Here is a 144,179-nt window from a genome sequence, read left to right as displayed (position 1 = left end):
ATATGTTTTCGGAATTCGTTTAATTTATTCAAACTAGAATTCGATTCAGATTTTAATGAATTCGGAAAATTTGAATCAAATTCGAATTCAAATTTATTCTGTTCGAAATTCAAATTTTGGAAAATGGTTATATTCTTTCTATTTTATTCTATTGTTTTTTTCTATTCTGTTCTTTTCTGTTCTATTAAAAATTTGAAATTCAGAAGATGGTTATATTCTTTCTATTTTATTCTTTTCTATTCCATTGCTTTTTTTCTATTCTTTCTATTCTTCATTTTCTATATTATTATTTTCTATTCCAATCTATTCTTTTCTATTCTATTCAAATTTGTATTTATTCTATTTAAATTTAAATTTATTCTATTCAATTTTCAGAGAATTGTTTTATTCTATTTTATTTTATTCTATTCTATTGTTTTTCTATTATATTCTATTCTTTTCTATTCTATTATTTTCTATTTTTTTTCTATATTTTAATTTATTCTGTTCGAATTTCAGAAGATGGTTATATTCTATTTTATTTTATTCTATTCTATTCTATTTTTACTATTCTATTCTTTTCTCTTCTATTCTATATTATTCTTTTATTTTCTATTCTGTTTGAAATTCAAATTTTGGAAGATCATTACAAGCTTTCTATTTAATTATAGTCTATTGTTTTTTCTATTATATTCTATTCTATTAGCTTCTATTCGATTGTTTTATTTTCTATTCTATTCTATTCTTTTTTCTTCTATTCTTTTCTATTCTAACCTATTCTATTCAAATTCAAATTTTGGAAGACAATTACTGTCTATTCTGTTCTTTTCTTTTATTTTCTATTCTATTATGTTCTTTTTTTATTCTTGTCTTTTCTATTCTATTATATTCCCTTATTTTCTATTCTATTTTATTCTATTTTTTTATTCTATTCTGGTTTTCATTTTGTTTTTAAATTTGATTCAAATTAATTTTGTTGCGTAATTTTGGATTCGTTTAAATTTGTTTCTATTGTAATTCAGATGCATCCAAATTTCCAAATAATGTAAAATTTGTCCAAATTTCGATTCAGAACTAAACAAATCGCACATGTCTACTGTGAGTGTGCTCAGACTCTAACTACACCTCTTTAAGCTGTGATGAATATGCACAGCAATGTTTCCACACCCATGTTTTGCTATGCACTCAAAATATTATCCCATATCATGTCCCTCTTTTGTATACCAAATATACATAAATAGGAAATTGCGCTCAGAAAACTAGTACTGCAGCTAACACAACAATTGATACAAATTGTTTCAGAAGATGCAAATAAAAAGTGCAGTGCTAATAAAAATCACAGCTCAAATAAATAAGGGTTAAAGTGAGTCCGTATGAATCCATGAGAGAGGGATCAGTTCCAAAGTGATGAAACAATGGAAATCGTCATCCACACAAAGAAGCACTGTATCATGCCACCATAGTTATTCACCACCACGTGTATAATAAACACACTTTCCAAAAACGACTGACGATTGTGCATGTGCAATAATAAAATCCTCCACTCAGGATGTAGAACTCCTAATCTGGATCCAATTCAACCATTGTGAAAAACACATCCTCCAACTGGTAGTAATGTATATGTTATATTTTGTATATCCTCCTGCGCTGCTATGCCTACTGTGGATAAAGGACAGCTGCCAACATCCAATCCTCCCCTTAAGCTGGACAAATAGATAAATTAGTATGATAGTGATGTAGCGCTATAAATAAATACCTTTTATACACAATATATGATAGTAATGCACAATTATATGCAGATCTAATTCAGTTGATATTAGTAGGTGATTAGTGCAATATATATCAAAACAAAATATTCAAGTGATAATTCAAAATAATAAATGGCACACAGTGATTCCCTATACAGGGATATAAGTCACCATATATAGGTGATATAATTGCAAATGTCCACAGAAACTAGTGATTTCACATATGAGATAGCACCCACAATTCTTCAAAAACATGCTCCTGTGTTGGTGCAGGTGGTGAGAAATAATCCTAAATGGCAGGCTTGCCCACTCACCTTCCCCCTGCATCCCACAGGGGCCACAACGCCTTATGGATCACTTAGGATCCTGCATGCTCCTCTCCAGGGTACAAATAGCTCCACCAATCTCAATAGCCTTTGGTCCTCCTTCAGTAACTTGGTATATACCCTTGTAAACTCGTGATGTTTTGGGATCATACAACAAAAACACAAAGATCCTCCATAGTGCAAAACTGTGTAACAGGTTTAATGTGGATAAAAACGCCAAGTACAAAGTCACATTTAGCAGGGAAGACAATTCGCAGTTTGTATCACCTCTCTAGGGTGTACTGAGAGCACTCTGGTGTACCAAGATGGCGCTGGACCGGAAGTGCGTCACCACGTTGCTGAAGGATCTTTGTGTTTTTGTGGTATGATCCCAAAACATCACGAGTTTACAAGGGTATATACCAAGTTACTGAAGGAGGACCAAAGGTTATTGAGATTGGTGGAGCTATTTGTACCCTGGAGAGGGGCATGCAGGATCCTGAGTGATCCATAAGGCGTTGTGGCCCCTGTGGGTTGCAGGGGGAAGGTGAGCGGGCAACCCTGCCATTTAGGATTATTTCTCACCACTTACACCAACACAGGAGCATGTTTCTGAAGAATTGTGGGTGCTATCTCATATGTGAAATCACTGGTTGCTGTGGACGTTTGCAATTATATCACCTATATATGGTGACATATCCCTGTATAGGGAATCACTGTGTGCCACTTATTATTTTGAATTATCACTTGAATATTTTGTTTTGATATATATTGCACTAATCACCTACTAATATCACCTGAATTAGATCTGCATATAATTGTGCATTACTATCATATATTGTTTATAAAAGGTATTAGTTTATTTATAGTGCTACATCACTATCATACTAATGTATATGTTATGCGGTGCTCCCTTATTGTGCAAAATTCAATATCCAAACATCAGTATATATGTACACAAAATTAAATGTGATAAACAAATTAATTAGTCCATAAATAACTCAATGATAAGTGCTTATAGTCCCAAAATATGTTATTGTATAACCAGGAAATATCTTCCTCCATTCTGTATTCAGTAATCATAGCAGTCCACAGCATGCAAGTGAGTCCCACGGTGACTCCCACCACCTATTCTCTAATAAGCTCACCTCCAATCATGGACCTATAACTTTCATTATTAAGTCTAGATACGTGTTTTCCCCTGGGGGTATGAATATACTCTGGGAATTCCTCAAATATGGATCTTTTCCCTTTATTATGCCTCCTGGTGTATGTCCCTTTAAGAGGCCATCAGTGTCGGCCTTCTACAAATATAAATTAAGTTAAAACGCCTTTAAAAACTCCTTAACCCTTTGAGGACCATAAGATTACGGAACTCCAAAAGAATCAATTTTTTGTTTTTAAAGTTCGTACACTTCAGTTGCTGTAACTAAGCCATTTCATGAAATAATTGGCAAAAAGCTAGATCCATTTGTTGATAAGAACTAATATTTTGACTCAAACCAAAAAAAAAAAGTATTTTAAGTTCTTAATCAGATGATACAGGCAATTAAAAAACATGGGACAAATACGTCCCTTGGTCCTCAGCAATAATTCAGCTTCCTGGTGGTATCAGCCTCATGCAAATCTGGCTACAGTCATTACTGATATCGCGCATCCAATCCTAAGTACCTTAGATTTATGACCCAGGTACAAAATGGAAGGTCATAAATAACTTGTGCCCCTTGTGAATCAGGACTAAAGTGCAAAGGTAAAGATGAGGATTACTCAGAGGAATGGATACGCTTGTTGGGGGGCAGAGGGTCATATTTAAAGGGACCATGAATACCATTTGCTTTGGAACTGAGTTGGATTAAAAAGCACCCCAGTTGAAGTGGCACAAGCTATTTATGACCTTAGGTTTTTGTATGTGGGTCATAAATCTAAGGTACTTAGGATTGGATGTGCACTATCAGTAATGACTGTAGCCAGAATTGCTTGACACAGAACACATTTATATGTGAGCAGCACCCTTTGCACATTTGTAAAGTTTGACTAGAACATGATAAGAGAACATATCATTTATTATATATTTTTTGTTATTTATAATTTGTGAATGGAGGTAGTGCGGAAGTCACGCCATTTTTTATTATCCTCCAACTGGTACAGCTTGGCTAGCCCTGTGAGACATCAGTTGAGACGAAACACGTAGGACAGAGCCAACGCTCACAATGCTGGCACGTACTCTGATTCCAGGAAGTGGCCATCCAAGCTCAGGACCAATACATGATTGATAAGTGCTTATCTTTTTTATTATTGTGAGTAGTTAGCATTTTTAAATAAACTTTATATTACGGTTTTATGCTATGTGACTACTTTGGCTCTTTTTGCTTCACATGGCCAAGTTGTACTAGTTGGAGGATGTGTCTTTCATGATGGTCGAATTGGATCTAGATTAGGGGTTCTGCATCCCCAGTGGAGGATCTTATTTTTGCACATGCGCATTTGACTCTTCTTGGCTGAGAGAGTCAATGCTTTTTGGTGTGTTTATTATGCACATGGTGGTAGATCAATATGGTGGCATGATACCTTAAGAATCACTTCATTGTGTGGATGAAGATTTCCATTGTTTCATCACTTTGGGACTGATCACTCTCTCATGGTTTCATATGGACTCACTTTAACCCTTATTTATTTTTATTGTGGTTTTTATTAGCACTGCAATTTTTATTTGCACCCTCTTTTTTGTATTCTGCCAATCATTACCTCCTTGCTATCCCCTGACTTTAATGCTAAGCCTTTCACTATTGCTACATGAAATATTGCAAGGTATGGTAGTTATAACATACATCCTGTCCTAGGATGACAATGCTGCTCCTCCATAGATATATAGTACAATAAGTGAACTTTGTCACTGTAGGATAGGAAATGTCATAATGGCAGCATCACCATTTAAAAACAAGTTCTGAAAAAAAACAAATGCATTCACCACGTGTTGTCCTGCAGTATACACAATTTTTGTTCCTAGGTTTGGATATGATAAAAAAGTGTGCATGTAATTTTACATGACTGCATTGACTAATAAGATACTATAATAAATCCATCAGATATAAAAGAAATGATGTAGAAAAGGTTGTTTTTGATTGTATCACCATCACATAAATAGTTATATAATTTTTGCAACAAATTTACTCTTTTGTTATATCATCCTCATGTCAATCATTTGCAGAGTTATTGTAGCAAATGGATTTGCTACAATAACTCTGCAAGTGATTGACATGAGGATGATATAACAAAAGAGTAAATTTGTTTCAAAAATTATGTAACTATTTATGTGATGGTGATACAATCAAAAACAGTCTTTTCTACATCATTTCTTTTATATTTGATAGTTCTATTATAGTATCTAATTAAGATGTATATGAACTTTTAATTTATTGGTGCCGTTAAAGTCCCATCCCATTGGGGGGGATGGGGGGTCAGTACATTGTAATCAAATAATTCAGGGATGTACTCCCTTCTTTAAGTACTGCCACATCACATTTATTTGCATTGACTAGTAAGAATACTTCTGAGGCTACGTTCTTGGCATCCCAGCATCTCATTGGTCGGCATGGTCACAAGGCCACTGCTGACCAATGTGTGCCTCCTATTGCTCACAATACACTATTACACAGCCTCCAGCATTGTGTTGTGATGTTTTAAAGTGCTGGAGTTAGCAGATGATGGGGATCATATAAGGCAGGGGTCAGCAACCAGTAGATCGTGATCTACCAGTAGATCTCGGCCAGGTGACTGGTGGATCTCGGTCTGGGCTTGCTGGCATGCTATCTCAGAGAATCAAGCAGAGTGCAATACAGAGGAACTACTTGTAAAGTTGTAGCTGTAGTAGGGAGCAAGAGCCACATAAGTTGACGTCTCCTCTGTAGTGCTGCTCCTATGCCCTGTCATGGTTGGTCGGTGTAGCACCAGCCAAGCATGACCCATTCAAGTGAATGAGACCGCTCTGCAATTGCACTACAACCTTGTGTAGTACAGCAAACAAGGGGTTAAACAGACCGCGGAGTGTTGCTTTCTCACCATCTGCTTTATTTCCTTGGTCCTGGCAGAATCATGCAGTTGAAGGGCACTTGCAGAGTGGCCCCATTTAATTGAATGGGTCTCAGTTAACAGGCGGTGTCACCCACCAAAAACAACAGTGGGTGTAATTCTTGCTGTGAATGTGTACACCTTTGGCTGTTGCCTCAGGGTTTGGGAGTGGTAAAACTGTGATTCAACCACAGGATTTTCCCCCCCCCAAACTATAAATGTGAACAAACCCTTAGGGTGCTGGTTACAACTAAGGGCTCATTCACAGGTGCAGTAGGCACTGCTGCTGCTCTGAAAAGCAATCTCAGGGCATTTGGCAGATGGTGAGGAGGCGATATGTTGTGTCCTCTTCACCTGATTTAAACCCATGATTGCCGTGCAATACATGCAATTGTGGCATGGTAATGCGACAATTAGAGGTATAACTTAGGTGTGAGGAGGAAACACTGTGCCCGGTGATCTTTGACTTCTCCCATGTTGTTCAGGTAGATCTCCACCTCTTTAAGGTTGTCTACCCCTGATATAAGGTGTATGCAGCGGGGAGGTGGAGAGTGTGTTGTGAATTAGTTTAACCCTTTAAAGCAAGGCTTAACATTTCAAGTCCTGAGCTACTAGCCAGGCCTTAGAGTTACTCGTCACCAACAAACACACACAAACAGAGACACCTGTACACACACACAGACATGTACATACACACACACACACATACACACACACTCATAAACATGTACACACACGCACAGAGACACATGTACACACACACACACACAGACACATGTATACACACACAGGCATGTACAGACACGCATACACACAGATACATGTACATACAGAGAAATACATACGCACAGAGACATGTACATACACACAGACACATGTACATACATACACAGACACATGTACACACAGACACATGTACATACATACACACTCACAGATGTACATAAGCACACATGTACACACACATATACATACATGCAGACACATGTACAGATACACACATGTACATACACACAGACACATGTACAATTGTAGATGCATACACAGACACACAAACACACACACATGTACACGTACACACCCCCCCCCCATAAAAAGTTGCAGTACTTTGTTGTTCACTCACAGAGCCGGGTACTGCACTCTAGGGGAGGCAGAGAGCACAGCACACACTCCTTGCTTTGCTTTCACTGCGCTCAGCTATTGAGCAGTCTGACGCCTCCCAGTGCCAATGACAGATCCGGCCTGAGCTCCGAGCCTGCTCAGCAAGACGGCCCTGGGGGACACACTTGCCTCCTCCATAATTTCCACTCGCCAATGAGAACAGGCGAGTGGAAATTTCAAACCCTGCTTTAAAGTATACAGTAGCTGGCTAGGCCTAAATTGTGAGTAAAGTAACAGTGCTGAAGTGCAGACACTTTGTGATGTCTACAAGTGCCTGTGTCAGCTTTCACATCCCTGTGTCATTGCTCAGCCCTCTTGGACCTTTAACTCCACCTATACTCAGAGCTTAAATTTTTATTTAAAGTATGTCTCTGGGCTTGATCTGTTTTTAAGTTTTGAACATTGAGCCTTAGTTCACACTGATGCGGTGCAGAAGTTGCAGCATTTTCAGTGCAAATTCCACACTGCATCAGAATCGCACCCAGTCCATGCAAACTGCTGCAGGTGTGTATATTAAGTTAACAACACCCCGAAAGAGGTCCACAAAATGCAGTGCGATATGCAGAATCAGATCGCATAGGTGTGAATACCCCTGCGATCCGATTCTAGTGCGGACCCAAAAAAGGGTCCTGCACGTTTTTGGTGTGGGTGCAGTGCGATTAGAGCCATACAAAATGTATGACTTCGATCGCACTGCACACAAATGGCATGTGATTTGCACAGGAATGCGGTGCGGTTCCTGTGCGAATCACATGCGATATACCGCACCACACATATGTGAAACCAGGCTTAGTGGAAGGGTGAGACCCTCTGTCAAGTTTTTTTTGCTGCCTGGGTCCCCATTGGGAAGATTCATCCTCTATATTTATCAGTGACTACTGTTATCAAGACAGCTAGTGAGGAAAAATCCCAGGTTTTAGATTGTCAAACAAGAGGTAAGTGGAACTCTTCCAATGGGGATACCTGTTCAATGGACAATGGTCTAAGAACTGAACTCCCCTCACTTTAGGAAATATCCTCTAGACTCCTGTTGTGTCTCTGAGACAGGAAGTGAAGGGATATTTCCCAAATGGTACACAAACAGCAAAAAATAACCTGACAGGGTTTTAAACTTTTCACACTCAGGCTCAAGGTTTTTTTTTACCTTCATGCATTCTATCCCTCAATCATTACCTGATCCCTCTCCGATTTAGTGACATTCTTGACAGCCTCTACTGTCTGGGGATTCTTCCTCCTCATTGGCTCCCACTGCTGTCAATCACAGCAAGTGAGCCAATTAGGAGAGAGCGGAGGCAGGGCCAAGCCATGGCTCTATGTGTCTTATGGATGCTCAGGGACGAGCATGCAGCAACTTCCTCAGGGCGAGCGGTTTTCCCTGGGGCACTGCTCAAGGGGAAGGAACCAGGAGCGCTGGCGGGGACCAAAAAGAAGAGGATCTGGGCTGTGCTGTTGAAAACCACTGCAGAGAGCAGGTAAGTATAGACATGTTTGTTATTTTAGAAAAAAAATGGAAGCTTTAGTGTCACTTTAGTGTGGAATAGACTCCCTCAAGAGTTGGTTCTGGTCAGCTCAGTGGATTACTTTAAAAAAGGTCTGGATTCTTTCTTAGATACACAGAATATAACTGGATACTAACATTTATAGGTAAAGTTGATCCAGGGAATATCCGATTGCCTCTCGGGGGATCAAGAAGGAATTTTTTTCCCCTGCAGGAGCAAATTGGATCATGCTTTGCTGTTTTTTTTGCCTTCCTCTTGATCAGCTGTGGGTATAGGATTATAACTTTTTTGTTTGTTTGTTTTTTTGTTTGTATGGTTGACCTAGATGGACTTTTGTCTTTTTTCAGGCAGACTAACTATGTAACTTTAAAGGAGAAGTACAGCCAAAGCTCTTTTGGCTGTATTTCTCCTGTGGATCACAGGAGTGAAATTTGTTCTGCACTCTTGTGACCCATTTTCAGTTGACAGCGGGCTGTAGCCCATTGTCGGCTGATGTCACTGAGCCAGTCCAGGCTGGGGAAAGATCCAGATTGTAAAGTCAGGGACCACCCTAGTGTCTGGAACGGCACATGGCTTAGCCTCTCAGTGATCTGCTGAGAGCCTGAGCCAGCTGCTTCCTCTCCCTCCACAGCCCAGTGCTCCAGTGAGCACTGAGGGGGCAGAGCAGAGAGCGGTGACTGACAGTTCTGCTCTATGCACAGAGCGTCTGTGAGAACTCAGCGATCATGTGATCTCTGAGTTCTCACTCTTAGAGCTGGCAGGGGACAGATGCAGCATCGGACAGATGCTGCATCCACCTAGGTAAGTATGATTAAAAAACAAAGTCCCATACTTTGCTTTTAAATAAGTTTTGGCCGTACATATAATTTAAGATCAGATCAAGCCCTGTCCCCTCCAACCACCATCACCTACCCCCTGTTATTCAACTGTCATTCATTCAAAGACTTCATTGAGCTGTAGAAGCTCCTGCATTTGTGTCTGTAGCTCAGCTGTCACGTACCTGATGGGAGACTGAATTGACGAGGTCGGCCTCACTTGTGTCACTAGCCCTGACCCCGCTGAGGTTGGAACAGAGGGAGTCTAAGGACCAGGGGGACAAGAGCGCCAGTGGTTGTTACTTGCGGCTCTTGCAGATGATGACCTTGGTAGGCAGAGTATCCTCTGATTTGGGCACCATAGAAATAGACCAGGCAGGTTCTGTGGATTGCCAGATGTGCAGCAGAGCAAGGTAGGTAGCCAGGACACAGGACTGGAGCAGAGTCAAGGATAGCCGGGGTCATAAACAGTCGGGCAGCACGGTACAGAATCAGAAGGAAAAGCCAATGTCAGGAGCAGAGCCGAAGTCAGGAACCAGGAACAGGAGAGTAATCGGAGCCGGGTCAGGAACAAGCTGGGTCAGCAACAAAGGAATCGTACAGGAGCAAGCAGGACACGGGGGGAGCTGAAGACCAGTCAGCACTGAACCTGAGCAGAGGCACTCCTTAAATGGGCCGTCTGGCGCCAATGTTCATCGTGAGTGTGCGCGATTGCGCATTCCTGCACGCATGCGCACAACCGGCAATTCTTCTGTGAAATTCCTATGTGCATGCGTGATTCTTCTCGCCGGAAATCCCTTACATCAGCCCTTATACCTTAGGAACATTTTAGACAGGTCATGTTTAACATAAGCATTAGCCTGAGGCTACACTGACTGTCATTTTTTAATATATTATGCTTCATAGTATATGTGTGCACAAAGTATCAGTTGAAAGCGGTTGTACATGAAATATGAACAAAACATATCCCTCTATAGTACTGTATGTACTCTCAATCCAGAGCACTAAGTGTCATTTCTGTCTGCTGCCTCTTTCCTCTGCTATCAGCATGAATCACTTCTAACAAGTTTTCCTGACACAAAAAAAGCTAACAAGAGAGGTATTTCCAGCACAAAGCCTGTGATTGACAGCCTCAGCTCTGTTCCTGTGTGTTGTGTGGAGAGGGTGTGTCCTTTCCCCTCCATCCAGCTCTCACTGAGCTCTGCAGAATATAACTTGAGCTGCCTGTCCTCTGATTTCTGAAATGTCAGATAAGCTGTATAAATTATGCACTTTGAATGGTTGTAGAGAAGAGATTTCTACAGATAAACAGGTACAGCTTATGTAGGAGAATTTGTTTAATCTCTGTGTATCATCTGAGGCTGGTCACTTCATTGGACATATGTACGGGTTTACAACCAATGGACTTATGTAAGGGTTTACAACCAATTTAATGCTGTAGCTGTGTATCCAATGAACTTGTTAGTGGCAGAGTGAATGTACTTTGTGAGCATCAGGCAGCCATGGTAGCTGTGCACTGAGAACAGGAAGAGCTGGGAAACTGTCTGGGCAGAAAGCTTTGATGGTAACGGTCATATTCTGAAAAGTGATGTGGATGCAGGATAGCAGGCAGGAGGAGGGAGATCTGTGCTCCTATCAGACAATGTTAAAAGCAGGGGCAGACTGACAACTCATGGGGCCCCCGGGCAATAGGGGATCATGGGGCCCCCGTGTCCTTGCCCAAACTAAAAAAAGCCTATGAAAAAGGTACCAAGGGCATCTCATGGGGCCCCCTACCGGCCACGGGCCCTCGGGCAGTGCCCGAGTTTCTAAATGGTCAGTCCGCCCCTAGTTAAAAGGTCTCAGCCATATACAGGAGGGCTGTATGAAAAAGTAAAGAGAACAGAATGATTCTGGGAACTGCAGTCATATAAGAAGTACTATGACTGGATGTGGTCTTTGTCAATGGAAGCCACAGAGACGCCATATGACACTTGTGGACAAGGCCGGGCAAAGGGTGGGGAAGGCAGCTGAGCAGGATGCAGTGTTTTTTATGTGGGGGAGGAGCACCATGTGGCTGCCCCACCTTTCTATATACTGATTTTGTCACCTACACTACAGATGAATCTGCTACTGCTGTTTGCCTGTCACGCTGAGTTCACATGGGGCACATTACTGCCTCCTCTGGCTGCTTGCTGCATGTACGCTCCTCCTGGGTGTGCTGTCTGTTCTCTGTACTGTGTTCTGCTCCAGCTCAGCTCTGTGTTTCAGCCATGACATCATACAACAAAGGATTGGACAGGGAAGACCACCTTACAGTGTGTCTAGCCTGTCTGTCTGCAGGTGGGTGGGGATGAAAACCCAGAGCACCCTACTGACCATGCCCCCTTGTATTTGGGATGGGGTGGGAAGGGTCAGGGGTCAGGCAAATGGGAGTGGCTTAAAGGGCAGCACAGTGGCAAAATGGTTAGCACTTCTGTCTGGCAGTACTAGGGTCGTTGGTTCGAATCCCAGCCACAGCACCACCTTCCTGGAGTTTGCATGTTCTCCCTGTGCCTGTGTGGGTTTCCTCCAGATACTCTGGTTTCCTCCCACACTCCAAAGGCATGCTGGTAGGTTAATTGTCTCCTGTCTAAATTGGCCCTAGTATGTGTATGTATGAATGTAAGTTAGGGACCTTAGATTGTACGCCCCTTGAGTGTTAGGGACTGATGTGAATGTACAATATTTATATATATGTAAAGAGCTGCATAAATTGACGGCGCTATATAAGTACCTGACATAAATAAATACTTTAATAACAACTAAGCCTACTTTGACTGAGTCAGGAGTGCATAATACACAGAGTGTAGAGGCCAAAAGGAAGTAGCTCATAGACTGTAGAGGCCACAAGGAAGTAACACACAGAGTGTAGAGGCCAAAAGGAAGTAACACACAGAGTGTAGAGGCCAAAAGGAAGTAACACACAGAGTGTAGAGGCCAAAAGGAAGTAGCTCATAGAGTGTAGAGGCCACAAGGAAGCAACACACAGTGTAGAGGCCAAAAGGAAGTAGCTCATAGAGTGTAGAGGCCACAAGGAAGTAACACACAGAGTGTAGAGGCCAAAAGGAAGTAACACACGGAGTGCCTCCCAAACAAAAATTCCTCCCTCCTTACAATACAATACCCCCCCCCAAAAAAAAAAAACCCTCCAGCACAAATTCCCTGCTCCCTTAATTGTATTCACCAGACCGCGGCATGGCATTGCTGGTAAATCCCCACAGTCCACCAGCTGCTGCCAGGTCCCTCCACTCATCACTAGTGGCATCAACTGCAGAATTAACCATATACTTTTCATGATGGGGAGGTTTCTGTGGCATAAGGAACATGTCACCTCTCCAGCACTCCAATCTCTCTCAGCACAGTCATTCACCATTAGTCTCATACCATGGACCATGTCTCAGGCTGCATTTAGAAGCAAAGGGCTCTAAGTGCAACTAAACCCAGGACCCTGCATTCATTATATCTGGTCTCCCACAGTACACACAGCATGGAAATTCAATTATTTTAATAAATATAAACTGTTAAATACCTTTTCCCATCAGCAGGACATAGCAGTCTTGTGACTTCTATCAGTGTCCAGCTGAGCACTGGTTAAAGCTTGCAGGAGGCGTTTTCATTCTCCTCTGATTGTCTATAAAGTTGTATGACCCCTGACCCTCTGTCTGGACTGTGCTGATCACATGCACTGTCCCAAAAAAACAAACTCTCTAGCAATATACACTAAACTGAGCATGTGCAGAGTGACTCCTAGAGCTCTAAAATTTCAGCAGATGGACTGGCGACTATAGGTGAAGGGGAGGATCAGAGAAGGCAATATCAAACATCCTTTTTTCACAGTGCAGAGGATTAACCCCTTAGGTTCCACGGTGAGTATAACAAGCATACTTTACTGCATATACAGACTGATTTTACTGTTGTGGGTTTAGTAACACTATAATCCATTCCAATATAGTAATGTCACAAGGAGCCATTGGTGTCTACTGCTACTGATTTACTGTAGCCACATGGCACCACCCCCCATTCCTTCACATTAAAATGCTGGGCACGGTACAGCTGCTCCTTCTGGATGTACACCCACCTCCTTGTTCTGGCCCTGTGCCCTAGTGTAGAGTTGACTTACCAACTCCAGGCCCAGATGTGCAGTGCAGGTCGCCATCACAAAGATCCTAGATTGTAAGCTCCAAGGAGCAGGGCCCTCAAATCCCTCTTGTATTGAACTGTATTGTTACTGTACTGTCTCCTTTTATATTGTAAAGCGCTGAGCAAACTATTGACGCTATATAAATCCTGTATAATAATAATAATGAGCAAGGCAGCAAACAATCCTTATCATTATCTCTCCCAGAAACAATTGAGTACTGTCCATGATACTTCTTTTATTTGCACTAACTTACTTCTCCAAAAATAGTCCACTGAAGCAGAGAGAGAAGGAGGGGCCAGATAGACTACATGATATCAGCATATGACATCATCAATAACCCTGGACACAGTCCTCCCTTCCCTCCTCATACTCCAGGCCAATCACAGAAATGTTGCTAAAACAGATTATCTGCAGCTGTCTGGGCCAGGGGCACCATTATTAAAGCTAGAAAGAAATCATGGACACATTCTTTTTTCTTGGGGACAGCTCCCTAAAATCATGGACTGTACTCTGAAACCAGAGACATCTGGTCACTTTGCTTTACTTTACTTGTACTGTTGGGCAGAGATTACCCTTATTAGTTTGGGAATGCAGAAAATGTTCCAGCATCCAGGTTGCCAACCTGCTGCCCTTTGGTGCCCAATATATGGCGGGCCAGGCTCCAGGGCTTTAACCTCTTGGCACTGGCCGCACGCAAATGTGAGGCCTCCCGGCGTCTGGGCCTTGACGTTGAGCAGCCACACATTTGCGTGCAATTAAGAAAAACATATGTGCTGAGATCACGCTCCCAGCACACATTTCCGGTACTCATGGAAAGGTCTCGATCTCCTCTTGCGATCGGGACCTTTCCCGATCATGTGACCGCCGTGACAGCGAATCACGGCGGTCACATGATCCTAAAACCCTGTCCCGCCTCCCGGCTTCTGAAACCTTTAAAGGGCCAAGAGGCACCGGAGCCAAGGGGTTAAGGTATAGCTAAAGCTATAAAGAGAATAGTTAAATCTCCTGTCAGTTTTTTTTTTTTCTGCTGTATCCCATTTGAAAGGAAGTCAGAGGAAATCTCTCCAGAGTGAGATAAACCCCTGCTTATGCAGAACTGTCTTAATGCATGGGCACAGCTCAGGTGCCCTAAGTGCATGGGAGCCCCATGATAATCTTGCATTACATCACATTTGCCAACTGTCCTGGATTTGGTACAGTCAGATTTTACTAAACTGTCCCAGAATGGCCCAGGCAGCATCTTGGAACCAGTACTGTGCATTCCTGATCTCAGTATTGTGCCCTTCTGATCCCCACACCTCCCCGTACTGTGCTCTTTGTGTTGATTAGTCTTTGATTTATGGCATGTTTTTCTTATTGTTTAAAATTGATTTTATTGAGAGTATTGATAACTATATCAACTATCTATCAACTATTTATACTTTAATTATTGAGAACAGGGGCGTAAATTGGGGCAGGCTGGTAGGGGCCTCAGTGCATTACTTTGCCTAGGGGCTAATTATGCTAGTAAGATGGCCCTGTGCTTATAGACAATTGTCAACATTTCCCCTCTAATCCTGTTCTGTTAAGTAAAGATTTTGATTTTCCTATCACTTTCACTCTCAAGAATCTGAAATTATGGGGAGGATTTACTGAAGCTGCAAATCTGGTGCGGTTTGCCATAGAAACCAATCAGCTTCCAGGTTTTTATTGTAAAAGCTTAACTGAACAAGCTGAAGTAAGAAGCTGATTGTCTACCATGCACAGCAGCACCAGGTTTTGCACTCTCCAGCTTTAGTAAATCCACCACTATGTTTTGCCTCTGTGAACAAGCCCCCGGGGGGCAGAGCAAAATGTATCAGAGGGCATGGCCAGAATGGCGGCTGTGGCCATTCCTCATCATTGGATTCCTGGGTTCGGTTGCGCAGCTTCCATCCCTTCACTTTTCTTGGCTGACAATGGAATCACTTGGACTCATGCTCCCCTGGTGGGATGATCATTTCCTTCCATCCATAGCTTGGAGCGGTGCCATAAGGTATACTTTTTGCTATGTTTTGCCTGTATTTCAACTTCAAAGTAATCTACATCATCTGCATGAGCAACTGGCTAGACCTGTTTTTCTTTTACTGACCAGACTGAGCAGCCAGGTGATACCGGAGATGTAGGTTTCTTGTGTTTCTATTTTTAATTCTGCAGTTTATTTAAGGCAGTGCATACAATAGTTTTGTTTGGTTTGCTATCAAGCATCTGTGGCAGAAGAGACTCTATTTTTCTTTTGCCATAAATAATCTGATCTTGCCTGTACATGCATAGCACAATGTACAATTTTGGCCTGTTGTGGGTACCTGGATGAAATAACTCCCTTGAGCATGTGTGGGCATTACATCATCCCTGGCAGGACAATTAGGACAGCTAAAAAGTCTGGACCTAAAAGAAGACCAGGAATGGATGTCAGCCTTGGTGGCAACAGAGTCACAAGGACATCACTACTCATTACTGAAGGAGGGTACTGTGTAAGCTCATGTGTCCCACCAGCATGGCACCAATTTGGAAGATTCTGTCCTGGTCAGGAGCACACACATCTGGGTTGCTCCAGGCAGACCCTGCAAGGCAAAGGAGCCACCCTATAGATAGAAACGGCATACCTCAGACTTCTAAAGCCACAATATGCTGAAAAGACCACGTAAATAGGGGACAGGACCTAATGTATGCTGGTACAATTATTCTTTTTATTTTTCCATGGAGGGTTAAATAACATCTTTAATTTACATTGTATACAAAACATTTTGTTAAACTGTTACAATTATATCATAATAAGATGAGGGAATGAGTGACTCAAGTGGGAATTTTATGTCCTAAAAATGTCAATCCTTTGAGAACTATTTTTTTTTTATACAAGCTTAAACACTCATAAACCTAGCATGCCATATAGCATGGAACAAAGTAACCCTCTGAAACCTGAGCTTCAAACAGTTCCAGAAATACAATGAAGAATGACAACCAATAGGAAGTGCATGCAAAGTCATAAACCAGCAAAACAACATTGTAATGTTCAAAAGGGCAAGGAGTTGTGCAGAGGAACACAATACTGCCATTCAGATCATTGTGGACTGTGCCTCAGTTCATTTGTCCGAGTGGTAACGCTGCACATTATACCACACATCAACAGGATAATTCATTCATTTTCCGAAACCAGGAAGTATAATATTTTGGCCACTGTTTGTGCCAGGTTTATTGGATTCAATCATGGGCAGTCTGATTAGCAAAGTGAAGATATGCCTTTCTGCATGGTATCCTGTGAGGGCTCGTGTTCTCCTCCTTGGTCTTGATCACTCTGGCAAAACCACCACCCTTTATCAACTAAAGCTGAAGGAGAAAGTTGCCACTATCTCAACTGTTGGATTTAATGTGGAGACTCTGGACCCTATCAATGGAGTTTCTTTCACCGTGTGGGATGTTAGCCTAAATGCTGAAACATGGCCTTTCTACAAGCATTATTTTGCAAATACACAAGGTATGATGTTTGTGGTGGACTGCAAGGATGGAGAAAGACACAGAGATGCCAAACAACTTTTGCATATGGTCTTAGGAGAGACTGACATGGAAGGTGTCCCATTTATTATACTTGCCAACAAGCAAGATCTGCAAAATACAAAACAACCATCTGACCTGGCAATGGAATTGGAACCGGATAAGTGGACTGGAAATGCCTGGGAAATATTTGGATGTTCTGCCATTTCTGGTGATGGACTACAGGAAGCCTTAAGTACACTCTCTGTTATGATTAAGAAACGTGGAATTACTATGTCCTAAGGAACTTTACCTGTTTCTGCAATTATTCGTACAAATTTCAGCTGGCCAAGTGATGGGAAGAAGTGCTAATTGCTGCATGTTGAGCCAAGTGCCCATATAGATCCATGACACATTTGACAACTGTCTTTAAAGCATTGTAAATCATAAGGACTGGAAAGAGTGCTGCTTTGTGATTCTTTATTAGACAACATCTCGCGTGCAAATGTGCCCTGAAAGCATTATTAAGTTATACTTGTGAAAAAGCCATCATGCTAAGTCAGCCTTTCTCATTTTTTTTTCTATGGAGGATACCTTGAAATATTTTCAATTCTCAGGGAACCTTTGGTAAAACAAATAATTGGTGGTCAGTGGGGAAAAATACACTTTAAGTAGGTAATAGAAAGCAAGCCCCCTTACAGGCAGCTAAAAAGATCGTAGGTGTGATGCAGATGCCTCTGCCCAGTGGAGTTAGCCCTGAAACTATGCAAGCATCATCAAATGGGAGGTCAATTAGCCATTGCTGTTGGAATGCCTAGCAACCTCTGGATGTACCCTGGTAGAGAATGGCTGTGCCAAATTAAATGTTACATACCTTTGTTGAGAAATAATATCTCAGTTACTATATTTTTCTCTGTAACTTTGTTGACTTTCCTATATGCCAGGTGTCTTGTAATACCTCATTTTTTAGCTATATCTGTATGAAGATCTCTGAACATGAAGTGCAATACTGAAATGCTAAAACAGGTATCTGTGCTTGAAAACATTTCCTAGAAAACGGCTTCCTAATATACGTCCTTTTTAAGCCATGATAACAGTAACTAATCTGTGTAATTGTTTCAATGCAATGGTTTTCAGTTGAAAAAATGTGTATTATAAGGCTTGTGGTGAACCTTGCTTTTTCCTGCTAGAAAAAAAAATTAATGGTAGCTCAGCTGGTGAAGAAAACATCTCATATAATGCTTGCAATATAGAATTTGTTAATAATATTTTTTTTCTGTGGTTTGCATGGTGTCACTAGGTAGTGCATACAACAGGAAATTAATAAAATGTTTTGACTGTGCATGGTAGAAAAACGTGTTTGTTGCTTAAAACACAGTCCAAATCTTTTTTTCTGTTTCATAAAGGCAATGTGCAAGAGATTGTACTGGATTATCATACACTATGTCCCAATTGGACTGAAGAACAGGTTCACATAGCAAGGCTAGAATTTTAAGATGCTAAATTGACATATTCCTACTTAAAACTATACACAGTACCTTGTATTTCTTATTTATGGCAAAGTAACTGTTAAAAGCATATACGTTGTGAAACCACATTGGTACTGTATAAATACTTCAATATATTAAATACATTGGGTTGATTTACTAAAGGCAAATAGGCTGCATTTCGCAAGAGAGATTGCAAAGAATACCCAATAGTGCATAGAAAAAAAAGCATATGGTTAGATGATGGAAGTCAACAGAGCTTCACCTCATTTACTAAGTTCTGGGAAAATTTCCTTGTAAAGTGAACATTCTAGCTGCCTTTAGTAAATCAGTTCTATTACCTTCATACTTGCAACCTCAAACCACCACTACACCCTAAATTCACATATCATCCTGTTCATAAACATTAAGGTGGATAAGGTGGAGAGAATGGGTGGTGACGTCACTGAGAAAAATGCAAGTTGTTCTCTGAATGGTGGTCATGCTGAGCGAATGATCCACTGTGGTTACTACGCAGAAGGGCAGCTGCTTGACAAAGTACCCCAGAAAATCGTGGCCATAACTGCAGTAGCTCAGGCTACTACAGAGATTCACTGCTTCCACAGAGGTCAATCATGTATGCACTGGGCCAAGCTGGCCCAATGTAAGTATACACAAATATATCATCTCTGGAGTTCAGCTTTAGGCTATCCCATTCTATGTAAGTGTTTTAAATATAGATGCATATGCAACTTACTACTAGCTCTACCAGTTGAACAGCAAAATGTACTTGGAGCTTGACCGCTTTAGCAGGTTTTGTAATTTATTCTTAAACCAATTAAATGTTTTCTGCCTCTGGCTGAGTTAAAACAGTATGTATATTTTTCTTTTAAATCTGACCTTTGGTCCCCATAAAAAAACAATATCTCCTCCTAAAATACCGGTATACCTTCTACAGTTGTATCCAATATTAGAAATTTTAAAATGATCCTTTTGTATTGTATAATATTTTTTATGCAAAAGGTGAATTCCTGTCACCTCATTGGCCCAATTGGAGAAGGAATCCTTACCACAATGTTGTGCAAGCTGGTCAGGCAGGGAAGAGTTTTCACTGAACCCTAGGATGGAAACTGGAGGCGCACAGCTGTCTGTCAGTGGGTCTTTACAGAAAACAACCAAAGGTCCAACCACATGTACTTCTGGTGGAATGACCACAGAGGTGAGGGTACATGACACCAGAGACTGTACCCATACAACTGTGGAAAGATGGTGGGCATCGGCTGGATGAATTGAGATGAGGCTGCTTTTACCTGCTGACCACTCAACATATGATACATTGGTGGGTTAGGATAATGCACTTTATATATTAGATGGATGAATGCACTTTATACTGCACAATGCTGTCACATAGGTTTAATAGGTTTATGTATAGTGCTAGATGAATCAGAAGTGATTGGAATTGATCCCCTGTATGGTTATCTCTGCAAGAGTTGAAAGCTGGCTTCTTTTACTCTTCACCCCCCCCTGCTGGCTTTCAGCTTCTGCAGAGAGAGCCATACACAGGATCGGTTCCAGTATTGTTCCCCCGCCCCCCTCTGCTGCACCCATCACCCTCCCTGTGTACCATACATATCCCCCTGCTGCCCAGCCCCCCCCCCCCCCCGTGTGCCCCCACCCACTCAATGCTTCCAGCTTCCTTCCTCTCCTTCCAACCAGTAGCGGCCAGCACAAAATAGGATCCTTCAGGATGCATAGATTCCTTTCCTGAATTAACATAATGTGTGATCGACACCAATCACTATTGTGTTCATTCATAACTGAAGCAAAGCAAACTGTGTTTTTGGGGTTGGGGGGGGCCCCATTAGGTTGGCTATATGGGGTCATGTGATTTCTAACAGCAGTCTTGGGTGTAACACATAGGGAATGTTAACCACACACTATATAAAGGGAGATGCTGGACAGACATTTAAAGTTGTGTACTGCACTTAGGTAGAGAATAAAAACAGATGCCAAATATCAATTTCAGAATGCAGTAGAAGGAATATCGTACAGGGTTCATATATAGAAAATAAGAACTGATACTGAGAATTACATCCAGCATACAGGGCAAGACCTATCTTTGTGCTGAGCTGATTTTTGCTGAGTGTACATCTACCTCAGGGGAAGTGTGAAATGCAGTGGGTGCACAGGCATGGGCAGGAGTGGGTGTACAGATCTGAATACAGACACTGTGCGTTTGGATCTATGCACCGGCTCCTGCCCACACGTCAAATTTTGACATGTGATTGTGTCTGTGCAGCCAATGCATCTGCATCTATTTCTATGGGTTGCCGGAATGCTGCCCTGAGGTGGATTCACAGGCAGAACAAAGCAGCTCAGAGGACAGGTCTAAGTACCAATCTGAATGAGCCCTAAGGCTCCATGCACAATTCGGAAATAGGGTCATAGAGTTTACGTAATTCCCTGCTTGAGAGGCACAGATGCAGAATACAGCTGGCTGTTAGCAGCCTGTCAAAATTGGTGACAAGCTGAAATACTTATCTGTATGTAAATATACAAACATCTGAGTGGTACTTGTATACAGGGACACATACTGCCCTAAATGCAGACAACTGGTGTTCTGGGCAGTGCATATACATTCCTCCCAACTTTCTGAGATGGGAACAAGGGACACCTATTAGTCCTCATGCACACTGGACGTTTTTACAGCTGCTGTTTTTGGCTTTTGACGTCTGTTTCTACAGCTAGTAAACCCCGCAGCATGTTATCCTATGTGTCCATGCGCACATAGACTATAATCAACGTTTTTGGCTGGGACGTTTTTTGGCTAGAAAAAAACCCCAGAACTAGTGGGTTTCTAGAGGTGTTTTTTAGCTGTAAAAACGATCTAATGCTGAAAACTGCGGTAAAACATGGTAAAACGACGCAAGCCATCGTTTTTGGATGTTTTGATGCAAAAAAACCCCAATTTTTTTGGGGTAAAAAAATGCGGAAAAACGCAAAAGCGGAAAAACGCAGCTAAACACGGCAAAATGCTGCTAAACGCTAATGCAAAAATGCAAAAAAAAAGCTGAAAAACTCACGTTTTTAACATGACTTTACACAGCTAATGTTACCAGCGTTATCAAAATGTCTAGTGTGCATGAGGACTTAGCAAAAGTATGGAGGCATAGGACCGTCCCCCCCCCCCGCCACGCCTCCCCTAAAGGAGAATTATTTTTAAAAAATGATTAGTTAAACCCACAAGTGTTTTTTTACCACTACAAGCCTTTGCATTGGCTTTTGAAACTTACAAATGCAGCAATTTAGGAAATGGATGAAAGATTTCACACTGTAAAACACTTTTTGATAGATAAATAGTGCATTTTATATACAACTATATAAATTCAACCAAAATTAGAGACAAATGAGGAGGAAAGAGGGACTTTGTTCCAAATGAGGGACAGTCCCTCGAAATCAGGGACAACTGCGAGCTATGCATATGTCCTGGTATGTGTAAATCTGTGTACAGCCATAACTATAATATACAGTATATGGAACAAATGATGTATATTGTTGGAAAATTTTATTAAAAAGATTGAAATATATCTGTGTACAGCCTATCATTTCAGCCTATTTCTTTGTTCATCCTATCATTGACAGGCTGCTGTCCACTGGCTGCACGCTGAATACAGTACATCCTTGTTGTGGACACGTGCATGGAGCCTATGAACAGATACTGAGAATTTCCCAGCATACAGAACAAGTGGTGTACAGTGTCCTTATCCACTTGAAGACCCGCTAATGTACATATATGTCTAAGAGAAACTGAATTCCTAGCACAAGAAAACCAGTACAGACTTTTGCTCATATTCACATGCATTGCTCACATGCTCATACTTCTGAGCGAAGACGCAAAATATGTGCTGCTCCAGTTTATCGTGCACACATTTTTTCGCGCATACGCACATGCAAACAGGCTCACGTGCATTCCAATTAGCATGCACACTTGGTGCCCAATGGCCTATTTAAACTGGTCTGTCATTATGAGCAGTTGTTGAATGGTCTTCAGCTTCTTCCTGTGTTCCTGTGGCCTGATCCACTGTACCTGCTTACCTGTGTATGACCCGGCTTTTTGGACTTTGCTTCTGCTCCTGCTTAAACTCTGTTCACCTGATTACTCTGACCTCGGTCTGTTTACTGGACTTGCCTTTGTCTACTGTATTTGTACCACTCTGCCCAGCTGTTACTGAACTTGGCCTGCTTCCTGGACTTGCTCTGCCTGCTGATTCAGTTCCTTGCTGCTTGGTCACTACTGACTGCTATATGCTGCCTGTCTCCTGGTCCTGCTTCATCTTCTGCTCTGGTGCCAAGCTGCTCCTGTGTCCCATTCCAAGGACTGAGACCACCAGCTCTACCCACCTACAGAGTGGACACCACCAGCCATCTACTCCGGCACTCATGGCACTCTTTGCCCTAACAATCTCTATCTCCACCTTCAGGAGTGTTGAGCAGGAGGTGCAATAGAGGCCTCCATAACATCCCAGTGTTCACCAGGTACGTGATAGTACCATTGAGCCATGACTGAGACTGGAGGAGGTACCTCTCTGCTTGAGGCTCTATGCCAGGAAATCTCAACCCTAATTCAAGTGGGGACGGGACTCCAGGAGAGTTATTTCCAGCTTGAAGGTTGTATGCGTCCTCTGTCCACTACTTCTCTAGCTTCAGCTCTTGCACCTACAGTAGCGATTCCTCCTCCAGAGCCTCCAGTGCCTACCCTGGAATGCTTCTCAGGAAATCGCCACAAATTTCGGGCCTTCTGCAGTGCTTGCCAGCTGTATTTTGAGTTACACTCATGAACTTTTCACCAGGTACGTGATAATATGTTATGCGTTTCAAGTGGTATATCCCAGTGTTCACCAGCTACGTGATAATATGATATGGGTTTCAAGTGGTATGTCCTGATTTTATTTGACTGGCCTTTTTGTAAAAGACCACAGAGAGGCTAAATATATGCTGAATTGCTTTTACAGACGTCGGGAGGGGTCACCCCTCCACCTGCCAGTGCCTCTCCAGGATCTTTGTCCCACCAGAGATCCCAGAACTGAAGCTGGCAGTTCCACTGGCTTACCATAGAGCCAATGGAGGACTGAAAGGTCTCTAATCTCTATCATACAGGAAACCAGAACCAATGAGTATTCTTGCCACTTCTGGTTTCCACAGAAGTAAACAGCACCATTTTTAAATCTTAAAAGCATTTGATCACACCAAGCTTCATGTGATCAGATGCTTTTAGGGCAGAGGAGAGGTCTGGGGTCTAATAGACCCCCGATCTCTCCACATAGAGTAGCTGTCACTGCCTATTGTTGTCACAAGGGATACTTACATTCCTTGTGACAGAAATAAGAGTCCTAAAAAATGTAAAGAAACAGTTTAAAAAAATATTAAATTGAAAAAATATTTTTAAGTACCCCACCGCCATGCTCGCGTGCAGAGGCGAATCATACATCGGTACAGTAGAGTGCTCAGCATAAATGAGAACACCCCAAGAGATTTGTCAGAAAACCTTTACTTTTCTTTCAGAATCAACATTTTCTATAGGACGCTATACTACAACTATACTCCCACACATGCGGGCCATTGATTGCAAACAAGATTTGTTAATTTTCACACACAAAAAAGTATTTTTCCTAACAAATTCATTCAAGACCATGTTGCAAAAATGAATACACCCCAATGAAAGTCTTAGGAGCAAAGCTAAATTTATTATTCATTAAACAGGTGTCCAGCAGACAGTTGATTATAAAAGGGCATTACTTAATAAAGAAAACCCCTTCCCATTTCATGCTGTCAGCAATGGCACCACATGGAGGAGAAAGGCTTGAGAAAGAAAATAATTTCTTGACACAAGAAAGATGAAGGCTATAAGAACATCAGCAAAGCTTTACTTATCAGAATACTGTAGCAAACGTGGTACAAACATTTAACAAAAATGGAACTGCAACCATCTCACAGAGAAGTCTAGGCCGTCCACTGAGCTTAACACCTCGATAGGAGCGTTTTCTGATGAGAAGGGTTGAAGAAAATGGACATGCAAGTTCACTGCAGTTAGTTAGAAAAGTAGAAAGCCAAACTGGGGTGATTGTTTCATGTGACACAATATGGCGTACACTGCAGAGGAATGACATGCATGGGTGTCATCCACTAAGGAAACCTCTCCTAAAGCCTATGCACAAAAAACGTGCCTAGAATTTGCCAGGGCACGTGCTGAAAAAAAAGGAAGATTACTGGGACTCTGTACTCTGGAGTGATGATGTTTTTGGAACTGATGTCTTCAAAACTGTATGGCGTCACAAAGGTGAGGAGTACAAAGAAGAATGCATGGTGCATACTGTGAAATATGGCGGTAGCAGTGTCCTTCTGTGGGACTGCATGAGTGCTGCTGGTGTCGGGGAGCTGCATATCATTGATGATATCATGAATTCACAGATGTACCGCTCTATTTTGAAAGAGAAGATGCTACCATCACTCGGTGCCCTTGGTCATCGTGCACTTCTCCAGCATGGCAATGATCTAAAACACACATCAAAGGCCACTGTTGCATTCAGGGCTTTAGATCTATTTTTTTTTTTGAGGGGGTGGGGTCAGCTAGCAGCTGAGCTGCCTTTTTACCGCTCCCCCCACCAACTTCTCCTCCTTGAAGGAAGAAGAGAGGACTGGAAGGAAGGAAGGGGTGGTTGGGTGGATGGAAGGAAGGGATGGGTCGGTGGAAGGAAGGGAGGGATGGGGGAAGGAAGGAAGGGGGGGGAGGAAGGAAGGGTGGGTGGAAGGAAGAAAGGGAGGGGTGGGGGAAGGAAGGGTGGGTGGAAGGTAGGAAGAAAGAGGTGGATTGAAGGAAGGAAGGGAGGGGTGGGTGGAAGGAAGGGTGGGTGGAAGGAAGGAAGTGAGGGGTGGGTGGAAGGAAGGGAGGGGTGGGTGGAAGGAAGGAAGAGAGGGGTGGATGGAAGGAAGGAAGGGAGGGGTGGGTGGAAGGAATGGATGGGTGGAATGAAGGAAGGGTGGGTGGAAGGAAGGAAGGAAGGGTGGGTGGAAGGAAGGGGTGGGTGGAAGGAAGGAAGGGGTGGGTGAAAGGAAGGGAGGGGTGGAAGGAAGGGGTGGGTGGATGGAAGGAAGGGAGGGGTGGAAGGAAGGAAAGGGAGGAAGGAAGGAAGGAAGGAAGGAAGGAAGGAAGGAAGGAAGGAAGGAAGGAAGGAAGGAAGGAAGGAAGGAAGGAAGGGAGAAGTGGGTGGAAGGAAGGAGTGGTAGAAAGGAAGGGGTGGGTGGAAAGAAGGAAGGGAGGGATGGGTGGAAGGAAGGAAGGGTGGATGGAAGGAAGGAAGGGGTGGATGGAAGGAAGGAAGGGGTGGATACAAGGAAGGGAGGGTGGGTGGAAGAAAGGAAGCGAGGGGTGGGTGGAAGGAAGGAAAGGTGGGTGGAAGGAAAGGTGGGGGGAAGGAAGGAAGGGGTGGATTGAAGGAAGGAAGGGAGGGGTGGGTGGAAGGAAGGGGTGGGTGGAAAGATGGAAGGAAGGGGTTGGTGGAGGAAAGTCATTGGTTGATGGAAGGAAGGGGTGAATGGAAGGAAGGGAGGGAAGGAAGGAAGGAAGGGAAGGAAGGAAGGGAAGGAAGGGAAGGAAGGGAAGGAAGGAAGGAAGGAAGGAAGGAAGGAAGGAAGGAAGGAAGGAAGGAAGGAAGGAAGGAAGGAAGGGGTGGGTGAATGGAAGGAAGGGAGTGGTGGGTGGAAGGAAGGAAAGGTGGGTGGAAGGAAGGGAGGGAGGGAGGGGTAGGTGGAAAGAAGGAAGGAAGGGAGGGGTGGGTGGAAGAAAGGTAGGTTGGACTGACATGACTCATTCAGATGCTCCAGAGCTTTTGGCTGCTGTGTTCAATTTCAATTCACACCTCCTCTGAAGCTGCATGGACTGGAGTGTGGGTGGGCACAGGGGGAGGCAGAGCGATCCAGCCTCTCTTCCTTCTTCTCCTATTGGTGCGGAGGATGGAGGGAGGAGCTAGGCACTGAGAGGAAAACAGCGGGGGGGAAGGGGGGGTAGAAAGAAAAACGGAACGATCAGGTATGTTCTGTGCAGTGGTGGGGGTGGTGACAAGCAGCAATCTCCTGTATGGCTTTCAATGAAGCAGCTGGAAGCCACAGGAGGGAGAGGAGGAGATGTGACTTCCAGCTGCTTCATTGAAAGCCATACAGGAGTACAGGAGATTGCTGCTTGTCACTGCCCCCACCGCCACCCCTCCCACACACCCATAATCCCTTCAGTTCTCGCCCCCACCTTATTTCCACTCCGCAGGCGACTGGAAATTTTGAGGGCTGCAAGGATGGTTGGCAACTCTTTTATGGGGGGGGGTTCAGACCCCCCTGACCTCCCCTTATGTGCTCCCCTGGTTGCATTTCTGAAAAAGAACAGGGTGAAAGTGATTCAGTGGTCAAGTATGTCTCCTGATCTGAATCCAATCTCCTGATCTAAATCCAATCAAATACCTATGAGGAATTCTGAGGAGACAAGTTGAGCATCACTCTCCATCCAGTATAAAGACTCTAAAGGAGATCATTCTTGAAGAATGGAAAAAGATCAATGTTGCAATATGTCGCCAGCTTGTTCATTCCATGCCGAGAAGACTTAGTGCTGTCCTTGCAAATCATGGAGGTCATACAAAGTACTAGATGATGTAGTTTTTGTTGGGGGGAGTATTTATTTTTGCATCAACTAATTTGAGTAAAACTGAAGATTTTGTAATCTAAGTTATATTATTAATCTTACTTTCATGTATTGCGCTAAACAAGTGATAGAACTCAGTTTTGTCAAAATTTTGGAAATTGTTCTTATGTTCATTGAGATATTGATTAAAATGTTACTTTTCAAACAGGGTGTGATTGCACCACACATGTGAGTTATCGCCGTGTAAAGGTTTATAAAGCGTTTTCTATGGAGATTTTTAAATACCGTAGTTTGGCACCATTCCACAAGCACGCGCAATTTTCTTTTCAATGTTTTTTTTTTTATTGTATTTCAAACAAATACAACAGAGTACAAAATTATAAAAAGAACTTGGATTTGAATATGAGTAAGGTACCGTACATTTTAGTAGAAGTGCTAAGTATAAAAAAAAAAATCACGCAGTGTCAGCTAATGTTAACAATACAAAATACAAAGTTCTGGATCTTTCCATTGTTCCACACCATGAGAGCCTTCTAATGGGGTACTGAGTGCTTGCGTGTGCAATATTATAGCGTGACATCTTTGGTATCTACTTAGGCGGCATAGCGCCGTATTTAACATTTTACCCCCTAAAAAATTAGGTATTATATTGTGTTTGTGTGCATTAAAGTTCATGAAAGTGTGTTTTTTCCCAAAATATTTTGGGTGTACTGCTGTGCAAATACAGTGTGATGTAAAAAAAAAGGCAAAAAGCCACGATTTTATTTACTAGGGCCTTTGCTAATATATATGGATGTATAGTTTGCTCAGCGCTTTACATTATAATGGGAGACAATACAGTAACAATACAGTTCAATACAAGAGGGTTAGGAGGGTCCTGCTCCTTGGAGCTTACAATCGAAGAGGGAGGGGCTAGTGATACAAAAGGTAGTAACTGTGGGGGATAGACTGGTAGGAGGAGTAGAAGATTCCACGATTAGCTGAGGGCAGGATAGGCTTCCCTGAAGAGATAGGTTTTCAGAGATCGACTACAAGTGAGCAGAGTAGGCGATAGTCTGATAAATTGGGGTAGAGAGTTCCCGAGGATGGGGGAGGCTCTGGAGAAGTCCTGGAAATGAGCATGGGAGGAGGAGACAAGGGAGCTAGAGAGCAGGAGATTGTGGGAGGAGCGGAGAGGATGGTTTGGGTGATATTTGGAGACAAGATTGGTGATGTAATTTGGGGCAGAGTTATAAATGGCTTTATATGTTATTGTTAATGTTTTGAATTTTATCCGTTGGGCAATGGGAAGCCAGTGGAGGGATTGGCGGCAGAGACGGATGGCAGATACGGAACGGTTAGTAACGTGGATGAGCCTGGCACAGGGGTGGCCTGACCATTCGAGCACTCGGGCACTGCCTGAGTGCCTGGGGGCTGGTAGGGGGCCCCATAAAATGCCCCTGGTACCTTTTTATAGGCTTTTTTTTGAATGTGGGCAAGGACACAGGGGCCCCATGATCCCCTATTGCCCGAGGGCCCCATGAGTTGTCAGTCTGCCCCTGGTCTGGCAGCAGCATTCATGACAGACTGAAGAGGGGATAGCCTGCGAGTAGGTAGGCCTGTGAGAAGGGAGTTACAAAAGTCAAGGCGAGATAACACGGGAGTGAATAAGTTGCTTAGTAGTATATAAGGTTTGATGGCTCTAAGCAATTTTCTAGTAAATATAATGATTTTTTAAGTTAAACAAAAAGTGTCAGATAAGGCTTGGTCTTCAAGTGTGCACATGAGGCAGTTTTGCAGGTGGGGAAATTATTTTTTAGGTCTCTGAGCAGATACTGTTACTGCAATATTTTTGCACATTTTCAGTGCACTGTCATGCAAAACTATAACGCATTTGTCTCAATATGAAGTTGTTCTTTAATACTCTCTACTTAAAAGAAAAGCACATAACCCTAGATTTAGTACTGCCCTTTTCAAACATGGCCGCTACACGTGCACTAGAGCAGGGCGGAAGGAAACGTGTCCTCTGCCCGTTCTGTGCGCGGTGACGCTGGGGAACCACATCTTACGTCAGGTTCTAGGATCGGACCCCGGCAGGCAGTGTGGTCGGGATGGGGAAGGCGGATTTCCTCACTCCAAAGGCGATCGCTAATCGCATCAAATCGAAGGGTCTGCAGAAGCTGCGATGGTACTGCCAGATGTGCCAGAAACAGTGCCGGGACGAGGTGAGGACATTGGAGGAGATGCCGGGCCGGGCTCCGAGGCTGGTTGTATCACACACAGTATGGGGCTGAGATGAGCCGAGCTCTGTATACAGGAAGTGTTGTAGAATCGTGTGTTGGGGTCACAGCATGCATGAATCCAGTTAAAGTCTATGTACACCGTCAGGCTCAGTGTACACTCAGTCTTATCTGTTTTTGAAGCCTCTCTAATGCCTGCCAACGCTCTGTGTCAGTTATATGCATTGCAGCGCATAGTGTTGTTCACATGGGCATGCCACTTTGCATATCGCCAATCTTACATTTCTCTGCCATGTAGAGGTTGGATGGCTGGCTTGACTGCTTCTTAAACACCTCCATTCAAGTCAGTTTGAACACACCACAAATTCCCTGGCGGCGTTTACAGCGCATTTGAGGTGTGTTTAGAAAACGTTACTCGCCGAGTTAATAGTATAAGAATCCATAAGTGACTGGGACTGCTGTGCCTGTGAAAGCGATTCACGCTTGGATTGCTCTTCAGATTGACAGGCAGTGAGGAGGCAATATGTTGCCTGGTTTACCCTACCTGTACTACTGTGTGGTTGTGCCAACACGCTGTTTGACCACTTGCAGACCAAGCCTTTTCTGACACTTTTTGTTTACATGTAAAAATCTTTATTTTTTGCTAGAAAACTACCCCCCCAAATATTATATATATTTTTTTAAAGCAGAGACCCTAGAGCAGGGCTCGACAAATCCCAGGAGCCAGGTCGCCATGGGGACTAGAAATTACATCCTGGCGCCTGGGCGCACACACTGCCTTCCATTGACTTCAATGCAAAAGCGCCTCCCATTGACTTCAGTGCAAAAACTCCTATCAATAGCAAACCTATGTGAACACTTCTCTGCATGCCACTTTATCACTTGCAAGTCTGGAACGCACTGCTACAAACTCGCACAGGACCCTTTTCATAATGGCACTCAAAACCCAATGCATGTATATCGCATCTGTGAGAACCACCTCTATAGGGACACATAATATCTAGCCTGTCATGCGACTCTGTGAGTTTGAGAATGCATCCAGAATCGCATATGTGTGAACCAGGGCACACCTGGGCGTTTTGGGGTCACAGCAGAATCGCTGTGGTCGCACAATGCAGGTATTTTCAATGGCACCTAAAACGTGGTGCGGTTTTGCTGTGATTGTCGCACGGCAAATCAGATCGCCTGAAGCTTGATGCCCATAAGTTGCCTTGCCCCAGGTGCTGACAACCCATGTTTTACTAAAAAAACCAAAACTGGCTCCTAACTTTTTCAGCTGGCTCCTAGATTCAAAGCAAATTTCTCAAGCCCTGCCCTAGAGAATAAAATGGTGGGTGTTGCCATTTTTTATGTTGCACAGTATTTGCACAGCGGTTATTAAACCGCAATTTAAAAAAAAACAAAAAAACACTTTTTTGAATTTGGAAGCACAAAAACACAATATAATACCCAATTGTTTGGTAACATTTAAAGATGATGTTACATTGAGTAACTAGACACCAAACATGCCACACTTTAACCGTCTCCCGCCTGCCATATAAGACAATGACGGGCGCAAGGAGGTTCTCTCGTTCTGGGAGGAGGTCATGTGTCGTCCTCTCACTCTAACCACTCTGACTGCGTGGCGATCGGTAGTACGCTGTGTCCCTAGGACACAGCGGATCACCGATCAACGGAAAGAGCCAAAGATGACAGCTGGGTCATGTGATCAGCTGTTTCCAATCACAGCTGATTGCATGTAAATAAGGAAATGCCGGTTATCGGCATTTCTCTCCTCAGGAGCTGTCACGCTGACAGCTCGAGAGGAGATCCGGTAATCTGCATTCCTCAGAGGGGACATGTACACTGATCATTAGAGCACTGATGATCAGTGTAGCCCCATCAGTGCCACCTGTCAGTGCTCATCAATGCCACCTGCCAGTGCCACATCAATGCCACATATCATTGCACATCAGTGCCACATATCGGTGCCGCCTATCAATGCCATATGAGTGCTGCCTTTCAGTGCCCATCAGTGATGCCTATCAGTGCCACCTACCAGTGACACTTATCAGTGCCCATCACTGCAGCCTCATTAGCGCACATCAGTGAAGGAAAAAAATCCCTTATTTACAAAATTTTATAACAAAAGCTAAGAAAAAACATTTTGTTTTCAAAATTTTCAGTTGTTTTTGGTTTGTTTAGCAAAAAATAAAAAACCCAGAGGTGATTAAACACTACCAAAATAAAGCTCTATCTGTCTCAAAAAAATGATAAAAATTTTGTATGAGTACAGTGTTGCATGACTGCGCAATTGTCATTCAAAGTGCGACAGCGCTGAAAGCTGGAAATTGGCCTTGGCAGGAAGGGGGTATAAGTGCCCGGTAGTCAAATGGTTAAAACTACGCATGCCCGTGCAACGGTGCCATAGTGACTTGTTAATATCCATAGGTGACGCTTTAAAAGCTTTTACAGGTTACCACTTTAGATTTACACAGGAGGTCTCATGCTAGAATTACTGCCTATGATCTGATGTTCACAGAAATACCTCACACATGTGGGACGATCGCTGTTTGTGCACGCGCAGAATTGAGTTGTGCGCAAGCATGCGGGAACAGAGGTGCTTTAATGTTTTTTTTTTAATAATTTATTTTATTTTTACACTGTTGATTTATTTTTCTTTCACTTATTGTTATCACAGAGGATACAGATATCCCCTGTGATAACAATAGACAGTGACAGGTACTGTTTACTAAAAATTCCGGGGCCTATTAGACTCCAGATCTCTCATCTGCCCTTCACAGCATCTGACCACAGATCAGTGTGATCAGATGCCTTCCTAATGGTGAAAAAATAGTGCTAATTACATCCAGCAAAACGGAAATTGTTCTGGTCTCTGATTACCTCGCTAATCAGCCGCTGGAACCACCGACTGGTTGCTCGGGTCTCCTGGTGGTACGAGAGAGCCACGGGAGGGGGGTCTTCCCCTCCCACTGCTTGTAAAAGCAATCCAGTGGCTAATTAGCCACTAGTATTGCTTTTATAAGAAAGCTGACCGCTGGCTCTAGAAATAGTAACGGGATGATGCAGAAAAGTTGTGAAAACGTACATTTACATAGGGAAGCATTTTTTATGAGCTTTTGTTGTGCTTTTTTTGAACACAAAAAATCCTTGGTGTGAAAGCAGCCTAATAATTAGTCTTTGGAATAAACTTATATCTGGAGTATTATGGAGTGGAACTTTAATTTTATACCTATTCAGTTTGATTCTTTCATATGACAAGAACACAGTTAAGAACCAGGAGGAAAACCTAAAGAGATAACACCTTCAGTTAGTTGTCGGTACATAATGGACACAGGTCAATGGCTGTGTTTGTAATGTCGTTGGTCTCTGAGCTGTTTAGATACACCAGTGCCAATGTATTTACCATTTGTTTATAGAAAATTCAAATACCTAACACTTTCATAGTGGCTTACTCTTGTCATTTTGGATGTAAATGATTTATTCATCACTGAGTATGTCTGGCTAGTTAATCTTTTTTTTGTTTGTTTTTTACAAAACAATATGGATTTTAAAAAAATATTTGTAGAAATGTTCTTTATTGCATCCTAGATCATTTTGAAAAGATGTGATTCCATATTTATAATGATTTTTTTTTCTTTATTGAAGAATGGCTTCAAATGTCACTGCTTGTCAGAATCTCACCAGAGACAGCTGCTGCTTGCTTCAGAGAATCCCCAACAGTTTATGGATTATTTTTCAGAGTGAGTATCGCTTATTCCAAAAGTGTTAAAGTGATACTAAACACACACTGTTTAATTTACAGTATCCCTCCTTTTTATGTATATTGATGATGGAACTGTATTTTTCTTTATTGACACAGAGCAGTCTCTTCATGACTATGTGGATTATATGCCACCTATAGGTGAATGGGCACTGGCCAACCAATGAGAGAGGAGTCCTCTCCTATATAACCCCTCCTACAAAGGAAATACCTCAGTTTTTTCACCATTGTCTGTAAGGTGGATGGTCACTGAAGGTGTTGCTTGTGCTTCTGGATCATACATATGGTCTGAGATGGTTCCTCTGAGAATCATGGACTTTAATCAGATCCAATCGGAATGCTGTTAGCCAAAATGCATGGTACCCAAGCCTCGTTGGATAAGAAGAATCCTTGGGGTTTTGCCTGTAATTCAGCCATTAGGTGCTGGACTCTGTGTAAATAGAACCCTGTGCAGTACTGAGTCTGACCAAGGTGTTTTCCAGCAGAGGGCTGTACAGGTCCAAGGCAGTGGCCCCACAGCATGGGCACCGAGCCCTTGAAGGTCTACGTGACAGGGCCCGCCGTGATGGGTGAAGGTTGGACTCAAGGTGTAAGGCTGAGTTCTGCAGCGGTAATGGTAAGATTTACTCTCTTTTTATCTTTTAAAGAAGGAAAATGGAGGGAAAACAAAGATACTGTTTTCCCTTGTTGGCGAAGGTTGCCATTAGGGGGAGTGCTTCATTGTACTTAAGCCTGCCTGGTCTTCTTTTTGGTGCCTCTAGGGGGAGCAGCCTGATGGAGAGCCAACTAGCTGCAGCCAGAAGGCGTGTGCTCGGTGGTTACCCGCATGTGCAATAACAGCCGAAAGAGGAAATCGGCCATTTGTATTTATGTATCCAGAATTCCTGGGCACACGTGGGGCTGCTGCAGCTCCTTCTCTCTGGCAGGGCCAGCAACTCAGCCAGCAGTAGCAGCTATTGGTGTCTGCCAGTGTCTCGAACCATGTTAAACGGTTGCTGGAAGGGCCATCAGTGCAGGGAGTAGGCTTGGCCGAGGATTTGGAGGATGTTCCATGCGCTTTATGTTTTGCGGTAGATGCTGTTAAGGATTCAATTCATCAAATTTCTCGCATGGCCCTCTTATCAGTTCACATGCGTAGGGGTTTGTGGCCGAAGAGTTAATCGGCAGAACTGCTGTGCAAGAAATTGTAGGCAGGTTTTCCCTTTCAGGGAGAGCAACTGTTTGGGGAGGATTTGGAATAAATATTTTCAAAAGATTTCAGGAGGAAAGACTTCTCTGTTGCCTTTTTAAAAGGCAATCCAAGCTCTTCTTTTAAGGGATCAGGGGCTTTGGTGGCTGGTCCCTTATCTACCAGACAGTTGTTTTGTCGTGCGCAGGCCCCAGCCTCTAGGGGTAGGGCGCAAGGTCAGAACCCAAGGAGACCCTGGGTGCAAAAATCAGCTAAGACAGATGCTAAGCCCACCTGAATGAGAGCCCCCACTTGTTTGGGTGGGTGGAAGGCTTTTGAACTTTGCAACTGTCTGGAAGACTCCAATTCAGGAGAAGTGGGTCATTGCTACGATTTCTCTGGGGTACAGACTAGAGTTTCAGGTCTTCCCTCCTCCGCAGGTTCATACAGTCAAATGTACCTATGAATCCAGAAAAAGAAGAGGGCTGTTGCAGGCACTTGATCACCAGTTGTCTCAGGTGGTGATCACGAAAGTTCCAATGGACGAGAAGTTTCAAAGGTTTTATTCAAACCTGTTTATAGTCCCAAAGCCAAATGGGGATGTAAGGCCCATTTTGGACCTCAAGACTCTAAATTCGTTTCTAAATGTCCGATCCTTTCAGATGGAATCCGTCCGGTCAGTAACGGCATTAGTGCAGGAAGGAGATTTTTTTTAGCGCCCATGGATATCAAGGACGCATACCTGAATGTGCCAATATTCAGTTCTCACCAAAAACTTCTGTGCTTTGCAGTAGGAGTTCGGCATTTCCAATTCATAGCTGTGCCGTTTGGGCTGGCCACAGCTCCTCGAGTGTTTATGATGGTTCTGGCACCGTTTTTGGGGCTGCTCAGAACTCAAGAGATATCAGTCATAGGTTATCTCAATGATCTGTTGCTGAGAGGTTGGGTGGTGCCAAGTCTGGAGCAGGATGTGGCCCTTACAGTTCAGGTTCTGGAACAACTGGGCTGGGTGCTCAACTTTGAAAAATCTACCCTGGAGCCAGTACAGAGCCTGGAATATTTGAGGATGATCCTAGACACGGTGCAGGCAGAGGTATTTCTGCGCCCTGAGAGACCAGGTCTGCAGTTTAAGGGCCAAGATGTATCCTTTAATTCGCCTCTGTATGAGATTGCTGGGGAAGATGGTGTCCTCATTCGAATCAGTACGCTATGCGCAATTTCACTCCAGACCACTGCAAAAGAAAATTCTGTCTGGAACAAGACTATCAGTTCCAGCCCTGGATTTCCATGTCTCTCTTTCCCAAGGTACTGCAGAACCTGAATTTGTGGTTGGCAACTCAGAATTTGGAGAAAGGGAGATCCTTTTAGCTGGTGGTGTGGAAGGTGGTTACAACTGATGCCAGTTTCTCGGGATGGGAGGCTGTCCTGGAGGAGGCCACTGTTCAGGGAACATGGCTTCCAAGAGAAAGGGTTCTATCCATCAATGTCCTGTAACTTTGGGCAGAGAGGCTTTCTCTGAGGTATTGGACATTCAGGCTTCAGGTCTGGCCAGTAAGGATTCAGTCAGAAATTGCCACGGCAGTGACATACATCAACCATCAGGGATGTACCAGGAGCCGGAGGGCTCAAGAGTAGGTGAATTACATTCTGACCATAGCAGAAAGTTATGTGCCAAGTTTGTCAGCAGTGTTCATTCCGAGCGTAGAGAATTGGCAGGTGGATTATCTCAGCCGCCTACTGTTGATTCCCGGGAGAATGGACACTGCATCCCGAGGTTTTCTGGGCAATCTGCCAGTGATGGGGTTGCCCAAACATATATCTGTTGGCATCCAGGTTTAACAACAAAGTTGACCTGTTTGTGTCCAGAATGAGGGACCCTCGTGTGGCAGGGGTGGATGATTTAGTGATTCCTTGGAGTCAGTTTTCCCTAATCTATGCTTTTTCTCCGGCATAGCTGTTGCCACGTCTCCCATGCAGGAAATCGGGAGGAGTCTGTTCTGGTGATTCTGATTGCCCTGGCCTGGCCCAGGAGGGCCTGGTACACAGATATAGTGGGACTGGCAGTGGATGGGCCTTTGTCCCTGCCATTTAGGCCATACCTGCTCTTTCAAGGTCCTATATTGCACCCAGCTTTATGGTCACTAAATTTGACAGCATGGCTATTGAAAGCCAGATCCTAAATGATGGGGGGGGGGGGGGGGGGTATCGGATTCTCTCATTCCCATTCTGTTGGGTGCTAGAAAGATGGTTTCTAGGAACATTTACTACAGAACTTGGAAAGCTTACAGTACCTAGTGTGAGGCAAGGAAATGGCATCTACGGAAATATTTGATTGGTAGGATGCTGTCATTTCTTCAATCAGGCCATTGGTACTGTTAAAGGCCAGGTTTCAGCTTTGGCTATTTTGTGCCAGAGGCCTATTGCCGCTCTCTCTCTAGTTTTTACTTTTTTGCAAGGAGTAATGGTTTTGGCTCCACTTGTTAGGCTGCCTTTATGTACGTGGGACTTGAACTTAGTCTTGGAGGTTTTGCAGAGACCACTGTGTGAGCCTATTAGAGAGATTCCTCTGGTCCTGTTGACCTGGAAGGTTTTGTTCCTAGTGACAATCACTTTCACGAGAAGGGTGTCAGAGCTGGTAGCTCTTTCTTGTAAAGCACCTTTTCTGATTTTGCATCAAGATAGGGTGGCATTGTGACCTCGACCGTCTCTTATTTATTCATATATTTTTACCAATGGTGGTTTCTTGTTTTCATCCCAATCAGAACATTGTTCTGCCTTTATTTTTTCCTAGGCCATAGTCGACAAGGGGGAGATCTTTGCATACCTTGGATATGGTACGCGCTATATGGGTCTTCCTGAAGTCGATGGTGCAGGTCAGGAAGTTGGATGCTTTTTTTGTGCTGCCTGATGGCTCCAGGAAGCGGCAGATGGCATCCAAAGCAACTACTTTGCATTGGATTCGCCAGTTGAGCATTCACGCCTATGGTTTGAAAGGTAAGGTCCCACCCTTTCGGGTAAGAGCACATGCTACCAGGAATGTGGGGACATCTTGGGCAATCCACCATCAGGCGTCAGTTGCTCATATTTGCAAGGCCGCTACCTGGGCTTCAGTTCTCACACTCACAAGGTTCTACCAGGTGGATGTTAGAGCTACAGAGGCCTTTGGTCGCAGCGTCTTGCGAGTGGATAAGTAAGGTTTTGTGGGATTGTTGGTTGCTATCATGGTGCCACATCTGCTCAAAATGTCTTTATTGCTTTGGGACATCCCACATAGTCATGAATACCCTGCTCTGTGTCCTGTGATATAAAGAAAATTGGATTGTTATCTACATACTTGCCTATTAAGTGAATGTAGCCAGTGATTCCATAATCCTCTCATGACAGAAGTGGGGAAAAAAGAGAGAAACGAGGAGAAACGACCGCCGCTCCGTCGTCTCCTGGAGCTGCCCCGCCACTGCCACCAAGGGGTGAACAAAAAAGTTGTCTTGTCACCAATATTATTACAGATGATACTGTATAAGTAAACAATAAGATATGAATAAATTGTAATAATACGTATATACCAAAAAATCAATAAAAAGCCAGGAGGATTGGAAATAAGTGCTTCTTTTTCCAGTCCTTCTGGCTTTTTATTGATGTTTTGGTTTTTATATATGTATATGTTTTTTAATTTTTTTGATGGACATATGTTTAATTTTGGATCGTTTCCACACACCTTTTGGGCACATGTGTTTGTCACTTATGACACAAGAATTTGCATGTTTTTGTATGTATATTTGATATTTATTGGAGTATATCTGTTTGCTTCGCACAATGATATATGTTTATGGTATACATCTACTTATAACACTAGTATATTAGAGCACTATTTGTGCGCTGCATATACACTTTTTCATTTATTGGCTATTAGCATTGTCACTGCCGATGCATTAGACTGTAGCTTGTCAGTCAGCACCTGGCCACACCTAGTCCTGCCCACTGCTTTCTGGTTTGGCTTTACAGCCACTTCTTAGATTTTCTTTTAGGCATTCGTCCCTTGGAACAAGTGTCCCCAATGGAAGATTTTCCCTTCATTTCCATTCTGGTGACAAAACACCAGGGCAAAGAGGTTCTTATTTTACCAAAAAAACCCATATCTATACTTACTTGCTCTGTGTAGTGGTTTTGCACAGAGCAGCCTGGATCATCCTCTTGCCGGGTCTCCTGCAGGCTCTCCTAGCTCCTCTTTTCTGTCGGGTGCCCCCATAGCAAGCAGCTTGCTATGGGGGCCCCATGCTGCTCCGTGTGTCCATTCACAAGATCTTTAAATTCACATCTCCAGCTCTGAAGGGGTTACTACAAGGATCCCAGTGGGGCACCGCCAGAAAGAAAGGCTAATCTAGTCATAGAATAGTCACAGCAGAGGTATGCTCAGCAAGGAAGTCAATGACTGTGAATTTAAAGCTCTTACGCTTATTTTGGCTAGACTGCCTCTGCTTTGTGGATGTCTATTTTTGAATCATGTTACACAGATACACCTTCTAATTCATCATTATACCAGTAATTAACCCTGAAGAAGGAACTCCGTTCTCAAACATTTTGGGAATTGTGGGAAGATTTTATTATCACCAAGCAAGATATGTATCTGTATTGTTGTATTTCTAAATACACTTGGATATATGCTGGCTTAATTAATTGGTGTATCATATTGTATTTTTACCTTTGTCCCATTTGGCCATTTTTTTTGGGGAAATAATAAAGATTATTTGTTTTTTAATATATTTCATGTTTCATATCTTCTGCCTCTAAAGTCCCCTGGGGAATCCTTTGACCTTTTGATCACCTTTCATTTGTCCTATGTAAATATCAGACATAAATTAATGAAATTACATTAAAAGGTCTTAAGGGTGCTATTTTGCATTATTTTACATTGTTTCAAACCCAGGACAGAGAATATAGGGCAAGCATTGTAATTTTGTGTTTTTAACTTTTTTTTTGTATGTATTGCCATTTAAATTCATTGCTTGCTTTCAGTGGTATTTTTAATGAAAGAAAGCCTTGCTATGTAAATCTAGTTGATCTAAACAATGTTCACATTAATTCTAACTACTATAAATATACACTGGGTTTCTGCCTCTGTTACTTAGAAGAATGTTTAACTTTTTTTTTTGTTTGTTTTGTTTTTAAGAGAATTCCGCAATGAATTTTTGGAGTTGCTGAGACGGCGATTTGGTGAGTGAGGCTGTATCCATTATTTCTGGTGAAGACCCACATTCTACCAGGCTAATATGTTTCTGGCTTTAATGTTGTTAATAAAAAATGTTGTCTTTTCTATACAGTGTCATCTTTTTAAACCTACGTATTAATGAGCTGCTCATGCCCCATCTGACTCTGACTGCACTCAGTTTGAATGGGAGGTAAAGCTGCTCTCTCACCCTCTACTTTTAGGGTTTATTGACCAGTGTATACCTTATCTTGGTTGTTTTGGCCAATGAAGAAGGAACATAATCCATGCTTGTCAGAGGCAGGTGGAGCTAAGGCAGGTCTCAGAAGCCCATTTTCACTAGAATACTAAGCTAATAGAAAATGTTCATGTGAGATATACAACATTTATGTATCTCTGTGTAGGCTTATCTTTTGAATTTTAACTTCCAACAGGTACTAAACGTGTTCACAATAACATTGTTTACAATGAGTACATCAGTCATCGAGAGCATGTACACATGAATGCCACACAGTGGGAGACACTGACAGACTTTACAAAATGGCTGGGAAGAGAAGGTAATTATTATTATTTTTTTTTTAAGGAGTTTTTAAGTAAATATACGTTAAACATTTTCCAAATTTAAATAAATAGCAGAATTTTATAAAGAAATGACTAATGAAGTTATAAGCCAAGATTCAGTGTGATCACTGTGCAGTAATGTTCACAATTGATGAGAATGATGTTACAGAAGGAGGAGAAATGTCTAGCAGTATAAGTGATTTAATTGAGCTATTTTAAGCCAAGAATAATCTAGAGGATTCACTCTAGAAAAAATGAACAGCCAACAGCTGCAAATACTGTAGCTTCTGAATTTTAATAAACATGCACTTACCAGTCCAGGGATCCAGTACTGTCCTCACCTGGGCCAGTTCATCGCCTGTCTTTGGGTCCCTGGTGCCACGATCTTGGATGTGGGAAGCTGGCTGTGACTTTCTGGTGCTTCACAGCCAGCTTCCCAGTGAGTAGTGCTGCACTTTCTCAATGGGCCCAAAGCCTCTTGGGACCTGCCACATGTCTCAGGAGGTTGATGGTGGGGGTAGGGGTGTGTGTAAACTTCCAAGCTTAAAGTGATTGTAAAAGTACACCTATTTTGTTTAAAAGAATAACAACCATGACCTACTTACCTGCTCTGTTCAATGGTTTTGCGCAAAGCAGCCCCGATTCTCTTCTTCTTGGGTCCCTCCTGTGATGGCGCTCCAGGCCCTTCCTCCCTGCTGAGTGCTCCCCTAGAAAGCTGCTTGCTCTGGGGGCACTTCTGCTTGCTCCCCAGCCACCTGTGTGTCAATGAGAGCTGCACTCTCATAGACACACAGGGGGGAGCTGCACACTGGCAGCTATGTGTAAAATTATTTTAGCTTAATCTCGCATATGTATTTGATAGTCCTAGTATGTGAATGCTGTTTCCATAGCTTTGCTTTATTGCAGCATAATTTACCTGATCAGTCATTTATGTCCAACATCCTTTTAGGTTTATGTAAAGTTGATGAAACACCTAAGGGCTGGTACATTCAGTACATAGACCGGGATCCTGAAACAATCAAAAGACAGCAGGAGCTAGAGAAAAAGAAGAAACAGGATCTCGATGATGAAGAGAGGACTGCAAAATTTATCGAGGAACAAGTTAGAAGGGGCAAAGGTGAAGCAGAGCCGGTAAGGACAGAGTTTCCAATAATAATGCAGAAGGTTATCTTATTTAGATTCGTTATTAAATGGTATTATGTGAATTGTAATACTTGATTTTGTTGTAATAATCCCTTTAACTGCCTCCCGCCCGCCATATAAGGAAATGACGGGCGCAAGGCAGTTCTCTTGTTCTGGGAGGACTTCATATGACGTCCTCCCATTCTAACCGTGCATGCGCACCGATCGGTGGTACACTGTGTCCCTGGGACACAGCGGATCACCGATCAACGGAAAGAGCCAAAGACGTCGGCTCTGTCATGTGATTAGCTGTGTTCAATCGCAGCTGATTGCTTGTAAATAAGGAAATGCCGGTTATCGGCATTTCTCTGCTCACGAGCAGTCACACTGATCGCTCGTGAGGAGAGGAGAGCCAGTAATTGGCATTACTCAGAGGGGACATGTACACTGATCATCAGGGCACTGATGATCAGTGTAGCCCCAGCAGTGGCACCTGTCAGTGCCACATCAATGCCACATATCAGTGCTCATCTGAGCTGCCTTTCAGTGCCACTTATCAATGCCTGTCAGTGCTGTTTATGAGTGCCCACCCATCAGTGCCATATATGAGTGCCCATCAGTGATGCCTGTCAATGCCCATCAATGGCACCTACCAGTGCTTCCTCATCAGTGCAGCCTATCAGTGACCATCACTGCAGCCTCATTAGCGCACATCAGTGAAGGAGAAAAATCACTTATTTTCAAAATTTTACAACAGAAACTAAGAAAAAACGTTTTTGTTTTTTTCACAATTTTCAGTTTTTGGTTTGTTTAGCAAAAAATAAAAAACCCAGAGGTGATTAAATACCACCAAAAGAAGGCTCTATCGGTCTCAAAAAAAATATAAAAATTTCATATGGGTACATTGTTTCATGACTGCGCAATTGTCATTCAAAGTGCGACAGCGCTCAAAGCTGAAAATTGGCCTGGGCAGTAAGGGGGTATAAGTGCCTGGTAGGCAAGTGGTTAAATAATGAAGAATATGTCCTAGTTACACTGAAGGAATGTCGTATGGAGATAAAAATTCTCAGTTTGTAGATGTATGCAAAAATGAAGTGGTGAACATTTGTTTTATCAGTTGTCTGTCAGTGATACTTTTTTTTTTTTTTTGTTTTTATTTGTTTTTTTAATTTGCACTGTTTTTAAGTTTTCAAGTCAAGCTTTTTGGTAGGGAGGGGGTGCATGCAGTACCAATACACAAAAGTTTCAAAATATGTAAGAAAAAATCAGCAAAGACGATTATCTGAAAAATATACACACAGACAGTAAAGAAAAAGTAAGAAAGTCCTATAAGGAAAGGGGTGGGGGAAGGTGGTGGTGATAGGGTTGTCTGTTGAATTAGAGGTGAGAATGGTCAAAATATTATTATATGATGGTGTTTTAGAATACTACTCTGTTCTTCTAAGGTTCAAGCAGTATTGATGCAGAAAGCTTTAGCAAAATGTTAAGAAAAAGATTCTGCAAAGAAAAAGGAAAAAAAAGTAGTCAGTTTTGCAGTGTACAGCCCAGTGGCTGAAGGGGAACACCACTGGATCTGGAGGAATTGGGGGTGGTGGGGGACACATCAGTGACAGGATCCCTCAATGGAGGATAGTACAGAAGGAGGTAGGTGCGTGTTAAATTCAATGCTGTGCAAACTTGGCATCTTTAGCAAAGTCTCACCCACACCTATAAGTTTGCTCCCACTTTTAACACTGACAGGGGTGTTTAGAGTGGTCACATTTAGGTAAAACTTTTCTCCAAAAAGGAAAAGAACCTGTTTCTTTACATAAGTGTTAGATCAGTTAGGCTTCAATTCGTTAGTCACCTATATAAAATCCATGTTAAACTACTTGTCCATCTAAATTTACCCTCCTCTTGTTGAGTAAGTAGAGCCGTTCTAAGACAGGAAGTGTGTTACTAGCTGGATCACCGGATGAAAATGGGGAAAAAAAGCTAAAAAAAGAAAACTAATGCAGCTATTACATCTAAAGATTGGTGGGCTGCATTATATGAAATTTGTTTTTGGGGTTGCATACACTTAACCTCCAGATGCAAGAGCAATGCATGCTGTTTCCTGTGGGAGACAATAGATGTTACACCCACAAATGCAATGCCAGCTTCCGTTATCCTGGTATGTTATTTTTGGTTAAACATTAAATTATTATTTTCATAATAAACAAGCACTCCAGCAATTGGCAACAGATGACTGGAAAGATCAGAGATTACAGTGAGAGACACATATTACCAGGGGGCATGCCTGTTACCTATGAGTCTAGTGTGGTACAAATCCCCATCTTGTTGGTGATGTCAGCCAAAGTTAAATTGAAGCTGGGTTCCCAGTAGAATATCACAGTGCATTAGGAAGAGGAGACAGACATCTGACACATCTCATGGCTAATGCTGCCTTTACTGTGTTCAAGAAACTGAATATAGCATTTTATGAAATAAATATAGACAGGGGTGCTCAATCGACCCCACACCAGGGAAGTACATGCCCAGGGTCAGCAGCCCGTTAATCTCAATCTGCGCTTGCTAACATGCTATCCCAAAGCATCAGTGCATCAAGGTGGTGCCGGCACAGCGGAGGAAGCAGGCGGCTGCAGAGAGAGCAGGAACCACATAAGCCGATATTGCCTGATCCTCTCCATTTTCCTCCTGCCAGCTGCTAAAAGCCGGCTTCTCTACTTCCCCCTCCTGCTGACATTCAGCGGCTGCAGGAGGAGAAAGTTCATTATGCAATTCTAAATTCTGAACCATTTGAGGTGACCTTGAGGTGAAAAGCATCTCATGCCAATCCACTGAACAATTATTTGGCATACATTACATAGAGGTGGTGTTTTTGTTAATTTAATTGGGCAAATAGAAAATTAATAGTCAGAATTAATTATATGTGTTCTTTATTTTCAGGAAGTTCCTGTGTACACTGAATTAAGTAGAGAAAGCGAGGAAGAGAAAGGTAGTTTTTTTCTGTCACAATCAATGTCCTTAATTCTTTGCTTTAATCAATAGAATGCAATGCCATTATCCTTGGAGAAGAAAAATCTAGGATATGTGTTGACTTCTGTTCTACACTATGAACATGATCATTGGAAATTATGAACAACACTTACATTTGTGTGTACTAGATTGGATTTGTGCATATCCAGTGCTTGATGGAAAAGTCATGTGTTGTGTATTTTTCAAATCACTTATGCCATTCAAATGCCTTTTATCTTGAGAATAGATATTATTCTCGCCAATTTACAAAGTCCTCATCTGCATGCTAGTTCTGAGTGAGTGGCTCCATCCAAGCACTGAAGAAAGAGGGTCAGCATAATATCCAGGAAACTAGTGGTCAACATTAGCTGACTATGGGGTTGATTTACTAAAGGCAAATATACTGTGCACTGCAAGTGCACTTACTGCAGAGCTTAGTAAGGTGAGGTATAGCTTAATTTTGCAAAGAATACCCAATCACATGCAAGAAAATAAACAATCTACATTTTTGCTTGCACATGATTGGATGATAGAAATCAGGAGAGCTTTCAGAGCTTCCCCTCCGATCTAAAGAAACTGCACTTGAAGTGCATTTCTGGTTGCACTTGCAGTGCACAGTATTTTTTACTTTTAGCAAATCAAACCCTATGTGTTTCTTTTATGACAGGATTTCTTACGTACTGTGAAGATAGATAAAATGTCAATCTCCCTAATGGTTTAATCTGAGCATAAAGCTACATTGATCTGTATACAATGGGATATTGCAGCCCCAGATAAGGTAGTTCTTTCCAGGATAGGTACTTTAGATACTTCCGCTAATGTGCATGTCGTCAGAGAAGGATTTAGAAGAGTAGGCTTTGAGATCTCTAGGCGAGGCTTCACCACAGACTGTTGATCTATGTTCGCTCTTGAGAGTAGACTGGGCAAAAAATAAAAGGTCAAATATGGCCTAAAGCCAGCCATGGATAGATCGAATCTTGGCCAGTTCAGCAGGGCCTGGCCAAGATTCGATCCACCTCTGGGCAGCCTATCAGATCTTTTTGCCCACGACCATTGCTGGCGGCTATAACTGCTAACTGCTGTGGTGGAAGAAAAGAAAATTGTATAATTTTCAACAGCCATTTATTTACAACCTCTGCCTTGTGATGGCACTCTTTGATAAAGTACTTTTCTACTGATTTCATTTCTGCCCAAATGGGTCCACATGTCTTTCAAAAACCTGCTGCCAGTGTGGATCATTTAAGAGAAAATACTGTGCTTGGATTCTGTTGAATCTGAAACCAATGGACTTCGTAGTGTAGTTTTTCTGAACACCATTCCTCAGTTACGCCTTACAGGTCCTGTTTCAGGATTTCTTTAACTTTTCACAGGCAATGTAATCCATATCCATAGCACAGGAGATGTATAGATGTTGCATGTGGGGACATTTTGAAAGCCCAACCTGTTAAGGCTACTCCTTTTAATCTGAACTCTAGGAAGATATCTAAAACCACACATAAATGTGGTTCTGTATTCATTAGTACATATATATACATTTTTTTTTTCTCATTTCAGGTAGTGTAGGTATCTGAACATGGCCTCCTGTAGGTCAATGTACAGCAGAGCTCTGAGCTCATATGCTTAAAAAGAGCATGCAGATAGGGGAGAGCAAAGTGATAGGGAAGCTAATCTCATCCTTTACTGTCCAGTCACAATCAGGACTCAGCTCAGTTTAGGAGAAATATGTTACCATTTGTCTTCATTTACAACTGACCTCTGGGAATGAGACAAACTCTACCCTTGCAGTGGCTCAGCACCCTGCAACACAAGAGTTAAATGTTAATGCAGGGGTAAAGTTTATTACTAACCAGATTCCTGGGTCAGGCAGGCTCCTGCGTGGTCCTCAAGCTCTCAGAGCTGTGAGAAGAACCTCAGCATCATGCACAGTGCAGGGTTATTAACCTTGCATTGTATGTGACAAGCAAACATGCGATGATGGCTCGAATCTGGCTAGAGAATGCTGCTGGGGACCGGTCACATGGATTGAGGAAGCCTGTCAGAGCCAGGAATAAGGAGAGTAATAGTACACCTTATCCCTGCACCCTAGACTAAACAAGCATTTATCCCTTGCAGTGTGAGGGGGGCCAAACTGCAATGATAGATTTTATCTCATTCCTGGAATTCAGCTTCATAGTGATTTATTCATGTAGAGGTGCTTGCACATACCTGCAGCAGCTCTCTTGTTCCAAAGACAGCTCCAAATGCTTACCATTCTGCAAGGTTAGTGTCAAAGAATGCCCTCTCATTTTCCATTGTCCCCCCTACAATTCTTCTGGCCCATCATTTTGATGAGCTAGCTCCTTTAGTGAAAAGACGTGTGTGTGTGTGTGTGTGTGTCATCTGGCATGTGTGTGACATCTGGCATGTGTCAACCCTTTTACTTTACAGAAATTGTATTAACTGATCTAAAGTGGAACATGGGAAGAAAACTTTTTTTTTTCATTTTTTTTTAAGTTGCATTTAATCTTGGAAAATCTGCAAGCACATCAGGAGCAGCAGCTTCAAAATCCAGGTGAGGTTCATTTTTCCATTCATAAATAATACAGGAAGGGTAGCCTTTTCATAGCTCAGGTACCCATCCCATAAGTGACTTGGCATCCTTCCAGTCTAAGAAAGCAAACACACAGCAGGAGCTCTGGGAATCATGCATGGAGTCAACTAAATTTTCAGGGTGAATTGCTCCACACTGTCTGCAGTTATGGAGGTCAGTTAGGCCCTATTTGAAAGCTCAGAATATGGAATTTCTGGACAGCCAACTGGTTGGCCACAGGTTCAATTGAAAGCGGAACTAAAGTCCCACTTTCAAAAACTGCGAGCAAACGGGTTTTCTTTTGCAGAAGACAGGAAATATTTTTAATAAAAAAACCTCTCTGCCTGCTTGCAGCTCATTTTCTATTCTGGCACAGGGCCTTTGTGCCAGGATGACTGAACTGTGCATGCGCAGAAGTGACGTCATGCTGCTCCAGCCAATGAAGACGGAAGAAGCAGGCTAGAAAGGTGAGGGGATATTGGACCATTGAAGGGAAAGGTAAGTATCCCGGAGTTTAGTTCCACTGTAAGTTAAAGCATTAGTGTTCATTTTAAAGTCAAAATGAGACATAGAGTACAATGCAGTGTATTACCAATTAAAGGATAAGGGCCTGGTTTCACATTGGGGTATGGCTGCATATATTTTGTGTGTGTGTGTGTGTGTATATATATATATATATATATATATATATATATATATATATATATATATATATGTGTATGTGTGTGTGTGTGTGTATGTATGTATATGTATGTGTGTGTATGTGTATATATATATAATCTTAATGGCATCCTAGTCTTAGACTGTAGGGTTCAATATAGAGTTGGCCCACCCTTTGCATCTATAACAGCTTCAACTCTTCTGGGATGGCTGTCCACAAGGTTTAGGAGTGTGTCTATGGGAATGTTTGACCATTCTTCCAGAAGCACATTTGTGAGGTCAGGCACTGATGTTGGACGAGAAGGCCTGGCTCACAGTCTCCACTCTAATTCAACTCTGTTCTATCTGGTTGAGGTCAGGACTCGATGCAGGCTAGTCAAGACTCGTTTCAGGCTATTCCAGTTCCTCCACCCCAAACTTGCTCATCTGTGTCTTTTATGGACCTTGCTTTGTGCACTAGTTTGCAGTCATGTTGGAACAGGAAGGGGTCATCCCCAAACTGTTCCCAAAACGTTGGGAGCATGAAATTGTCCAAAATGTCTTGGTATGCTGTTGCCTTAGGAGTTCCCTTCACTGGAACTAAGGGGCCAAACCCAACCCCTGAAAAACAACCTCACACCATAACCCCCCTCCACCAAATTTTACACTTAGCACAATGCAATCAGGAAAGTACAGTTCTCCTGGCAACCGCTAAACCCAAACACATCCTTTGAATTGCCAGATAGAGAAGCGTGATTCGTCAATCCAGAGAAAACGTCTCCACTGCTCGAGTCCAGTGGTAGCATGCTTTACACCACTGCATCTGACGCTTTGCATTGCACTTGGTGATGTAAGACTTGGATGCAGCTGCTCGGCCATGGAAACCCATTCCATGAAGCTCTCTACACACTTGTTGTGCTAATCTGAAGGCCACACGAAGTTTGGAGGTCTTTAGCTGTTGATTCTGCAGACAGTTGGCGACTTCTGCTCACTGTGCGCTTCAGCATGCGCTGACCCTGCTCTGATATTTTACGTGGCTTACCACTTCATGGTTGAGTTGCTGTTGTTCCCAGTTGCTTCCACTTTGTTATAATACCACCAACAGTTGACCGTGGAATATTTATTAGCAAGGAAATTTCAGGGATGGACTTATTACATAGGTGGCAACCTATAATGGTACCACGCTTGAATTCACTGAGCTCCTGAGAGCGACCCATTCTTTCACAAATGTTTACAGAAGCAGTCTGCATGCCTAGGGGCTTGATTTTATACACCTGTGGTCATGGAGGTGATTAGAACACCTGAATCCAATAATTTGGAGGGGTGTCCCAATACTTTTGAGAATATAGTGTATATACACACTCACTGGCCACTTTATTAGGTACACCTTGCTAGTACCAGATTGGACCCCCATTTTGCTTTCAGAACTGCCTTATATCTTTGTGGCATAGATTCAACAAGGTATTGGAAGCATTCCTCAGAGATTTTAGTCCATATTGACATGATAGCATCATGCAGTTGCTGCAGTTTTGTCGGTTACACATCCATGATGCAAATTTTCCTTTACATCACATCCCAAAGGTGCTCTATTGGATTGAGATCTGGTGACTGTGGAGGCCATTGGAGTACAATGAACTAATTTTCATGTTTGAGATAATTTGAGCTTTGTGACATGGTGCATTTTCCTGCTGGAAGTAGCCACCACAAGATGGGTACACTGTAGTCATAAAGGGATGGACATTGGTCAGCAACAATATTCAGGTAGGCCATGGCATTTAAACAATGCTCAATTGGTACTAAGGGGCCCAGCGTGTGCGAAGAAAAAATCCCCCACACCATTACACCACCACCAGCCTGAACCTTTGATAAAAGACCAGATGAATCCATGATGTTATTTATGCCAAGTTCTGACCCTACCATCTGAATGTCGCAGCTGAAACAAGACTCATCAGACCAGCAACATTTTTACAATCTTCTATAGTCCAATTTTGGTGAGCCTGTGCGAATTGTAACGTCTGTTTCCTGTTCTTAGCTGACAGGATTGGCACCCGGTGTGGTCTTCTGCTGCTTTAACCCATCTTCTTTGAGGTTTGACGTGTTGTGCATTCAGTGATGGTATTCTGCATACCTTCCGAGTGGTTATTTGAGTTACTGTTGCCTTTCTATCATCTCAAACCAGTATGCTCATTCTCCTCTGACATCAACAAGGCATTTTCGTCCACACAACTGCCGCTCATTGGATATTTTCTCTTTTTGGACCATTCTTTATAAACCCTGGAGATGGTTGTGCTTGAAAATCCCAGAAGATCATCAGTTTTTGAATTACTCACACCAGCCTGTCTGGCACCAACAACTATGCCATGTTCAAAGTCACTTAAATCCCCCTTTTTTTTCCCCATTCTGATGCTCGGTTTGAACTTCAGCAAGTCTTCTTCACCATGTCTAGATGCCGAAATGCATTGAGTTGCTGCAATGTGATTGGCTGATTAGCAATTTGCCAAGCAATTGAACAGGTGTACCTAATAAAGTAGCTGGTGAATGTATATTGTAAAAGTTTCCACACTGAAAACCAATGTACAGGTGTGTGTGTGTAAATATATGTGCCTGCATATAAACGGTAACCTTATTTCAAATGATCTTCTCCATTTAGTTCTCTGTCATCGAATGCGCTGAAATCTGCTGCATCATCTGGAGCAGTCAAGAGAAAAGACCCAGTACAGAGCCAAGCCAAAGAGAAGAAAAAGAAATCTGCCCTTGATGAAATCATGGAGGTGAGAATTGTTCATATCAGTTTCTAAAGGTTTTTAATCCGCTGTTGGATTAGTGTGTGTATGTGTTTTTTTTTTTTCTTTTTACTTAGAATATCGAGTCAATACATTTATTTAACATAACCCATCATACAGTACACCTGACATTTGTTGGTGCTCTAAAAACACCTTTACTGAGTGTCATTTGGGAATGTTCTCTGTTGCATTGGATTACATTGCCTGCCCTGCCTAGATAATCCTGCAGTTATCCCAACAAAGTTTTTAGGATGGTACTTGCTGGATACATGTGCCTAACAGGACTGTACCAGAAGCACACAGAAGCAATTGGGTTTTCACACAACCCATGCTAATATGCCAAGTTATCAGCCTCTGATATAAAATCTTACAAAATAGTTTTTCTCTGCAGTAAGGAACCACAAAAGTTGACATGAAAATTTTGATTGGTTAAGCAATAAACAGTACAAGAAGTAGAGTATAATAACCCATAATGTTCAGATTTTGATGCATGGCTGAAGTATTCGTGTGTTTACATTTTGGTGTATTCCTTGCAATTTTTTATACTGTAGAAATGAGCAGTGATGACCGCATGTGTGGCAATCCTTTCAATACTAATGTGGTCCTAGCTGTCAGTAAAATGTGAGTATTTTGCACATGCATTCAGTGTTGCCTATGTGTGAAAGATCAGTGGCACTCAGCAGCTTTTTTTCTTTCTGTCATTTTCGGAAATGTTTTTTTGTTTTTTTCCTTAGAATGGCAGTCAGAGAACCAGTCATGGTTGGAGTAATGCAACAATCTAAACGTTCTTTCCTCATTTAGAATTCTGCAGGGTTTGTGGAAGATTTTATTTTTATACCCTTATTTAGCTTTACTTCGTGTGAGGAAAGTTGCCTCTCTTGTATTTTTGTTGTTACTTGCACCTTTAGGAAGCTTACAATAAGGCTTACCTAGAGGTACAGTGAATATCGCCTAAATGTGTGCTGTATAGGAGGTATTCACTGCTGCTGCAGCCAGGGATGTCATGTGAAGTGCACTCAGCGTTCAGGGCACACGGAGTGTGTCGTCAATGCAGAGAGCGCTGTGTCGCGTGCGCAGGAGTTGCATCATCGTGACCTGGCCATTCAATCAGCTGTAGAGCGTGAACCCGGAAGGAAGGCTGGTGAAGATGAAAGTGCCTGCAGCAGTGGCAGTGTGCTGCTGGAGAGTTCTGTTTGAAAGGTAAGTCTGTCATAATGTGCTAGTTTGCAGTGCATACTAGCACCTTATGATATTAATCTGCAGTGAGCCCAGTTGTATGTATGTATGTATGTGTGTATGTATGTGTATATATATATATATATATATATATATATATATATATATATATATATATATATATATATATATATATAATTTTTTTTTTTTTTTTAAGAGTGTACTACCTCTTTCAGGAGACAGTAGTGAGACTGAACAAAGCTAACAAGCCAAGAGTCTAAGATTTACAAATTACTGAAAATAGAGATCGTTATTTATGGCAAAGCCTTGTGACTAGAGCCTGGTGTGTATTGACAGCGTGGAATCAGTCAGTGCAGCAGCTGTCTGACTTCAAGTGATTTGTTACCCTTAAAGTGGGACTACACTGCGTCTGAGCACCACAAACCAAAAAAGCTACTGTATTTAATTCATTTTTAATATTTAAATCACATTTTCCCACCACGGCCAATCAAGATGGCCAAAGACTGACATCAGAAACAAGTTGGAGAGAAGATGGCAGTGAGGGAGCTTGCGGGCATCGGACTGTTAAAGCAGAGGTAAGTATTTTGGACTTTATTTCCTCTTTAAGACTGAATATTCAGATTCTCCCATAACAAAAATGTTGGATTTTCTTAAATGGTAAACTGTAGGCAGATTCAAAAGATGAAAATTAATGCAGTTCTGTAAGTCGCTACATCATTAAATGTATTTGTGAAATGCAAACAGTGTACCTATGCAGCACTGACTTGTAAGATGTAGCACGTGAATACTTTTTTTTGGTTCTGGGAAGCTTTCCTGTATGACAAAATGGGAAGCTGACCTGGGCAAGACCCCGGATCAGGCAACTTGAAACAACATTTGGTTGGCTCTCTCCAAGTGTTCCCAAAATATATTCGCTGAAGAGATTGCATTTAAATTGCTTTCCCATTGGTATATGACCCTTGATCGTATGTCCCAGTTTGTTCCCAACGCATCCCCAATGTGTTTTCGTGGTTGTAAGGTATGGGGTACTTTACTTCACATTTGGTGGACTTGCCTGAATGTAATCCATTTCTGGTCTCTGGTGTATACCATGATTAGAACCACCTTGGCTTTGCTCCTGGCATGTAACCCATGGAAAGCTTTATTACATAAACCCATAGCAGCTTTGTCCAAACATCAGCAGAGATGGGTGGGCTTTGTTTTCCTGGTGACCCGCCAAACAATGGCTGAGGCCTTGTGTCAACAGTTCCTTCACCCAACTGAAGTTAAGAATCTACTCATGGGGCCATGGTACATGAGAAGCTTACTTCCATTCTGAATGACACAGATGCCCAATTTCTGAAACCCCCATTGTGGCTATATGGTGGTCTCCTGCGGATCACTCCCTCCCCTCCCCTCCATCTCTTTCACTTCTTCTCTTTCTTCTCTCTTCTTTCTCCTCACTTGCTGTGGTTTTATTTTTTGTCTTCTTTTAAATTAATTGTTTTGGGTTTTTATGGGCTTTTGTTCGTAGGGCAAATGCTGCTCCCTCCATTGGGTCGTCGGCGGCCCCAACTTTTCATGAGACGCAGACCCCGCATGTTCATATACTCCTATATACAGCTGTCTGTCTGAAGTTTGGCTGTGAGGCCCAGTTATCGTATCTGTTCTGTGTTGCACTGCTCTCACTATTTATGACACCTTGGCTCACATTGTCTTGTATTATATTGATTTGTTTTCTTATTACTTTTTTATATGTTACCTTTTGTACTGAGATCTTGTGCTATATGTTATTTTTGAAAACCTCAGTAAATATTTTGTAAAAGAAGTAGCACAAGGTGACGAATCAGTTCATGTGCTGACAAGAAGCAAACCAATAGGAAGATATAGAAGAGTGACAGGCGAGATCATCACTGTGCCCCTACCCCATCACAGACCGCTCCATCACAGCCCCCCATCACTGACAACCCATAACAACCCCCCCCAAATAATTTGCTTCCTAACATGAAAAGCCCCGTCCTATGTCCACATCTGCTGTGTTTGTGTGAATAAGGTAGGACAGTGTGGGGGGGGGGGAGTGATGAAAGGAAAAGACCTGCTGCGCCTCCCCACACTCCCCTTCCTTGAGGATAATAGTAGCAGCATCGGCAGGCAGGCGAGTCGGCGGCAGGGGGAGGACATTCAGGGAACTATTTGGTGAGGCTGCAGTCCGGAAACATTTAGTGATTTCTGATCTAGGCCATCAGACTGAGGATACCTAACACAAGAAAAAATAAACTGTTATGATATACTGATATCTTGGAACTGAAGGTGGATACTGTAGCCAAAGCTAGATTGTTGTTTTATTTTTTAACAGGGTATTTGGTTTTCTTATGTCTGGCTGAAGGGCCACTTTAAATATGCATTTCTATTATTTTAAACAGTGCAGCATCCATATTATAAGTTGGTGATTTAAAAACCTCATTTGAAACATGTATTTTGCAAAACATCATTACAATGCATCATAGGTTGAACTGGATGGACTTTTTTTTTTTCTTTTTTTAATTTTTTTTTTTTTTTTGCCTTAATCTACATAACTATTTTTTTCTTTGCTTGTTTATAGATGGAAGAACAGAAAAAGAAAACTGAAAGAACAGACTATTGGTTGCAACCTGTGAGTAAAATGTAAAGCAGGAAATCCAACAATAGACGTACAATTCAAAATAAATGAAACAAGGTTTATTGAAGAAAACAAATCCTATATGTCCAAATATGTATAAGCAGTCCATTTATTTATTTATTTACTTTTTTTGCGTGATATAGCTTGTTTGGGTCCAGTGATATATGTATATCTGTGTGTCTATATATATATATATATATATATATATATATATATATATATAGTTATATATATATATAGTTATAGTGTGTGTGTATAAAAAAAATCTAGGGTCATATGAGGAAAGCTATTGTGGATTCTGCAAATGTTTGTTATTAGATATTTGTAATTTTTAGATTGCTTTACCACAATTTTCTGAGTGGGCAAGCATGTTTATGCATGACCGATCAAATATTTTTTTGATTCCACAAATTGTTCACAGATTATGAATGCATTTGCTCTTTCTCATTCTCTTATTTTCTCAAGGCGACATTTACCTTGTGAGAGTGTCTCTACAAAGGCCCCTTCCAAACCACCTATATTTGTCTTGCCTAGACTACCCTGCTGCTCCTTGCTCTGCCGCAGCCAATCACTTTACCCGAGCACTGTCACAGGACCCCAGGGATTGACACGACCCCTCACCCTAGTTGTAGACCTCAGTGGTTTATTTTTTTTTTTAGTGCCAGCTTTGACAGATGAAGGAGAATCTAGGGAATGCTGGAAAGGTGAGAATATAGGATCAAGGGAACCCTTTGTGACTTACTCCTCCATTTTTACTTGTGCCCTTGTCTTGTTTGAGAGGGAAATTGAGGTTTATACATCAGATCCCTGAAGTCATTTCAGACAGGAATGTTGAAGTAGTGGATTGAACTGCATGGACATTGAACATAGTTACCACTATTTTGCGACAGTGTCCTTTTAAAATGAACATGTTCTAACAACCCTTTTAATGATTGTTTTCAGTATATATTTTTTTTTCTTTTCTCTATATTTATTTGTATTATCAGTTACAGTGTTTGAGCAGTTGCAGTTTTTTCAGGATTAAAGGATAAGTTTGCCTTTGGGAACATGTAACCTGATCCACCCATTTGTTGTGTGGAACATGTGACATGTTCCCGATCCCTTTCCCCCCGCCCCCCCTCCCCTCGTAGCAGTGTGATCCTTTCACCACACCCGCTGTCACAATTTGAAAATAGCATGGCCATGCAGGGCTTTCGACCCCAAGGTCATGTCCTTCACTTTTGAGTTTTGTGATCAGATGCCTGCAAGTACCAGCAGCCTTTGTGGCTGACAGCTTGTAGTCTTCAATGAACTGTGAGGCCGCTGGTGAGCTCTCTTGTAGTTTGAGTTTCTGGACTGAAGTAACTGCCTGTCTGTATCAGAGGTACAGGCAGACAGCTACACCGACAGTCTAAAGCAGCCTTTCTCAACCAGAGTGTCCAGGCACCCTGGGGTGCCTTGGCAAAATGTCTAAAAATTGCCCAAAACTTGTATACAAGCCAGCGAGTGGAACAAGCCTGCCTTTTGGTTACACAAAGCCACAGGTTTTCATTGTGCACCATTACAACCTTCTAGCCGCCGACATCCTGACCACTAATGACATCATCAGTTGATGAGGAGAATGTCAGCTGCCTGCACAGCATCCTAGTTTGACCCTGCCCTGCCCCTCTCCATCAGTGCTGGGGTCAATTTAGCTCAGTGATGGAGAAAAACAGGAAGAAGAGAAACATTGGAATACTAGTCGGTACCAGTGTGCAAAAGTGTATTTGCTTTGGAAGAATAAATCACCTCTAATGTTGGGTGTCCTACATGTGTGAATGTTGCTGTGGTATATAAAACTATTAGAATAGTTTTTCACATTTTAGAATGGTGTGCCTCGAGACTGTCCATAATTTTAAAGGGTGCCTTGACTGAAAAAAGGTTTAGAAACACTGGTCTAAAGGAGAGCCTGATGCTATCTGTTGATCATGGGTGCAATGCTTTACAGGCACCTAAGAATACCTGCAAAAAATGTGCATTTATTTATTTTAAAGGTGAACTTATCCTTTAAGTTATGAGAATGGAAAGGTATGTGTTACAACTCCCCCCCCCCCCCCATCCTTGTAGTGTAATACTCTGTTCTATCCCCTGTAACTGTTTTGCTGAACAGCTTGGTCTGCATGAAAAGGATATATAAAGACACCAAAAATAATATTAATATGCAGAAGACTGTCATTATATGTAATTACTGAAAACAAATATCAGAATGATAGTGGTTCTGTAAAGTCTTCTCGCCCTTGAAAGGGGTACTTTGCTAATGCTATGTATGAATGTTTAATCTTGTTTTTTATTTTTAAGGATATTGTTGTAAAAATTGTAACAAAGAAGTTGGGTGACCGCTATTACAAGAAAAAAGCAGTAGTAAAGGTAACTATTTGTTTAATCTTTGATGTGTCTGATATATTTTCAATATGTTTATGCTGTTTCCTATTAAATAACTCCTATCGTTCTAACCATGTTTCATGTTACACCCATATTCGGATTCTGATTCTATTCAAGGTTTACCATGAACCATGGTTAGAATGCAGATTTCCCCTTCCTTTCTTTACAGGATTGCCAGATTCTTGTCCTCGCAGCATCCTGTTCTCACAGCCTCATTCATTCACGGGAAGCTTTGAATAAAAAAAACTACAAGTTCTGTCTGCCATCGCAGCAGAGGGACTGTAGTTCTCAATTTAGTAATAGTGTGGTGACGTAACTGCACTTGTTCAATGATAGATCCTCCAGTTGTGTGCCTGAATGGGCTGGAGGAAGAGTCTGCAAAAGCCAGAGCATTGCATCTGCTGTTGACTAAGTGCAGAGCAAGTGACGCAAGGGGCAGAGGCCAGGAGCAAGTGACGCAAGGGGCAGAGGCCAGGAGCAAGTGACGCAAGGGGCAGAGGCCAGGAGCAAGTGACGCAAGGGGCAGAGGCCAGGAGCAAGTGACGCAAGGGGCAGAGGCCAGGAGCAAGTGACGCAAGGGGCAGAGGCCAGGAGCAAGTGACGCAAGGGGCAGAGGCCAGGAGCAAGTGACGCAAGGGGCAGAGGCCAGGAGCAAGTGACGCAAGGGGCAGAGGCCAGGAGCAAGTGACGCAAGGGGCAGAGGCCAGGAGCAAGTGACGCAAGGGGCAGAGGCCAGGAGCAAGTGACGCAAGGGGCAGAGGCCAGGAGCAAGTGACGCAAGGGGCAGAGGCCAGGAGCAAGTGACGCAAGGGGCAGAGGCCAGGAGCAAGTGACGCAAGGGGCAGAGGCCAGGAGCAAGTGACGCAAGGGGCAGAGGCCAGGAGCAAGTGACGCAGGGGCCAGGAGCAAGTGACGGAAAGGGGCAGGGGCCAGGAGCAAGTGACGGAAAGGGGCAGGGGCCAGGAGCAAGTGACGGAAAGGGGCAGGGGCCAGGAGCAAGTGACGGAAAGGGGCAGGGGCCAGGAGCAAGTGGCGGAAAGGGGCAGAGGCCAGGAGCAAGTGGCGCAAGGGGCAGAGGCCAGGAGCAAGGGGCAGAGGCCAGGAGCAAGTGATGTAGTAGGATGTGGCACAGAATTGAGGTAGTTACATCAATCAAGGTGTTCAAAACCCAGAAGATGGGTCCACAGAAATATATGGGTGGACTTTAGTATAGGCAGAGGCCAGGATACCACAACCAGTTCTGTGAAAAAAAAAAAAAAAAATTTGTGATGCTTTTTAGGTTTTTTTGGAGTTTGTCTGCTACTCATTAAGTGCTCTGATTTTGACAGACATACAGTTTTTTTGATAGAAGAATCTCCTGTCTGGGAGTATTTCTTGTACTGAACCTGGCCTATGAGATGATGAATGGCAGGTAACAATAACTGCTCTGCCATTGCTAATAAATTTATATTAGTGTAGTATATTTATTGGTTCTATTTAGTAATTTCCACACCTTTAACATTTTATAACCATATCCAGCTGTGTAATTGAAATAATTATTTCTTACTCTTAGGAAGTGCTTGATAGATACACAGCAGTTGTGAAACTTGTTGATTCTGGAGATAAACTGAAGCTTGACCAGACACATCTAGAAACTGTTATCCCAGCACCAGGTAAAACGAAAATATCAGTATATTACTGTTGCAGATCTGTTGTGTGCTACATGCACAACATCTCCTGTGTAATAGGATATAAGGGAAATCAATGCTTTTGAATATTTTTTGAGTCAGAATATTCTTCAGAAAGCACCAGGCACTTCTGGGGTCATATGAAAAGATTATAACTCCTTGTCCATTGTACTTTATATCACTAAAAAGTATTTGCATAGGTAATGAGTAATGGGTTCATTTCTCCTGAACATGACTTTTTTAAATGTACACTTCTGTCCTTTTCCCCAAATCATCATTGAACCATTTAATGCATAGTTAAAATGGAACAAAGATTTACTTTCTAGGTCAGTTTTCATGGCTGTTGATGCTTTGGTTAGTAAGGAAAAACATTCAAGATCTTGATGAATGCATTTTTGACAGTCATACCTGGCTTGCCCAGACTTCTTGTTTTTTTTGTTTTTACAATCACTGGTGTTTTGAAAAGAAAATTTGAAACCTTACCAGCTTTAAACGTTATTTGTCCAACACAAATTCATAAAAATTCATTTAGTTGGCACACTACCACTGCTTTTCAGGTAAACAAAACGTGTTCCTTATAACAAAGACTAATCTTTGGTGCATTCTTGTGGATTATATCTCACAAATGCTGGTAGCATTGGCATAAAAAACAAACCCCTCGCTTCTGTAGATGGTTTACATTTTTCTGCAGGCTTTTTAGTAGAAGTGATTCACTTCAACATCCTTCACAATGTACTGCCCCCACCAAGCACCCCATGCCTACTTTCTCTTCTTGGGTGTCTGGGGCCATCATGGTTGGTGTCAGGATGGAGAGAAGCAAGTGTACATTGCTGTACTGATCTTCCCTGCGGCGAATGAACCTGAAAGCACACATCTGGGTTCAGAGCTGTCAATTCCTGGCAGCTCTGCCCAGGGAAGATGCTAATTCAGCACTGTTTGTGCTCAGTTGTCTTCAACAAAGTCCAGGGGTGACATTTGATATCTGAGACCCCTGAAGACTCGTTAAAGAGAACTTCTCGCCTGCACTATGCTATTGCATAGGGTTCTAATCAGCCCACTTGTGATGGCAATAAAGTTGCATAAAAAAAAAGAAAGTTTATTATATAAATTTTAAAGCACCTCACACCCCTGTGTACACACACATACCAACACAGATGCATTTATACAAAAACAACAGTTGCACCACATGCATATTGAGTTTCATCGTATTCACTGTTCACTCTAAAGTGATGACCTGTAAATATTTAAACTGTCGCTTATGGACAAATTGTAGTTCAGTTTGTTGCCTTCACCATCAAACGTGTTTTTGAGGCCTCATATATTTTTAATTGTTTTGCTTAACACAAGGCTATCTTATATCTTATCAATAAATTGGGGATTATAATGTGTTTATGTGCCCTAAAATTAATTTGTGTATTTTTACTGAAATTATAGATTTGATAAACAGTAGTGCAATTGTGCGATATAAAATATTTCAATTGCCTCCATTTTATTCTGCAGGGCCCCTGCTTTCAGAAAATGTATGGTGTGTAGGATGTTTTCATTAATCTGCAAATCTAAAATGTGCATTAAACGTGCAGAAAAAAAAACAGCGCTGGCAGAGAACTTCTCTTTAGATTTGCTGTCTGTCATGTATCTATTTGCCTAGCATCATGTTTGCAGTTTGGTGCTAACCAGTTGATGATGTGCAAATAGGGAAATGTACTAGTTCCTTAGTCTTGTATGACTTAGCATGTTGTAAAGCAGAGAAAATAAATCTAAATTAATTTTATAAACTGGTCTAATTAAAAGCTATTTTCTTTATATGTTGGTTATCTTTGGTTTAATGTTGAACAAGGTTAACTATGTCATTTGAGGTTTTGCTTTAAACAGGACCAGTCATGACTAGACTGTATAGTCAGTAGTATGAACCAGTCAAGCATTCAGTAATAAGTTTATTACTTGGGATGCAGAAATGAGATACTAATATTTTTTTTCTTAATTACTAATGACAGGGTTTCTTTAGTAACTCCCATTTAAAAAAAAAAAAACACGGACTGCATTTAGTTCCTTTGACAACTAAAAATTGATATATTGGAGGAACTAGCAAAAAATGATGTAGGCATAAAGCCTGTCCCACTCTTCTAAACTGAAAAAACATAAGATCCTATTCTTAATTACCAAAGACCCTTTTGTTAATTTAGGAGTGGTCTGCTCCATCTTTTTTTGCCATGCCTGCACCAGCCACTGCATATGGTGCATGAGAGGTTAAAGCAGTATTAAACCCAAAAGCAAATATGTAATATATATTGCAGCTTGCCAGTCATTAGATGTGGTGGATACATTATTTTTTTTTTTCTTTTTTCCCCTCTGTTGTGCTCTGGTGATCTCACCAGTAACACACCTCCTGTATTAGGGTGCCTCCACTCTGGATCTAGAAGCACAGCAGGCAGCAGCAATGTCAGGGAGGGGAGTGTTAAATGTAATAGCAGATTTAAATACACTTACAATTTGAACTCAAACTCCAATTTACACTTTGTAATCAGTTAAAGCAAGCTTCTTTTTTTTTTCTTTTGAGATAAAGGTTTTACATGAATAAATCAAAGCTGATCACTGTAAGCACCGCTGTCGGTGTTAAATGGGTTGTCTCATGCCTGTAAACCTCTGTTCTTTTGAAAAACAGACTTGCTGGTTCATCAGATTAAAATAGAAGAAAGAGAGCCTAAAAATGAAACCTAATACAGCTATCACATCTAAGAATTGTTAAGCTGCAATATAACATTGTCTTTTGGGTTTAATATTGCTTTCAATACAACATGCGCAGCTCCTCAGGCACCCAAGAGCTCTAGGGATTTTTTGCCTTGCCAAGAGCTGGGAAGCATTTGTGTACATGAAGTTTAAGATGTTCTTGAGATCATTCAAAAGTTTTCAGCCAGGTGCATTTGACCTGAATTTTACTTGCTCCTAAGCTTCAACAACCTGCTTCTGGCTATGTTTGCATCCCCATTGACTTTTATGAGAAGAAAAGAAGTTCTGGTGTGAACAAAAGTCTATTGACAAAGTCTCTTAAGTTTGATCTTGTTCCTTTACTTTTCCAGGGAAGAAAGTATTTGTTTTAAATGGTGGCTACAAGGGAAATTCTGGCTTTCTAGATTCGATAAATGAGAAGAGCTTTTCTGCCACAATAATTATTGACTCAGTAAGTATATATGTTTACGTGTGTGTGTGATATATATATATATATATATATATATATATATATATATATATATATATATACACACACCTCAAAAAATTTAAGGGAACACTTTTTAATCAGAGTATAGCATCAAGTCAATTAAACTCCTGGGATATTGATCTGGTCAGTTAAGTAGCAGAGGAGGTTGTTAATCAGTTTCAGCTGCTTTGATGTTAATGAAATTAACAGGCGCACTAGATGAGCAACAATGAGACGACCCCCAAAACAGGAATGGTTTTACAGGTGGAGGCCACTGACTTTTTTTCCCCACTCATCGTTTCTGACTGTTTTCATTAGTTTTGCATTTGGCTAGGGTCAGTGTCACTACTGATAGCATGAGATGATTCCTGGACCCTACAGAGGTTGCACAGGCAAGTCCAACTCCTCCAGGATGGCACATCAATACGTTCCATTGCCAGAAGGTTTTCTGTGTCTCCCAGCACAGTCTCAAGAGCATGGAGGAGATTCCAGGAGACCAGCAGTTACTCATGAGAGCTGGACAGGGCTGTAGAAGGTCCTTAACCCATCAGCAGGACCGGTATATGCTCCTTTGCACAAAGAGGAACAGGTTGAGCACAGGCAGAGCCCTACAAAATGACCTCCAGCAGGCCACTGTGGGAATGTTCTGACCACACAAACAGAAACAGACTTCATGAGGGTGGCTTGAGGGTCCGATGTCCTCTAGTGGGCCCTGTGCTCACTGCCTGGCCCCTTAGAGCTCAATTAGCATTTGCCATCGAACAGCAGAATTGGCAGGTCCACCACTGGCGCCTGGGGTTTTCACAGATGAGAGCAGGTTCACCCTGAGCACATGTGACAGACGTGAAAGGGTGTGGAGAACATTATGTTGCTTGTAACATCGTTCAGCATGACCATTTTGGTGGTGGGGCACTGATGGTCTGGGGAGGCGTATCCACGTAGGGACACACAGACCTCTACAGGCTAGACAATGGCAAACTGACTGCCATTCGGTATCAGGATGAAATCCTTGGACACATTGTCATACTCTACGCTGTCGCAGTGGATCTTGTGTTCCTCCTGGACCCACGACAATACCCATCCCATATGACGAGAGTATGCAGGCAGTTCCTGGAGGATGAAGGAATTGATACCATTGAATGGCCCCCACGCTCACCTGACCTAAATCCAATAGAACACCTCTGGGATTTCATGTTTCAGTCCATCCAACGCTGCCATGTTGCACCTCAGACTGTCCAGGAGCTCAGTGATGCCCTGGTCCAGATCTGGGAAGAAATACCCCAGGACACTTCCCTCATCTTATTAGGAGCATGCCCCGACCTTGTGAGGCATGCATACAAGCACGTGTGGGCCATACAAACTACTGAGGACCATTTTGAGTTGCTGCAATGAAATTTTCAGCAAAATGGACTAGCCTTCTGCATCACCTTTTCAGTTTGATTTTCGGGGTGTCTTTGAATTCAGTTAATTTTTATTTTCATCCTTACGTTCCTAACACATTACCCAGTCCATATCAATATAGATATCTAGCATGATATTTTTCCCCATTGAGATCTGATGTGTTTTCAAAATGTTCCTGTAATTTTTTTGAGCAGTGTATATACTCACAGAATTGAGTGTGTGTATGTATGTATGTATGTACATGCACACTGTATATACGAGGGGTGTTCAAGTCAAACCGGGACTTTTGACATCATAAAAAGCAAATTTCAAGGAGTGGAAACTGCATTTTTTTTTTCAACATACTCTGCTACATTTATACACATATCATAGCGTTTAACTAATGCCTGGAAAGCTTCGGCATAGAAAGATTTGCCAGTACTCCTGAACCTTCCTAGGACAGCCCACTTCACTTCGTCATCATTGTGTTCACCGTTCCCACAGAAAGAATAGTCTCTCTGCAATTTTAACGACAGGTTATGTATTGATTATCCAGGGTTAGGCATTCCACACGTGGAATGTTCACAAGAATGACTGCTCTGGGCTGGGAACCATTACGGCTGGAATTGCCACTGATGGGCGTACGGCCATCTTTGAAATGTTTACATCATTCAAATGTCTTACTGCAGCTGAGTGTCTCATCACTGTACTGTGCTTGAAGTCTTCTGTAGATATCTGTGGGTTTTACACATTCGTTCACAAATCACATGTGTTCCATTCACGCACTAGCACTGTTGTCTGCCATCTTGATTAATGGTCTGTGGACTGGCCTGTGACATGTGCGCCACCTATCATTAATAGGACACACTTGCCACTTACTACTGCATGTAGTACAGCCACATTAGCATTCCTTTTTATACCTGTAAAATTAAAAGTCCCGGTTTGACTTGAACGCCCCTCATAAAATATATGTATTGTATTGTTTTCTTCTTTGTTTAACCTTTCATGAATGTGCATTTCCAGGGTCCTTTGAAAGGTCGTAAGGTGGAAGGGCTGCCATACGAGGATTTTTCGAAGCTGGCATGATTACTCTGTACAAATCTGATGAAAACATACAGAACTCTACTATGTCAGGGTTTTTATTGACTGTATATATTTGTGGATAATTCATTTTGGATGGTCTGGGACTAGCCTCAACTTGCACCTATCCTTTCTTCCTACATTTATTATTGTTTATCTCTTACTAATGTTATAGAAGGTGTTTTATTTAGGAATTTCCTTTAATAAAATACTTTTTTATGAAATGTGTATAAATGTATTTGCTCAGGAACACACATTTATTCTTGTCTTCTGACTTTCCAGTGTATTTTTCTATATCCTGCCTACTGAAGGGAGCACTACTTCACCGTGATAATTATTTCCACTAATGGCTACTGTCTGTGCAATTTTACTTTCTAAAAGGAATTTTTGTTCAGCTTAGTCTCAAAAGCTAGATGCACATCATAGGTAGAATTCTTTTTCTTTTCCTTCTTTTGTGTGTGCTGTAATATAGACATGAAGGTGCTGCATGCCAACCTTTTCTCTTTTGTGCACTTGTCATGCAGAGTCTTTGCTTTGGTTATATTTGTCAATTGAGGGAAAAAAAAAATATTTTTTATAATAAAGCAATAAAGGGCAGCACACAGTTACTTTATTTCAGTATTACATGAATTATAACAACCACTTTATACACCATGTTTATATAAATAAAGCAAGAATGAATACATCTGTTCCTGTATGAAAAGCATGATACAGTTTGGTTTTATGAGGCTGCAAGTAAGATATGTTTATTCACATTCATTAGAAGTTAGCTTTTATCAAGATGAGGGTGTGTATACTATTCTTCTTTGCTATTTTAATTTAATGAGGTATTTCCCAATTGAAGTCCTGGACCCTTAAAAAAAAGCTGTGTGCTGTTCCATTGCATTTCCAATCATTAATATGAATGTTACTCTTAATACTGAAAATAAGAATTTGGAATAGAAAATAATACCATGTTCATCGTTTATTGTAACTGGAGACACATGTTTCCCATGCTATCATATATATGTGTTAGGCTCCTCAAAGGTGTTTTAAGAAGCTGTATAGCTGAGGTACCATGTAGTCTTTGTAATGTCCGTCGATAAAACCTTTTCCATTATTGTGTACAAACCAGCAGGTGACTTTAGTGCCGAGCAGGTTATTATGCTGGAATTCTTTCTGCATTCCCCTGTAACATAGAATAACAAAGTCAAAAGTTTGAAAAGCACAGAAAATCTGTGCTACATCTCATTCTGTCAGTAACCGATAATAAATATGCAATTGTTTGTTGGAATTTACAGCTTAATAGTGTTTATTGAATGTCAGATAACCTTACATTACAAAGAACACATACTGTGTGAATTGGCAACTAACCCATGAGCGAGTTGTTGAATTTGGTATACAAAGCCATGCCCGATAAAGTAAAGTTACAGCCAACACTTTTTTTTTTTTTTTGAAGGTTAGGACAGAGTAGAGAAGGGTTACAACCTGTCAATTTATTTTTTTCTTGTCTTTGTACCATTGGGAAAATATCCCTTCCATTCCTGTTGCAGAAATCAAACAGAAAATTGTAATATATCTCCCAAAGAGATGCTTATTCCTCTGAAAGTTTTCCTTGAAATAGCTGTTCTGATTGAAAGATTTCCCCTCACTTCCTGTTTTTTGGATAATGGTAAAATGCTGTATTCCTCCTTACCTTCATGCTCAGTGATAATTGTCACCAGTACAAACCTTTCCCTGCCCTATCCAAAACTAAACAAAAATGCCTAGAAATACAACTTGATGTGTAGCAAATTTGGACAAAATTGTACACATAATTTTTATAATTCCTAATTTCTGTTTTGAAAATAAGACAATCCCTTTAGTTAGTAAAGAGTAACACTGCATGATTACTTACAATAGTTCTCTTTTTAGGTCCAACCCCCATCCAAATCGTTATACTTAAGCACTCTGCTCCTGCCAGATCCCTGCAGTGCAGCACATTGGGAGCTGCATAGTCGCAGCTGCAAACTCTTTACCAGACCCTCAGTTCTGCTCGTGTGGAATGATTCCAGTTATTACTATAATTGGGCTGCCTATCATAGGGACACAGTACGGGAACTTTTTCATATAAATGAAAAATATTTCTTAGTGTATGTGTTGAAGTGAGGCACAGCTTGTAAGAGTTTGCCATGGCAGCTGTGCAACTCCCTGTAAATCTGTCAGGAATGTGGCTAGATGTGTGTATAGGGGAGGGAGGGGATAAAGTGGTTGTAAACTCTCATATACACAGTGAAGTGAATAGCCTCAGATGACACATGTAGGAGGATTTTTTCACCTCTGTAAGATTTACTTGTTTATTTGCATATCTTGTCTTTTCTACATCCCTTTAAAAGTGCTGATTTTGGGTAAAATCCCTCTGCATTTCTCAGTATCACAGAGAAGGGGGCAGGGAGCTGAAGTTAGAGCTAATTGGAGGAAAGGTACCCATCCCCCTCCACACAGCACACAGGAGCTATGTTCTGAGTAGAGAACTGTCTGCTGGGCTCTTGTCCCCCCCCCTCAAATATTTCTCATGTGCTGGAAAACTTCTCAGAAGTGACTCATACGATAACGGAGGAAGGAAGTCCAAGAGAGAAACAACACTTACAGCTTTCAAAAGAGACATGTAAACACTACAGATAACTGTGCTCTGTTCAGATTTCATGACTGAGGTTTAGAACCACTTTAAATGAAAGAATAACTATATGAAAGTATTCATGGCTGCCCTAAACAACCCATAGAGCGCCAATCCAAGTACCAACATATAAGAAAGCTGGTGACCCAATGGTGCAGGTTGCCGGCTTCAAGGAGGAGTTCACCCAGCCCACTGAAATTGACTATAAGAATGATTGGAAGCCACACTCCAGCAGTCCACTCAGTCCCGATGTGTGAAAGGTCAGCTTTAGAGTGATTTCCCAACAAAATGAATCACAGAGATGTGGATGGATGGGGGAGTTTGCTTTTGAATATTAAAAATAAATTAAATAGCGTTTTCAGTTTGTGGTGCCCAGATACAGTTTAGTAATGCTTTAAATCTTAAAACATCTGAGTGATAAGACAACTGGGGGATTGTTGGAGAGGTGCATGGAAGCGTTTTGCCTGTCAAACACCTATCCAGTGGGGGGAATAGCAGATTGCATGTGTACCCTGTCATTGCAGACAGTATTCATTTTGCCACAAAAGAATGCAAAGGACACACATCTTAACCCCTTGGCTCCAGTGCCTCCCGGCCCTTTAAGGGTTTCTGGAGACAGGGTGGGGTTTTAGGGTCGTGACTGCCGTGATTCGCTGTCACGGCGGTCACATGATCAGGAAAGATCGCGATTGTAAGAGGAGATCGTGAGTGGCGGACATGTGTGCTGGGAGCGTGCAGGGTGTGCTCTCTCAGCACACGTTTGTCTTAATTGCACGCAAATGTGCGGCCACTGAGCGTCAAGGCCCAGACGCTGAGAGGCCGCACATTTGCGTGCGGCCGGCGCCAAGAGGTTACAGTCTCAGGGCAGTAAATATAACGCTCAAAAAAATTAAAGGATCACTTTGAAAACACATCAGATCTCAATGGGGAAAAAAAAAAAATCTCATGCTGGTTATCTGTACTGATATGGACTGGGTAATGTGTTAGGAATGTAAGGATGCCCCATCGTTTGAAGGAAATGAATTCAAAGACACCCTGAAAATCAAAGTGAAAAAATAATGCAGCAGGCTAGTGCTTGTATGCATGCCTGACAATGTCAGGGCATGCTCCTAATGAGATGACTGATTGTGGGGTATTTCCTCCCAGATCTGGACCAGGGCTTCACTGAGCTTCTGGACAGTCTTAGATGCAACCTGGCAGCGACATATGGACCGAAACATGATATCCACGAGGTGTTCTATTGGATTTAGGTCAGGTGAGTGCGGGGGCCATTCAATGGTATCAATTCCTTCATCCTACAGGAACTACCTGCATACTCTCACCATATGAGGCCAGGCATTGTCATTCACCAGGAAGAACCCAGGACCCGCTGCATCAGGGTAAATCTTTAAACAAATACAATGCCATGGTGAGTATATGGTAGAAATGGCGGGTAGGTCGATTCTACAAATGGAACTCAACAACCATATAAACGTGCTGCACTGTGGTTGCTTTATGTGGTTGTTGAGTTTCATTTGCAGAATCAACCTGACCTTTTAGAGGGCTTGTTGGAGGACACAGTGACCATATACAAAGGGAAGATTTTATGCATGGAAGAAATCACTTCATTACCCCCATTTAGAGGGGAGATGCCCTATTGCCCTGTTTCACATATGGGTCCACATATGAAAGTGAGGGTCCATTTCTACCATATACTCACTGTGGTGGTGTATTCCTTTAAAGATTTACAGCACTGGGATTGTGGGTTTACTTTTCAGTAGATACATGGTCTTTCCCACGAAGAATTCCTGAAGAGTTGTTTTTTCTGTACTCATTCGGACTTTTTATGTTGGACTTTCATGTTTGTCGAATTTCGATTTGGTTTTAGTCATTGTCTTTTGACTAAAATGCCATTTTAATTTTGGTCGTATTTTCTCTATCTGAATTGTTTTAGTTGTATTTTAATTGACTAAAATCTCCAATATGTTTTATTCGACTAAAATCTAATGGGTTTAGTTAAATTGTAATGCATTATTTAAGCATGTCTAGAATTTCTAAACTCATATGTTCCTGGAGTAAATATTTAATAGCATATTATTATTTATGGTGTTAAGGTTTGAACATGCACTATAGAAACAGATTTAGTCATTATGATATACAACACATTGATGGGGAAGTAAATGGGAGTGAGGGAGTGCACTGGGAAGGGTGCATTATACTTTGGGGATGGAGAGGTGACCTGCAAGTGGGAATGCGGAAGTAAATGGGAGTGAGGGAGTGCACAGGGCAGAGAAATGGATGATCTGGGGAAGCTGTTATTTTACACAGTGCTATGCACTTCTACTTTGCTGGGAGGAGAAACACCACATCACATCCGGACAAACACGACTCCGATGGAGGATTTCCTCTTCTGTGACTCCCAGGCAGCAGACAGACAGAGAGGGAACCTGCTTCTCTCAGCCAATAGAGCTTGCCAATAGTCAGGGGGCTGGGGCTTTATCAGACAGCTCAGAGGAAAGTGGAAGTTCTGGTGGGTAAAAATCCATCCTTCAGATTTTTGTTCCGTTTTCATTCATTGAAAACTGGAATTGATTTTCATCAATTGACTTAATTCTAATTTTATTAGTTTTTGTCCCTGAAAACATGCATTTGATGAAAACTATATTAAAAATATTTTTATCAATGAAATTAACACTAGCCCAAATGCTTGGTACATCTAAACACATTTGCAAAGGCTTTAGGCACATTTTTAAGCTGGTTTACTCCTGCCAGAAGGAAAACCGTTCAGAGGAGCTGGGCAAGCTCCTAGTGTGTATGAAGCTTAATGGTTATAAAAACAAAGCCTTTCTTCTTTTTTGCAACACACGGGACTGTGCATTGGTGTGAAGATTTCTGCAAACTGTGATGTCTATAAATAATCAGGAATAGTAATATTTAAATCCACAAGTCTTATCCCTTGCAACTCCCCAGTCTGAATAGAAAAATTCACCTAAATAAATTCATTCAAATAATTCGGAATACGTCTAGAAGAAAAGTTTCTTCATTCGCCAAATCATGAGATAACCCAACGCTTGTCCACACATTCATTTTACATACTTATAAGAACTATGATTTTTGTATTTATTTTTTTTGTAATATAGACTAATATATACCAACCTTGTTACTGTCAGCTTGTTTCCTTTTACATTCATGGTCGCTGTTGGTTTCTCTGGATCAGTACCTGCTTGCACATCATAGACACTTACTTCTGGCTCCTTCATAAACTGACCTAGGTGAATGAAGACAAATAACTTGTAGTTACACTCCCTTTGTAGGCCTATTATATAGGCATGTGTAAAGCCATATTCTTTTTTTAGTTTAAAAAAACTCCAGTAATAAATATTCCAAGCCAATGTCAAAGACGCATGCTGATTATGTCTGCATACAGGCAAGCCTTACCAACTATTGTTAGGAGGCCTATAATGAGAAAATATAGAGATTGCCATTTCTTACCTATACCTCTGAAAACGATTTTTCCCTAGCTGTGTAGCAGATTTCAAAGGGCTGGTACACGTGGCCGTGAAAGATACAGCATTTTTTTTTATCAGTAAATTTTGTTTTTTATAGATCTGAATGCAGGTGTATTGTTTCCTATAAGCCTATGATACAGCCACAATAAGATCAGTAAACCTGCACTGTGTTCAGTGCAGAAATGAAATTAGAAGTCCTGCATTTGTACCATATTTTATGCTGTATGCATGTAAACATTTGCACTAACTTTTATATGCATATTGCTCAAATGTAGTCTGAGTACAAAAGCTGTCTGCATCGTAGCAACAAAGAGCACTAGGTGGTAATAACTGCCTGCATCCTAGCAACAGAGCGCACTAGGTGGCAATAACTGCCTGCATCCTAGCAACAGAGAGCACTAGGTGGCAATAACAGCCTGCATCCTAGCAACAGAGGATGCTGAACAGCTTCCTTAAGAGGATGATTGCTTCTTAGCAATAAAATGAGGCTACATGGCTTCCTTGAAAAGCTACCTGTGTCCTAGTAACAGGGCCATGTAATGCTGTACATATGTAAACATTGCTCAGATGTTACAGCCATGCAGCATGCAAAGCACGTTTTGCACAGGATCTTGCTGCCAGATTCTGTCAGCAAGATCCTGCGTGCAAGTTGCTGTATTTTCATCTGGCCATGTCTTTGTACCCTAATACCCCAGAAAGACAGTGACTGGTAATAACTATAGACATTAGGCACTATGACATTGTAATATGCAAGTTTCTTTTCAATATAAGTAGCACCAAGCAAGACAGACAGACAACCAGTATTTTTGGATGCAGCTAATTAGGGCTGGTTCACATCAGTGCAGTGTGTTGTGTTTTTGAAGCGCTTTGCATGCATTTTAGGAGCTCTACCATTGAACTCTAGAGATGTACATAACAGAAAAATTAGTTTAGTTGCGGATTCGTTTGTTAAGTTCATAATTTTGTTTCATCATATTTGTTATGTTACATTGATTTGTTTTCGGAATTTGTTTTGTATGTTTGGATTCGTTTAGTATATTCAGTATTTCAATTCAAATTGCAGAAAACGACTGTATTCGTTCTATTCTTTATTTTCTATTCTATTCCATTATATTCTATTCTTTTACTTTCCATTCTACTCTTTGCTATGCTTTTATTTTCTGTTCTCATCTATTAATTTCTATTCTATTCTGTTTCATTCTATTCCTTTATTTATTTTCTATTCAATCACTTTATATTATATTCAATTATCTTATTTTCTATTCTATTATTTTATTTTATTCTGTTTTGTTCTGTTCCTTTTCTATTCTATTCCATAAAGTAGCCTAATCATCATCTTATTTCACTTGTAATACTGTACTGTATTTATTGCAATATGTTCCCATTTCAAATTAATTTTCAAATTCAGATAATTCGTTTTGTTATTTACTTCGTATTCATTGAAATTCATTACAGTTGTGATTCAGAAATTCAGATACATTCAAATCTTCGAATAATGAAAATTTAATCAGCAGTTCGATTTGTAAACAAGTGCATTCACTGACAAAAAAAAAATGACGTGATTCCCCATCCACATACCAGGTGCTGAGCTATTGTGTTCTGATGGTGGGGAGGACTCCTGGTCATCCGAATACACTGATCGGCACTGATCAAGTGAAGGTTTTCAAACAGGCTGGTTGTACAGAAGTCAATCAGTAGATTGACTTCTGTACAACCAGCCTGCCCATACATCGTTTGGAATTAGTCTGGTCCCTGCTGAACCATCCAAATGTTTATATATGGCCGGCTTAACTGTTGGATTTTTCATCACTTTCTGTCCCAGCAACAATGGTCACCAGCTAGGGGGAATTTTCCCAACATAAACACAAACCACAATAAAAATCCAATAGAGGTTCTAACCCTTTCCTTCTGTATCTAAAAATAAGTTATTGTCTACATATACACTATAACACATACTGAATACTGTAGATATTGTACAATATTTAAAATAATATAATAGAAAAGGCTATTTAAAATGTATGTATGGGTAAAAAAAACCATTCAGCAGATATGGTTAGTTCCCAACCCCCCCCCGTGCTGCCTCTGCTGCACTGAACTTCCAAGCAGTGTTGTCAGTCCTGCCTAAGTTCTCCCCTGCTGTACTATGGAACTCCTCATACCCATAACCTTTACTTAGTTACATTCTCAGCCCTGGTCCCCCTCGTATACCAACTCCCTTTCTTCAAGTAGTCTGGCAGTGATTCCTGAAATTGAAGGATCAGGCTTTTTCTTTCTACACTTGTCAGTGACAAACATGGGAAAAATATATATTGTATTGGAAAGATGTACTGAATGTGTTTTTTAGATTTTGCCCACACATACACTTTAATCTGCATGTGGTTTATTCATCCAGATTAGTGACAAAAGAAAACAGAGAAAATTCATGATTAAAAAAATGAAATTTCATCAGGACCACCTAGGGATAGCCAGGGAAAGGCCATCTATTGGTCATTTTGGTAAACTAAAGTGGTTATAAAGTCTAATAGGCTTTACCTTAATGCATTCCCTGCATTAAGCTAAAAAACTCCCCCCTAACTGTCCCCCACCCAAACACCTGAGTTCTGTCATCCAGTGCTGTCCTGGCTGCAGCTCTTTTTCCTTCACTGCTGGTCTCACAGGAGACACAGACAGCAGTGGGACCTATAGGCTCCTGCAGCTGTCAGTCATATACTGTGAGGCTGGAGCTGTGTGTGTCTGTGGATGCACGCAGTCCAGCTTGGGAGAGCACCAGCATGGGTGCCCCCATAGCACGTGGCTTACTATGGGGACCCACAGAAAGAAGGACAGAGAGCACTGGCTGGGGCCTCCAAAAAGAGGAGGTAAGAGATCTCTCTGTGAGATGCCATTGCACAGAGCAGGTAAGTTTATCCTCTTCATTAAAAAATAGGCTTTAATATCACTGTAAAAAATGTATACAGTTATACTTTAACTTCCCAGTAATTTATTTGGCCCTACACATACAATACATCATGGTTTACCTATTAAACCGTGTGCCCCATCAGAAAATGAGCGACTAGAAGGAAAGTAGAGTCCAAGGAAGTCTACATTGACAGGATGATTCTTCCATACACGATGCAAGATTATCAGGAAAGTCATGTTGTCATCTACTGTGATAGTAATATTACTCTCCTTCTTTACTGAAACAGTGAGTCTGTGGGAAAGCAGAAGATTTAGTAAATAAGTCAAAATCACATATTGGTACATACATACAGCCTCTCTGTACCTCAGCAGCACCACTGTTTTGTTCTAACCATCAGTCTACCTCACTCACATCACATCTGAACCAGTCCGAGAGGCTGGTCAGCAGCTCTGAGGAAAGGGACTCATCCCCGAAACGTGTCAGCCATTTGACCGCACTGACAGTTCGAACACCTTGCCTGCCATTGTGGCCATCTTCTTAATGCAAAAGCTTTTTATACATGCTTCATCTGTGAGTATGTTTTTGTCTTTTATACCTTTGAATAAACCTTGGATAATGCACTAGGTGTGTGCGCCACTTGTTTACTCTTTATCTTGGCAGAATTATCACTTAATAGACTGATATTGTAGATATACATTCTAGTGATGTATGTAAACTTAAAAAGGTTACCTTTTGTTCAATTCTTAGTAAAATTCCATCTGTAGGTAGAATTAAATGGTGGGAAAAAAAAGCCCATTGGTTACCCTTTTTTATTTTCATACTATACTACGGGGACAAAGTTGGTGTTGATCTACAAGCATGTTTATAAGTTTTCATACAGTGAAATTGATGATGATGATGAGTATAATTAGAATGGAAGAAACAAAAATATAACTAAGTAGAAACTTCTGATTCCCTGTAAAAGAGGGACATTTCAGTGCCCCTGTCCTAGTAATTTAGCCAATATATTTCACCAAAGTGCATGCCATAACAACAGTGTAACAGTAACCTCCCTATTGGCCTGATTATGTCCATATTTCTGTGCTTAAAGCAGTACATTTTTTTGCATGGAAATATGTATTTTTTTTAGTTGTAGGCTTGTAATTTTTAGGAATAACTCACTGAAACCTGTCCTAACAAGAGTCTAGTAAACATCCCGGGTATGTTAAAATTTGAAACACGAAATCATAAATTATAATTTAATAAATAATCATAAAAAATAATAATAATATAATAATAATAATACATTTAATTAAATAATATAATCAAACCAAAAGCACTGAAATTTGAAATATAGCGCCAAGCTCGCACATCAGAGCAGGGCCCTCCTATCCCTCTTGTATTGAACTGTATTGTTGCTGTATTGTCTCCCCTTATTTGGAAAGCTCTGAGCAAACTGTTGGCGCTATATAAATTCTGTATAATAATAATAATCACTGAGCAAGAGTCGCAAAATCGTTTTCAGTGTCTGATGACGAATTTCCTCACGAATCATTATCACTCAATTCTGCAAGTAGTTCTAATTTACTATTGCTGTTCTCTAGCTGGTCTAAAGCGCTTTTGACCTAAAGGGATACTTTTTGGACGCCATGGACATTTCTCAGTTTCCAGGCATAAAGAACAGTAAAAATGCAGGCAGGGCACAGGACAAAGCACTAGGGACAAAAAGTATGTGAAATGATTTGATACAGTAATGTTTTACTATGTGATTTTATTGAATTTAGTGAATGTCACTTCTACAATTTTCAAATTTCCCGCCAGTTCCATCCCCCATACGTCCTGACATCACAGGGAACGGAACCCAGAAGACAGATGCCGGCATCGGCCGGAGGACATTGCCAGGGGCGCTGCAGGGGGGACATCGCGGGAGCGAAGGTCAAGGTAAGTGAAGAAGGGATCCCGGAGCAACGCTACAAGGTATTCCCGAGTGTAGCTCGGGGTTACCGCTTGTGGTGCTGAAACATTACCCTGAGTTACACTCGGGAATACCTCCAGGGAGGTTAATATTAGGCCCCTGAATGATTAGAGCAGTGTTTCTGTCAATAAGGCCTGTTATCATTCAGCAGTAGAAATGCATACTTTGTTGCCTGATTTAGAAACCTTTTACAATATTTAGAGGGTGACTACATCTCTAGAAGGGATTATTGAAATATATGCCAGAAGGTGGACACATAGGGGTTGATTTACTAGTCTAGTGCAGTTGCTCCAGAGCTTAGTAAATGAGGGGAAGCTCTGCAAACATCTATCATCCAATCACATGCAAGCAAAAAAAAAATGTTTTTCTCTTGCATGTGATTGGTAATTCTTTGTAAAGTGAAGCTTCACCTAATTTACTAAGCTCTGGAGCAACTGCATTTGCAAAATGCACAGCCTATTAGCCTTTAGTAAATCAACCCCATAGTGCCTTCAACTTAACACAGGAGCAACATTGGTTCCCATATTTCTATATTCACAGGTTAACTTTAAAGTGGTTGTAAAGCTCATACATGAATTATGAACAAAGCATATCCCTCTATAGTGTGTACTCGTCTCAACTAAGAGCACTACGTGTCATTTCTGTCTGCTGCTTTGTTCCTCTGCTATCTGCATGAGTCACTTCTGACTAATGTTCCTGACACCAAGAGAAAAATGGTGACAGGGGAGGGAACTCCAAGAGAGTAACAGCCTCAGCTCTATTCCTGTGAGCTGTGTGTGTGTGTGGGGGGTGTTTCTTCCTTCCAATTAGATCTCAGAGCTTTCCTCACTGAGCTCTGCAAAGTGTGAATTCAGTTCTCCGCCTCCCTTTTTCCAAACTCTCAGCCAGACTTTAAAATTCAGCACTTTAAACGGATGTAGAGAGGAGAAAACAGTAGATAAAGAAGTACAATCTATGTAGGAGGATTTGTTTCATTTTTGTGTGTTACCTGAGGCTAGTCACTTTACTAGGTATATGTAAGGGTTTACAACCACTTTAAGAATATTCCTAAATGATTTCATTCACAAAACTATACTCACCAGTCATCTACAGATACTTCTTTGTAAACTACTGTATGGAAATGGAAATAAAGACACTTCTAATATCTCTCAAGGAAGCTTTATCAGTCAATGCAGCATTTCCAACCTACACTCACCTCTTGTAAGCCAGGCTGCTAGACTCAGACCAGCGCATGACTCGGGTATAAGATGCATCTTTTAGAGTTATTTTGTCAGTGCTTACTTCGATCTTCATATCTAGTTGTCTGAAATACATTCCAAATGTACCAAAGTAGGTGTTCAGCTTGCCATCCTTTGCTTTTTTAGCTGTAACTATTCTCCCATTAATTGCAATACCTGCAGAAGAAAACATTACCCATGTATTAGTTTGCATCTTATCAGTGACTTTCTTGTTTTACTTTTTCTCAGTTAGCTTCATTTTGCAATGCATCAGTGATATATCATGCTTGGGTTAGCTTTGGCATGGGGAAGAACCAATTACTTTGGGAAAATCACTACACTGGAGTCACCAAGAGGTATATGTAGGAAGTGGATCATTCAGCGTACTGGTATCCAACTATAACTTTTTAATATCAGTGTTTTGTGGATTTCATTTAACAAAATGCCCAATTCAAGTAGAATTAAATACTTGTTTCCATTGTAACTATTAAATTAGGTGTGGTGAGTACTAAGGGTTCATTCCTTCTCACTCCTTCATTTAGATCCCTTTAAATACTTTGTCTCTATTTTCCCACACAACCTTAACAGTGTCACAGCATTACAGCTGGATTTGCCAGCAATTTTTTTATTTTCCATCAGGTACAGTCTATTGGTGGAATGTCACGCTATTATTATATTATTTTTGATGGCCAGGGCAGTCTTGCGAAATTTGGTTTGCTAGTAGGGAAAGCTGGAGTCCCTAAGAAATACTGTATGTCAAAGGCCAGTTATATCTTGTTGCCCCTGCAAATACAGTATCTGTACTTGTCATCCAGTCTGTTTTTGAGCCTGCAAAGGACTCTGGATTTTAGGTTCAGCCTGCATTACCAGCCCCAAGCTTTTCCCCACATCAAAGTTAAGGTGTGGCAGCTGTTGAATGGAAAACAATTAAAGGAGGAATGTGGGAATGAAAAAGAAAATACAAACATATGGCTCTAAGAATGAGAATTGATCAATCACATGATCAGCTCTTGGTTCACTCTGAGCAGAGAGCGGTAGATGTCAGTCACTACTGTCTGCTGTGCTCATCCAGCACTCACTGGAGCGTCAGGCTGGAAAGGTGGCTGGAGCATCTGGCTCAAGCTCTCAGCACCACACTGAGAGGCTAAACCCGTTGCCAATATAGCATCTGGATGATTCCTGACTTTATTGTCAGGATTCTTCCAGAGCCTGGAGTGGCTCTGTGAGGTCAGACGTCAGCTGACTGCCCTCTAATTCTGGGTCACAGGAGAGCACAAATAAGTCCACTCCTGTGACCCATAAGAGAAATATGGCCAAAAAGCTTTGACCATACTTCTCTTTTAAGTGGCAAATAGAGGCTCTGCCATTTAATAGTTTAGCAGCAAAAGGTGGTTTAGTAGAAGTTTTATAAGCAGGTGTGGTTCACACTAAACCAGCCTTTAACACCCTTTTTGCTCTTGAGCATCCTTGAAGTAATGTTCGGGTTTTATGGGATGTCCTGCTAAAATGAATATATCTACAGCTCGTGGGACATTAGTGTGATCAATAAGTTGTGAATAGTGTAAATAAAAAGAATGTATAATGTGGAATACCTATCTTATTTGACACCCATGGCATACCCCTGCTTTATACGACAAGGTTATTCTCAGTAATAAACTTGACGTGAAAGAAATAATAATAATAACAGAACAGAAATGAAAACGGAGCAGGAGTGAAAATTTTAGTGTCCCCTGAAATTAGTGGTCAGTGCCAAAGTGACACCTTGCATTGGTGTTCAATGCAATGTAAAGATCAGTTCATCCTTATCCACTGCTCCATGAACCCCTAGCAACCTCAAAAGGAACCCTAGGATTCCACAGAACCCAGTTTGAGAAAGGCTGCTCTTAAGGTCAGAAGGGGCTTTGGCTTGCAGTTATGGAAGAACCTCCTTGGTGGGTACAGATCACAGCGGGAGATTGCATGCTCACACAATGGATTACCAAGCAGTTAGGCGAAAACAGGATAACTCATTTGAAATATGGGATAGCCTGCCACCTACTTCACCATAGCAAAATAGAATGATCTTTGGACATTGCAGTCACTTTGATGAAACCCAGAGCAGCAGACAGAAAAGTAGACTGAACTGACTCTTCTCATTAACTAAGAAAAAGCAATACATATATTATATACAAACACTTTGACTGCACTTACCTAACTCGGTATCAGACAGGAGGTTCAGCATATTTCCGGCCTGTGCATCAATGTTGAAGCAGACATCTGTTTGGCTGATTGGTAAGTTGATAATGAAATGTGGGTCCGTATCAACTGCAAAATAAATGTTGGCGTTCACATGCTGGTGATGTTGTGTATTTTTACTCTTTCCTCTCCCTATCATAATATGTTTATCCTATCATATTATCTATCTAAAATGTTAGTATATTTAGTTATGGTGTGAAGTAACAGGTATTCAAATGTAAATTGAGCTACCAAGCATTCCAATTCATCATTTAATTGAGATGAGCTGAAGAGCTAGCTTAGACCATGGAGTATTCCCTCAAGGCTGGTGAATACTTACTTTTATTAACATGAACATTATAACACAATCCCACACATAGCCTATTGAGACCCATAACATTTTATTCAATCAGACAACAGTAGCACAGCTAATCAAAAATCAGTTTAGTGTTCAAACTGCTGTAAACTGGTGAAAGGTCAGAAGATGTTTTAGCCCATCCAAGACCTATAGATATGCTATAGCCCATTCACTAAACTAAAATTACTTTGGATTATAGCCAAAACAGGACCAGTTGTATATTTACCACAAGTTGGAGTTGGAGTTTTTCCATTCCTGCATGGAGTCATTGTTTCAGTTTTAGTTTTTGCCTCTTGAGTTCCATCTGGAGATCTAAGTTTCAGCGCTGTAGGTTGGGTTGGCTGATTCTTTTGTGGTAGTGTTTGAACAGTAGGAGAAGGCTTTGTAGCTAATGTTGCTACCGGGGATAAGATGAAGGGTTAACCATTTACAACAGTAACATCATAGTGTTAAAGAAACCTTCACCATAAACATTCATTTCATTTTAAACAAAGAATAAGGCACCTTTATATACATTATGCTAAAGGTAGCAGTCTTGATTTGATGACCATCCAGCTTTCTACCAATACTGTGCAGAGGGATAAAGTGAAACAGCCGTGGTCTCAATTCCCTGTGTGTAGTATATAAATGCAAATGACATGCTTAATATTATGGTTGGTGTCCTGGGGGAGAAAAAACTGGGCAATTTCCTTGTCCTCCCATGCTCTCTTGACCACTCCACCTTACTTTAAAACTCTAATACTGCATTATGTTACCTAAGCTGCACAGTGGAAGGGTACCTAACTCTTATGCCTCCAGTCCACACATCAGCCTCTCTAAGGGTCTGCATCAACAGTCCTCGGACTGGTGTCATTTACATTAGTTTAACACCCATGTGAGATGCTTCCCAGATCATTCAGAATTCATTAACATTTTCCTGTCCAATGACCTACTGGTACGTTACTGGATTGGAAGGGTGATATCTCAGTCATCTCTGCAGTTGTATTACTATTTATGGGTAGTCAAAAACGCACCGTGTGGGAAAGCACGTGCTCAGATACACTTTTATGATATGAATGAGTCCTAAAAGTGTTGATATACATCTAGTATAATTGCTGGAAGTAAAACAATTCTTACTTGAACAACATGCTCCTTTGAGAACATTTGGAGGATCTGCCAACATTCTCTCCTTTCCATCCTCACTTTCGATCAGCAGTGATGTAAAAGGGGTCACTAAATGATGTGTAATTGACAGCTGCATTATTCTGCTGGTAAGTGTCCTCTTGCTCTCTGCTGTAGCTGCCAAGCTCCTGTAGTAGACATCATGTTATGGCAAAACGTTTTTTCCACTTTTTTTTCCATTGTACTGACTACTTATGTGTAATGTTGCTCTTTGAAGTAAAGATTTTGATGATCAGCTTACTTTCTGTCATCCTTGAAAGACGCAATCATAATATTATAGTAATAAAGTAAAAAAATTTAATTGGTCTGCACTTTCTAGCTTGGTGTCTATTTTACGAAATGCTTTGCTCATATTTGAGAGATTGGCCTGCTATTGTCACTTTGGGGGGGGGTGGAGGTATGTTAGTTGTGTTGATATAGCAAGGCGTGGCCATTTCCATTATGCCATGCCATCTAGGGAATATATTATGTATTCAGACTGGGTGGGCAGGCTCTGACAAAAGGAACTCCTACCAGAAACATGTTTGCATGTTTGACAGCATTCCTGTGAACACACTGAAACTGAAGATGTATGTTATGCTGTCATGATCTTGAATCTCCTATTATTTGTGTATATATTTCTTGTTATTTAATTAAAATGTCTTTGCTACTTCACAAGGCTACTGTGCTCTAGTATTTGCTTAACATACTGAATGTGATAATTAAAGTGCTACTAAACTCTGGACCCTGCCTTCACTATATCTGGTCTCCCACAGTACACAGAACATGGAAATGCAATTCATTTAGAAAATATAAACTGCTAAATACCTTTTCTCATCAGCAGTTTATAGCAATCTTGTGACTTCTATCAGTGTCCGGCTGAGCACTGGTTAAGGAGCAGTTTTCATTCTGCTCTGACTGTCCTATGAGGTTGCGTGACCCTCTTTCCGGACAGTGCTGATTGGCCCTGTGCCAATCACTTACACCCTCCCCCCAAAAAAACTTTATAGCAATACACACCAAACTGAGCATGTGCAGAATGCTTCCTAGGGATCTGTACTATCAGCAGATGGATTGGGGACTGTGGAAGAAGGGGAGGCTCAGAGAAGACAGGATCAAACACCCTTTTTACACAAGGCGGAGGATTAACCCCTCAGGTTCCACAGTTTGTATATCAAGCAAGCTTTACTGCATATACATACTGATTTTATTGTTGTAGGTTCAGTAACACTTTAATACTGATGATAAACACATATTTTTAAAATGACCATTATCACAGAAAATGTTGCATTCTGATAACACTCTGTAGTTAATACCTGTAATAAATAACATACATTCTATTTTTTATTTCACAAGCCTTTATATTTATTTCAGAATATACTGTCTACCAAAAGTGACAGTGCCAAAGGTTGTGAAAAACTATCTACCTTTAACTCTCTACTTTGCTCCCTGCAATTTGTGGGGACATCTCCACTGTACAGATATCTCCCCCAAGTAACATACCCTGTCTAAAAACATATTCAATACTTTCCTATTTTGTTACTAGAGAAGAGTTTGCCGACCTACCCACCTGTCCCCTGGACCCTGTTCCCTCACAGCTACTACAGTCATCCTCTTCCTCTATCCTATTCTCTGTCACGCACATCTTCAATCTCTTCCTTTCTACTGGCACCTTCCCTCTAAAGCATGTGCTGGTCACCCTTATACTTAAATAACTCTCAATGGACCCCACCAGCCTAAACAACGTAAGACTCATCTCCTTGCTCCCATTTATATCTAAATTTCTAGAATGTCTAGTCTACAACCCTCTGAGCTACTGCCTCACTGACAACAATTTTCTTGGCTCCTTACAGTCTGTCTCTCACTTGCAATGCTCCACAGAGACTGCCCTACCAAAACCTACAATTTACTAGCTGCTAAAACCACTGGTTATTACTCCATACTCATACTACCAGATCTTTATGCTGCTTTTCATACTGTTGACCACCCACTCCTCCTAAAAAAAAATCCCTTGGCCTCCAAGACTCTGCTCTCTCCTGGTTTTCCTCCTGCTTATTTCAGCATTCCTCCATTGTTGCCAATAACTCTGTCTCCTTTTTTCTTTTCTTTTCTTTCTCTTTCTGTAGGTGTCCCCAAGAGTTGTCCCTGGACCCCTTCTCTTCTCTATCTACACCTCCTCTTTTACCCACCTGACAATCTCCCACAGCTTCCAATACCATCTCAATGCTTATGCCACCAAAATCTCTCTACTCCTCACTCCACCCCTTCAGCCTGTCTTTTGCATTACTAACTTACTAACTGACATAGCAGTATGGATGTCACAACACTTCCTCAAGCTAACTGAACTCACAATCCCCCCCCCCCCCTTTCCACACACACACAAAAACACGTTCCGTCCTCTCCAACTTTCTGTCAAAATCAGTAATACAACTATCAGCCCCTCCACTCATGCCAGGGTGCTAGGCATAATCCTGGAATCCTGGCTATCCTTTCACCCTAAATCCGATCACTGTCCAAATCTTACAGACTTTGCCTCCAAAATATGCCCCTTCTCAGGGCTGCTGTTAGAAATCACAGGGCCCCATACAGCCAACCTGACAGGCTCCCTCTAAAAAAAAGGACACAGTTTACTATGCTTCAGTTATGAATGAACACAGTGAGTGATATGTACTGCTCATTCAGGGAAGGAAGGGGCTGATAAAGTATATATTTACCGGACCCTTCCCCTACTCTCCATCCTGAAGGATCCTATTGTGTGCTTGCCCCTGACGGTAAGAAGGAGAGGAGGGAAGCCGGAAGCACTGCGGGGGTGGGGGCACACAGGGAGGCCTTGGCAGCAGGGGGATACATATGGTGCACAGGGAGGGTGATAGGTGTGGCAGGGGGAACTACTACTGGAACCGATTCCCTGTATGGCTCTCTCTGCAGCAGCTGAAAGCCAGCGGGAGGGAGGGGAGAAGAAGACGGTTTTCAGCTGTTGCAGAGAGAACCATACAGGGGATCGGATACAGTAACTGCCCCCCAGCCATTCCAAACACCCTCCCTGCCCACATCCGATTCACCCAGCTGCCTGGTCCCCCTATTTGCCTGGGCCCCATACAGGAGGACTGGTGGTACCCCCTTATCCACGGTTCTGCCCCTTCTTAACCAATGACACCACCAAGCTACTCCTTCACTCCCTTGTTATCTCTCGCCTTGACTATTGCAACTCCCTTCTCATAGGCTTATCTTTAAACAGGCTATCCCCCCCCTCCCTAGTCTAATATGGATGCTGCTGCCTGACTCATCTACCTTACCAACTGTTCAATGTCTACCACCCCTCTCTGTCAATCCTTTCATTCTCTTTCAATTCTCTTTCAATTTCCCAACTAATTAAAATAAAAATATTAACAACAATATACAAACCATGTAAAACTCTTCAGCCTCCAGCTGTATCACCAATCTATATCACCCAAACCGTCCTCTCTGATCCTCCCAATACCTCATGTTCTCTAGCTTCTTTGTTTCTTTCTCCCATGCTCACCTCCATGACTTCTCCACAGCCTCTCACATCCTATGGACCTCCCTACCCCTTTCTGTCTGGCTATCCCCTACACTATCCTCCTTTGAGCGATCCTTGAAAACTCCTCTCTTCAGGGAAGCCTATCCACCTCCTGCCTTCTACCTAAAAATAGAACTTTTAATCTCCATCAGCTCATCCCTCCCACAATTATTACCTTTTGTACCACTTGTCCCTCCCTATTAGATTGTAAGGTCTCACAAGCAGGGCCCTCTGAACCTTCTTGTATTGAATTGTATTGTAACTATACTGTCTCCTTGCATATTGTAAAGTGCTGCGCAAACTGTTGGCTCTGTATAAATCCTGTATTATAATAATAATAATAACAATTCTGGCAGGGGTAGTGTGGAGTTACATCAACCTACAGATTATAAGCCTATGGTTAAATGCATTCAATTATTATTTATAAAGTCCATCTCTGGCTTTGTAATAATGTGAAGCAAGATAATTATTATTGAAACACTTTGATGGTGCATTTTCCTTGTTTTACCTTTTTAAATAATTTTCTTAACAGTTTTTTTTTTACAATATAAAGTTTTTTTTTCTCTGTATTGGTCATTTGCATTCTGTCCCTTACTGGCATACCATTTGCTGAAAGCTGCCAATGTCTTTGAAGTTTCTAGTATACCAACAATGAGATAACATGAGGCATTAAATCCTCATCCTATTCCTTACCTCTCAGCTAATAGCTGGTTGATTGTCAACTGAGCCCAGTATTGTTTGGCAAAATCAGGGAAGGCATGCTTGCTTTGTGCAAAAAAATCATTCAGGGCCTCTACTTCTGCTATTGTATCCAGTAAGAACTGTGTATCCCCCTGCACATGGAATACATATTATAAACATATTGCTAAAACACATATATATTCTGAAATAACTTGAAACTTTTCACCAAGTAAAAATGTGTAGTAATCATGTTGTGTACTCATTCCCAGTGAGTGTTTTATCCCAAAGGTGAACCTAGTGGAAAACATAGAAAATGCACTTCCTGCCTATAGTTTACATCACAGGTGTCAAACACAAGGCCCAAGGGCCAAATTCGGCACTCCAGGGCTTTTCATGTGGCCCTCAGACCTCCCCTGCAGCTGTGGCACCCCCCTCGTGTCCACCTTGTCTCAGCAGTTGGCAGAAGGGAGGAGGACAGAACTCCTCCACCAAATCCTACACATCTCCATGCACCTGCGAGAGGCTCATCTCTGCAACCCCCCACCCCTAGTCTCAGCAGTTGGCAGCAGAGAGGAGGACACAACTCCTCCTACAGATCCTGTGCTTCTCTGTGCAGACACAGCACCCCCTCATCTCTAACTCACCTGGTCTAGACTTCAGCCCTCTGGTCCTCCTCCAGACCCTGCACCTTCTGCTTCCCAGCTCCTCCTCCAACTTCTTCCCAACAACTGTGATGTAGGAGAGGGTGGGGTGTTCAGAACATCTAGTCTTACAGGTACAACTGGCCCTTTGAGGGCAACCATATTGCTGATGTGGCCCGCCATGTAATTGAGTTTGACACCCCTGATTTAGATAATGCTCTTCCTACATTGCTTGGTATATCTTGCAAAATGAAGACTATTGACCGTATATAAATATGTTCTGTTAACAGGTACCAATTACTATAGAAGAACATAGTCATTACATTAGAGAAGGTACCACCACTCTATGGCAAGTGACAGGTTAAACCAGCCCGGCCAATCATGCAGGTGCCTGAATGGCTTGCTGACCGCAGGAACATATGCTAGAAGAAGTGGCCGTACACCGCAGATGAATGCTGATAAAAATAGAAGTTTATTCCATCATTTGCTGTACACCAAGCACCATGGATAAAGGATGGTTGACATGTTGCACAAAAAAGCGTGCTTAAGCATTGGTTGTGGTTAAGCACGCTTTCATGAGAAACATGTCAACCGTCCTTTGTCCGTGGTGCCTGGCATACAGCATATAATGGATTAAACTTCTATTTATATTGGCATTTATCTGCGGTGTGCGGTCACTTCTTCTAGTATATAGTCGTTATACTGCAGAGCAGAAATGTCTACCTTGGTTCCCAGTGGCACAGGTATCAGCATCTGAGAGTCAAGTAGATGGAGAAGCAAGAGTATGTAAAGATATCAAAGAGGCTGCATTAAGAATTACAGCAAAAACACAAAGATTACTGTATCAAGTGGTCTTTATGTGGCCCATATATAACCCTGAATTATGAGTGCCAAAATGAACTATTAAATGTGGCGCTTGACTTGGGAAATGTCCTTATGGTGGTACACAACTACAGAAAATGTATACATTATTATACATTTACAACTTTATACATTATTTCCTCCCAGTGGTCTATATGGAGAAACTAAGTAATTAAACAATAAACAGAAAGTATAACTTGCATCAATGGCAGACAGTAACTTGGCCACTTACAGCAGAGCTTGCCTCAATGACACTTTCAACCTTTGATGTCTGGTCAGTGTCAACTTTTCCCGCAACAACAATTTCATCACCTCCAAAATAATGGTGGAAACGGCTTTTAGTCACATCTGAAATACCACTTGTCGGGTATTCAATAATAATGTCTTTCAGCAGCGGGGTGGAAACCTTTTGATAAAATTCCTAGAACAAACAGTTACATAGTCGTAAATGTGGTAAATCTTGGATTTTCAAAAAAGTTTTTCTTTCATTATCAACTAATGCCCCACATATACACTGCTCAAAAAAATGAAAGGAACACTTTTTAATCAGAGTATAGCATCAAATCAGTTAAACTCCTGGGATATTGATCTGGTCAATTAAGTAACACAGGGGGTTGTTAATCAGTTTCAGCTGCTTTAGGTGCACTAGATGGGCAGCAATGAGACAACCCCCCCGAAACAGAAATGGTTTTACAGGTGGAGGCCGCTGATCTTTTTTCCCTATTCATCTTTTCTGACTGTTTTTCACTAGTTTTGCATTTGGCTAGGGTCAGTGTCACTACTGGTAGCATGAGGCGATACCTGGACCCTACAGAGGTTGCACAGGCAGTCCAAATCCTCCAGGATGGCACATCAATACGTGCCATTGCCAGAAGGTTTTATGTGTCTCCCAGCAGTCTCAAGAGCATGGAGGAGATTCCAGGAAACAGGCAGTTACTCTAGAAGAGCTGTACAAGGCCGTAGAAGGTCCTTAACCCATCAGCAGGACCGGTATCCACTCCTTTGTGCAAGGAGGAACAGGATGAGCACTGCCAAAGTAAAAAAAAAATGACCTCTAGCAGGCCACTGGTGTGAATGTCTCTGACCAAACAATCAGAAACAGACTTCATGAGGCTGGCCTGAGGGCCCGATGTCCTCTAGTGGGCCCTGTGCCCACTGCCCAGCACCATAGAGCTCGAATGGCATTTGCCATTGAGCACCAGAATTGGCAGTTCTGCCACTGGCACCCTGTGCTTTTCACAGATGAGAGCAAGTTCACCCTGAACACATGTGACAGACGTGAAAGGGTCTGGAGAAGCCATGGAGAACATTATGCTGCCTGTAACATTGCTCAGCATGACTGTTTTGGTGCTTGGTCATTGATGGTCTGGGGAGGCATATCCATGAAGGGACACACAGACCTCTGCAAGCTAGACAATGGCACCCTGACTGCTATTAGGTATCGGGATGAATTCCTTGGACCCATTGTCAGATTCTACGCTGCTGCAGTGGATCCTGGGTTCCTCCAGGTGCACTACAATGCCCGGCCTCATGTGGTGAGAGTATGCAGGCAGTTCCTGGAGGATGAAGGAATTAATAGCATTGAATGGTCCCCATGCTTGCCTGACCTAAATCCAATAGAACACCACTGGGATATCATGTTTTGGTCCATCCGTCGCCACCAGGTTGCACCTCAGACTGTCCAGGAGCTCAGTGATGCCCTGGTCTAGATCTGGGAGGAAATACCCTAGGACACCATCCGTCGTCTCATTGGGAGCATGCCTCAATGTTCCCAGGCATGCATACAAGCATGTGGGGGCAATACAAACTACTGAGTTGCTGCAATTAAATTTCAGCAAAATAGACTATCCTGCTGCATCATGTTTTCACTTTGATTTTCAGGGTGTTTTTAAATTCAGTCCTCTGTGGGTTGATAATTTTCATTTCCATGAAATGATGGGGCATCCTTACGTTCCTAACACATTACACTGTCCATATTAGTACAGATATCCAGCATGATATTTTTCCCCATTGAGATCTGATGTGTTTTCAAAGTATTCCTTCCATTTTTTTGAGCAGTGTACATTTCTACCAATACTAATAGTTACTATATTGTAAAATTATTTTCATACCTCTTATGCCACCTTCAAATATTAGAAGGTGATTGGAAATACAAGCATATTTCAAACACCAAAAGATCTTTTATATAAAATGCAGTTCAGTTAGGCTTGGTGTGCATGTTTGTGCTTATGCGAGGGGTGTTCATGTCAAACCTGGACTTTTAATATTACAGGTATTAATAGGGATGCTAGCATGGTAGTACTACACGCAGTAGTAAGTGACAAGTGTGTCCTTTTACTGATATGCGGCGCAAATGTCGTGGGCAAGTCCAGAGACCATTAATCAAGATGGCAGACAGTGTTAGTGCGTGCATGGAAGAGCATGTGGTGATGAAGTTTCTTGTGAATGAAGGTGTAAAACCCACAGATATCTACAGAAGACTTCAAGCACAGTATGGTGAGGAAATGCTCAGCCACAGTAAGACATTTGAATGGTGTAAATGTTTCAAAGATGGCTGTCCGTCTGTCAGTGATGATCCCAGCCATGGTGGTTCCCAGACCACAGCAGTCATTCCTTTGAACATTCAGCGAGTGGAACGCCTGATCCTGGATAATCAACACATAACGTCTTGTGAAACTGCACAAGAGACTAATCTTTCTGTTGAAACGGCGAACACGATGATGATGAAGTGAAGCAGGCTGTCCTAGGATGGCTCAAGCATACTGACAAATCCTTCTATGCCAAAATTTTCCAGGCATTAGTTAAACACTGGGATAAGTGTATAAATATAGCAGGGGAGAATGTCGAAAAATAAATGCAGTTTCCACTCCTTGAAATTTGTTCTTTTATTATATAAACTCAAAAGTCCTGGTTTGGCGTGAATGCCCCTTGTATACAAGAAGGAAGCAATATTGAAACACCCTGGTGATAGAGTATCACACCAAGAAAACATATTGTACTGTGTGTGGTTGTCTGCAAAAATCCAACCCAGCTAATTAATTTTCTCTTGGTTGGGATTGCTGGCAAGGTTGGAGTTGCATACATACACAGTATTGTTTCCCAACCTGACTATAACTAGATGAGATGTCTGAACTTATATTTGTAATCACCATAAAACATCTTTTGACTATACTAAAGACAAAAATTAGACCATAGGACTATACAAAAACAACTAACTCCATCAAGGAAAATAAAGAAAATATTCTAAAAGCCATCTTTTAAAGTAAATATGTCATCAGAGAAATACGGGGGGATGAGATTATCATTATTTCTTGCAGGTTTCAAAAGACCACAAAGAAATGCAGAGACAACATACCTTAAGCTGAGCAGCTGTATCCTGATTTCCAAAGATCCTCTGAGCTAATCCATGATTCTCCTGGGCAAGTCTTTCTAAGAAATCATAGTCTACATCAAATCCAATTCCAAGAGAATGAAGGGAGAACTCATCTCGGTTGTTTGACTTAACGTTTTTCAGAATCTTAGACAGTTTCAGTTCACCTAGATAGTCAATATAAATATGTTTAATACAGGATTCAAAGCAATTCAATTCAATTTAATGCTGCTACTCCTCGACCTCTCCACGGCTTTCAACACGGTCGACCACCCCCTCCTCCTCAAAAAACTACACTCTCTTGGCCTCAGAGACTCTGCTCTCTCCTGGCTCTTTTTCTATCTATCACAGCGCTCCTTCAGTGTTACCTAGACTCATCCACCTTACTAACCGCTCCGTATCCGCCACCCCCCCCTGCCAATCCCTCCACTGGCTTCTGATTGGCCAAAGGATAAAATTCAAAATGCTAGCACTGACGTACAAAGCTGTCCATAACACTGCCCCAAACTACATCATCGACCTGATATCCAAATACCACCCAAAATGTACTCTCCGCTCCTCACAAGACCTCCTACTCTCTAGTTCCCTGGTCTCCTCCTCCCATGCCTGTCTCCAGGACTTCTCCAGGGCTTCCCCCATCCTCTGGAACTCCCTACCCCAATCCATCAGACTATCACCTACTCTCCTCTCCTTTAGGCGCATCCTGAAAACCCACCTATTCAGGGAAGCTTACCCCGCCCTCAGCTAATTGCCGATCTCCTCCACTCCCCCACAGCTATTCCTCCCGTACCACTATCCCCTCCCTCCTAGATTGTAAGCTCCAAGGAGCAGGGCCCTCGAACCCCTCATGTATCGCATTGTATAGCACCGGGCTACCCAGCTTTTTCTTCACCCTGTCACCCCCTTTCTCCTCCTCCCATCCCCTGCCTTGCCTTCCCTCCCGACCGCACCCAAGTGGTGGATGCAAACATCTGTCGATGAATGAATGAATATTTCAACCATGATGGCCGACCAGCCTCCTCCATTGGAAGCCACAACTTTACTGAATGACGTACCACTCGTACCACACATGGTGAATGGTGACAGCACTCAACAGTAAAACGGTGAGACCAGCATCCAGAGTTTGGAAACATTTCCACAGTGCAATTTCTGCTGAGAGCAAAGCTGCTATTTGCAAATGTTGTGAGAAGAGGTGCTCTAAAGACATTAACAAATACTTTATAGAATGAAATGACGAGGACCATAATGAAAGTGCAAGTAACTTTTCCTTCCATAGTTCTCATTCCAGAAACACTCTGTGCTGATCCAGAAGCAGCAGAAAAAGTGTTTCTTATTCACGTGGACCAAAATATATTTTAAAAATATTCTCCCCAAATATATTGACAAATATTTGAGCATCTTCAAGTAAGGATGTGTTCCAAACCACTGCCTCCCAAAACTACACAATACCTGCAACCAAGCCTCCCACCACACCTGTCCGCCACCCCGTGTACCTCCCTAAAATGCCTCTTCCACTGCTCCTCCACATATTCCTCTCCTCCGTTCCCAAAATCTCTTCTCTATATCCCTCTGCTCCTCCCAAACAACTGTATATTGTACTCTCACTGCTTCCTTCACCCCTCTACGGCACCCACCACCTCCTCCTAATACTCCACTCTCCCATTGATCGGAACACCTCCACTGGTAGACTTACACGCTCCTGCACATCCTGCTCCCATGCCACTTTTCTCACCCTTCTTGTCCTAACCGCGGGGGACATCTCCCCGAACCCTGGCCCTCCACCACCTCGCTCACCCACAAGGCACCCTCCCACTGCCACGTCCTGCCGCAATCCCCTCAACCTAGTATCTGTCCCCCTGCTCCCCAAAACCACCCCCCCGTTTTCGTGTGCACTCCTGAATGCCCGTTCGGTGTGCAACAAGCTCCCCGCCATCCACGACCTCTTTGTTTCTCGCTCCCTCAACCTCCTAGCCATCACGGAAACCTGGATCCAAGCCACTGACTCTACCTCCCCAGCAGCACTCTCCTATGGAGGTCTCATCTGGACCCACTCACCCAGGCCTAACAGTCGTAAAGGTGGTGGGGTTGGTCTGCTCCTGTCACCACTGAGCACCTTCCGAGTCCTTCCAAACCCCCTCTCTCTATCCTTCTCCTCCTTCGAGGCCCACTGCATCCGACTATTCTCCCCAACCCCCCTGAGGATTGCTGTAATCTACCGGCCTCCTGGACCCGTATCCTACTTCCTTGATGACTTTTTGGCCTGGCTACCCTTCTTTCTCTCCTCCGAGCTACCCACCATCATCCTTGGAGACTTCAACATCCCTGTCAACATTAACAACCCGGCCACATCCCAACTCCTCCACTTAACCTCCTCTTTTGCGCTCACACAGTGCATACAATCCACCACCCACTCCGACGGGGACATCCTGGACCTTGTCTTCTCCCATCTCTGCGCTCCCCACAACCTCAAAAACACCCCCTTCCCTCTTTCTGACCACAACCTTATTACCTTCTCTGTCTCCTCGTCCTCAAACACCTACCCCTCCAAATGTCAAACTACTCAAATGTCAAACTACTACCAGTCGAAACCTCCGCAACCTGAACCCTGCCCCCCTCCACTCTGCAGCTGATCAACTCTATGACAGCATCCTTCCCCTGTCCTGCCCCGACCTGGCCACGACTGCCTATAACAACTCGCTGTCAACCGCTCTTGACTCGCTAGCGCCTTTAATCACACGAAACATCAGACCCCGACCGCTCCAGCCCTGACAGACTGATCATACCAAAACTCTCAAACGACGCAGTCGTGCGCTGGAGCGACTATGGCTTCCAACTAGCGTTCACCTGCTATAATTCCGCCTTCCACACCTACACCTCCTCCCTCCACGCTGCCAAACAAGCCTACTCTCTGACCCTTATCAATAGCCTCTCCTCCAATCCTCGCCGGCTCTTCTCTACCTTCAACTCTCTACTCTCTCCGCCCCCACCTCCACCCAGTACTCACTCACCGCCCTTGAGATTGCCAATCCCTTCAAAAACAAGATTGACACAATTCGCAGGGACATCGCCGCTGCCCAGACCTCCTCCCCACCCATCTCCTCTCACACAGCAACCTCTTCAACACCCCTCTCCCTTGGCCTCACCACTGTTCAGACCTCCACCCCACCTAACATCCCTCACACTGAAGCCCCCTCAACACTCCACTCCTTCAACCTCACTACCACCGTGGAGGTCACTAAGGTCTTCTCCGAAGCCCGCCTCACCACCTGCCCCCTCGACCCTGTCCCCTCACAACTCCTACAACCTCTCTCCTCCTCCATCCTACGCTCCCTCACCCACATCTTTAATCTCTCCCTCTCTTCTGGCTCATTCCCCTCCCCTCTGAAGCACGCGCACATCACTCCCATACTCAAAAAGCCCTCCCTGGACCCCTCTGACCCGAACAACCTTAGACCCATCTCCCTGCTGCCATTTACATCCAAACTCCTTGAGTGCTTAGTCTATAATCGCCTAAGCTCCCACCTCAACGACAACAACCTCCTTGACCCCCTCAGTCCGGCTTCTGTCCCCTACACTCCACCGAAACTGCCTTACTTAAACTCACCAACGACCTGCTAACCGCCAAAGCTAATGGCCACTATTCAATGCTCCTACTCTTCGACCTCTCCGCGGCTTTCGACACAGTTGAACACCCCCTCCTCAAAAAAAAATACACTCCCTTGGCCTCAGAGACTCCGCTCTCTCCTGGCTCTCGTCCTACCTATCACAATGCTCCTTCAGCGTTACCTATAACTCTACAACCTCCCCCTCACTCCCCCTCTCTGTTGGGGTCCCTCAAGGCTCTGTCCTCAGGCCCCTTCTCTTCTCCATCTACACCTCCTCCCTTGGCCAACTGATAAACTCCCACGGCTTCAACTACCATCTGTATGCCGACGACACGCAAATCTATCTCTCAACCCCTGGCCCCACCCCCTCAGTCTCCACCCGAATCACTAGCCTGCTGAACGACATATCAGATTGGATGTCGCTCCACTTCTTTAAACTGAATCTCTCCAAAACCGAGCTCCTACTTTTCCCCACAGCCCAGGCACCCCCCCCCCCACTGACTTCTCCATCACGTCCAACAATGCCACCATCAGGCCCACCCCGCAAGCCAGAGTACTTGGTGTCATTCTTGACTCCAATCTATCTTTCCTGCCCCAAGTCCAATTGCTAACAAACTCATGCAGACTCCACCTCGCCAAAATACGCCCATTCCTAACCCCAGAAACCACTAAACAACTCATCCACTCCCTCATCATATCACGACTCGATTACTGCAACTCCCTCCTTTCTGGCCTGCCTCACTGCAAACTATCCCCGCTTCAGTCGATCCTGAATACGGCAGTCAGACTCATCCACCTTACCAATCGCTTCGTTTCCACCACCCCCCTCTGCCAATCCCTCCACTGGCTTCCGATTGCCCAACGGATCAAATTCAAAATGCTTACACTGACGTACAAAGCTGTCCATAATACTGCCCCAAATTACATCACCGACCTGATATCCAAATACCACCCAACACGTACTCTTCGCTCCTCACAAGACCTCCTACTCTCCAGTTCCCTGGTCTCCTCCTCCCATGCCCGCCTAAAGGACTTCTTCAGGGCATCGCCCATCCTCTGGAACTCCCTACCCCAATTCATCAGACTATCACTTACTCTCCTCTCCTTTAGGCGCACCCTGAAAACCCACCACTTCAGGAAAGCCTACCCTGCCCCCTGCTAATTGCCGATCTCCTCCACTCTTCCTACCACTCCATCCCCCCACAGCTTTTCCTCCTGTACCACTATCCCCTCCCTCCTAGATTGTAAGCTCCAAGGAGCAGGGCTCTCGAACCCCTCGTGTATCACACTGTATTGTTATTGTACTGTCTCTTGCATTGTCTCCCATTGTAATGTACAGCGCTGAGCAAACTGTTGCCGCTATATAAATACTGTATAATAATATTAATAATATTAATAATAATTGAAATAAAAATTGTGAGGACCATGCTTTTTCTGGTACTTTTTGTTAACATGCAATAATTTGCTAGAAAATTACTTAGAACCTCCAAACATTATATATTTTTTAAAGCAGAGACCCTAGAGAATAAATTAGGTTTTGCGATTTTTTTATGTCACATGGCATTTGCGCAGCAGATTTCCCAATGCAATTTCTTGGGAAAAAATACACTTTCCTGAATTTGAATGCAAAAGCAAAATAGATAACCCATTTTTTTTAATATAAAAGATGATGTTAAACATGTCACATGTTAAACATGTAAAAATTGCGTACGCCCGTGCAACAGCGACAAACGATGTAAAGGTTACTATCCTTAGGTGACGCTTTAGAAGCCTTTACAGAGGACATTTGGAGCTAGAATTAAGGATCATAACCTGATGTTCCTGGTGATACCTCGCATGTGTGGAACGATTGCTGTTTGCGTGCGTGCAGGACCGATGCATGCATTTGCCTTTGCTTGCAATCACGGGGGGACTGAGGTGCTTTAATTTTTTTTTTTTACACTGTCACTTTAACCATTTGATGCCCGACCTATGGCCAAATGGCATCCATAAAAATGTATTAGCTTTCCGGGAGGACGCCATATGGCGGCCTCCCGCACATGCGCAGTTTGCGCGCTTGCAGAGCCACGCAGCGGCACGATCTGTCACCGGCCGTGTACCTCGGACACGGCCGATGACAGATCTGAGTACCGGCCCCCGTTGCCGGTACCATGTGACCTGCTGTGACCAATCACAGCAGGTCACATGACAGTTGTATACAATGGATGGCTTCATTCATGCCATCCATTGTATACTAGTGTCTAGCTGTGAATGGTCACAGCTAATCACATGCACATGTCATGTGATTAGCTGTGGCCAAATCACAGCTAAGCACAAAAAAAAAAACCCTGAATGAATCAATGTCATTCAGGTAAATGCTTGCTTATAGCAAAGTAATTCTTTGCTATAAGCAAATTGTGTGAAAAAAAAAAATACTGATCACTTCCCCAAAGTAGTACAATGTTACTATGGTAACATTGTACTACTTTGGACATAGTGAAATATTAAAAAAAATCTATATATTTTTTTCACACTGTTACCAGTCAGTGTCCCTGATCACTGCCATGCCAGTTATATGATCACGCTGTACTGCACTGGTGACAGTATGTAAAAAAAAAATAGTGAAAATAATTTTTTTTATTTTTTCATTTTCCGAAAAATTATGACAAAAAAAATACAACTTCAAAAAACTTGCCATGCCTCTTATGAAGTACGTCGGACTGTCTACTTTGCAAAAAGTGGTCATTTGGGGATATCTGTACTATTCTGACATTCTTGGACCTCAAGAAATTAGATTGGCTGTCAGTACTTCAGGATTGATCAATATTCAGATATATACCATAGTTTGTGAACTCTATAACTTTCCTACAGACTAAAAAATACATCCTAATTTGGGTTATTTTCACCAAAGACATGTAGCAGAATACATCTCGGCCTAAATTTATGAAGAACAATTATTTATTTGCAAACTTTTCTAACAGAAACAAAGAAAAACGTGTTTCTTTTTCAAAGTTTTTGGTCTTTTTTGTTAATTTAGCAAAAAATAAAAACCCCCGCGATGATTAAATACCACCAAAAGAAAGCTCTAGTTGTGTGAAGAACATGATAAAATTTTAGTTTGGGTACAATGTTGTATGTCTGCGCAATTGTCATTCAAAGTGTGAGAGCGCTGAAACGTGAAAAATGGCCTGGGCAGGAAGGTGTAAAATTGCACGGTATTGAATTGGTTAAAAAAACTTTTTTTTGATCACGTTTATTGATGCCACAAAGAATGTAAACATCCCTTGTGACAGCAATAGGCATGTGACAGATATGAAGGAATTATGAAGGAATCTGGGGTCAATAAGACCTCAGATTAATCCTTTGCGCTAAAAGCATTCAGTGACACCAAGATCAGTGTGATTGAATTATTTTTTTTTTTTTTAAATGGCTTCAATTGTTTCTGAGTAACCTGGAAGTGATGTCAGGTCACCACTTCCGGTTTACTATGTACAATAGCTGAACAAAGCCAATCCTGTCTTTGTTTGGCTCCATGACTATCTGCATTGGGATTGGGACTCCCAGTGGGATGGGAAAGTGGCAGAAGCCGGGGGGGTTGCATCCTCTATTACAAGAAAGCTGACCATCGGCTGCAGATAACGATACTGGGATGAGGTCTGCAGCTGCAGACATCATCCTGGTACAACCATTTGAAGACCGGTAACATACCAGGTACGTTACTGGTCAGAAAGTGGTTAATGATCTTCAGAATCTTAGACAGTTTCAGTTCACCTAGATAGAAACTGTCAATATAAATGTGTTTAGTACAGGATTCAAAGCAATCCAGTTCAAATAAAAATTGTGATCATGAGGTGACATGTTTTCAAGGCAAAACTGCTTATTCACATGCGGACCATAAAATGATCTGTATTATGAATACAGTCCAGAATTGTCATCTTATGCATTCTTTATGCTAATAAAGGACAAACAGAAAACATGTCAAGTGTAAAAATAAACATTTTGACATCATCAATGGTTTTTCCTCACAGTAGGATTAAAATCATGGTCTTGGCAAATTCTGTATAGCACATTAACTCACAGATGTGAGTGTGGTTAGATACCACTAATTCCATAGAAGTAATAACTATATAGAACGACATAGAATGAAATTTGCTGATTACAGTGTTAAGGTCCAAGTATATGCACTTTGTACCTTATTTGCATGCTTACAATAATGCACTCATCTTACCTACAGTTGGATCCCCATCTGAAACCAGCACAATCAAAGAAACTGAGTTTGGTTCCAACAGTTTCTGCTCATTAGCTTCTTTCAGTATAAACATAGCTCTAAGAAGGGCTTCATTGATATTAGTACCTGTTAAAATATTAGCATTAAATATTACTTTGGCATATACACCTCAACAGTATACACTACATTTTATGACAGTTGATGTGTACTAAATAGTTACTAACGCATTAGATTCTCCTATTGTATATAAATCTTTTCTAAGCCCCCAACACGACTCTTAATTACTTTTGACATTTTTTCATGTACTATGCAGTAGTAAGATGTATACCAAGGAAATTCAGTCTTTCACTTTGCAAGTAATACATGGAGCTGAACTTATTCTCTCTTGAGAAGAGGAGATTAACAAGGGATCATCATATATACTAGGAGGAGTACAACTGGGGGAATCAAAGGTGGAGAAGGATCTGGTAGATCACAAACTTAATAATGGAATGCAATGCCAAGCTGCGGTTTCTAAAGCGAGCAAAATCCTGTCTTGTATTAAAAGAGGTATAGACTTCAGAGAAAGATATCATTTTACCCCAGTACAAATCATTAGTACGACCTCATCTTGGAATATCCGGTTCAGTTTTGGGCACCAATTCACAAACAGAACATTGGGGAACTGGAGAAAGTACACAGAAGTGCAACCAAACTGATACGAGGCATGGAGGAGATCAGCTATGAGGAAAGATTAGAGGAACTGAATTTATTCTCTCTTGAGAAGAGGAGATTAAGGGGGATATGATCAACATGTATAAATACATCAGTGGTTCATATAGTGAACTCGGTGTAGAGCTATTCACCCTGAGGTCATCACAGAGGACAAGGGGGCACTCTTTACATCTGGAGGAAAAGAAATTTAATAACTGTGAAGGTTTCTTCACAGTGAGAGCTGTGAAAATGTGGAATAGACTCCCTCAAGAGTTGGGAGTCAGCTCAGTGGATTGTTTTAAAAAAAGCCTGGATTCTTTCTTGGATACACAGAATATAACTGGATATTAACATTTATAGGTAAAGTTGTTCCAGGGAATATCCGATTTGCCTCTCAGGGGGATCAGGAAGGAATTTTTTCCCTGCAGGAGCAAATTGGATCATGCTTTGCTGGGTTTTTTCCTTCCTCTGGATCCACTGTGGGTATAGGATTATAACTATTTTTTTGGGTTGAACTGGTAGACTTGTCTTTTTTCAGCCAGACTAACTATGTAACTCATAATTTAAGGGTGCTTATAAAACACATCTGTACCTTAATCAAACCTAGCCTACCTTTAAACCACACAAATCACAATTTAAGTAATACTATCACTCCAATTTCACATGGTAATATAGAAATTAAATTGTATACCAAAATGTATGTTAAAACACCACATCAATCACTCTGTTGAACCTGAATTAAAAAATGAAGAATTGCTATCTTATATGTATAGCCTCATAGCTGTATGTCTGTAGAGTGAGATCTAGGGCACTGCTGCCAATGACTACTAGTCACACAAGATTTTGAGAGAGATACAATGCCTTGAAAAAGTGTTCATACCCCTTGAAAATTTCCACACTTTGTCATGTTACAACCAAAACACGTCAATGTATTTTATTGGGATTTTATATGATAGACCAACACAAACTGGCAGATGTGAAGTGGGAGGAAAATGATAAATGGTTTTAAAAAGTTTTTCCAAATAAATATCTGAAAAGTGTGGCGTGCATTTGTATTCAGCCCCCTTTACTCTGACACCCCTAACTAAAATCTAGTGGACCCAATTGCCTTCGGAAGTCACCTAATTAGAAAATAGAGTCCACCTGTGTATAATTCAATTTCAGTATAAATACAGCTGTTCTGTGAAGCCCTCAGAGGTTTGTTAGAGAACATTAGTGAACAAACAGCATCATGAAGGCCAAGGAACACACCAGACAGGTCAGGGATAAAATTGTGAAAAAGTTTAAATCAGGGTTAGGTTATAAAAAAATATCCCAAGCTTTGAACATCTCACGGAAAATGGAAGGAGTATGGCACAACTGCAAACCTACCAAGATATGGCCGTCTACCTAAACTGACAGTCTGGGCAAGGAGAGCATTAATCAGGAAAGCAGCCAAGAGGTCCATGGTAACTCTGGAGGAGCTGCAGAGATCTACAGCTCAGGTGGAAGAAATTGTCCACAGGACGACTATTAGTCGTGCACTCCACAAATCTAACCTTTATGGAAGAGTGGCAAGAAAAAAGGAATTATTGAAAGAAAGCCATAAAATGTCCCGTTTTCAGTTTGCGAGAAGCCATGTGGGGGACACAGCAAACATGTGGAAGAAGGTGCTGTAGTCTGATGAGACCAAAATGTAACTTTCTGGCCTAAAAGCAAATTGCGTGGTGGAAAACTAACACTGCACATCACCCTGAACACACCATCCCCACCGTGAAACATGGTGGTGGTAGCATCATGTTGTGGGGATGATTTTCTTCAGCAGGGACATGGAGGCTGGAAAGAGTTGATTGGAAGATGGATGGAGCCAAATACAGGGTAATCTTAGAATAAAACCTGTTAGAGTCTGCAAAAAATTTGAGACTGAGGCAGAGAGTCACCTTCCAGCAGGACAACAACCCTAAACATACAGGGAGTGCTACAATGGAATGGTTTAGATCAAAACATATTCATGTGTTAGAATGGCCCAGTCAAAGTCCAGACCTAAATCCAATTGACAATCTGTGGCAAGACTTGAAAATTGCTGTTCACAGACGCTCTCCATCCAATCTGACATAGTTTTAGCTATTTTGCAAAGAAGAATGGGCAAAAATTTCACTCTCTAGATGTGCAAAGCTGGTAGAGACATATAAAGACTTGCAGCTGTAATTGCAGCGAAGGGTGGGTCTACAAAGTATTGACTCAGGGTGGCTGAAGACAAATGCATGCCAAACTTTTCAGATATTTATTTGTAAATAATTTTGAAAACCATTTATCATTTTTCTTTCACCTCACAATTGTGTGCCACCCATGCTGGGTTGCTGAGGCCTATTGCAGCATCTTAAGTTACCTATTCCAGGATTGTGTGTCAATACAGGTGTAGCTCGAACGCCACGGTTAACGTAATTTTCGATTTACGAATGAAAATCCATTGAAAATAATGCCTCGGTTTACAAAGTTTTTTTGCAATACGAAGAGTTTATAGCGTCGGCCCCATGCCTTTAAAGTGCACTTTATAAAGAGTTTTGAACAAACAAGACTTTTTTTTACTTTTTTTCTGATTTTCTGACCTCTGGAATGGATTAATTGGTTTTCAATGCATTTACAATTTTTTTTGTAATCATGTCTCTGTACAGTATTTATGCCTTGAAAGTGCACTTTTTAAAGAGTTTTGAACAGATAAGAATTTTTTTTTACGTTTTTCTGATTTTCTGACCTCCGGAACAGATGAATTGGTTTTCAATGCATTCCTATGGGAAACCGCAGAACTCATTACATTCGTAAACCAAGGTACACTTGTATATGCTTGTTTGATGTGGGAACACATTAGGATGCATACAGCAGCTGTCAGGTGTTGTTATATTTATTATTCAGTGGGATTGTTTTTACAGATTGTTGGTTTTAGGTGGCAGCGCATAAGTATTATTTTATAATCTGTTAAGTGCAAAAAATAAGCATTTCATATAAAAATTGTTTAAAGTTAAACTATAGGCAAAACTTTTTTAATTTTGGACAGAGCAAAGGAGGGTTATAACCTCTTTCATAACTTTTATTTTGCCATCTGTGTCCCATTCCGGAAATTTCCCTTCACTTCTTGTCCCGTAACCAAACAGGAAGTGAGAGGAAATCCCTGCAAATTAAGGGATCCCTTGGGGACCGCCAGGTCAAGAGAACTAGTGTCCCTATTGGAAGACTATTACTTTTCTGGCAGCAACCCAAAATTTGGGATTTTCTTTTACTTTCAATGATAATGGTAAACAGGACAAATAGAAAGAGTGAATCTCCCTAATGGGGGCACAGACAGCAATAAAAACTGACGGGTTATAATCCCTCATCACTTTATCAAAAATTGGAAAAACGCCTTTAGTTACACTATAAACTTTAATTTAATGGAACCCGACCTCTTTGAAGCACACTTTAGGCACATTAATAAATTCCAATATATCTGACAAGACGGATTACTCCCTCTTGCATGTTTTAAGTTTGGATTACATTTGTTGACCACAGAATTCCTATAGTGCAAACTTTTACCTCCAATAGCCTGTATATTCTGAACATATTTCTTGGCGCTATCTTTCTCTGTGGGGTTTGCATAAACCAGCTCATCCTTCCAGCACCGAATATTGTGGTTGAAGTCAACAATACCAAATTGGTCATCAGGACGAAGGTCATCCAAAATTGCTTTCATTGCTTCAACTGTCTGAAAAAACACAAGAAAAAGGTATAAAACCATAGTTTAAAAGTAAATTCCATGATATTCTATTTCAGATGGGTAGGAGGATGGTGTGGGGATTGAATTACACCCTGCCCTTATATCCTTCAGCTACTATGCTGGTGGGATTTCCTTGCTGTAAGGTGTGAAATAGCTCCCTTCCAATTAACCACTTAATAAAACTGGTGACATCTTAGATCTTTTCACCTTTCCAGTGGTGGAGGTGGGCAGTCCTTACTTCTGTGCTCATGTATTGTGTATGAGTAACTTTCAGTGCAGTAGTATCATGAGACCATGCTGGTGTGATTATGTCCTGGCATGTGTTTTTTTTTTCTTTTTTATTAAGTTGTAGTTCTGCTTTACAAACATGAGATTTACTAAATGTATTCTGGGTTAGGATGTGTCCTACATTTACCTGTTTCATCTTAATTCCCCACATGGAACCACTGACATCAATAACAAATAAAATATTCTTCGGGAGTGGAGGCTGATTTTCTGGAGCAAAGAAGTGAAGAAAATATCCATTGAATACCTAATATAGAGAAATAATAGAAATGTTGTGTTAGCAGGTACCATTGTGTGCTGTGACATGATCTTCACACTTTTTTCTCTAGCCCCTTTTATCAGATTTTTGGCCCCAAATACCTCAATATATTTAAAATGTTACTAACCCTACAACAGTAAAATCAGTCTGTGTATGCAGTAAAGCTATACTCACTGTGGAACCTAAGGGGTTAATCCTCTGCATTGTGTAAAAATGCTGCTAGATCCTAACTTCTCTGATCCTCCCCTTATTCCAGTGTCTACCTCTTATCTCCTGACAAGACATATCGTGTGGAGTCACTCTGCACATGCTCAGTTTGGTGGGTATTGCTAGAGAGTTTTTTTTTTGGGAGAGTGCATGTGATCAGCACAGGGCCAATCAGCACATCCAAACAGAGGTCAGGGGTCCTGCATCCTCCTAGAGCAAAAAGAAAACTCCTCCTGCAAGCTTTAACATGTGCTCTTCTGGACACTGATAGAAGTCACAAGACTACTCTAACTGCTGATGAGAAAAGGTATTTAGCAGTTTATATTTACTAAAATAGTTGCACTTCCATGTTCTGTGTACTGTGGGAGACTAGATATCCTGAATGCAGGGTCCTGGGTTTAGTAACACTTTAATATTCTTTTTTTTATTTCTCAAGATATTATATATTTCTGATAGAAAATAAATAGAAAAGGCATAGTACTGTCACAAAGGCGCAGGTAAGGTGTTAAAGGTCTGCTAAAACAAAAGTCTGCTAAGACAAGTTTGATAAAACAAGTGCAGGGCTAGTTTTCTAAAGATGATTTAAATGAAAACTTGAAAGCATTTGCTTGTTTTTGATCCCTCAATGTAGTAAATCAGAAGAGTGACCCCCCCTCAAGGAGCTCCATGGCTGCTCTCAATGTAGATTACTGCAGTTACAGATTTCATCTGCAGTGCTGCCATCAGGTGAAATCACGTATTGGGGTAAAACCATAAAGTACATATTTCATTATGTTAGGATCCAATCTGCCAAGTACAAAAAAAGCATCTAATTGGATTACTGATATTGCACATTAAGGTGTTCTAGGAATTGGGAATGCCTTCGTATTACAAACTGGAGGGCCCCTAAAAGGATTTTTTAAAATAGTTTTTTCCTCTAAGTCAGCAACAAAAAATAATCTCTTTGCATTTTACGTTATGGGTAGGAGCTGGCACAGTTTTGGAAGCAAGCAGGGTTCATTTTTCCCAGTTCAGGACAAATATTACTATTGGTGCCCTCATTGTTTTCACTAAAGCTGAAGGAGATGTGCCAATATATTTGGTTCTCCTAATACTTGTTCAACAAATCACTGGTACGATACTCATACAAATTATAGATAAAACATTATTTGAACACAAAATCTCAGGGCATCCGTGTCTGTTTGTTTTAAACTTTGTGTTGACACTAAATTTTTCCAATTGCGGGTGTAAAGATTAGGGTTTTTCAACAGTTTGCTCGATGTTTGAACATTTTATGAATTATGTTTAAATTACACATGGAAGGCCTAAAGAGAGCTTAGGTTGTTAAATACTTTTCGAACAACTGACCGTCTCCCAAACTTAATACATATGGAGAGATCAAACTTTCTTCTCAGTTTTAGAATGCTACCTGGAGCTGACTGGCTTGATCCCTGTTGACATCATATTTGATGCTGAGTCTTCCATCCACTGCAGTAGTTGGACAGGTGGGGCACTCACGCTGCTCATCCACAGTTGGTCTGAAGGATATGTGAGCCTGTGGCAGTGTAAAATGTAATTATTAAAAGTAGTAACAAAAACAGAAAACCAGAAAGAATGCCAACTTAGATCATCTGCTTTTTATATCTTTAATTGCATGCTTGTTATACAGACTTAGGTTATCATACCTTACAATTTAGATGACGTATAAATATATGTTAAACTCAAAATTTCACAGTAAATTATATATTCAATTATATAAAGAAGAAGTTATACTTTGTACAAAATGAAATAATTTATTAATAACCAACTGAAAAAAAAACAGATTCAAAAATGGTTCTCCATCCTGAAGATTTCTATACATACTCAAATGAAAAAAATATACAGCATGTAATTGTCAATTGTAAAATGTTACACATAGATTCTGAGTGAATTAAGTTTGCCTTTCCCAGTTTCACTTTGGAGTTTAAACTTGAGTAATTTCTTTCAGCCAAAACCTGATGGATAGTAACAATATCCAAGAAAAAAACAGAGGTTTGAAGCCCAATTCTCAGCTGGATCATTACCGGACATTGTGGATACTTCAAACCTACTGGGCTATACAAGAAAGTCCACCAAATGGGTTTCTTGTTTTCTGGAGCCCAGTGAGAAAGCAGGTTACATGGGTTTTGTGAAAACTATTTCAGGACTTAAAAGATGGGCATTTATTAAAATTCAATAAAAAATGAATGTCAGACAAAGAAAAACATAGGGATTTGACTGGAATGTATCAATTCTGTCACACAGTAAGGCAATGCTAAATGGGAACAGTGAATCAGATTTTGAGACAAATTTACTACAAGGTTTCAACTTAAGTAGACCTTCACCCAGACTCTCAAAAATAAGGTAAAGACAACTTTAAAAATGTGGAAAGGCATTAATAAATATAAAATGTCTGTTTACTGCAAGCCTTAAATACTTTCACTTTCCTTATCTCCATTGTTTTTCTCCGGGGGGATGGGGCATATTTAGAAATGGCAAAGGATTCTCTTGCCCTTCAAGTGGATTCCTGGAGTTGTATTCGCCCCTCTTTGATGACACCCATAAACAGTAGTAGGATAAATAAATTAAAAAAATCTTTCGAGATTTAATTAATTAATTAAATGACCTGTATCTGCTTCCTTGAACATGTGATTTTACATGTCATCTGCAGGACTAAAACATAAAATTTGCCCCTCAAGATCTTGCAAGATTTCACAATGTACAGACAACATCTCCCTGGAAGGCACTGGTGATGTAACCTTCCAAAGGAGCATCTTTGAAGCCCTGGCTATGTCACCATTGCCTCAACACCCAGTAAGAGGGATTCTATTATATGTAAGTAACCAAATAAATAAATATGTAATTAAAAAAAATACTTGCAAATGTTTTATCAAACAGCAAATGTTTTTTTTCAAGGTGCACGCACAAGTGATTTTCAGTCTAGGAGGGAAAAGGTCTATATCTATATCTTAAAGTAGAACTATAGGCAAACTTTTTTTTTCATTTTGGTTACAGTAAGGGAGAGTTATAACTCTTGCAGGGGCGGACTGACCAATTGGAAACTCGGGCACTGCCCGAGGGTCCGGGGTCAGTAGGGGGCCCCATGAGATGCCCCTGGTACCTTTTTCATAGGCTTTTTTGAGTTGGGGCAAGGACACAGGGGCCCCATGATCCCCTATTCCCCGGGGGCCCCATGAGTTGTCAGTCCGCCCCTGAACTCTTGTCTATTTATTTTTTGTCATCTGCGACCCATTGATTAGATTTACCTTCACTTCCTGTCCCATAGCTGAAAAAGGAAGTAAGAAAATCTCTGAAAATTAAGGGAATTCCTTGGGGCCCTCCAGTCACCAGAAATAGTGTCCCCGTTGGAAAATTTCCCCTCTATTACTTTTCTGGGGACAACCCAAAATTTTAAGTTTCTTTTTCTTTCACTTTCAATGATAATGGTAAACAAGACAAATTGAGAGGCTGAATCTTCCTTACAGATGCACAAACAGCAATAAAAACAGGTGTTCTAACCTCTCTCAGCTCTATTCAAAACAAAGAAAATTTGCATTTAGTTATACTCTAAATGATAAAATTCTACCTCAGCTGCTCTAAAGTTGCACTGTGATGAAAACAAATCTGACCCTGCCCACATCTTAATTGTACATTTGTCTCAGAAACTTTGCTAACCTGGTACATCTGGCTGCCCAGTATTATAGGTGCATGGGTCACAAATACTTGTTTGCATAGACTTTGCCATGAGAGGCAGTCTGGTTTGCTTTTAATTGTGTCAATAATTTGTTATGTACTTTTAATTTTTAACAGTCTACTATAAACTGAACATTTTTAAATCATTGTCTCAGGGTTTTACAGCACTTTAAATAGTTGTTTGCCTTAATAATGCAGTTATTGTATATTTACTTGAATGGCCAAATACTAAGTAAAGTTTAAATACAGTGCTAGATTAACTCCTGATGATGGCTGATTGAGATATTTATTATCTTGGGAGGACATCATATGACGTCGCACCTCACGAGCACCCCGCGGGATGTACTCTGGCACAATTTGTCACCGGCTGTGACCACCAGACACGGCCGATGACAGATCATTACACCAGCCCACTGCCAGTATCATGTGATTGCTGTGACCAATCACTGCAGATCACATGACAGTTGTAAACAATGAATGGCTTCCTTACATGCCATTCATTGCTTACAACTGTGCTGCTAGCTGTCATTGGTCACAGTGGTCACACGTACAGACTGGGCCAATCACAGCCCATCTGTAGCATGTGACCAGTTGTGGCCAATCACAGCTGATCACAACAAAAACTACTAAGGGCCGGTTCACACGACAAAAAATGCACTCCGGATGCTATCCAGATATGTTTTTGCTTACAGTTCACACCACACTCCATTCCGGTGCGTTTTTGATGCATTTTGATGTGTTCCAGTATGGGTCTGTGCAGCAAAACTGACTGGTACTGACTGCACTGGTGTGAACAAGGGCAATTGGAATACATGGAAAACACTGTGCATGCATTTTTGATGCAGAAAAAAAAATGCACTGAACTGCATCTGGTGTGATAATTGCTTGCTTATACCAATGAAATTCACTGGTATAAGCAATCATAATGTGAAAAAAAAACCCCCGATCACTTGCCCAGAGTAGTACAATGTTACTATGATAACATAGTCATAGGGTCACGTGGGTAGCTCTGGTCACAGGGGTAGAAAAATAATCATACATTTAAAAAAAAAAAAAGTAATAAAAAATATAAAATTAAAAAAAATTAAGAAAATGTAAAAAATTTATAATTTATTATTTTTTTTACATTCTTTTGTCAGTCAGTGTCCCTGATCACCACCACACCAGTTATATGATGCTGTACTGGTGACAGTATGCAGTATTTTTACTGTCCTGGCGTTTTCGGGCCTCAAGAAATGAGAGCTGTCAGTACATCAGGATTAATCAATTTTTAGATATACACCATAGTTTGTGGACTCTATAACTTTCCCACCAACTAAATAATAAACACTGATTTGGGTTTTTTCATCAAAGAAATGTAGCAGAATAAATTTTGCCCTAAATTTGAGTAGAAAGATTATTTATTTGCAAAACAAAACATATAAAACATACATTTTTTCATTTCATTGATAGCGCACAAAATAAAAAAACCCAGTGGTGATTTAAAACCACCAAAATAAATCTCTATTTGTGTGAAAAAAAATCTAAAAATTTCATATGGGTACAGTAGTGCATGACCACGCAATTGTCATTCAAAGTGTGACAGGGCTGAAAGCTGAAAATTGGCCTGAGCAGGAAGGAGGTAAAATTGCCCAGAAGGCAAGTGATTAAAAGAATATGAATGCTGATATTACCTTTTTATCATTCTTGTCAACTTTAATGAGATTAGAAAATTTATCTGCAACTGGTTTCACCACATTAACAGTGCCGATACCTTCTGGCTCTAAGATATAGATATCCACCTAAAAAAAAAAATAATAATAATATAAACCAAAATAATTTCCACATATTACCAGTTAGCTCAATGCAAACTTCTGTTTTTATTTTCAGAGGCTCTCTCACCTCGAAGTGTTTGGCTATTCTTCCTGGTTGAAGATAGAGAACATGTTCATACATCCCAAGTTTCCTCTGAAGGGCTTCTTGATAATGAATTTCAAATTGAACTTTGGTTCCTCCTGGTACATTTAGATCAGCTTTGAAGTTTTCCATATCAAGGGAGTTAGTTCTGTCCATGACAATATTTATAAATGTGAACGTTAACATGTTAATGATGTAAACTAAACTTTTCCATGATTACTACCCAGGGCTGTTTAATAAACAGGCAAAGGAAATTTTTATGGATCCTATTATTAGAGAACCATAATGGAGCCTGGAAATAAAATGCCCTCAAAATATTGTATTTAAGTCTACTGAGTACAAGAAGGAAAGATATTCTCTTCATTAAACATTAGTATGCCCTTTAATATATATACACTGATATATATATATATATATATATATTTATATCTATATATATTACTGCAGATAACCTCAGATAATATTTCTATCCAACACTAATCATTCACTAATTCAAAATAGTGTATGTATAGTGTAATGTATTTCTTTCAGTGAAACAGAGTGTTGCTTAACCCAATGATCAGGAAAAATAAGATGTGCCTATGATCGAGTTTACACCAGACACCAAAATTATTAAGAGGCTACTATTTAGGTTGGTCAGAGACATGTGATCTTTCATTAAAGTGCATGTATACCATAAATTAGCATTGTTTAAGGTTTTTTTTTTTTTTTGATCCTTTGTTGTAATTTAGCACTATCTCATGCACTCTTCCAGCAGACATGTCCTTTCTACATGCATGTACTCCAGTAGCTGATGCATGGCATTTTTCAGGGTGGGTTTCCTGATGATGACAACAGTGGAACATGTCTTTAAAATGTGCACCAACATAGCCGCTTGTATTCACCCTTTTCCGAGAACATGTGACAACACAGGAAAACAATTGAGATGCAGGGCAGAGTACTGTCACCATAAAACATGAAGTGATTAAACAAGAATCCTCACAGCAGGATTACCAGATATTATTTAATAAAATATGCAGATTCAGACATTGTGAAAATAATGTTTTTAATTACATTAACATGCAAAATCATATATCAAATTTTAGAGGTTGGGTAACATCTATTTTTATTTTCAAAAGACTTCTGTCCTTTATTGTATTTAACCACTTAACAACTGCCCGCAATGTACTGCAGATGAGCGTCCACTGTAGGCAAATTGCCTGTGGGTCACTGCCTAATTCCAGGTTTCAGGCATGCACAAGAGCACCCCCCAGCTGGCAGACACTGTGATTGTACACAGCATGAGCCTGTCTGCAAGTTCCGGCCAATGATTCACAGCTGGGACCTGCTGATCAGCTATATACAATCACAGCCCAGAGCTTTGCGTTGACAATCCAGTTCCTCCCAGCATCAGTTAGTGTCAGATTGCCTACTGCAGTATCACAACCCCATTATAAATGATCACCACCATTAGTAGTATAAAAAATTCCAGTATATACGCCATAGTTTTAGGCACTATAGCTTTCACACAGACCAATCAATATCCACTGGGATTTCTTTTTCTTAAAATACATTTTGGCCAAAATGTATGAAGAAGTTTGATTTGTTTAATTTTTTTATTGGAAATGTTTTACAGCAAAAGTAAAAAATATTGTTTTTTTCACAATTTTCATTTATATTGCGAAAAATAAAAAAACTCAGTGGTGATAAAATACCACCAAAAGAAAGCACTATTTGTGTGAAAAAAATTATATCAATTTTGTTTGGGTACAGCGTTGCATAAATGCGCAATTACCAGGTAAAGTAGTGCAGTGCTAAATAGATATAAATGGACTGATCATGAAGAGGGTAAAATGTAGTGAAATCTAGACCCAGTTATGTGTTTAAAGATCTCTAGTCCTCTATTAATGAGGCATAGAAGCATGTAATAAGGTCAAGAACACTGAGCCAAATGACACATAGAAAACAACCAGAACTCACCTATTATAAACTTGACTATGCCAAATTGATGAAAGATACAATCTGAGGTCCAGATATTCTAAAGGGGCAGGACAGTAATCTTTTGATTGGCTAAATGTTACATGTTTGCTGCTGGGTTCAAATCTTCACAGCTTGTATACAAGCCAAAACTTAAATTCAATAAGGTTTTCCGAATTACTAACCTCAGTATGCCTGCTGATTTTCCTTTTGCTCTTGCTTTAGAATATAGACCTCTTGCCTCTGACTTCTCTTTAATTGAGGCACTAAATGTGATTCCATTAACATTCCTAAAAAAAAGGAAGCAATGTACAGTACATTGAATTATTAGATTTATGGAATATTGTTCATACTGGCATGGAAAAGATTATAAATATAGCCTTTTAGTTATTGATCATATACAATTACTTAAAAATAACTGCAACAAAAAATTAAATGCAGTTAAATCTTACTAACAATGCTCCATGTGATATTACTTTCCACCCCTCCCTTCAAATTTGGCGATCTGGAGCAATAGCTCTAATGTCCTCATATGCTATCAGAAGATTGGTTTGTAGGCCAAATTTTGTCACCTTAAAGGTGTCGTTTATATATATATATATATATTGCCAAAAGTATTGGGATGCCTGTATTTACACACATGTGAACCTTAATGGCATCTCAGTCTTAGTCTGTAGGGTTCAATATTGAGTTGGCCCACCCTTTGGAGCTATAACAGCTTCAACTCTTCTAGGAAGGCTGTCCACAAGGTTTAGGAGTGTGTCTATGGGATTGTTTGACCATTCTTCCATAAGCGCATTTGTAAGGTCAGGCACTGATGTTGGACAAGAAAGCCTGGCTTGCAGTCTTTAATTCATCCCAAAGGTGTTCTATTGGGTTGAGGTCAGGACTTATTGCAGGCCAGTCAAGTTCCTATACCCCAAACTCGCTCACCCATGTCTTTATGGACCTTTCTTTATGAACTGGTGCGCAGTCATGTTGGAACAGGAAGGGGTCCCAAACTGTTCCCACAAAGTTGAGAGCATGAAATTGTCCAAAATGTCTTAGTATGCTGATGCCTTAAGAGTTCCCTTCACTGGAGCTAAGGGTTCAAGCCCAACCCCTGAAAAACAACCTCCCACCATAATCCCCCTCCACTAAACTTTACACTTGGCAAATGCAGTTCGACAAGTACCATTCTCCTGGCAAACTCAGACATGTCCATCGGATTGCCAGACAGAGAAGCGTGATTCGTCATTTGAGAGAACATGTCTCCACTGCTCCAGAGTCCACCACTGCATCTGATGCTCTGAATTACACTTGGTGGTGTAAGGCTTGGATGCAGCTGCTCTCTATACACTGTTGTTGTGCTAATCTGAAGGCCACATGATGTTTGGAGGTCTAAAGCTATTGACTTCTGCGCAATGCACGCTTCAGCACGCGCTGACCCCGCTCTGTCATTTTACGTGGCCTACCACTTTGTGGCTGAGTTGCTGTTGTTCCCAGCTGCTTCCAATTTGTTGCAATACCACTAACAGTTGACCATGGAATATTTAGTAGCTAGAAAAATTCACGGATGGACTTATTGCACAGGTGGCAACCTATCATGGTACCACGCTTGAATTCACTGAGCTCTTGAGAGTGACCTATTCTTTCACAAATGTTTATAGAAACAGTCTGCATGCCTAGGTGCTTGATTTTATACTCCTGTGGTCATGGAGGTGATTGGAACACTTTTGGCAATATAGTGTATATATATGTATATAAAGTGAGTGTTAAACACATAGATTCGATTAGCATTCCTCTGGCTGAATGGTCTCTGGAAGAATGTAGGCCCTCTCTGCTTGACATTATTGGCTACTACACCTGGGAGCACAGTTTACCATTTGGGGTGTCTCCTAGACACTTTGTGTATGGCCCTCACCCAGTTTCCCTCCAGGATGAGGAACCATCCATTTGAGGGACAACACTTTTGTGTTTTTAGCATTTGACTGAATGAACGTGTTTAACATTAACTTTATATAGGGAATTGAATAATAATGGAAGCACTATATGATTTGCAGATGTGAAAGTGACAACATGTTTTGCGTTGAAAGTGGAAGTAGTGTAACATTTTTTTGCTTTCGCTGTGTGATGAGACACCTAGCTAACAGGTGGGAAGCCTCACTTTTGTCATTCACTGCATTCGCTGCTAGTAATACGGAGTCAATACTGAATTTCAAAGAGGGCAAATTGTTGGTGCCCGTTCATTGGTGCCTCTGCGACTGAAGTTGCCAATTTATTTGCCTCGTCACAAGGTACACTATGAATGCTTGTGACGGCATATACAATTTCCAGGAAAACTTTTTCTGATAAGTGTGGTCAACATGGTCAACTGACCAAAAGAGATATAAGGGAAACTGCTCAGGATGACACAGGATGACCAGGAATAAGAAAACAACTGCAGCAAAAGTAACTGCAGAGCTCATTTCATTCTTCACAGGACTGAGATTGAGTTCTGCAGTTACCTGTTAATTAGATGTCTCATCACACAGCGGAAGCAAAAGAATGCTACCTAAATTCTGCTCTCAACACGATAAGTCGTTACTTTGACACCTGCAAATCATGTAGTGTTTCCATTTTTTGTGTTACCCTAGTATATATGACTACTCAAACCCCTGAATAAGATTATTTTTCAAATATGTTGGATTGTTACACATGCAACTATTTGTTCACCATGACAAGAAATGATATATTACTTTTCCATGTGGCATTTGGAATAGATATGTGATGTTGATGTCTATATGAGTGCTCTAACATATACCTACTACCCACTTTATTAGATACACCTGTTCAATTTCTTGGTAACAAAAATTGCTAATCAGCCAATAACATGACAGAAACTCAAGTCATGTAGGCATCTAGACATTGTGAAGAGGACTTGCTGAATTTCAAATTGAGTATCAGAATGGGGAAGAAAGGGGATTTAAGTGACTTTGAATGTGGCATGGTTGTTGGTGCCAGACAGGCTGGTCTGCCCTACTGGGATTTACACACACAACCATGTCTAGGGTTTACAGAGAATGGTCTGAAAAAGAGAAAATATCCAGGGAGCAGCAGTTGTGTGGAGGAAAATGTCTTGTTGATGTCAGAGGTCAGAGGAGAATGGGCAGATTGGTTGCTGCAACATTCAGATGGTAGGGTCAGAATCTGCGTCAACAACATGATAGCATGGATCCATCCTACCTTGTATCAATAGTTTAAGCTGCTGCTGGTGGTGTAATGGTGTGGGGGATATTTTCTTGGCACTAGCAAGGTGTACCTAATAAATAGACTGGTGAGTGTACATATGATGTCAGCCAACTAATTTTCAAACTTCATGTTTTTACACCAACTTTGTAACAATAAAAATATACTTTTTTAATATACAGTATATATTTCTTCTTGGTTATTATCAGTGCCTTAAAAGTCCCAATCACAATAAGCTCCTTTAGTAAATCAGTCTCTGTATCTAAATGCATGGAGGCAGACTGATCTAGAGACTAATCTAGAAATCACCATTTAATACAATAGCAACAATATGAAAGAGCAACCAGGTACACATGTGAAAGTCACATACAAATTATTTTAATGTAAACATAAAAGAATAAAAAAAAGTATGTGCTTACTAAAAAATACTCTTTTTGAAATTCCCAGCTGATAGTCTCTTAAATTATAAGCTAAGAATAACTTCAAAATATGATAAAGTCTACACAATTATGTGTGTGGGGATATTTCAGAGATCTTCCAGATCTTCATGCTGCATGTGGGCAAAAGAGTAATGAAAAATCTAGCCACTCTGTGTTCAAATAAATATCGTTGCTAAACATATTTATCCATGCCTGGCTAAACCTTTTACCAAATTTGTTTTGTAGGAATAAAACAAGTCATTAAAGATAACTTAAAATGGCTCTTAAAAAATCTTACATGGTAAAATTATTGATGAATGCCCCTTTGGGAATCTGAATATCAAACGAGAGGCTCTGTGAATGGGGAGCAGTGTTCACCACTTTGCTCTGTATCATGGTATTGACGAAATGTGATGTGATGGTAGATTCTACTTTGTAGCTGTACAAAGAGATTGAGTCCTTAGATGGAGCCTGTAAGGATAAGAACATGATATTGTATTTTAGAATGTGATCAGGCAGAGGGGATAAACAGAAACTGAATTTGGCTTTTCCATGACTTTCCATCGCCCTGCCTTCTTTTGGGTTAGAGAAAAAATGACGGTTTGAATAGTTTGTAAGTAACAACAGTATTAAATTTATGAACTTTCTCCTTTCTGCCCTAATGAGCATGATGGGCACAAAGCCCATTGACATAAAATTGTATCTAAATTCAGGAACACAATTTTATTATACAACTTACTTCCTGTCCTAGGGGAAAATTCACATTTACTATGTATCTAGGGAAGAGCAGCATTCTCAGTCTAGGGCAGAACTACAGAACACCTCTTCCTCTCCTCTTCTCCATAACATAGGGGAGCTGTTTTGTAGTTCCTAGAGATAGCTGAGAACAATGCTAACTGATAACCAGTATATGCAGACAACACGAGACATTAGCAGCTCACAAATTTCTGGTAGGATCAACAGGTATTTTTTTTCATCCACTCAGCAGATATAAAAAATTGTTTCAATTATATATTTAACAAACCAAAATTGACCATATCACAGAAGTTCACTTTAAGAATTTAAAACAAATACGAACCACTTATGGTTATAAATGGACTCTATACCTTTACCATGATCAGCTTTAGGAAGAGATCCTCCTGTAGCTCCATGATTTTCTTAGGACACCTTGTATTGGTGATATTGATATAATGATACAATTTGATAGTGTTCCTTATTTGCTGGCAGTATTCACCCAACCAAGTTCATCAAGTATCACCAGGACAGAGATCTCTCTACTGTTTAATAAGAGTGAGGGAGGAGGAGCCAGAGGTACCCTAAATTATACATACAATTTTAACTTTTCTTCATAGTCCCTCTAAAATATTTAGTACTGATTTTACAATTATTTTACATAGTTGTCATGGATTAAACAGATGGCTAGATAGATTAAAGCATGTTGTTTTATAATGTTTTGTATCTTACCCAGGGCTTTTTTCAGTAGGAACAGGGGGAGTGCAGTTCCAGCACCCCCAGCTCTGAATGTATCTAATGTCAAGTGGTGCTGGCGTGTGCTAGAATCTATTGTTGCTAGGGAGGTATTTTGTTGCTGGAAATAGATCTATTGATGCTGGGGGGTAGTAGGTTGCTGGGGAGTCAATTATTGTTGGGAGGGATCTACTGTTGAGATAGAGGTCTATAGTTACTGGGTGTTGGAGGATCTATTGATACTAGCTGTTGGGAGATCTATTGTTGCTGGTGGGTGTCTATTGTTGCTGGAGTGGATCTATTGTTGCTGGATTGGTCTTTTTCTGTGGGTGGATCTATTGTTGCTGGGGGTGTTTTGTTGTGGAGAGTCTATTGTTGCTGAGGGGGGAGAATCTATTGTTGCTCGGGAAGTCTGTTGTTGCTGCTGCCTGCCGGGGATACATTTTACTGCATTTCTTGTTATTAGGGATGCACCGATACCTCTATCAGTGCTGATACTGATTATTTTCACGAGTACTATTAGAAATGCTCCTAATACCCGAAACCGACCATGATGCACATTGCACTGCAAAGAATAGCATGCAATTTGAACAGGAATGTGGTATGATTCCTGTCCAAATCACATGTAGTTTCCCCACTGCCCCTCTGTGAACCCAGGCTTGCTGCAGCCTGAGTTCACACAGGAGCGGTGCGGGAAACCTCCCTAGGCAACACAAAAATCGGACGCCCCCCCCCCGGCAGAGAGAGTGCCTCACACTGACCAACATCAGACACGCCCCTTGCGGAGAGAGGCTGAGAGTGACCAAAAACACCCCTGCCCCACCCCCCCATCCGAGGGGGCCTTCCACTAACACCCCCCCAACAGCGACAGAGTGAAAGACACACACCTTCACAGCTCTGGACATCCCTGGGAACAACAGTTGGGCTCTGCATGCACCATCAAGCAGCCCGAAGCCTCTCTCAGATCCTACCTGGTCCCGTTGCTGTATATGCCCCTTCTTCCAGGGGGCAGTGCTGCCCCCTAAATAATGCCGCCCTAGGCAAATGCCTTGTTTGCCTTGTGGTAAATACAAACCTGGATGTATACCTGGTGGCAGAAGCTTCATATTCTCAGCAGGGCTTGAGGGCTTTTGTTTGGTCAGCAAAGTCACATGGACATGCTGACCAATCAAAAACCCTCTAGCCCGATCTGTCATCTCTGCAAGAAGAGGAGAGAAAGTGGCAGGGAATTTCATGCCACTTTCTCTCCTCTCCTACAGCTGAGAGTAGGGAGCATCTGCCGCAAGGTATACATCCCCACACACCCTTCTCTTCAACTCTACGCTGCAGGGAACCTCCCTGCACCGCTCCTTTGTGAACTGCTATGGCAAGCCTGGGTTCACACAGGAGCAGTGGGGAAACAACATGCGATTTGGACAGGAATCACACTCCTGTTCAAATCGCATGCTATTCTTTGCGGTGCAATTTGCGTGCATAGATTTTGTATCAAGGCAAATTGCACTGCAAAGTATTAGTACTCGGTATCGGCTAGTACTTGACCGAAAGTATTGGTACTCATACTTGCCAATCAAAAAAGGGTACTGGTGCATCCCTACTTGTTATCAATAACAAATTCCATACTAATTTCTTAGCACCACAAAATGAAATTCGGTTCTGTATTATCTAAAAGGGGCAGTATATAGGGGGATATATATAGAGGGGATGGTGCTTGAAGGTGAGTAGGAGGTGGAGACAAGGGGCGACTTGGAAAGGGGAGTACCTGCGCTTATTCCCTGACAAAAAAAGCCCTGACCTTATCCCACAGTATTTACTTATTACCATACATTTATTCAGTAGTCTTTGTTGTTGATGGACAATTGATGTCCTGTGGTCGGAGTCATTGACCTTGCATTCACAGAAACAGCTAATGGTTATCTTACATTGACCTTGCATGATCAGCAGTAATACATACCTCTATACCATCATCTCCAAATGTTAGACTTCTCTGTAACAAAACAAGACAGATTAAATACAATTTTATTTTCATTGTGTAGAAAACGTTGTACATTACAAACATATCTGTCTATATTAACTATATGGCAGTGTTAATTTAACACTATTTTAGTTGACTAAAATATGACTAAAACTAAAACAATTCAGATGAATAAAATACGACTATAACTAAAGCTAAATTGAAATTTGATGTCAAAATTAACACTGGTTATATATCACAACGACTAAATATGTGTCTGTAGTTCAAACCTTAATACCATAAATAATAATGTTATTAGATTTTTACTCCAGGAGTATACAATGAGTGTGAAAATTCTAGAGAAATGCTTACATAATGCATTACAATTTAACTAAACCTATTAGATTTTAGTCAACTAAAATGATTTTAGTTGACTAAACTGTACTGGAGATTTTAGTCAACTAAAATATGACTAAAACTAAAATGGCATTTTAGTCAAAAGACTATAACTAAAAGTAAGTTGAAATTCGATGTGAAAATGAACACTGCTGTATGTACAAACAGTATTATAATATTAATGCCATGGTTTGCTATACTGTATGATGTGGTTGTTGTTTGTTATAGAGATCAAATGAGTCACTGTACAGGAACATTTTTTCCATGTTTCGTTGTGCATGCAATATGTTGTAGTAAGCATGGTGAGATTGAGGGGTGTAAGAGGAATGGGGTGGACATTATGGAGCAAGCAGGGGCGGACTGACCATTTGGAAACTTGGGCATTGCCTGAGGGCCCGGGGTCAGTAGGGGGCCCCATGAGATGCCCCTGGTACCTTTTTCATAGGCTTTTTTGAGTTTGGGCAAAGACACAGAGGACCCATGATCCCCTATTGCCCAGGGGCCCCATGAGTTGTCAGTCCGTCCCTGGGAGCAGGTTAATGTTTAACCGTCTCCCGCCCACCATATAAGTAAATGACAGATGGGCGGTGGTTCTCTCATTCTGGGAGGACATCATATGACCTCCTCCCACTCTAACCGCACGTACGCGCCCCCCCGGGGACAAGCAGCGGGGTGATTGGTGGTGCGCTTTTTCCCTGGGACACAGCGGATCACCGATCAGCAGAAAGAGCTGATGACTTCGGCTCTGTCATGTGATCAGCTGTGTCCAATCACAGCTGATCGCATGTAAATAAGGAAATGCCAGTCAGTGCTGCATATCAGTGCCACCTATCAGTGCCATATATGAGTACTGCCTTTCAGTGCCCATCAGTGATCTCTGTCAATGCCCACCAGTGATGCCTGTCAATGCCCATCAGCGCCACCTACCAGTGCCTCCTCATCAGTGCCTATCAGTGCCCATCAGTGCAGCCTATCAGTGCCCATCACTGCAGCCTCATTAGCGTAAATCAGTGAAGGAGAAAAATTACTTATTTACAAAATTTAATGACAAAAACTAAGAAAATAACTTTTTTTTTCAAAATTTTCAGTTGTTTTTGGTTTGTTTAGCAAAAAATAAAAACCCAGAGGTGATTTCAAAAGAAAGCTCTATCTGTCTCAAAAAATGCAAAAAATGTTATATGGGTACAGTGTTGCATGACCGCGCAATTGTCATTCAAAGTGCGACAGTGCTGAAAGCTGAAAATTGACCTGGGCAGGAAGAGGGTGAAAATGCCCGGTAGACAAGTGGTTAATTTACAGCATATTTAGGTTTAGGGTTAAATGTTGAGGATTCATTTTAAAGGCTAGGTTAAGATCAGCAGGTGGGATCAGATTATGTGTTAGGTTAAAGGGAAAGTATATTATATTTTAAGGAACACATATTGTAAATCACTATTGGAATGTTTACTTTAATGCCATATTTAATAGAATTTATCCATATTTGCTTTCCTTGTATGAAATTAAGAGGGGTGTAGATTAGGCACTAGAGGCAGGGTACAAACACCATCACAATGGCTCTTAAAATAGATTTGAGTTTTTCCCATGAAGGGAAAAATACCAGCATCTCTTTAATGGCAGCTCAACTAGCAGTGTAACACTCAAATCCTCCTAAAATCCATTCACTTTTAAATTCCATTTTTTTCAGTTTGCAATTACCATCTCATGCCATCAAGAATTTCAAAGGTTAACAACTCTTACTGTGAAGAGCACCTTCCTAAACTGATTATAGAATCATCTTTCTTCAACACACAACTGATGTCCCCTTCTCCTTCCTACAGTCATTTTACTAGATCTTTATAATGACCTTGGGAAAATGTTAACATTATGATTAACCTAAAGCTGAGCTCTGCAGCTGCCGCCTGCCATTGAAAGCAGGGAACGATCTTACGTTCTAAAGTCCTTCTCCAGCTGCTATAGTCATATTCAATCTAATGTATTGGGGAAATGATATTCCCATGACCTAAATGAATCCCTTACATTTTCCATAATAAATTTCATCTGTCATTTTAGCACGTCATTTTAGCAAGATCCTTCTATTCTATGTCACCAAGATCCTTCTATTCTATGTCACCAAGAAGAGAAGACTTGAAATTTCTGTCGGGTCTTTGTTTTTGTCTGTAATTAAACTGGAGAGAATTTCCTTCAGTTTATATTCCTCTGAAGCCTGTACAAGAAATGGGGGTTGCGGTGGTAGCTGAGACAAGAAAGCATGGACCGCAATGAAAACACACAGTGAAGGAAATAAGTATTTGATCCCCTGCTGATTTTGAATGTTTGCCCACTCACAAAGAAATGATCAGTCTGAAAATCGAATGGTAGGTGTATTGTAACACTGAGAGATAGAATAGCAACAAAAAATTCAAAAGAAATGCATGTCTAACAAATTATGCACTGATTTGCATGTTCATGAGGGAAAAAAGTATTTGATCCCCTATCATTCAGCACGATTTCTGGCTATCAGGTGTCTTTCATACAAGTAACAAGCTGAGATTAGAAGCAGTCTCTTAAAGGGGGTGCCGCTGATCTCATTTTGTTAGCTGTATAAAAGACACCTGTCCACAGGAGCAATCAAACAATCAGATTCCAAACTCTCCACCGTGGCAAAGGCCAAAGAGCTGTCCAAGGATGTCGGGGACAAGATTGTAGACCTACACAAGGCTGGACTGGGCTACCAAACTATCGCCATGCAGCTTTGTGAGAAGGTGACAACAGTTGATGCAATCATTCGCAAATGGAAGAAACACAAAACAACTGTCAGTCTCCCTAGGTCTGGTGCACCATGCAAGATCTCACCTTGTGGAGTGTCAATGATCATGAGATCCCCTTTGTGTCCACAATTCATAGAACCAACAATCGTACTTAACCTCTTCACGCCGGCAGCACACAAATGTACAGCCTCCCAGCGTCTGGGCCTAGACACATGCCTAGCCTGGGCACATTTGTGTGCAATTAAGAAAAACATATGTGCTGAGAGCGCGCGCCCAGCGCGCTCCCAGCACACGTGCCCGGTACTCACGGAAAGGTCCCGATCTCCTCTTTCGATCGGGACCTTTCCTGATCATGTGACCCCTGTGATGGCGAATCACGGCGGTCACATGACCCTAAAACCCCGCCCCGCCTCCCAGCTTCTGAAACCCTTAAAGGGCCAGGAGGCGCCGGCACTAAGAGGTTAAGATTAAGATTTTGTGTGCATGGTGTGCATGTCAGCAACAACTTGCAGCCTTTTTATTTTATTTCCATAGCAGCTTCTTTATTTTATTTTATTTAACATTGATCTGATATTTTTTTTTTAATTTTCTGCTTAGTTAAAAAAATACATAGTTCTGTGTCACTGAAAATGTCTGTTAAAATCATACAGCTAATAAATAATAATAAACTTTATTTTATATAGCACCTTTGAAGATAACTTCTCAAAGAGCTTTACAAAGAAAACACAAGAAAAACACAGGATAAAACAAAGGAAAATGATGTGAAAGCTTGTCTAAAGAAAAAAAGTTTTTAGACTTGATTTGAATGAGTTTAGAGAAGATGACTCTGATGTTCTCTAGAAGGGAATTCCAGAGTTTTGGGGCATAGCAGGAGAAGGCTCTGTCTCCCATCGAGTGTAGGTGAGTAGGGGGGACACAAAGAAGACCAGAATTTGAGAAATGGAGGTTACGAGGGTGGAATAGGTTGATAAAAGTTGAGACAGATAGGGTGCCAAGCCATGAAGAGCCTTATAGGTGAGCAAGAGGATCTTAAAGTCTATGAGAAACCTGATGGGTAGCCAGTGCAAGGACTTCAGGATAGGGGTAATATGGTCACTTGTACCAGATGTTGTATAGCTGTAAGCTCCAGTTTACATATATGCGGATTGGATGTGGTTTGAACCGCATCCAATCCGCACGACATGTGAAAAAACATTGCTTTCTATGGTACCTGTTCACATATGTCCGGTGCACTGGTGGTGCGAAATTCAATACGGATTGAAAAACAGTCATATTCGATTTCTGAGCAGTGTGGAACAGTTCAGGTGTGGTTTACAGGTTAGTGACTTCTATGGGAACCGTTTCTAAACCACACATGTCATGAGTTGTGAATAGAATAAAATCCTGACCTGAACCTGATATAAACCTGTCCTGAACCTGATCTAAATCTGACCTGAACCGCTGAACAACTACTGTATCAACTAGCTGTGAAATCTGATCTTCAATCTGCACCGCACATGTGTGAATCAGCACTGAAGGCATAAAAAATAATAAAAAATTATAGATGTAGAAAGTATACATTTATGATTTTATATTTCGTGTCAAGATGTAGTGTTAGCAGCTTCACTTTTATGCAATTTAACCACTTGCCCTCCAAAGAATTTACCCCCCTTCCTGACCAGGCTTTTTTTTGCAATATGGTGCTGTTACTTTAACTGACAATTCTGTGGTCATGCAACGATGTACATAAATTAAATTTATGTAATTTTTTTCTCAAAAATAGAGCTTTCTGTTGGTGGTATTGAATCATCTCTGCATTTTTTTTATTTTATGTGCTATAAACAAAAAAAGACCGTCAATTTTGAAAAAAAGCGAAACAATATTTTTTACTTTTTGTTATAAAACATATCCAATAAAAAATTTAAAAAATACTTTCTTCATAAATGTAGGCCAAAATGTATTCTTCTACATATCTTTGCTAAAAAAAAAAAAAATACATCTCAATACGTCTAAATTGGTTTATGTGAAAATTATAGCGTCTTCAAATGGCGTTAAATATACTGGAATTTTTATTTATTTATTTGTTTATTTATTTTATACTAGTAATGGTGGTGATCAGCAACTTATAGCAGGACTGCGGTGGGCATTCTGACACTGGGTGGGAACTGACTAACGGCCACTGACATCCCACTGACATTATACAGTGATCAGTGCTAATTGAAAGTACTGATACTGTACTAATAACATTGGGCAGGAAGGGGTTAACATCTGGGGTGATTAAAGGGTTAACTGTGTGTTGTGTTCTTCTTACACTGTGTGTTGTTTTACTAGGGAGACATGCTGCTTTCTCTCTTTCTGCTCTGCTGAGAGAGAGATAGCATCGTGTCCATGCTGACAGGAGAGAGGTCTGTATTTACACACAGATCTCTCCCCTTTCAGCTTTAGCAGCGATCAGAGTGCCCAGCGAGAATTGCCGGCTGGGACCCAGCGATTGACATCCGCTGCAACCAATGGGAGTGCGAGTAGGGCGGCGCATGCACACCCCCTACCTGGAAATGCAAATATTGTATATTTATGGATTTTGCACAGAGCGGCTGCCCTGTAGCAGTATATCTGCTATAGGGTGATAGGTAAGCGGTTAATATTTTCTCCTAAGCACATATTTTTTTTTGTTTTAAATGTAAATTAAAGGATTTGTGGTTTTTCATGTCTCTATTGAAGCTACGTAAAAAGGGCCCTCTTCCCTATGTACAGTGTTTTTTTTAGATTTTTTTTTTTTGCATTAGTACATGTCCAAAATATCAGTGCCAGCTTCCCATAGCTAAAAAAAGCACTTTGCCTATTAATTCTAAAAGTGGACAGAATTTACTAACATTTTTCACCCCTATAGAGTTCAGTGGGACTTGCCACTTAGTTTCAGTTTGCTGATTGTTAAGCAGAATTTGCTGAACTGCTGGCAAATTGAGTCTGTACAGATTCACTCATCTGTAGTTAGGATTGGGATAACTAATGGACATCAACAAATATCCCTATTTTCATAGACAAACATGCCAGAAGATGAACTAAATCAGGGGCGGACTGACCATTCGAACACTCGGGCACTGCCCGCGGGCCCGGGGTCAGTAAGGGGCCCCATGAAATGCCCCTGGTACCTTTTTATAGGCTTTTTTGGGTGTGCTTTGAGTGTGGGCAAGGACACAGGGGCCCCATGATCTCCTATTGCCCGGGGGCCCCATGAGTTGTCAGTCCGCCTCTGAACAAAATCCATTGCATTCAGGAATACTGAATATTTCTTTCAGGCAGTTGATTTGTGTCTACCAAGCGGTTCCATATATATTACCACAAGTACAGGTTTTTCCAGATTTTTTTACTCAGTAACAAGTAAAATAATACGTTCAGCATTCGGTTTTAGGTAGATGAAGATGAGCATGCACTAGATCAGCAGATGAACCAAGACACCACAGTGGGAGCAGAAAAACATCCAGTTTGAGGATAGCAGCACTGTAATCCATGAAAAATCTAAGAAGCTCACATATACGGTAAGTCAACTACCTTGTGTTTGTAAATAACAAGATACAAGTTTTGCATGGATTGTCAGTATAGGGTGCCGTCATATGGGGAACTCCTTTTACTCCACGTTAGCAATTTGGGCAGCTATAATAATTGATCCTGAAAACAGTTTTTTCCAGAGTTTCTAGAGTATCAATCATTCCCACACATCTCCTTTTTTGAGATTCCAGAACCAGTGTCATTTATCTTAACTACGTGATCACAGAAATGCCATTCCAGGTATAAGCAGTAGTATTGGGCTTGATGTTGGAGTTGAAAGTCGGCTATTCGTGTATTTTGCAAACATGTTCGCCTGCCGCGCCCCACAATGCAGTGCGCCCTGACAGTGCCCCCTTGTGATGTCATCACAGTATTTAAGAACCATCATCCTGGCACATCTGTCAGATGGCAGGAGCCAACATCGAGAGCGGAGAGGGTTTTTTATTTCTTTTTTTGGGGTCGGCGCTGGTGGTGGGCATCGTGATTGATGTTGGATCTACTTCAAGGGACTTTTTTTATTTTTGTTTTTAACCGCTTCCCGCCCACCAACAATGTACTGCGGCCAGGCAGCAGCTACAGGCGAAGCGACTTACCCGCGACTGCTGTGTCCGGTGGACACAGCGGAATGAAGATCCTGGTGAACGGGACCCGGTGATCATGTGATCACTATGCGATCACATGATCACAATGTAAGCAAAGCTGTTTTGAATCAACATAATTCATAACAGCTCTGCTTTTCTTCCTAGTTTGATGTGATTGGCCCACAGCTGTCACATGGGGCCAATCATAGCACCCTATCCCATATGACCAGCTCCATCTAATCATAGATCATAGATCACTATCTTCGACTGTCAAAAAAAAACCTAATTTATTCATTACAGTTCATGAATGAGTTAGATTCATGACAGCAAGCTTTACATTGCAGGAGAAATTATCTTTATTTCTCCTGCAAAGTAAAGTGTAAACCCCCCCCCCCCAAAAAAAAAGTCCCTGATCACCCTCCCCCACTACTATGGTAAAATTGTACTACTGATAAAAGTATTTAAAAAAAATAAATAAATAAAAATACCATATTGAGAATTTAAAAAAAATAAAATTTTTCCTTAACTACTTGCTGACTGCCTACCCACATTTTGTGGGCAAGCAGCGGCTCTGGGCAAAGCAAAATGTTCTCACGTCGCTTCCTAATCTGGGGTGTGAATGCGCCTGCCCCCCCCAGCTGCCCCCCCCCTGGTCTGTCCAGGAAGAGAAGAGCAAACACGGCACCGAGTTAAAGCACATTTTACACACACACGTTAGATAAGCACATTTAACCCTTTGATCGCCCCCATTAACCCTTTGACCGCCCTGTCACCGTGCCAGTACCATTAGTACAGTGTCAGTATATAGAATTTTTTACTGTTCATCGTATTTCTGCCACTAGCGACATCAGATATTGTCAGGGTCAGTTAGCGCCACTCCCAGCCAGGGTCAGCTAGCGTTAGATTGCCCGCACACTATCACACTCACACTATAGGCCGCTGATCACTCCTATTACTAGTATAGTGTTTGTATGGATCAAGATAAATTGATCACAAACAGAACTATACCAGTGCCTCCTTAGTATAGTGTCCCCCAAAACACAATGTTCGCAGGATCAGTCCCGTTCGCTGCCAGCACTAGCGTTTAGCCCCTCTGCTGTTTTTCACGGAAGATTTGTACTAAGTGATTGTGGGCCAAAGCAATTTATACGCCCAACAATACATCACCACCCACCCAAATTCAGCTCTTGGCAGACAATTTGCATAGAAACCTATCACGGATTCTGAATTTAAAACTTTTTTGGGCCTAACCCTCAACATGGGCATTACAAAAAAAGAATGAATTGCGGTCATATTGATCCACAGAGCCAATTCATTATATGCTCATGTTACATATATGCCCAACATGGACCAGCAATATACTGGTACGTCACTGGAATTTGAGTGGTTATACCGGGATGATATCTACAGCTACAGGCATCATCCTGGTATCGTTTTTTTCAGCTGGCGGCCAGCTTTCATGTGAAAGCAATCCTAGTGGTAAGTTAGCTGCTGAATTGTTTTTACAAGCAGTGGGAAGGCACACCCACCATTCTGCCGCCTTCCACAGTTTTCATGGGCTCTCCTGTCCCACAGGGGAATCCGAAAATGCAGTTCTGCTTGCTGACTATAGAGCTGCTCAGAGACCAGAATGGCTCCAATCATCTCTAGGTCTAAGAGACCGGAAGCTACGTGCATTTCATTAGTTTCATTTTGCCAGACTTTAACAGCACCATTTGTAAATTGGGAAAGCATCTGATCGCACCGATCTTGGTGAGATCAGATGATGTAAGGGCAGAGAAGATATCTAGAGTCTAATAGACCCCAGATTTCTCAAAAAAGAATACCTGTCAATGCCTATTGCAGTCACAGGGGATATTTACATTTCCTGTGATAGCAACAAAAGTGATAAAAAAGGATACAAATGAAAGGGACAGTGTAAAAATTATTTAAAAAATCAAAATAACCCCAAAAAAAAAGCACCCTCACCCACCCGCACGCGTACACACCTTTGTGCGCAAGTGTTGACCCTGTGCCAGTATGTAAACAGCGGTTGCACCATGCATGTGAGGTATCACCACGAACTTCAGATCGAGGGCAGTAATTTTGCACTAGAACTCCTGTGTAAATATAAATTGGTGACCTGTAAGGGCTTTTAAGGCATCGCCTACAAATATTATAGATGTATGTACTTTGTTGCCATTGCATGGGCATGCGCAATTTTAAAGCATGTCATGTTTGGTGTCTATTTACTCGGAGTAAGATCACCTTTTATATTTTATCAAACAATTGAGCAATATATTGTGTTTTTGTGCATTAAAATTCTAAAAAGTGTATTTTTCCCCAAAAGATTTGTGTTTGAAAAAACGCTGCGCAAATACTGTGTGATGTAAAAAATTTCAACACCCACCATTTTACTCTCTACTCTGCTTTAAAAATAAAAAGATAATGTTTGGGGGTTCAAAGTAATTTTCTAACAAAAAAAAAACATTTTTTTTCATGTGAGCAAAAAGTGTCAGAAAAGGCTTGGTCTCCAAGAGTGGGTGATGTGTGGCATAAGCTTCTAATGTTGACCCTGAAATGCCAGGATAGTAAAAGCATCCCCTCCAAATGACCCCTTTTTGGAAAGTAGACACTCCAAGGTATTTGCTAAGAGGCATGGTGAGTGTTTTGCAGATCTCATTTGTTGCTAAATGTTTTTAGAAAACGAAGAAAGAAAACAAAAATGTATTTTTTGTTTTCTTTTTTTCTTTTTCAAAACCCTGTGACAAAAATGATATCTGTAAAATACTCACCATGCCTCTCATCAAATTCCTTGGGGTGTCTACTTTCCTAAAAGAGTTATTTGGGGGGTTGTTTGTACTATCCTGGCATTTTAGGGCCTCTGAAACTGTGATAGGTAGTGGGGAAGTGATAGTAAATATGCCCTTTGAAAGCCTGGAGGTAGTCAGTGGATTTTGGGGGCCTGCATGTAGCTAGGTTGCCAAAAAGTCTCTCACATGTGGTATCCCCATACTCGGGAGAAGTAGGAGAATATGTTTTGGGGTGTTATTCCACATATACCCATGGCATGCAGGAGCAATATATCATTTAAGTGACAACTTTGTGTAAGAAAAAAAATTGTAATTTTCAAAACATTTGTGGCAAAAAATAAAATGTTCCAACATGCCTCTCTGCAAAATCCTTGGGGTGTCTACTTTCCAAAAAGTGGTCATTTGGGGGGGGGGGGGTTGTACTGCTCTGTTATTTTAGCACCTCAAGAAATGTGATAAGCAGTCAGAAAGTAAAAGATGTGGAAATTGCAATATACTGTATATACCATAGTTTTTAGATGCTATAGCTTTCACACAAAGCAATCAATATACACTTATTGGGATTTTTGTTTACCAAAGACATGTAGCAGAATACTTTTTGGCGAGAATTTATGACTAACTTTGAGTTTATTGGATATTTTTTATAACCAAAAGTGAAAAATATTGTTTTTTGTTTATAGAGCAAAAAGTAAAAACCACAGAGGTGACCAAATACCACCAAAAGAAAGTTATATTTGTGTGAAAAAAAGGACAGAAATTTTGTTTGGATGCAGCATTCCACGACCGCGCAATTACCAGTTGTAATAGCACAGTGCCGAATGGCAAAAAATGGCAAGTGGTTATTAAAGGACTTGTCAAAGACTGTCTTCTGTCATTTTTCACACTACATTTATATTTTGGGAATGAGTAGGGGTACCGTGTACCCCATGCTCATTCACATGGGGGACGGGAGGCAGGATCTGGGGATGTTTGTGGGGAAGCGGCCCTTGTCCACATCAACATTGGGACAAGGTATTTTGGGGGGGCCTTGCCCCAAAGCACCCCCCCATGTTCAGGGAATGTGGCCTGGTATGGATTTTGGGGGGGCCCCCACACCATTTTTAAAAAACAAATTGGAGTGGAGGGTTCCACTCAAATTTCATACCTGGCCCAAAGGTCTTCACTACTAACATACCGCATGACTTAATAATATAACTCATGCAGTATTTTAGTAGCTGTGCGGTGTCTTACTGCATACTCAGATGATTAGTGAATTGTCCCCTCGGTTTGAAGTTCATGGTCGTTAGGTTCAAATGTTCGAACGTGAACTGAACAGGGGGTGTTCGGCCCATCATTAATAAGCAGATCTTTCCTGACAAATCCCTGGTAGACAATGTGCAAAACAACTGTTCTATTCATGGTGGCAGATATCAGATGTACAACTCAGTCACTATTTGCTTGACCTAAAATGTTGCAATTTTGTGATGTTGTGCTTTACTGGTTACAAGGGAACATAATGTGACACGTTTTCAGTCTTACACCAGTTTGTCATGCATGAATAGTCTAGGTAATGTTTGCTTTACTTTCCAATTCCACTTTCACAATAATCCATCAGATTGACAGCACACTTTGTAGAGATATTTACAAAAACTACAAGTCTATCAGTAATACTCAGAAATATGTACATTGTGATATAAGTTCAAGACCAACTATACATGATATTGTGCAAGCAGTTCCAACTGCACATCAACAAATCTGAGTTCATAGTATGTTATTCAGGTTGAAGATCACAGTATGTTCTCTAACGTTTGTAAGATCTTTCTTATATGCATTTTAATCATGTGTTAATATGTGACTTTTGTGCAGCTAAAACTATAAATACAGGCAAATAAATTGTTAATTTTTGCACAATAAGTTTAATTCAGAGGTTCCAATCTTGGCCGGATCAGCAGGGACCATTTATGGGCAGGCTGATTGTACACAGGTTGATCCATCTATTCACTTGGGTACAACCAGCACGTTGGATTTTTAGCATGCAATTACTGCCAGCAGCTAAAGCCACTAGCAGAAACCACTGTATTCTCCTGGCAGGGATGGTTCCATGAAACCTCTCCACCGGGAGAAAACAATAGCTCCGCTGGAGGTATTCCCCTATCAACACTGATAGTGTTGATGAAGGAATGGAGCGATTTTCTTTTCTACAACCCGTAGTTGCAGTAAAGAAATCACATCATCTATGGCCTGCTTTAGAGTGAGTGTCCCTCACTTTTTGTCTCGGTGACAATAATTTCACTAGACAGGAAGAAAGGGAAATCTGCTACAGGGACAGACAGATAAAAAAATATCCAACGGAGTTCTAGCCTTCCCTCACCCTACTAAAAAGAGGGCTTATTCTTTCTGTTTGGTTCATCAGGGACTGGCTGAATTCCGACCAATGTATGGTTATCCCTGCTCAACAGAAGTTGATCAACTTCTGTTAAAGGGATATGTTAGAAAACTTTTCATTAGTCAATGACTGAGCAGTGTATTCTGACAACTGCAGGTACATGGTGGAGGGGGGGGGGGGATTTATTCCATCCAACTTGTTTGCGTAGATGGAGGAAGCTGTAAGCTTTTTTTCATTCAGCCCACTGGGTGAATGAAAAAAAAAAAAAAACTGACTGTATGGCCAGCTTAGCAGAGCCCTGGATAGCAGTATAACATGGGTTCTAACCTTTCCCTATTCTATCCAAAACTAAGAAAACTGTTGGCTTTTGGTCACACACTTTAAATTGGAGTTCCAGCTGAGAAAAAAAAAAAAGTCAGCAGCTACAAAAACTGTAGCTGCTGACTTTTAAAATACAATCACTTACCTGTCCCTCGGTCCAGTGGTGTCCTCACCACTGCTGGTTTCACTGGCCGTCTTCTCTCCCCGGCACCAGCATCTTCAGTGTGGGCACCTGGCTGTGACAGCTTGTGGCTTCACAGCCGGGTGCCCACTGCGCATGCGCGAGAAGTGCTGAGTTTTGTGAATGGCCCCGTAGTCTTCTGGGACCTGTCACGTGTCCCAGAAGACTACAGAGAGGGAGGGGGGGAGGACAGCTTCCACTTCCGATTGCCTTAGGCGATCACAGTGGAAGTGGGAGCGTGTACCTGTCAAATTAGGGTATCCGCTCCCCAAAGGTGCCAATCCTTAATGGGGAGCGGGAGACAAACACTTAAAGTGGAACTTCCCCTTTTAAGTGCAGCTCCGCTTTGATTAGTAATTTAGATGTAAATGCTTTACTCCAATCACAATTTTTTTTTTAGTTTTGGACAGAGGTTTTTATTCTTTTTATGACTCCAATGGGGATAGTTTTTCTCACATCCTGACCATGTGATGCCTGCACAACAAATGGGGATAGGGGACAGGGAGGGTTAAACAGCAACAAACACAATCAGAAGTTCTAAACCTTACTAACCCTGCACAAAATATGTTTCTGTCTTTGTCCTTGTTGTAGATTTTCCATAATTTCCAAATGAGTGGAAATCTCCCCAACAGAGACATAGACATAAATAAACAAAAAGAGTCTTTAATTGTCCCTGTTCAAAACAAAATACAACGTTTTAGCTTGCATTGTGCTTTAATGGAATTTACTTTTGAAGGCTCAAGGTATTTTACCTTCATGCATTTTATGTATGAAGATAAAAAACCTTCTGTGTGCAGCTTCCCCCCCAGCAGCCCCTAATACTCACCTAAGCCCCCTCTCGATATAGCGATGTGCACTGGAGTCTTGGCAATTCTGGACTCCCTCTCCTCATTGGCTGAGACAGCAGCGGGAGTTATTAGCTCCCACTGCTGTCAATCACAGCCAGTGAGTCGATGAGAAGAGAGAGGCCGGATACGCGCAACCGGGGGTGTCCCCATTGCAAGGTGCTTGCTGTGGGGGCACCCAACAGTAGGGAGGTGCCAGAAGCGCCGGCGGGGGACCCAAGAAGGAGGATCTTGGCTGCTCTGTGCAAAAACACTGAGAGCAGGTAAGTATGATGTGTTTGTTATTAAAAAAATAATATCTAGGGCTGCAATGCTCTCCAATATTTAGAAAAAAGTAATGCAGACAAAATTGGAGAGGCCATAGCACAACTGCTTCAGAAAACACTCATTGATTGGCTGTAATTCCTGCTGATCAAATAGCTTCAATTCAATTCACTGACCCTTAGAAAGTACAGATCAGGGGCAGACTGACCATTTGGAAACTCGGGCAGTGCCCGAGGCCCCGGGGTCAGTAGGGGCCCCATGAGATGTCCCTGGTACCTTTTTCATAGGCTTTTTTGAGTTTGGGCAAGGACACAGGGGCCCCATGATCTCCTATTGCCTGGGGGCCCCATGAGTTGTCAGTCCACCCCTGGTACAGATCAAGTGTGGACTTCACTCACTGTATACTTGTTCCTGCTCAGTGATTCGGAAAGTACTCCCAGTATCAAGTATACCCAGAAAGAGCAGGGAACTAGCAGTTGCAGAAGGTCAGCAATTGCAGCCTACATATTTCTCCTAGTACAGGCTTTCTTTCAAGCATATTTGAACCTAAAAACAAATAAATAAATATATATATATATATATATATATATATATATATATATATATATATACAGTCAGGTCCATAAATATTGGGACATCGACACAATTCTAACATTTTTGGCTCTATACACCACCACAATGGATTTGAAATGAAACGAACAAGATGTGCTTTAACTGCAGACTGTCAGCTTTAATTTGAGGGTATTTACATCCAAATCAGGTGAACGGTGTAGGAATTACAACAGTTTGCATATGTGCCTCCCACTTGTTAAGGGACCAAAAATAATGGGACAGAATAATAATCATAACTCAAACTTTCACTTTTTAATACTTGGTTGCAAATCCTTTGCAGTCAATTACAGCCTGAAGTCTGGAACGCATAGACATCACCAGACGCTGGGTTTCATCCCTGGTGATGCTCTGCCAGGCCTCTACTGCAACTGTCTTCAGTTCCTGCTTGTTCTTGGGGCATTTTCCCTTCAGTTTTGTCTTCAGCAAGTAAAATGCATGCTCAATCGGATTCAGGTCAGGTGATTGACTTGGCCATTGCATAACATTCCACTTCTTTCCCTTAAAAAACTCTTTGGTTGCTTTTGCAGTATGCTTTGGGTCATTGTCCATCTGCACTGTGAAGTGGCGTCCAATGAGTTGTGAAGCATTTGGCTGAATATGAGCAGATAATATTGCCCGAAACACTTCAGAATTCATCCTGCTGCTTTTGTCAGCAGTCACATCATCAATAAATACAAGAGAACCAGTTCCATTGGCAGCCATACATGCCCAGACCATGACACTACCACCACCATGCTTCACTGATGAGGTGGTATGCTTAGGATCATGAGCAGTTCCTTTCCTTCTCCATACTCTTCTCTTCTCATCACTCTGGTACAAGTTGATCTTGGTCTCATCTGTCCATAGGATGTTGTTCCAGAACTGTGAAGGCTTTTTTAGATGTCGTTTGACAAACTCTAATCTGGCCTTCCTGTTTTTGAGGCTCACCAATGGTTTCCATCTTGTGGTGAACCCTCTGTATTCGCTCTGGTGAAGTCTTCTCTTGATTGTTGACTTTGACACACATACACCTACCTCCTGGAGAGTGTTCTTGATCTGGCCAACTGTTGTGAAGGGTGTTTTCTTCACCAGGGAAAGAATTCTTCGGTCATCCACCACAGTTGTTTTCCGTGGTCTTCCGGGTCTTTTGGTGTTGCTGAGCTCACCGGTGCGTTCCTTCTTTTTAAGAATGTTCCAAACAGTTGTTTTGGCCACGCCTAATGTTTTTGCTATCTCTCTGATGGGTTTGTTTTGTTTTTTCAGCCTAATGATGGCTTGCTTCACTGATAGTGACAGCTCTTTGGATCTCATCTTGAGAGTTGATAGCAACAGATTCCAAATGCAAATAGCACACTTGAAATTAACTCTGGACCTTTTATCTGCTCATTGTAATTGGGATAATGAGGGAATAACACGCACCTGGCCATGGAACAGCTGAGAAGCCAATTGTCCCATTACTTTTGGTCCTTTAACAAGTGGGAGGCACATATGCAAACTGTTGTAATTCCTACACCGTTCACCTGATTTGGATGTAAATACCCTCAAATTAAAGCTGGCAGTCTGCAGTTAAAGCACATCTTGTTCGTTTCATTTCAAATCCATTGTGGTGGTGTATAGAGCCACAAATGTTAGAATTGTGTCGATGTCCCAATATTTATGGACCTGACTGTATAACAGCTGACCAGTGTTTAGCTGTAGTGACTGTATTAGTTTTAATTTTTCAGGCTTTGTGTTCTTAATTTGCACCTGGAGACACAGCTAGGATGATAACACTCACTGTCTGCTGAGTATCCATAGAGGAACAGCGTTGCAACCGTAGTCTGCTTTTCTGACTACAGAAATCTTCCTCTCTTCTCATCCCTGTTACATAGTAAGGAGGTATTTTGTAGTTCACAAGATGCTGGGAAGGCTAGTAACATTGTTTGATATATCAGTTCAAAGTCCAGGAAATTGGAAGAGAGCTGAAATTCTGGCAAGATCAACCAGCATTTTTTTATATTGGAGTAAAATGTTATTAGCCTGAAAAGAAAATGATTGCAGCTACATGTAAGGACTGGTATGCTGCAATATGTTACATTTTTGTTCTTGGGTTTAGATATAATTTAGGAGTGCTATTACTGGCAAAGCTATGACACATGTAGATGGTATGTGGTGCTAGGTCCTGGGGCCAGAAATCCTTTCCAAAATATGAAAAGTATGCAGATATAAAGGATTATGTATGTAATTTACTAAGATCATTTACATTTTACCTTTATTCTGTCCTTAATATGGGGTTCTAGTTCATCCATGAGTAGACCAAGATCCTAAAAGAATAAAAACACATTAATCTATAGTTAGTCCTTTTCAGTTATCCAGATCATATAGTAACATGTACCAACAGATATGTTATATTTACTTACAATCATGAAACTTTATCCTACTTATCTTACACAGCTATACTAACATGTTTAGTTATCAGCATTTAATGAAAAATCCTGAAAGAAAAAAAAATAAAGAATGGAAAAAGGGAGAGATCTACCATATCAGATCCCCTTTATATTTTACAGAATACATTTTTCCTGATACCTGGGTGCATTTACTGTATTCTTTGAAAGCTTTGGCTGAAGAAAAACATATATTAGAAGCCAAATGTAGTGGGGAAAACAATGCCTATCAAAGAAAACAAGCAAGTGCTAAAAGAAGACTTCACCCGCAATACCTTTTCAGATAACTCTGTGATTTATTTCCCTAATCTATATAGCACTGACATATTCTGCAGCACTTTACAGAATATATAGAAGTATCCACAGTCCACTATCTATCTTTTTGGTGATTTATATGTACTCTAGAGGCAATTATGGAAGAAGCTAACTAACCTATCAGTATGTTTTTGATTTATAGGAAGAAATGGGGGAACTTGGAGGAAACCAGCAAACGCAAGGAGAGAACATACAAACTGCATTCAGATACCCAGGATCCAGTGCTAAAATAAAACAAACTACTACTGTTAATTTTTGGTGCAAATTTCTTATTTTGTTCATATTCAATAGTTCAGTTTCATATCTCTGTAACAAAAGTTTTGCTGGAAATAGTGCCAATGATGCTTTTAGACTTATCACAGGCATTTATTTTTAATTTAAAGGTGTGCAACAGATAACGAGAAGTTTGTGACTTCATACAGTTGTCAAATCCACAGTCCAAAGAAGTGTAAGGCCGGTAGCATTGTTATCCGAGACATAAGAGAAGGGGTACAATTATACATACGGAAACTGCATCAACTAATAAAACCCAATATGCTGAAGTGTCAGCCACTTAGCAAAGTAGGACTAGGTTGACTGGTATATCAGGTAGATAAAAAGTCCCTGGGAATCCAGTAATTAATATTGGTTAAGAACTGGAGTGCATAAAATATCACAATGTAGAAATTAGAGGTATCTAGTAGCCATGTGTTTCTATGCTAGCCTTGATCTGTGCGCATCACAGGCATTTAAATACACAAGTATCATTAGGACCTATAGTGTAAAAAGACAATTTCTATAATAGATTTAAAAAACCCTGAAAAATAAGAAGTGACCATCACATTGGGGCTGAATGTCTCTAAAATATTGTTAAACCTTTACTGCATTTGGGCAAACAGAGGCTTTGTTGTTAATAAGAAACCAACAATACTTCAACATCAGTGTGATATATCTGTGCATAGTATTCCAGTTTCTAAAGGGTATAATATTGTACACTTGAGGATTTGTTTCTGATAGGTGTAGAATTACCAAATTTTTACTGACAGCCAGTTTTATAATGAGTGGCAGTCCTGATTGAATTTATGTAAGAGATTAGTGAAGAACAACAGATTGCTGTCATCTAGTATGGAATTTCTTTTGGAGTATACAATAATCTTTTATTTTCCAGAAATTTACGTGCATTCATAGAATATTAAACATATCACTGCGAAATTTAAAGAAATCATTAATTCAACCAACTTGGCTTTAAATGCAACACTCAAACTGTCTTAACAGTTTTGTCAGTAAATATTTTCTGTTTCCTTTTTATATATATCTGAAAATGTTTTTAGGCTACCAAAATCCCTTTAAATAACCCTCTAAGGATAGCTATTACAAATCATAGCTTAGATTTCTATCCAGCACTGGAGGCCCACCATTGCCCAGCTGAGGGTATCAGGTCTACATCCTGGGCTTACATGTCTCTGCCCATCATGCATCACGTGTTCTGCCCTAAAGAAGCACTACTTCCAAGGACCACAATGCCAGCTCCTAGGGCTGGCTGGTGACTGGTTCTGCAGCTGTCCTTACAGGCTTTCTTTAATTAGCAGTGATACTCTGTAACCCATACCATAAGAAAAATATTTCATTTTTATGTCTATACAAAATTGTTAATTGCTGAGTTATTACTGGCTGCAATGGGGTACTGCTGACAGAAATAATGGAATGTCAAATGGGTCAATTAATCTTTGGAGCTTCATAAGTACTGGAGCGATACTGTTGCAAAATACTCTCAACTGTATGCAATGCTTGAGCCATTTTTTCCTGTTTCTTCTAATTTGTACATGGCTGAAGATGGTTTTAGCCATGCAAATGCAATTCTAATTAAACAGAGGAACAGAATGAACCTGCAAGAGCATTGTGACTTATGCCTTAAATGTAACAACCTCCAACTAAATATCAATATGACGTTAATCAGATGTATCCTTCCTAATAACAGTTTTAGTAATGTAAAAATGTAAAGATGTATCCTTCCTAATAACAGTTTTAGTAACAATGATATGCTAAATGTAATATTTTTCATATTTTAAATATTATTTTTTTTTAAGTTATTATTTTATAATGACTATTCTCAGTACTACTATTTTTATTACTAAAGTAGTATATAATAAATTATTATTTGTGTAATAAATATTTGGGGGTGGGGTTCAATGAACTATCTGAAATCGTATGCTAATTGCTATATTTTTCATAATTTAAATATAACTATCTTTTAAGTTATTATTTTATAATAACTATACTTATTATCTGGAACTACTTGAAGGGTAAATTCATTGGTGTACGGGAAAGTTATAGCGTTTATGGCGGTATAGATACTGGGATTTTTTTTTCTACTAGTAATGGAGGCGATCAGCGACTTTTAGCGGAACTGTGGGACTGCGGTGGACATTCTGACACTGGAGGGAACTAACTTGGTGTCACTGACATCCCCAGTGACACCAATACAGTGATCAGTGCTAAAAATGTAAAGATGTATCCTTCCTAATAACAGTTTTAGTAACAATGATATGCTAAATGTAATATTTTTCATATTTTAAATATTATTTTTTTTTAAGTTATTATTTTATGACTATTCTCAGTACTACTATTTTTATTATTAAAGTAGTATATAATAAATTATTATTCGTGTAATAAATATTTGGGGGTGGGGTTCAATGAACTATCTGAAATCGTATGCTAATTGCTATATTTTTCATAATTTAAATATAACTATCTTTTAAGTCATTATTTTATAATAACTATACTTATTATCTGAAACTACTTGAAGGGTTTGATGAGCTAGAGAGTTGGGGGACCCGTGAGCCCCTACTACATGTATCCTTGATCCTTGTTAATTTTGGTCATTTAAAACTAGACTAATTATACAAATTTTAGTGAAATGTTATTAACAAATAATAATTTATAAAATTAGGAAAATAATATAAAATTACTGGAGTGAAAAACATTATTCAATATAAAAGTTCAGTATCATAACACATATGAACAGTTAAAATGTACTGGTGATAGCTAGAAACACTTGAAATAGACTGACATTGCTTCACACCTAACTTAAGCAGAGAGCCAATCACTTTTGTTTATCCACACCAGACTTTGGACAATAATGCCTTCCATGGAAACAAAAGCCATTAAATTTGATTTTTAAATCTGGCTGAGAACTTGTATGCAGTCGCTTGTATATTATGGTTTATATACAGAGGATTTAAAATGTTAATACTCACAGCAGCATCAGGGAACTCCTCTATGTACAGATCAAATCCCCTTATTTCAGCAGAGAATAATAGCAACACAAGAGAAAGGAGATTCCTCATGATTTCTAATTGTCAGCCAGAGAATCCTCCTGGCATCTAGCAAGAAAACTTTCTTCAAATGAGCCAAAAGCCGCTTCAAAGTTGATTTTATAACTTCTATTTTTTTTCTAAATGTAAAATGATAAACTTTGCTCTGTCCAGTGCAAATATTTGCGATGTAGAAGAAGTCACAGCTAGGACAGGGACTGAGAGGTTGTGCAAACATGCCGTTTTTAGTTTATCTTCTGGTGATAACCAGGTACAGGGATGTTGTCTTTCCATCTTTCTCTTTTTACTTTGAAGTTGATTTTTGATCTTAACCTTAAATAATGACAACAATATATGGAAAACAGCTAGGACCAGCACACCTTACAGATGTATATTAAAAGAAAACTATAGACCAAAAGAGTGTACATGGACCTTGGGTTATTCAATGTGTCTAATGGTACCAACATCTTGAGTATAAATGATATATAGGGGAGAAAGAGTGGGACTTTAAGGAACTGAAATAAAGTTCATGCAGTATAATAAAAATAGTATTTTGTCTTTAGACAATCATACATATTGTACATACACTGCTCAAGAAAATTAAAGGAACACTTTTTAATCAGAGTATAGCATCAAGTCAATTAACCACTTGCCCTCTTGAAGATTTACCCCCTTCCTGAACAGGCCATTTTTGGTGATACAGCACTGTGTTACTTTAACTGACAATTGCGCGGTCATGCAATGCTGCACTCAAATGAAATTTACGTCCCTTTTTTCCCACGAATTGAGCTTTATTTCAGTGGTATTAGATCGCCTGTGTGGTTTTTATTTTGTGCTCTATAAAAAAAAAGCGACAATTTTGAGAAAAAAATTATATTTTGGACTTTTTGCTATTAAACAAGTCCAGTAAAAAAATTAGAAATATCAAATTTTGTCATAAATTTAGGCCAAAATGTATTCTGCAACATGCCTTTGCTAAAAAAAAAATCCAAATATGTGTAAATTAATTGGTGTACGGGAAAGTTATAGCGTTTACAAATGGTGGTATAGATACTGGGATTTTTTTTTCTACTAGCAATGGAGGCGATCAGTGACTTTTAGCGGGACTGTGGGACTACGGTGGACATTCTGACACTGGAGGGAACTAACTTGGTGTCACTGACATCCCCAGTGACACCAATACAGTGATCAGTGCTAAAAAAAAGCACTGACACTGTACTAATTGCACTGGGCAGGAAGGGGTTAATATGAGGGGCGATCAAAGGGTTAACTATATGTAGGGAGTGTTTTACTAGGGAACGGGGGGGTGTACTTCACTGCAAGCACACTGCTCGGGATGGCTGTGCTGTGCACAGCAATCCCGAGCAGTGTGCCTGAGCTGACAGGGAGGAAGGCGGTTTGTAAACAAAACAGTCTTCCTCCCCATCGGAGATGCTCGGTAATCACCGGGCACTGGTGAGTAGTTACCGGCCGGGGCCCGGTGATTGACAGCCGCGGCCGCGAATGGTGGCGCAGGTAGGGTGCGCGCAAGCTGCGCCTGTCAATCACCTACCCGGAAATGCAAAATCACGTATATACTGTATACGTGATTTTGCGCACCCGTTCCGCTCTGTAGCAGTATTTCTGCTATAGGACGGTCAGGAAGCGATTAAACTTCTGTGATATTGATCTGGTCAGTTAAGTAGCAGAGGGGGTTGTTAATTAGTTTCAGTTCCTTTGGTGTTAATGAAATTAACAACAGGTGCACTAGATGGGCAACAATAAGATGAAACCAGAAATGGTTTTACGGGTGGAGGCCACTGACATTTTTTTCCCTACTCATCTTTTCTGACTGTTTTTCACTAGTTTTGAATTTGGCTAGGGTCAGTGTCACTACTGGTAGCATGAGGCGATACCTGGACCTTACAGAGATTGCACAGACAGTCCAACTCCTCCAGGATGGCAGATCAATACGTGCCATTGCCAATCTCAAGAGCATGGAGGAGATTTCAGGAGACAGGCAGTTACTTTAGGAGAGCAGGACAGGGTCGTATAAGGTCCTTAACCCATGAGCTGGACCGCTATCTGCTCCTTTGTGCAAGAAGGAACAGGATGAGCACTGCCAGAGTCCTACAAAATAACCTCCAGCAGGTCACTGGTGTGAATGTCTTTGACCAAACAATCAGAAACAGACTTCATGAGGGTGGTCTGAGGGCCCGACGCCCTCTAGTGGACCCTGCGCTCACTGCCCGGCACCATAGAGCTCAATTGACATATGGCAGGTCCAACATTAGTGCCTTGTGCTTTTCACAGATGAGTGCAGGTTCACCCTGAGCACATGTGACAGATGTGAAAGGGTCTGGAGAAGCCTTGGAGAACGTTATGTTGCCTGTAAAATTGTTCAGCATGACTGGTTGTGGGTCAGTGATGGTCTGGGGAGGCATATCCATGGAGGGACGCACAGACTTCTACAGGCTAGACAATGGCACCCCGACTGCCATTAGGTATTGGGATGAAATCCTTGGACCCATTGTCAGATGTTACACTGGTGCAGTGGGTCCTGAGTTCCTCCTTGTGCACGACAATGACTGGCCTCATGTGGTGAGAGTATGCAGGCAGTTCCTGGAGGATGAAGGAATTGATACCATTGAAAGGCCCCCACGCTCGCCTGACCTAAATCCAATAGAACACCTCTGGGATATCATGTTTCTGTCCATCTGAACCTGCCAGGTTGCACCTCAGACTGTCCAGGAGCTCAGTGATGCCCTGATCCAGATCTGGGAGGAAATACCCGAGGACACCATCCGTCGTCTCATTAGGAGCATGCCCCGACATTGTCAGGCATGCATACAGGCACATGGGGGCCATACAATCTACTGAGTACCATTTTGAGTTACTGCAATGAAATTTCAGCAAAATGGACTAGCCTGCTGCATCATTTTTTCACTTTGATTTTCAGGGTGTCTTTGAATTCAGTCCTCTGTAGGTTGATAATATTAATTTCCATCAAACGATGGGGCATCCTTATGTTCCCAACACATTACCCAGTCCATATCAGTATAGATATCCAGCATGATGATTTTCCCCATTGAGATCTGATGTGTTTTCAAAGTTTTCCTTTAATTTTTTTGAGTAGTGTACTTGATTCCAATGCAACAAGACTCACACATAGTAAAATACTATACCACCATGCTCATATTCCCTGTCTATTATTCTAAATAATAAGAACACAGGTCTATTTATAGCATATTCGCAACAATTGACTCAACATATTTAGTTGATTTTCAGCATCTTCAGACATTAACCACTTGACCTCCAGAGGATTTACCCCCCTTAATGACCAAGGATCTTTTTGCTACTCGGCGCTGCACTAATTCAACTGATAATTGTGCGGTCATGCAATGCTGCACCCAAACAAAATTTACGTCCTTTTTTTTACACAAATAGAGCTTTCTTTCGGTGGTATTTGATCACCTGTGAGCTTTTTATTTTTCACGCTATAAACAAAAAAAAGGCCAAAAATTTTGAAGAAAAACGATATTTTTTACTTTCAGCTATAAAAATTATATAGTAAACTCAAAGTTGGTTATAAATTTAGGCCTCGTGCGCGCCCCCTACCTGTTTTCAAAACACACGTTTTAAAACGTGCTTTTGCCCAGCCGTGCCGCCCTGCCGCCTTATTTCTACAGTGGCTGGGCGGCATGTGGTTAATGGTGGGTAAACAATCTAAAGTTTACATAACAATACAAAAAGCAACTATAAATATAAATAATTATTTACAAAAATACAGACTAACTAAAGAAAAAATGTCTTGTTTTATCATTAGTACTTACAAACATGATAAAAAAGCACGCATATGAAATCATGTGGAGATCACTCTTATCAAGGTATTATTAAGGCAGAAACAAGGGGAGGCGCTGCCAGTAACCACTGGAAATGAACACTCAGAAGAGCAGTACTGACAAAATGTACTATTTTATTATAGTGTTTTTCTATAGTCTTTTCAATGCCCTTTTTATGTACATGAAGAATAGATCACATTTATGTACAGTAGATTTATGTAACCACATCAAACCGTTTAATAAAGTGATTTGTACATATATTTTATGTGATGTACATATTATACTTTCTTACTGCACACACAAGATCTACAGTACTTCCTGCTTTGAAGTGCTACACAATGGTTGTGTCCTATTACTTCTTCTCACAATGCAAGTCTTTGATTCATATGGATTGCTTTACTAAAGGCAAATACGCTGTTCACGTTGCGTGTCCCTTAGCTTAGTTAATTTGGCGCAAATTCACTTTGCAAAGCATACCCAATCATAGGAAAATGAAAAATGGTATTTTTGCAAGCATTCACTAAACTAAGGGAAAATTCCATTCTTGGGTGCAATTTCCCTTGCAAAGTGAACAGTCTATGTGCTCTTGTCAAATCAACCCTGCTGAAAACAATGCACCTAGGCAGGGAAGTGTGAACATCATGAAAGGACTCCAGAAGTGGCTTCTGGATTGTTTGGTCCTCCTACGGTTCCCAGAGGTGACCCACCAACCCAACAACTCATTGACACATCATTCGTGATGAAGTAGGCTTTATTTAAGTAGGAATAAACCATATAAGGGAAGTTCAGTTTAAACAGAAGCAACAATCACAGGTTAACCCAATCTGAACTTCTGAAAAAAGTATAAGTGTAACAAGGTAAATACTGTTTGTTTCCCTAGCTGCCTGTGAAATGGCACTGCCAGAATGCACTAATTGCGCAAAAAGGTAACAACACGAACACAGGAATAGCAGCAGTATCTAAGGTTAATACCTTTGCAATGTAAGATAAAGCAGATGTCTACTGTAGTGTTCAAGCCCTGTCAAGCCACTAGCCAGTGGATTAATAGAACAAGTTATCTGGAGGTGGGGCCCTTGATTTCAAGTTGGAGCACTCACCCTTAAAGTAAGGATACTTGTAATCCACAAGAAAAGGAAGAGTGATGCAATGTGAAGGCATCAAGTTCAGTACATATAAGATTGGCCAAAGGCCCCTCACCACAACAGTGCTTTGCATGAACACTGTCACAGCTAGCTGGAACCACACAGGCTGCTTCATCTCTAGATGTCTTCACCTTGCTCACCTAGAGGAGAGGGAGACCAACAAGCTCTGGGCCTCACCTCTTAAGCCTTCACCTGTAGCTGATGCTCATGTGGATCCTATGGTCTGATGCTAACTGCTGTGCAGACTGACTGCCCTGTCTGATGACTTGTGGATCTCCCACTGGTGCAGGCTGACTGCCTGCTTTGTCCTGGTGCATGTCCCTTCAGGGTTCTCCTTTTTTTTCTTCTCCTCTCCCATTTCCCAGGCAAGTCCTGCTCACAGGAAACGGCATACAGAGTACACTCCCCTCAAGGCTGACCTACCAGAGATCCCATGTTGCTGGATGTGCCTGCTTGGTCTGCAACCATGATCAGTGAACATGAGGAAAAGAAGTAGCAGCACTCCAATATACAAACAGCAGACTTCTTTATTATTCAATCCATGAAGATTAGAGATGAGCGAAGTATTGAAAAATTCGATTCGGCTGATTCGGCGAATTCCAGTATGAAATTCGATTCGATGCAAATTTCTTCGCTACGAAGATGGCTTATAAAAAGGGTTTCTAGGCTTCAGAGAGCCTTTAAATTAGTGCAGAACACTGTACCTTTAATTTAAATGCCCTTGGAGATCAGGAAGGAGAAGGAGAAGGATGAGAAGAAGGAGAAGGAGAAGGATGAGAAGATGGAGAAGGAGAAGGATGAGAAGAAGGAGAAGGATGAGAAGAAGGAGAAGGAGAAGGATGAGAAGAAGGAGAAGGAGAAGGATGAGAAGAAGGAGAAGGATGAGGAGAAGGAGAAGGATGAGAAGAAGGAGAAGGATGAGAAGAAGGAGAAGGAGAAGGATGAGAAGATGGAGAAGGAGAAGGATGAGAAGAAGGAGAAGGAGAAGGATGAGAAGAAGGAGAAGGAGAAGGATGAGAAGAAGGAGAAGGATGAGGAGAAGGAGAAGGATGAGAAGAAGGAGAAGGATGAGAAGAAGGAGAAGGATGAGAAGATGGAGAAGGAGAAGGATGAGAAGAAGGAGAAGGATGAGAAGAAGGAAAAGGAGAAGGATGAGGAGAAGGAGAAGGATGAGAAGAAGGAGAAGGATGAGAAGAAGGAGAAGGATGAGAAGAAGGAGAAGGATGAGAAGAAGGAGAAGGATGAGAAGAAGGAGAAGGAGAAGGATGAGAAGAAGGAGAAGGATGAGAAGAAGGAGAAGGATGAGAAGAAGGAGAAGGATGAGAAGAAGGAGAAGGAGAAGCAGAAGGAGAAGGATGAGAAGATGGAGAAGGAGAAGGATGAGAAGAAGGAGAAGGAGAAGGATGAGAAGAAGGAGAAGGATGAGAAGAAGGAGAAGGATGAGGAGAAGGAGAAGGATGAGAAGAAGGAGAAGGAGAAGGATGAGAAGAAGGAGAAGGATGAGAAGAAGGAGAAGGATGAGAAGAAAGAGAAGGATGAGAAGAAGGAGAAGGATGAGAAGAAGGAGAAGGATGAGAAGAAGGAGAAGGATGAGAAGAAGGAGAAGGAGAAGCAGAAGGAGAAGGATGAGAAGAAGGAAAAGGAGAAGGATGAGAAGATGGAGAAGGAGAAGGATGAGAAGAAGGAGAAGGATGAGAAGAAGGAGAAGGAGAAGGATGAGAAGAAGGAGAAGGAGAAGGATGAGAAGAAGGAGAAGGATGAGAAGAGGGATGAGAAGAAGGATGAGAAGAAGGAGAAGGATGAGAAGAAGGAGAAGGATGAGAAGAAGGAGAAGGATGAGAAGAAGGAGAAGGATGAGAAGAAGGACAGTTCTGTGACAGTTTCTGTCTATTTCTGACAGTTCTGGGACATTCACTCCATACAGCGGTTTCAACCGCTGTATGGAGGGAATGTCCCAGAACTGTCAGAAATAGACTATTTCTGACAGTTCTGGGACATTCACTCCATACAGCGGTTTCAACCGCTGTATGGAGGGAATGTCAT

General features: G+C 41.2%; 3 protein-coding genes across 3 annotated transcripts; 2 read left to right on the top strand and 1 right to left on the bottom strand.

The window, feature by feature from the left end:
* The first annotated feature begins 16,813 nt into the window (after nucleotides 1-16,813).
* Nucleotides 16,814-18,568, top strand: LOC149445751 (uncharacterized). Its single transcript, XM_089653425.1, has one exon. The coding sequence runs from the start codon at nucleotides 16,963-16,965 to the stop codon at nucleotides 17,527-17,529; it is 567 nt and encodes a 188-aa protein (XP_089509551.1). The 5' UTR covers nucleotides 16,814-16,962; the 3' UTR covers nucleotides 17,530-18,568.
* A 10,843-nt stretch (nucleotides 18,569-29,411) lies between these two features.
* On the top strand, nucleotides 29,412-65,233 carry KIN (Kin17 DNA and RNA binding protein). Its single transcript, XM_089653429.1, has 13 exons — nucleotides 29,412-29,582; nucleotides 33,246-33,340; nucleotides 39,696-39,739; nucleotides 40,166-40,288; nucleotides 41,242-41,423; nucleotides 44,343-44,391; nucleotides 46,905-46,962; nucleotides 50,270-50,390; nucleotides 54,181-54,231; nucleotides 56,554-56,622; nucleotides 58,190-58,289; nucleotides 61,382-61,482; nucleotides 63,904-65,233. Exons 1-13 carry the CDS (start codon nucleotides 29,469-29,471, stop codon nucleotides 63,964-63,966), a joined length of 1,170 nt encoding a protein of 389 aa, XP_089509555.1. The 5' UTR covers nucleotides 29,412-29,468; the 3' UTR covers nucleotides 63,967-65,233.
* ITIH2 (inter-alpha-trypsin inhibitor heavy chain 2) lies at nucleotides 64,554-137,259 on the bottom strand. Its single transcript, XM_089653428.1, has 21 exons — nucleotides 137,117-137,259; nucleotides 133,392-133,445; nucleotides 116,532-116,564; nucleotides 113,412-113,584; nucleotides 109,673-109,777; nucleotides 107,517-107,679; nucleotides 107,309-107,416; nucleotides 103,354-103,479; nucleotides 101,610-101,726; nucleotides 101,014-101,182; nucleotides 96,772-96,897; nucleotides 88,945-89,126; nucleotides 85,822-86,010; nucleotides 84,100-84,239; nucleotides 79,842-80,014; nucleotides 78,952-79,122; nucleotides 78,344-78,457; nucleotides 76,132-76,330; nucleotides 73,101-73,273; nucleotides 69,731-69,842; nucleotides 64,554-65,128 (listed from the first exon to the last, which is right to left on the bottom strand). Exons 1-21 carry the CDS (start codon nucleotides 137,204-137,206, stop codon nucleotides 64,981-64,983), a joined length of 2,865 nt encoding a protein of 954 aa, XP_089509554.1. The 5' UTR covers nucleotides 137,207-137,259; the 3' UTR covers nucleotides 64,554-64,980.
* Nucleotides 137,260-144,179: the final 6,920 nt, after the last annotated feature.

The sequence above is a fragment of the Staurois parvus genome, unplaced genomic scaffold (assembly GCF_062004578.1).
Source record: "Staurois parvus isolate SC_StPar_1 unplaced genomic scaffold, SC_StPar_1.0 ptg000712l, whole genome shotgun sequence".
In the NCBI taxonomy this organism is placed as follows: Eukaryota; Metazoa; Chordata; class Amphibia; order Anura; family Ranidae; genus Staurois; species Staurois parvus.
Note: the sequence above shows the minus strand (reverse complement) of the source record. Positions and strands in the feature narration are given on the sequence as shown.

Excerpts from the sequence above, each read along its gene's own strand:
- LOC149445751 (XM_089653425.1), top strand. The coding sequence starts at position 16,963 with ATGGGCAGTCTGATTAGCAAAGTGAAGATATGCCTTTCTGCATGGTAT.
- ITIH2 (XM_089653428.1), bottom strand. The coding sequence starts at position 137,206 with ATGAGGAATCTCCTTTCTCTTGTGTTGCTATTATTCTCTGCTGAAATA. Across the intron at positions 96,898-101,013 it reads GAATATACAGGCTATTGGAG|GTACTAATATCAATGAAGCC; the intron begins GTAAAAGTTTGC and ends ATATTTTAACAG. Across the intron at positions 73,274-76,131 it reads AGCAGCCTGGCTTACAAGAG|ACTCACTGTTTCAGTAAAGA; the intron begins GTGAGTGTAGGT and ends GCTTTCCCACAG.
- KIN (XM_089653429.1), top strand. The coding sequence starts at position 29,469 with ATGGGGAAGGCGGATTTCCTCACTCCAAAGGCGATCGCTAATCGCATC. Across the intron at positions 41,424-44,342 it reads GCAAAGGTGAAGCAGAGCCG|GAAGTTCCTGTGTACACTGA; the intron begins GTAAGGACAGAG and ends CTTTATTTTCAG. Across the intron at positions 61,483-63,903 it reads CCACAATAATTATTGACTCA|GGTCCTTTGAAAGGTCGTAA; the intron begins GTAAGTATATAT and ends GTGCATTTCCAG.